The following is a 144,179-nucleotide window of genomic DNA, read 5'->3' as shown; positions in this document are numbered from 1 at the left end:
TACGAATCACAATGAATATCAGAAAGCCTTCAACATTCTAAGCACCATCATCTTGAAATATGGATTATGTCCTATAAATAAGAATAAGAAAGTCTGAGTTTCCTTTCTATGAATTATATATTCATTGTCATTCAGTTGTTCACTCCCTGCTAGACACCAACTTACGAGTAGTGGTGAGGGAAAGGAAGGAATAGTGGTGGAGTGAACTAAAAAAAAAAATGACTCTGGCTCTGGGATAATGAAGAAGGACAAGATCTCTGACCCCTTCATCCAGAGAATCATCAGGAATTTTCTTAACCAACTATCTTCAAAATTAAACATTTCGTCACAGAATGTCAAAACCAAGACTTTCTTTTCCTCCCAAATCAGTTGCTTTTCAAGTGTGGATGAACCGAAATTTTTATTTATGTTTTTATTTTTGTTTTTTTAATATGAAATTTATTGTCAAATTGGTTTCCATACAACACCCAGTGCTCTTCCCAACAGGTGTCCTCCTCAATGCCCATCACCCACCCTCCCCTCCCTCCCACCCCCCATCAACCCTCAGTTTATTCTCAGTTTTTAAGAGTCTCTTATGGTTTGGCTCCCTCCCTCTGTAATTTTTTTTCTTCCCCTCCCCCATGGTCTTCTGTTAAGTTTATCAGGATCCACATAAGAGTGAAAACATATGGTATTGGTCTTTCTCTGTATGAGTTATTTCACTTAGCATAACACTCTCCAGTTCCATCCACGTTGCTACAAAAGGCCATATTTCATTCTTTCTCATTGCCAAGTAGTATTCCATTGTGTATATAAACCACAATTTCTTTATCCATTCATCAGTTGATGGACATTTAGGCTCTTTCCATAATTTTGCTATTGTTGAGAGTGCTGCTATAAATATTGGGGTACAAGTGCCCCTATGCATCAGCACTCCTGTATCCCTTGGGTGAATTCCTAGCAGTGCTATTGCTGGGTCATAGGGTAGTTGTATTCTTAACTTTGGGGGGAACCTCCACACTGTTTTCCAGAGTTGCTGCACCAGTTTACATTCCGTCCAACAGTGCAAGAGGGTTCCCGTTTCTCCACATCCTCTCCAGTATCTGTAGTCTCCAGAATTGGACCCACAAAAGTATGGCCAACTAATCTTTGACAAAGAGGAAAGAATATCCAATGGAAAAAAGACAGTCTCTTTAACAAACAGTGCTGGGAGAACTGGACAGCAACATGCAGAAGAATGAAATTAGACCACTTTCTTACACCAATCACAAAAATAACCCAAGATGGATAAAGAACCTGAATGTGAGACAGGAAACCATCAAAACCTTAGAGGAGAAAGCAGGAAAACACCTCTCTGACCTAAGCCACAGCAACTTCTTACTTGACACATCTCCAAAGGCAAGGGAATTAAAAGCAAAAATGAACTATTAGAACCTCATGAAGATAAAAAGCTTCTGCACTGCAAAGGAAACAGTCAACAAAACTAAAAGGCGACCAACAGAATGGGAAAAGATATTTGCAAATGACATATCAGACAAAGGGCTAATATCCAAAATCTATAAAGAACTCACCAAACTCCATACCCAAAAAACAAATAATCCAGTGAAGAAATGGGCAGAAGACATGAATAGACACTTCTCTAAAGAAGACATCCAGGCACAAGGAAAGATGCTCAATGTTCCTCCTCATCAGGGAAATACAAATCAAAACCACACTGAGGTATCACCTCACACCAGTCAGAGTGGCTATAATGAACAAATCATGAACCTAAATTTTTAAACCAGACAAAACCAAAACCTCTTCTGATTTTGGTTGCATGCTGCATGGCAGAACTTTAAGGCATTAAAGTTGAACCCATAATCCTGCTGTTAATAGCAGCTGTTAACAGCTGTTGATACTGTTCCCCGCAAGATGTTATTATGGAATTTCCCATTTCTTTGTGAAAATCTTTTCTCCAAGCAGGCAGTTCATCTCAAAATAAGATATGCAAAGCATCATCAATACAGTGGCATTAAGAGTAACCATATTTTCTCTCCCTCTCAACAACTCCCAATCATATGTCTCTGATGCCTCTGGGTGCTATTCTTCCAGATATCTTTCTTCTCTATTCAACCAGCATCATCCAGTGGGCTTCATCAAGTATTAATAACAGTACTGACTTCATCCTTAAGCATGCCATGCTGAGTATGTTTAGGACTTTTAGATTAATAATATGCTTGAAAAAAATTCTCTTCAGAGAAACTCAAATTTTAAATCAAAGATTCGTCCCTTATTTCATATTTCTGTCCATTGTGTAAGAGTTAACAGTAAAGCGCTTTTGAATCCCTGGCTCTGTAACATAAGAGGGAAAGAACAGTTTGTGGCCTTGTTGGGGAAATTTGGCATAAACCCCCGTACACACTTGAAAACAATGAAAATATTCAAGACACTTCAACACATTAACCTTGCTAACTTGTTTTTAGGAAAAACGTATTTGGAAAACGCCCTTGGATTATTATCAGCTTACTTAATGTGTATTTTCAGGATCTGAAAGACATTTTGGGGCTCATTTGTAACTGATTCTATTATCAGACTCTTCTTACTAGAGTTTTGTTTGTCTGTTTGCTTTCCCATGTTAGCATGTAATGAATAATTTCACTCAAAGACCTTCTCCATAAGGAGCATTTACCTGCAGGAAAGCTATGAAAAGACTTCACAGTAAACTTCTCTTGCTCTCCTCAAATCTGTATGTGTGTGAGATGCTTTTATTCTGAACATCAGCTTAGGGTAAAGATTTTCTTACCATTTATTCTCGAAACTAACTTTAGGAGAGAATTCTAGCTCTGTTATTCAAAAGTAATGAGGATCAATCGTAATTTATACTATTAAAAATAATCTAACAGAGTGGTTCTCTTTGCTTTTTTTTTAAGTCTTTGAAGCTTCAAATTACTGCTAAATTTCATAGCCTTATTTTTATCTCCCTTCCAATGTCATCTGCATTAATTATAAAAGTTTTGTCAAGAATTTACATGAAATATTATAGCCCCAGCATTCTTCCTGTTTAAGTTGGATTGGTCATCATTTAATCATTTGTTAATTCAACAGCAAGATATATTGAAATCTTGTTGATGTATACAGGATTCTGCTTCTCCTTTGGGGGAAAATGGCTAATTAAGAGCCAAGCTTTGGGCTCTCAAGTATCTTATTGTTTAGTGAAGGAAAACAAGCACGATTTAACAAATCATAATGCATTATCATAAACTGTGATAAATAATGAAAGTGTCATTATGATAAGCTAAACTGAACAGAGAGGTTTCTCTAATATACATATATATGTATATATTATATATATATATGTATGATCATATATATGTGTGTATATGTATATATTATATATATGTATGATCATATATATGTGTGTATATAAATTGTAAGCATTTGTTTATATATAGATATGGATATATATCTATATACAGATATATACATATTATTTAAGAAACTGTGTGTGTGTGTGTGTGTGTGTGTGTGTGTGTGTGTGTGTTATTTATCAGGGAAGCTACTCTGACCTCTCAGCTTTATCTTATCACAATGTAACATCCCTTCTCAATTTATTCCAGTTTACTTCAGTTTATGGTTGTATATTAGGATTTCTTAAATAATGCCTGACTTTTTTCACTAAACAATACTTGGGAGCACAAACTTTGGCTTTTTATTTATCACTGAGCTCAAATGTATATAGATATACATCACATACATACAGACACACACTAATTTCTAAGAGTGAGTATAAATTTTAAGAAGCAGCAGATTAGGGAAGCATTCAGAGGTAAGAAGCCAGCAACTGTAAGCAGCCTGCCATGGACAGGAAAGAAGAAGGACAATGTGGCTGGATGAGCGAGGATAGGGAAAAGTAAAAGGAGATGATGCAGAGGGGTTAGGAAAGAGCCAGATATCATAGATATTTGCAGGGATTTACCCCAAGAACAATGGGAAGACTTTGAAGAATTTCAAGAGAGATACATGATTGAATCTCAATTACATTTAAAAAACAAATTCTGATAGCATCATGGCTGCTGGGATCGAAGAGAGGTAGGAATGGATGTGGGGAAACTAGTTAGGGAGTTATTACTGACTTGAATGGTCACATGACCAAAAATGGATGTAGGAAAAATGGAGGAAAATATCCACATAGATTTAAAAAAATATTTGGAAGGTATAATCAACAGATTTTGATGATGGTAGTAGTTGTGGTGTACGAAGAAAGGGGCAGAATAATTCATTGAGGAAGTCTTTAAATTGAAGCTATTCCAAAAATCATTCTGCACCCTATCATGAACACTTACTCTACAGATAACGTGAGAATACATCTAGCTCAGTGATTGGCCCAGAACTAATGCTGAAATAAGATTTCTTGAATTAAAGATAGTATAAATGAAGAGATCAATGAGTGGAATTAAGTACAATGTGAGCAGAAGTGAATGGTTATATTGTAACATCATCTATCTTTTTTTTGTTTGTTTAGGTTATCCTAGGAAGTTTTCCCAAAGCTATGACAGGAGGTGTCACAAGACACAAAGTGACACCTTAGAGACTAGAAGTTCATGGGATTGTTAGTTCTAACAGAAGAGGAACCAAAAAAGCCCCTGAAAGAATCCAGTACTAAAAGGAAATTTAAAGTGACTAGAGAAACTGTGCAAGTGTCTTGCATACATGTGGCTATGTCTGTAGAGCTGGTAATCTAATGGAAACTTGGGTCCCCCTGGACCAAGAGCAAATATTATCCACAGAACATAAAGTCCTTCTTCCAGCACAACAAAACAACAGGCTGGTAGCCAATTATGGTTAGCAGCTAAGCAGATGTCCCATCGGTTTTTAAAACCAGACAGAGCCTTGGTAGCTATAATTATTACTTCCATGTTGTAGCACTTTCTGTTTGTAGTATTTTGTTTTGATGTTATCACATAATAATCAGCTAATAATCAAGCAACCTTTAGTACTTTCTTGGTGAGCAATTGTACAAAGCAGTGTCTAGTACACTGTAGTGGAATCCTCTTTAAGAGAAATGGGAGGATTAAATAAGACTATCCTGAGTCAGTCAGAAGGTTCAAACAAAGTTCTGGAATTAAGACCGCCACTCTTCAGATCACAGTTCACATGATTCTTTTTTTTTTTTTCCTCTGTGTCTTTTTTTTTTTTCATGTAAAGGTCTGATACCCAGTTTCTTAACTGTCCTTTTCCTGTCCATTTTTGGATTGCCCTTGCTCTGTCTGCATTCTCAATGTAGGCATCTAAGAAGGTCTAGGCCTATCCCTGTTCTTTTCCTCCTATATCTTCTCTTCCTTGGCAACTCTATGAGCTTGAGTTAGCACCTTTCCAGTTAATCCCCAAATCTATTTTTTACCCCAAACTTCTATCTTAATAGTAAGTTTAGTTAGCATTTTGAGAATTCTCTATATACTAGCACAGTGTCTGTATTATGTCATGTAATTTAAAAAAAAAAAAACTTTGAAGATAAAACTAATACCATTTAACAAGTTGAAATGGAAGTTTAGTAATGTTAAGTTACCTGCTTCATGGTTAGAGTGCTCCAGGTAGCCAGATTTGAGTTCCTCTCTCCATAGATTCAAATCTTGAGCTGGGAGATACTGTTCTGTAATTGACCCACAGTGATATAATACTCTTGCATTTCTGTGGACATCTCTACCCCGCTGCCCTAAACATACGTCTCCACGTCCCTATCTCTGAGACTGTGCCCCCATCTCTGCACTTATATCATTGTGCTTCCTGTCACTCAGCCTGAAACTGCTGCCCATGCACCCCATCATCTTCCAGTTCCTAACAATTCTAACTTCACCATGTATCTTCCGTTTGTCTCCTGTGTTATATTTTAACTGCCTCTACCCAAGTCAGGTTTCTATTCCAACCTACCTTGACTATTGCCATGGTCTCCTAATTGACTTTCTTGCATGCAGAATTACTCCTCTCTCATTTATCCCTCCTACTGCTTATAGATTAATCTTCTAAAAACAAATTAGATTTTATGACTTATTTATTTACAATAAAACATTAATTGTACCCAATGCCCAGAGAATGGACTTTAACCTCTTTAGACCACCATTGAAGGCTCTCAACTATCATTTCTATTCCTGCATGAAGTCTGTCCTTCAGGGAAATGATCTCTGCATTCTCACCTTGCATTTCCCACTGCTTCAGGTATTTCCTCTAGAATTTTTGATGTTCTACTTAAATGTTACTCTTCAAAATCAATGAATCCTTTAACATGGTGTGTATACTGGAAGCCTTAAAAAACATAACATGCTCAATTTCCATCCCAGACAAATTAAATCAGAATTAATGAATACTCCCATGTTTAAAAATTACTGTTAATGCTGCTATTAGCCCATATGGTTACTTTGTGCAAATGAAAGGAACCACTTCTTCAAGACACTCCGCTGCACTCTGCAAGAAAAGTGCCATGTTATATGTATATATATTTAAATTTATTTATATTATATTTCTTATACCATAATATTTATATTTATATATAATTTATCACATATACGGTGTGAACAGTGCCCCTTAGTATTGTTCAGTGTACAATAAGCATTACCGTATGTAGCAGCCCACAGTAGTCCTGCTTCAAAATTCAATGAAAGCCTCTCCTTTCTGTCATGTCTTCATCAATTCCCATTGGCAATTCCCATTGGCCCGTTGGCATTTTCCTATATTGACCTCCCATAGTATTATATGTGACCCTTTAGTTCCCTGTAAACTTAAATCTTATTTTATCATACTTAGCATACATATTTAATCTCTTTGATGACCTTGAGGGCTTATTTCATTTAAATTTAATCCATAGTCCCTAGATTCTAACCAGTTGTTTAATGAGTATTATACAAATCATAGTTTTAGAAAGAAAGATCTCTAATTGGCAAATGTGGTAGTTTTGCCGCCCCCCTTTTCAGTGTACCTATTTCTAAAAACGATAAACAACATAAGATCCATGGATACATGGAATAAATAAATAACAAAGGCAACTGTGAAGGAGGAAAGATGGATTTATCCCAAAAGCCAACCTGAGGAATTAGTTAGTTCATTCAAGTCAAGCTTGGTATCTCCTGACAGCCAGGCTCACAAGGGAATGCTGATGTGTATCACAGCTTTCATCCTAAAAGAAAACTTACAGTCCTTCAGAAGACATCAAACTTCTTCATGTACTGTAAGTTAATTTAATTAAGTAGACATTTATGAGATAGACATTAAAAGGGACAGTGTCTCCAAAGAGCTCTAACAAAAGGTTGAGAAGTAGAAAATATCTTCAAAGATTCAGAATCTAAAAGACTTCATAGGGGGGTTCCTGGCTGGCTTAGTTGGTAGATTACGCGACTCTTGATCTTGAGGTCATGTGCTTGAGTTCCAGATGGGGTGTGGAGCCTACTCAAAACAAAACACAAAAGACCTCCTATGGTTTTGATGTTGACCACTGCTTCATGCCTGTCTCTTACTATGTCCCACTTCATGGACTTTGGTGAAACCATACAGGCCTTCCTGGAACATGCCAGACTACATCTGGACCTTCCACAGCTGTTCCCTCTACTTAAAACCCTCTTCTCCAAGATACTTGTGTGCTGGTTCTGCTTCCTTTCTTCATTCAGCTCCTTGGCCCAAATGTTACCTGTCTCAGGGCCAATGTGTTTGAACTACTAATTTCTCATCATACTGTATCTTCCAACTCCTCTTTATTCCATTTATTATGCTTCCTGATTTTCCAAAATATCTATTTGGTATTTTTTTAAGTTTTTAGTATCTACCATATGCAAATTTAAGCTCCTTGAGGCCAGGGAATTTTCACTGTCTTGCTTACTGCCATATTCCATGCTGCTTAGAATACTACATAGCACACAAAAGGCATACTGGAAATATTTACTAACATGTTAAATGAACTATTTGTCATATATTTATTTATCACATTAGCCCACAACTAAAATGTTTAAAATTGAAAATTGAACCCTAAGTCCATGAAAGAATTTCTGTGGAGGAAAGAATATTTATATTTCATGAAATAGCTTTCATGTTTTTGTTTTGTTTTGTTTTGAATACAAGAAATGATGAGAATTAATAACAACAAAACAAGACAATACAAAAAAATCTTAACGAGTTATTTCTCTATTGCTTCATAACACATTACCACAAACTTAGTGGCTTAAAGAAGTACCTATTTATTATCTCACAGTTGTGTATTTTAAAAGTCTGGGCAGGGGGCTGTTGAATTCTCTTCTGAGATGGTCACATGGATGAAATCAAGGTTTTTGTTGGGCTACATTTTCAGTTAAGGTTTGGGGTCATCTTCTACTCTCATGTGTTTGTTGGGCAAAATGAGCTCCTTGTGATTGTAGGACTAAGGCTCATGCTTCCTTGCTTGTTATTGGCTAGAGATTGTCCTCAGCTCCTAGAGGCTGCCCTCAGACCCTAACTGTATGTGGCCCTCTTGCAACACAGTAGCTTACTTCTTGAAAACAGCAAGAGAATCTCTCACACTGGAAATCTGTCTCTTTTTAAGGCCTCCCTCTGATTGATTCCCTTCAATTTTGCAATAAAACATACTATCACTGGAGTGAAAATTACAATATTCACAGGGACAGGAAATCATATAAGGTGTGCATATCAGGACCAGGAATATTGGGGACCTTCATGGAATCCTGTCTCCTGCACTTAATATGCTATTATCATAAAGTAAGTCCAACCAAATTTGTTACTATTAACATTCAGAAGAATAGATAGGGAAAATGCTGTTTACCTCACCTTTATTATATTTTTCTTGGTTATCTGTGACCAGTGATCTTTGATGTTATTATTGTAATTGTTTTGGGGTGTCACAAACCACCATATAAAACACCAAACTTAATTGATAAATGTTTATGTTCTGGCTGCTTCATTGACCAGCTGTTTCTGGTTTCTCCCTCTCTTAGGGCCTCGCTGTTCCCTGGGACACAATAATATTGAAATTAGGCCAATTAATAACCCTGCTCACAATCACAGATTTCATGATACATTACAAAACTATAGTAATCAAAACAGTATGATACTGGTACAAAAATAGACCGATCAGTAGGACAGGGTAGAGAGCCCAGAAACAGACCCATACTTGTAAGGCCAATTTATCTACAACAAAGGAGGGAAGAATATACAATGGGAAAAAGACAGTCTTTTCAATACATATTGTTGAGAAAACTGGACAGCTATGTACAAAAAAAAAATGAAATTGGACCACTTTCTTCTTACACCATATACAAAAATAAATTAAAAATGAATTAATGACCTAAATGTGAGACCTGAAAGCATGAAAGTCCTAAAAGAAAAATACTCAATAATCTCTTGGACATCAGCCTTAACAACGTATTTATGGGTATGTCTCCTTAGGCAAGGGAAACAAAAGCAAAAATAAACTAGTGGAACTACTTCAAAATAAAAAGCCTTTGCACATCAAAGGAAACCATCAACAACACAAAAAGGCAACCTACTGAATGGAAGAAGATATTTGAAAATGATATATCTGACAAGGGATTAACATCCAAAATGTATAAATAACATACAAAACTCAACACAAAAAAATGGGTAGAATATTTGAATAAACATTTTTTCCAAAAAAAAGACATCCAGATGGCCAACAGATACATTAAAAATGCTCAAAATACTAATCATCAGGGAAATGCAAATCAAAGCCACAATGAGATATGACCTCATAGCAGTCAGAATAGCTAGTATCAAAAAGACAAGAAGTAAGTGTTGGTGAAGATGTGGAGAAAAGGGAACTCTTGTGCACTGTTGGTGAAAATGTAAATTGACACAACCACTGTGGAAATAGTATGGAGGCTCTTCAAAAAATTAAAAAATAGAAATACCATATGATTCAGTAATCCCACTACTGGGTATTTACCCAAATAGAATAAAAACACTAATTCAAAAAGATATATGCACCGCTGTGTTTGCTGAAGCATTGTTTACAATAGCTAAGATATGAAAGCAACTCAATTGTCCATCCATAGATGAGTGGATAAAGAAACTGTGGTATACATATACAATGGAATATTAGCCATAAAAAAGAATGAGATCTTGCCATTTGTGAAAACATGGACAGATCTAGAGGGAATTATGCTGAGTGAAACAAGTCAGACAAACACAAATTCCATATGATTTCATTAACGTGTGGAATCTAAGAAACAACCAAACAACAAAAACCAAACAGAATCTTCAATACAGAGAACAATTGATGGTTTCCAAAGGGGAGGTGGGTAGGAGATGGGTCAAATATTTGAAAGGGATTAACAGGTACAAGCTTTCAGTCATAAAACAAATCAGTCCTGGAGAGGAAAAGTACACCATTGGGAATACAGTCAATAATACTCTAATAACATTTTATGGTGACAACACTTATCAGGGTAAGCATAATGTAGAGAATTATCAAATTACTATGCTGTACACCTGAAACTAATATAACATTGTATGTCAGTTATTTCAATCGATCACCCTACAATGGCTTGTAAGTGATAAGTAAAAGGAAAAGTCTCCCATTTCTCACATTAAATCAAAAGCTATGAATGATTAGGCTTGGTTAGAAAGTCACATCAAAAGTTAAGATAGGCCAAAAGCTAGTACTCTTGTACCAAACAGCCAAGTTGTGAATGCAAAGGAAAAGTCTTGAAGGACATTAAAAGTGCTATCCCATGAACACATGGATAAGAAAATGAAACAGCTTACTACTGATGTAAAGTTAAAGTGACTTGAGTAGAAGATCAACCAACCATAACATTCCCTTAAGCCAAAGCCTAATCCAGAGCAATGCTCTAACTCTATTTTATGAAGGTTGTGGAAGCTGCGGAAGAAAAGTTTGAAGCTAGCAGAAGTTGGCTTATGACGTGTAAGGAAAGAAGCCATCTGCGTATAACAAAAGTGAAAGGTGAATCAGGAAGTGCTGATGTTGAAGCTGCAGCATGTTTTCCAGAAGATCAAGCTAAAATAATTAAGGTTGGTACACTAAACAACAGATTTTTAAGAGAGACAAAACAACCTTATATTAGAAAAACATGCCAGATAGGACTTTCATAGCTAGAGAGAAGTCAGTGCCTGGCCTCAAAGCTTCAAAGGACAGGGGCACCTGGGGAGCTAGGTCACTTAAGTATCCAACTCTTGGTTTTGGCTCAGGTCATGATCTCACAGTTCATGAGTTTGAGCCCTGTGTTGGGCTGTGTGCTGACAGTGAGGAGCCTGCTTGGGATTCTCTCTCTCTCCTTCTCTCTGTTCCCCTCCTTCACCCTTTCTCTCTCACTCAAAATAAATAAACTCTAAAAAAGACTTTAAAAAGCTTCAAAGGACAGAGGCTGATCTCTTGTTAGAGCCTAATGCAGTGGGTGGCTTTAAGTTAAAGCCAATGTTCATTGACCATTCTGAAAATCCTAGGGTCTTTAAGCATTATGCTGTATGTACTCTTCCTGTGCTCTATCAGTGGAACAACAAAGCCTGGATGACAGCACATCTGTTTACATGGTTTACTGAATATTTGCAGCCCACTCTTGAGACCTACTACTCAGGAGAAAAAAAAAAAAAAGAAGATTGCTTTCAAAATACTACTGCTCTTTGACAAGAGCGCTGATGAAGGTGGACAAGGAGATTAATGTTGTTTTCATGCCTGCTAACACAATATCCATTCTGCAGTCCAAAGATTGGTGAGCAGTCTTGACATTCAAGTCTTATTGAAGAAATATACTTTGTAAAGCTATAGCTGCTGTAAATAGTGATTTCTTGATGGATCTGGGCAAGATAAATTGAGAACCTTCTAGACAGAATTCACCATTCTAGATGCCATGAAGAACATTCATGATTCATGGGAAGAGACCAAAAAAGCAACTTCAACAGAAATTTGGAAAGAAATTGACTCCAACCCTCATAGATGACTTTGAGGGGCCAAGATTTCAGTGGAAAAAGTAACTACAGATGGGGTGCAAATAGCACGAGAACTAGAAATGGAGCCTGAAGATGTGACTGAATGGCTGTGACCTCATGACAAAAGTTGAACAGATGAGGAGCTGCTTCTCATGTATGAGGAAAGAAAGTAGTCTCTTGAGATGGGATCTACTCCTGGTGAAAATGCTATAAAGATTATTAAAATGACCACAGAGGAGTTAGAATATTACAGAAACTTAGTGGATAAACCAGTGGCAGGGTTTGAGAGGACTGAAAGAAATTCTACTGTGGGTCAAATGTCAAATGCTATCACACAGCGTCACATGCTACAGAGAAATCATTCATGAAAAGAAGAGGAAAACAATGCAACAAACTTCATAGTCTTATTTTAGGAAATTGCCATAGTCACCCCCTTCATCAACGACCACCACCCTGATCAGTCAGAAGCCATCAACATCAAGACAAAAACCTCCACCAGCAAAAAGGGTACTACTTGCTGAAACCTCAGATGATAGTTAACGTTTTTTAGCCATAAAGCATTTTAAATTAGAGCATGTACATTGGGGTTTTTTAGATGTAATGCTATTGCACTCTTAATAAACTATAGTATATGTGAACATACCTTTCATAGGCACTAAAAGTAAAAAAAAATTCATTTGACTCACTTTATTGTGATATTTGCTGGTGTGGTGGCCTGGAACCAAACCCACGACATCTTTGTACCAAGTTAAGATCATAATTACTGGTCATGCCCATGATTCAATTGTTATATATATAGTCAACATGTAGCAGACATCAGTTGTAACAATAAAGGTACAAGGAAAAGAGATTTCCTATTTATCAAACTTGTAACACTTTTGGCATAAAGCCTAAAGACTTAATAATAATATTATGTAACAAGATGTTTTTTATATTTTTGTATGGAAGTTCAAATAATTTTATAGTTACATAATGTGTTACAATAATCTCTGTTACAAGGTTATAAAGAAAACCTGTATGTTTGCTGATCATACTTTATTATTTATTTAGACACTGTTGTCATAGATTCCTGCAAGAAGTAAGCTATATTAACTGATTTTAACCTTGGCCTTTTCATTTGTAGTTATGAATACATTCAAAATACACAACACTAATAGCAGCTTTCTAGTCTTCATTTCACGCCATAATTTTTATCGTTGATTGGAGTTTTTAGTTTACTTGTCTCTAGCAGCTATATGTTTTGTTTTTGCCTTTTCAAGCACCGATAAGCAGATTGACTAAATTATACACAATATTCAAAGCATACTATTGTCTCTGATCACTAATGGTGGTTAAAATGGCATAATGAAGCAGTGATCATTGTGCCTTAATATAGGCTACTTCAAATCCTATTTAAAAGTGCACAAACTTACTACTAGGTATTTATCCAAGGGATACAGGTGTGCTGTTTCAAATAGGTACATGCACCCTAATGTTTATAGCAACGCTATTGACAATAGCCAAAGTATGGAAAAAGACCAAATGTCCATCAGATGGATGAATGGATAAAAAAGATGTGGGGCGCGTGCATACACACACACACACACACACACACGCACACGCACACAATGGAGTATTACTCAGCAATCAAAAAGAATGAAATCTCAGGGCGTGTGGGTAGCTCAGTCAGTTGAGCATCTGACTTCGTCTCAGGTCATGATCTCGTGGTCCATGAATTCGAGCCCTGCGTCGGGTTCTGTGCTAACAGTTCAGAGCCTGGAGCCTGCTTCACATTCTGTGTCTCCCTCTTTTTCTGCCCCTCCCCCGCTCATGCTCTGTCTCTGCTCTCTCTCTCAAAAATGAATAAACATTAAAAAAAATTTTAAAAAAATGAAATCTTGCCATTTGCAACTACGTGGATGGAACTAGAGTGTATTATGCTAAGTGAAATTAGTCAGAGAAAGACAAATATCATATGACTTCAACCATAGGAGGAATTTAAGATACAAAACAGATGAACATAAAGGAAGGGAAGCAAAAATAACATAAAAACAAGGAGAGGGACAAAACATAAGAGACTATTAAATACAGAGAACAAACTGAAGTTTTTTTCTGGAGGGGTTGTGGGTGGGGGGGATGGGCTAAATGGGTAAGGGGCATTAGGGAGGACACTTGTTGGAATGAGCATTGGGTATTATACACAGGGGATGAATCACTGGAATCTACTCCTGAAGTCATTATAGAACTTGGATGTAAATGTAAAAATAAATTAAAAAAAAAACCTAAGGGCAATAAAGGGCACAAACTTAATTGGGAAATTTTAAGGAAAGGCTGTCGATTTGTTTCATGTCTATTAGCAGTAAAGGGTCAGATAAAATACAAAGGCCAAGGCATAGAAGACTAGCTGGGTCATATCTGAGCAAAGGTCAAAGGTCTGAAAATAGTATATAGATTTGCCCTATCTGTGCAATCGTGGAAACTTTCTTTTTACTTATCCCACCAGTACTGTTAATGTACTCATTTCTATGACTGCTCATTCAGCAGCGTATTTGATATGAGTCACTACCATGGTTTTTAACCTTGGATCCCTGCAACCTATCCACGGGTGACTTTTTGTTCTGAGATTGTGGAACCTGAGAATGTATATATGTATGTATGTTTGTTTGTTTGTTTGTTTATTGTTATATTCATATTCATATTTACATTTAAATTTTTAATTCCTGTAGAGTTAACATACAGTGCTATCTTATTTTCATGTGTACAATATAAAATTCAACGATTGTATTCATTATCCCATACTTATCGTGATAGAGGATATTTTTTCTTTAATGTTCCCGTAAATATTTCAAGAGCAGCCACAGGGAGTGATAAACACACTCAACGGGGTGCCTGCCATGAATTTTGCAATGAAGGAAGATTGTAGAAATTATACATTGTTAAGTGATGTGCTTAAGGTATGTTTCACACACATGCCAATAGAATAGGCAGATGCCAATACACTGATCACAGCATGTAATCACAGAACTTCTTTCCTTGACTCCCAGTTTAAATATCCTAGCGGCTGTGTGGGTGCGTGGCCGTGGGGTTCATAGTGTGAGGCCCTCATTGACAGCAGAGGTAAAGCCCAGCGGGAAGGTAAGAAAAATTTCCCGTCATTTTATCTATTTACCGACATAGGTTTCCATTCAGAATCTGTGAGAAATTCGTCTGCATCGCTGTATCTGAACTCTACTGCTCAGCTCACACAGCCTATGAAACTCAGCCCTGCCTGCTCACTTCCAGTCTGTATTCATGATGTTCCTAACTCTCACACCCAGCTCTGAAACTGCTCTCTGAGTTTATCCTCAAGCCTCACCACCGACCATGGTGTGCCTAGGTTCTTGGCCAGGAACGTGGATCTCAGCCTTATCTTACGGACTTTGCTTAGGCTCATTTCATCTGCATTTAGGGTTTCTCAGTTTTTGAGTGGGATATTTTCAATGAGGTCTCGACCCTTGAAAAAATCAATCTTCTCAGATGATGTCCCAAATGACCAGCCTGTGTTTAACAGTTTGGAATTTAAAATGAAGTCTATCTAGGCCTCTTGAATTCATATATCACCTATTAGAATGCATTTTAAAACAGACATTTGAATATTTAAAGGTATTTTCAGAATTTATTTATATTCTGTATATATGCTTATACATAAAGTTACTAGATAGCAAAATAAACCAACCAGTTCCTTTCTGGGCTGTGAATTGGCATGCATACAAACAAAATTTAGTGCCTGTTTTTTCCTAGTCACATGTGATTCCTCATCATGATTTTTCATGAGACTTTGAAGAAGCTGGCCTTCATCCCTAAAATACAGCAGTTGTTTAAAATATTAAAAAAAGATGCAGCCTTGTCATTTCTTTCCTTTGGAAATATCCTGTTTCCAAATATAATGAGATCTCGAGAAATAATGTTTATCAGACAAAAAGTGTAACCACTTGGAATGAGAGCTAGATGAAATATAGGACTCAACAATTCAGTGTTTGAAAATTAAATGACAATTTGTTGAGACTCATTTAAATTTTATGTGGAAGACTTGAAAAGCTGAAAAAAAACCCTCAAAATGTATTTTTAAATGCTATTTTTTTAGTATCAAAGGGAAAAAATGAGCTGTTTATATAATGGGAGTCCTTGAAAATTAAACAATTCTGACTGAGGAGATCTGGGATGGTGATTCTCCCACTTAGAACACATGTGATCACAGGTCACTTAACTTCTCTAAATCTTAATTTTACCACTTGTAAAAGTCAGCAAAAAGATGATATATTAATAAAACCATTCAATTAACTTGAATTTTATAATAGCCATTACAATCCTGAATGCCCTTTGCAGGTACATATTTTCTACTTGATCATAGGGAGCAAAAGTTACATCAAAAGAAGCACAGTGAGTAACGTCAGTATTTTTTGTTTTTCCCATTAAATGATACATAATGGAAAATTTACTGATACAGTGAGAATATCAAGCCATGGAGATATATTCACATCCTAAAAGACAGTTATTAAAAGTTTTTCTCAATATTAAACTAACAATGCAAATTGGAACATTTCTCCTTTTTTTTTTCGCATTAAGATCACAGTAGTTCAACAAGTTAGAGATTGTTATCTATTTTCTCCTTAGCCTCATCTGGTATATACATTGTGCTTGTTCCTCTTATTATTATTTTTTTCCTTTCCACATTTTCCCCTTGTCACATTTCCCTTCCTTGTCACTGAGAAACTATTTCAAGCTTCCACCTGAAGGACTCTACACTGTAATGTTCCTCAAACAACTGCCTTCAGTGTGCATATTGCTAGATATGTATTATAAGAGAAAAAAAAAGGGAAACCCATAACAAACCCTAATGTGATCTAAAGGAAACATCTGGTCCCTAACATTAGTGATGTGTTACAAAAAGAGTCACAGACTTGTGGAATTTTAAATTTAACAACAATGACTCCCACATAGAAATGGTGAATTTAGCAGTTGGGACTTCAAGGCCTAACTCTTGATCAAGATTTACATGGACATCACCTCATCAAGGAAACTTAGAAACCATAGGAGACCCACAGACTTTCATACAAAGACTTGATTCCACATGAAATTAATACAGAAAATACTTATGTATTTTAATGGACATATGTATGTTCTTTAATGGATAGAAGAAGCACATTTAAGTCTGTGAGTCTTCCTATAAACTTTTTTCTGTAAAATTTGTAATAGAGCCATGTGGATGGCTTAGTCAGTTAAGAATCTGACTCTTGATTTCAACCCAGGTCATGATCTCACAGTTCATGAGATCAAGTCCTGCGGAGCCTGGTTGAGATTCTCTCTCTCCCTGCCTCTTTCTCTCTCTCTCTCTCCCTCAAAATAAATGAACAAACTTAAAAAAAAATTAAAAAGTATAAATAAAGGTATAATGAATGACCTTACAGGATCATTCCCCAGCTTCAGCGTTTATCAACAGTTTGCCATTTGGACAGCAGATCACTTTGATATATTTGCCCAAAAGGCCTTGATGAAGGGAAGGGAATTATGGAGGACACATGAAAAATGAATGGACATGTAAATATTGAAAGTTGAAAGCATAATCAGAGATTAGATTAGAATTGCAAAGACTAAGGTTGGGGGTCAGTAGATAAAAGCAGTAGTGAAATTTTGTATTGCCTGCAAGGCAGTTTACAAGACAGAAGGAACTGATCGGGTTCGTTTTGCTATAATAGAAATTTAGAAATCTATAGGACCAAAGAGATAACGTAAATCATTGAGTCTAAGAATGTTACCTCTACTTTTCTTCATGATACCCAAAATGAGAACTGTATTCCACTGCCTTTGTTGCATTATCATATAAATGCCCTTGGAAGTTTGGCTCAGTTATTTGCCAGTAACAACTCAGTATTAGTGAGTTGCCCCTTGTTTGGCTCAGGGCCTGTCACACTGAAGGCTTTCTATGGAAATTGGACAAATTATTTTTAAGATCTCTATGACAAAATGTTGCTGGTTACATTGAGAGACTGATGTGTTACCAAGGTGATAAAGAATCATTAAAGGGGGAGTTGATCAGACTCTGAGGATAGAAGTCACCCACCTGACATTTTGGAGCCATGCCAGCGGTGGGCTTGTGAGAGAACTAGGTTAGCTTACCAGTGACATTAGCAAATCTTCCCACACTCCAATGGGCACCAAAGAGGTCCTAAAAACAAAAGGTGTATGTGACCAGTGATTCTCCATCCTCCTTTCCTCCCTACCCAAACCTTGCTTCCCTTCATCTCTGAAAACATTTTCAGACTATACAACTAAGTGGGATTTCCAGATCCCCTTACTCTTCTCGTAATCATAGAAAATAAGTAACTTGGGCAGCAATCTGATCTGTAAAAAGCTTAAAAATATTCTAAGGACAGTCTCAAGAATTGTCTCATTTATCTTAAATCACTGAGAAACACTTAGATATCCTCTTAACCCGTACGACACAGCGCACATAAGAGCCAGGAAAGATATTTATATCCCTACATTCTGAGAGATACCTCTGATACCTTTGAATAGGTTCATTGGATTAATGAACATTACAGTCATCTTACTTTCTGCGAATAATTGTATGAATTCACAAACTTCCTTTTGAAGTCCTTTGAATAACGACCTGAAAAACAGCATGCCACATATGCTTTTCTATCAGTTTCTCTCAGAAAGGGGTATTTAGGTTAACTATTTTGGTGGCTTCATGAAAATGTATTTCACATTTATAATCATGCTATAGAAACTTCTGGTAATTTTGCACCATGCTTTAAAAATACATGTTTTTAAAAGACATAAATTAACTATGTTTGGAGACTGTTGCTAATGTCTCTGTTTAAATTTGTTGCTGTTTCCAGTCATGTTATAAAATAGAAATAAAGAATAAGTTGTACATGGCAATAATCAAGCCAAAAGGATTCACTATAAACACCAGCTGGTTCTCCTTGGAGAAGAATGTAAATTTAGTTGAATGTTTGGTTTCACATGAAAGATGGACAGATTAATGTCAGGGAGCAAAGAGGCTTTATGAGCCTCTCTGTTGAGAAAGATTGTTTCCTGGAGAATTTACTGTCAATGACACTCATTTGAAAATTAACAAATGCTGCCTTGTGTTATTAACTATCATTATCCACTAAATTGGAAGCTCACGGAGGGAAGTGATTTGCAGTCATCACTGTGTCTAGAACATAGTGGGTACTCAATACTTTTTAATGCATGGATTCATCAAAGCATTGTATAATGTAATAATTATCCATCAAAAGTTTGATGGAATTCTGATCATCTGTAGTATCAGAATTACGAACAGTGAGCCTCCATCATGCACAGGGATTTGCTATTTCACAATCAAACAATTTTGAAACTTAGCTTTCAAGTCAAGTTAACCTATCTTTCCCCTTGGGTCTCAGAATTCTCTCCAATATCAGGCCATCCTTAAGGACCTCTATGTTTGCATTCTCTCGAGCAAGGCTGACTTTTGAGAGCAACTATTCTGATGACTTGTAATTATAAAAACCAGACTAGCTGACACATATACATGAACTAATTTATTCAAAATGAATTCAAACCGTAAGTGCTAGCTCAAGTCACACAGATGGCAGATGAGAAAAGGTAAATGCCTTCTTCCGGGTGCACTGCTATACTGCTATTAGTGGATAACTCCACTGCAAACTCCTCATCTTTACACTACACTGAATTTATGTCTCCAAGGGGTAACTCAGGGTTTATGTTCCCTCAAGGTATAGCCTATACGTACTCTTTGACTACTCTGGTTCCTGCTATGACACCCCACCTTACAGTTATTTACTTTACCCGTTTCAGTTAAGCCTTATAAGTGTCTCATGTAAAGAACATTATAGTGCGGATAAACTACTAGAAAAAGAAACTGTCATTTATCAGCCAGGCTTTATTATTTATCCTTGCTGTTAGAATCTCTCCTTATCAAGTGTCAAAATGTAGTTTGATTGTAACATCCTTTCTTATCCTCATAATCAGTTATGTTTTTACTCTTACAACTATAGTTCTTAATAGGAAATGGATATCTAATGGATTACCCGTAACTCTATATTTTCCAAACACCTGGATGATTTCCCAATACTCAGCTGCCTCAACTAAGACTGCCTTTTGAAAGACTGAGGATTTAATAAAACCTAAATAAAACCTTTTTTCATCTATGAACAAGAGATATCAGAATCCTGGGCCTTTGAAAGTTATATTATGGGTTATATGGATTCTAAAATTCTCCTTGATTTATCACGATATAAATTTGAAATTGAAATGTACAAAGGCTATTTGGACTCGTTCTACATTTGACTCTTGTTGATAGTGCTGCTATAAACATTGGGGTGCATGTGCCCCTTCAAATCAATATTTTTGTATCCTTTGGGCAAATACCTAGTAGTGCCATTGCTGGGTCATAGGTTAAAATTCGAATGAGTTTTAGCTTTTTGAGGAACCTCCATAGTGTTCTCCAGAGTGACTGTGCCAGTTTGCATTCCCAACAATATAGTAAGAGGGTTTCCCTTTTCTCCTATCCTCGCCAGCATCTTTTGTTTCCTGTGTTGTTCATTTCAGCCATTCTGACAGGTGGGAGGTGGTATCTAATTGTGGTTTTGATTTGGTTTCCCTGATGATGAGTGATGTTGAGCATCTTTTCATGTGTCTGTTAGCCATTTGTATGTCTTTGTGGAGAAATATCTGTTCATGTCTTCTTCCCATTTATTAACCGGATTATTTATTTTTTGGGTGTTGAGTTTGCTAAGTTCTTTATAGATTTTTGGATACTAGCCCTTTATCCAATATGCCGTTTGCAAATATCTTCTCCCATGCTGTAGGCTGCCTTTCAGCTTTGTTGATTGTTTACTTTGTTGTGCAGAAGCTGTTTATCTTGATGAGGTCCCAGTAGTTCATTTTTGCTTTGGTTTCTCTTTTCTCTGGACACATGTCTAGTAAGAAGTTGCTGAGGCCAAGGTCAATGTTGCTGCCTGTGTTCTCATCTAGGATTTTGATGGTTTCCTGTCTCACATTTAGGTGTTTCATCCATTTTGAATTTATTTTTGTGTCTGGTGTAAGAAAGTGGTTCAGTTTCATTCTTCTGCATGTCACTGTACAATTTTCCCAACACTATTTACTGAAGAGACTGTCTTTGGATAAAGAAGATTGTGGGGTGTGTGTGTGTGTGTGTGTGTGTGTGTGCATGCGTATTACTCAGCCATCAAAAAGAATAAAATTTTGACATTTGCAATGATGTGGATACAACTAGAGTGTATTATTCTTAATGAAATAAGTCAGTCAGAAGAAGATAAATACTTTGTGATTTCATTCATATTTGAAATTTAAGAAACAAAACAGATGAACATAGGAGAATGGAAGGGAAAATAAAATAAGATAAAACAGAGAGGGAGGCAAACCCTGAGAGACTCTTAACTATAGAGAGCACACTGAGAGTTGTTGGAGGGGAAATGGGGTGGATGTTTTAAATGGGTGATGGGCATTAAGGAGGGTACTGAGTGTTGTATATAAGTGATAAATCACTAAATTCTACTCCTGAAACCAATACTACACTATATGTTAATGAACTTGAATTTAAATAAAATCTTAGAAGAGAAAAAAAGATAATTAAACATATGTCTTGACTTTAGAAGACATAAAAAATGCACAAAAAATCTTGCCATCATAATCAAAGTTATTTGTCTTTTTACTATGCTCTGTAGATATCTGTTGTCATAATATCTAGGAATAATAGTCAAATGAACTATAATAAGATGTATTTAGAACATCAGAAAAATATCCCAACCAAAAAAAAAATACATATATATGAATAGTGGAAAAGCCTAAATGAATAGAACTAAGTTGCCATGATGAATGTAATATGTCCATCTTAGTTCTAATCATTCCTTTTAAATCCTAATTAATGACATTGAATTTCTTAATATTTTGATGTTATACAACAGTCAGTCTTGAATCACTCTTAGGCAATAAGAAATAGCGTTTTCAAAAGAAAAGAAAAGAAAAGAAAAGAAAAGAAAAGAAAAGAAAAGAAAAGAAAAGAAATAGCGATTTCATTGGAAGAAAATAAATGAAACCTTTAAAGTGCTCACATTTACTTAGTGCAATAAATTATATATATATATATATATATATATATTCATTTGTAAGTATTTCTCTATTTACATTTGAAGAACATTCTCATCTTTACGCAGAAAAAATCAATTAAAAAAATAAAAATTATATCAAGAAAGACAATATGAAAACCATGGTTTGAATAGTTTTCCAAGGAAATATTAGTTTATGCAGCCTGCCAGTTATACTTATATTTTTAACATAAGAGTATAAGAAATAAAATATGTTCATTTTCTTATAGTAGAATAGGAAATAGAACTAGCATTGCCTTATAAACAATATACTTGCTATTGTTTTTTACAACTGCTTTATGATATTAATTCAATTTAAAAGTGGTATTCATTCAGTTGGGAGGAGTTGATCACATAGTTGAAGATTCCTTAAGGACTTACAAGAAATAGCATGTCAACCCACTGCCTTCATAGCTTGTACTCCTTTTTTTCCATCTTGTACCTTCTCTAAAATCATCCTGCCAACACCAAGACTTATATAGCCTTGAAGAAAAATCAATCTCAAGCCCAAGACTTTTGATTGAAAGGACAAACAGGAGGACTTAAGAACAATTGTCTTCCACGTAGGAGATCCTGTAAGTGAAAAGGGAGTACATTTCCTCCCAAGAGAAACCAAGCTGTAAATAAACAGAATGAGCTCATATCCTAAATTCTCTGACATCCAGATATCTCTTGTATACCCACTCCCAGAACATTTCTTTTTGTAATATCCAGACATCTCTTATTCACTCACTCCCAGAATGTTTCTAAAAACTATTTAGAAAATCTTGGATACTGATAAGTGGTGACATCAAGGTGTGTGACAGCAGGAGTTGAATAAGATGACTTGAAAAACTATCGTCTCTAGACTTTTCTATAAGGGAAAGGTAGAGATGTTAGCACCTTCCCCAGGCATCCTTACCAGAGTTGTTTTCCAACCTTTGCTATGTATAAAGTTAGAGTGTACAGATCACCCATTTTTTGCTAAACATGCAAAGATAGTACAAAACAATCATTTGAGGGTGAGCAGAAAATGGTTCCTAAAATGAGAAAATACCATGTGAAGTGAGTACCTTTCCTTTACATTTTTAAAACATGGCATTTCAGAGACTGCATAAAAGAATATTCTAAGACTTTCCCCAATTCTATGATCTTTTGTAAAAAACTGCAACACACTTCACAGAGAAAAAAAACAAACAAACTACAAACAACATTAGTGAACAAATCAGACATCCATGTCGCTTTGTATATCCCAGCACCCATAGGGAGATCACATACTCTGTGCTGCAGGGGAAATGTCTATTTCTTGTCTTTGATCATGGATCAAGTGGCCTAATAACTTTTCATGTAATTAGATTCTGGATTTTATTTAGACTTCCTTCTGTCAGTAAACTCTCCAACAGTGTGGTTACAGAAGAATCCTAGCCTATTCTGCTTCTAGTACATTGTAGTAACAGTCCGGTGGTTTTCTCCCCTTTGCTTTTATTCTGCCTTATTCTTTGTTTCCCTTGGTCACTTTGTCCCGTGTCACACTATCCGATTACATGTTCATGGCACTTATGCAATGTATTGGCACACTTCCTGCCTCCCTCGCACCTTGACCAATGTGCTTACAGCAGAGATTATCATGTGAATCTTTGACTGGGTCTACTTAAGATAATGGAGCAATGCATACAATCTCATGGCCAAAGTGCAAAATGTTCTTGGGAAATAGAGGAAAAGACAGAGAAAAATGGAGAATGATACTCCAATAAGTGAAGAACAGATGGGTGCAGGAAGTCAGAAACTGTGACAAGGTTTATTAGAATCCTGTACCTCAAGTCTGATTTGTAGTTATGGTCTACTAAGAACAATGAGGAGACTCGAGTTCTTGATGCAGTTCTTTAACTGTCTCCAAGAACCTCAGGAAAATCACTCAGTCAAGTTCTCTGGGTCTCAGTTTTATTGTCTGTTAAATTGAAATAAAAGTATTTGCCTTGCTAATCCAGTAGCCTTGTTGTTTACTGCAGAATGGTCCAGTGTCTACAGCAAAGCCTGGTGACAAGCAGGGGCTCAGTACAGCTGTGTCTACCCAGATAGGAACTCTTGCAAGACAGAAACTCCTAGAGCTCCTTTTTAGGCAAAAATCTGGAGTAGAAGTTTTATTTTGATTCCTTGGCTTCCCATCCTTGTGAAACTCTTCTATTTTAGATTTGGTATTTCCCTTCTCCGATCAAAAACTCTTGTGTTGGGGCATCGGGGTGGCTCAGTCCGGTAAGCAACTGGCTCTTGACTTCAGCTCAAGTCATGATCTCATGGTTCGTGAGTTCAAGCCCCGCATTGGGCTCTGTGCACTGTTTCTCAAAATAAATAAATTATTTTTTAAACAATGCTCTTGTGTCATTTTTATTTGTATCCTCTTTTGAAAATTTACACTTATACTGCTTAATATTTAAAATAGGCAGGGCACCTGGGTGACTCAGTTGGTTAAGGGTCTGACTCTTGATTTAGGCTCAGGTCATTATCTCACAGTTTGTGAAATCAAGCTCTGCATCTGACAGTCAGAGCCTACTTGGGATTCTCTCTCCCTCTCTCTCTGTCCCTTTCCCATTCTCTCTCTCTCCTCGTCTCTCAAAATAAATTAATAAACTTTAAAAAGTAAAATAGGCAAATCGTAATCATGTGTCTTTAGGATATTAGTATCTTAAGACTTGGTTTTAATTGCAGAATGGGCTGTTTTTATTTCATAAGTAGACCCATGTTTTATCACTATGCTGCTCAATTCAAAATAAGGTAAAAGGACAGATAGAAGTGTAATCTCAGCTCAGCTATTGATAGCTAAGGAAAGTGGTCAGAGAGGACTGTGTGAAGAGATGATGGGAACATAAGATATGCAAGTAGGAAGGTCTGCAGAGCTGAGATTATAGCACAGAGAAGGGAAATACAGAAGATAACATGCTACTATATACTCTGTCTGCAGTCAGGTTTTCTTGGGTTGCTCAATGTTCAAAACTGGGAGCATCCCAGGCTTAAAATCAGTAAACTTTTTTAAAGGTATGTATGAGTAGGAATGGAGGAAGAAGTCAAACTCTCACTATATTCAGATGATATGGTATTACATATAGAAGACCCTAAAAACTTCATCAAAAATCTGTTAGGACTAATAAACAAATACAGTAAAGTTGCAGGATATGCAATCAATACACAAAAGTCTGTTGTATTTCTATACACTAATAACAAAATATTGAAAAGCCATATTTAAAATTGGGGGGGGCGCCTGGGTGGCTCAGTCGTTTGAGCGTCTGTCTTTGGCTCAGGTCATGATCTCACAGTTTGTGGGCTCGAGCCCCTCGTCAGGCTTTGAGCTGACAGCTTGGAGCCTGGACCCTGCTTCAGATTCCTTGTCTCCCTTTCTCTCTCTGCCCCTCCCCTGCTCATGCTCTGTCTCTCTCTCTCTCTCAAAAATAAATAAACATTAAAAAAAAAGAAAGAAATAAAGAACAAAACTGGAGGCATCATGCTCCCTCACTCAGACTATATTACAAAGCTATAGTAATTAAATAGTATGGTATTGGCATTAAAACAGAAGCACAGATCAATGGAACAGAATGAAGAGCCCATAAATAAACTCTTGTACACATGGTCAATTAATTAACAACAAAGGAGCCAAGAGTATACAATGGGGAAAGGACAGACTCTCAACAAATTGTGTTGGAAAAACTGTACAGCTGCATGCAAAAGAATGAAACTCAACCCCTACTTATCCCATACACAAAATATTAACCTCAAATGGACTAAAGATTTGAACATAAGACCTGGAACCATAAAACTCCTAGAAGAAACATAGGTGGTAAGCTCTTTGACATCAGTCTTAGTGATGAGTTTGGTTTTTTTTTTTAATTTTTTAGAGTTTATTTATTTTGAGAGACAGTGAGTGAGCAGAAGTGGGGTAGGGGTACAGGGGGAGGGAGAAAGAACTCCAAGCCGGCTCCTCACTGTCAGTGCAGAGCCCAATGTGAGGCTCAAACTCACAAACTGTGAGATCATGACTGTAGCCGAGATGGAGTCAGACGCCTAACTGATGAGCTACCCAGGTGCCCCAGTGGTGAGTTTTTGAATCTTATATCAAAAGCACAAGCGGGGCACCTGGGTGGCTCAGTCAGTTGAGCATCCAACTTCATCTCAGGTCATGATCTCGAGGTTTGTGAGATGGAGCCCCGTGTTGGGCTCTAGCTCGGAGCCTGAAGCATGCTTCAGATTCTATGTCTCCCTCTTTCCCTCTGCCCCTCCTCCACTTGTGCTCTGTCTCTCTCTGTCTCTCAAAAATGAACAAATGTAAAAAATTTTAAAAAAGCACAAGCAACAAAAGCAAAAATAAACAAGTGGAACTATATCAAGCTACAAAGATTCTGCACAGCAAAGGAAACAATCAACAAGTTGACAAGGCAAACTATTTGCAAAAATATTTGCAAATCCTATATCTGATAAGGGGATAATATTCATAATATATGAAGAACATAAGACTCAATGGCCATTAAAACCCCAAATAATCCAATTCAGAAATGGACAAGAGGACCTGAATGGACAATTATCTAAAAAAAGGCATACACATGATAGACACATGAAAATATGTTCAACACCATTAATCATCAGGGAAATGTAAGTAAAAACCACAATGAGAAATGAATCAAAACCACACCTGTTATAATGGTTATTATCACAAAGACAAGAAATAAGAAGTCTTGACAAAGATGTGGAAAAAAGGGAATACTTTGCACGTTTAGAATGCAAATTGGTGTATCTACTATGGAAAACAGTATGGCAGTTCCTTAAACAATTAAAAATGGAACAACCATATGATCCAGCAATTCCACTTTTTTTTTCAACGTTTTTATTTATTTTTGGGACAGAGAGAGACAGAGCATGAACGGGGGAGGGGCAGAGAGAGAGGGAGACACAGAATCGGAAACAGGCTCCAGGCTCTGAGCCATCAGCCCAGAGCCTGATGCGGGGCTCGAACTCACGGACCGCGAGATCGTGACCTGGCTGAAGTCGGACGCTTAACCGACTGCGCCACCCAGGCACCCCTCCACTTTGAATATTTACCTGAATAAAACAGAAACACAACTTGAAAAGGTTATATGCATTATTTATAATAGCTTAGATACGGAAGCAACCTGAGAGACTATTGATTGATGAACAGATAAAAATTTATTGTATATATACAGATATATTAGAGTATATATTATATAGAGAGAGTGTATGTGTCTATATTACTGTATATCTAGTATACATATTACAGTATGCACACACACAATGGGATATTCAGCATAAAAAAGAACAAAATCTTGCCATTTGCAACAAGGGCATTATGCTAAGTGAAATCAGACAGACAGAGAAAAACAAATACCATATAGTGTCTCTTGTATGTAGACACTTAAAAACAAAATAATAACTCACAGATACAAAGAAAAGACTGGTAGTTGCCAGAAGTGGGAGAAATGGTGGGAGTCTAAAGGTAAAAGGACAATAATAGCATCAGAATGAAAAAAAAAAAGAGAGAGAAGGAAAAATAAGAGAACCAGTGGGTTTTAAGGAGAAATGATAAGTTCAGCTTTGGCGATTTTGAGTCTGGGGTGCCAGTGGTACATAGAGATATCTGATAGGTACTAGAATATATACCTCTGGCCTTAGGGGATGTGTTTGAATTATAAGTAGATTGAGAAGCATCAGCATATAACTGAAGCCAAAGGAGAAGGTGAGATGTGCCAGGGAAAATGGAGAGCAAGAGGAAGTACAAGGCCAGAGCTCTTGGGTATATTAATACCTAGTACATTTAATGTCTTGGCAAAGAAAGAGGGACCTGCAGAGGAGACTGAGATGGAACATCCTCAGGGGGAGGAAGAAGAAGAAAACAAATGGATGCTGAGGTCACAAAAGCTGATGGAAGTGTATTTCTCAACAAAGGGAGAGCAAGTACAGTAAGAATTGAGAAATGTGAGATTAGCAAGTAGGATGATGGCTGACCTCAATCAGAGGCATTTATGGGGGTGAAAGTCAGACTGGAGAGGGATAAGAATTGGAAAGGGATGGCCAAGCACAAGGAACTTTCCTAGGAAATTTGGCTGCCAGAGGGAGATCAAGCAGTGGAGAAGAACATAAGGATTTGAGGAGATGAAGTAGAGGGGTGGCAAGACAGTATGGTGAACTGCTACTGGGAAGGAGTCCATAGAAAGGCAGAGACTGAAGCTACAGGAGTATAAGGAAAATAACCCATTCAACAATTAGTTGAGAGCCTCCTATGTGCCAGATCAATCCAGCCACCCTCTATGGAGAACACAGGTGCAGACTACACATATTATATGAATTATTCTCCATAAATTCCCATTCTTCTCTTGCCCTTGAAAGCCTGGACCTCATACAGGTCAGATAAAAATACCCAGCTGGCTTAATCTAGGAAGACATCATCAGGAGGTCTTGATATAGGTGTGGTAAAAGGAAGGAAATGGTTAGGAAGATGATACGGTATTGCTGGAGAATAGGATTCAGTGGCTGCTGTAATTACCAGTAGCAAATAGAAACTTTATACAGCTGCCGTTAGGTCAGCCTTGCTCATGTTTAGTTCACCTATCTCTGAGGACAAGTGGGGCCCCGGAGCCTAAGACTGAGAACCTGGGTAGGGTAAAGTTACTTTAGAAGGAAAATTAAGAAAAATGGGCTCCTAAAAGGGGTTGTCAAACATTATCTTGGTGCTCAAGCTCATCATTTTAGTTCTTGAGGTGTTGACAGGCACCACTTTGCACATGTGTCACACTATGCTGGGGTAACATCCCCCTATGGGATAACATGCACATGTTTCAGCTTTCTAGTGGTGGTGGAGATGTTGACTGTGGTGATAGTACATGGCCACACAGGAATGGGAAACATATGTTGTTTGAGAAGACATAGAGGTTTACTAGTGGGGGGAAGTAACTAGATAAAATATTGAGGTACATATATGTCACTGATCTCCATTTTTCCTTCCCTTATTTCTAAACATTTTGCTATGCCATTTGAATGCTCTTACCATGAATATTCTTGCAGAGCATCAAATAGAGGTCCTTTGAAGTTGACTCCACATTAGGACTTTTTAAAGGGGTAGGATCTCAATGGCTGTGAGCTGTGCCTAGGGAAGTATCTCCAAGCATCTCCAGGACTTTTACCTTCTACAAAGGTTTTTGTATCCAAAATTTCAAAAAGAAGCCTAGAAACTCGGGGCACTATGAGACTTGGTCATTAGATATTTTAGTGATAATCATAACAGGAGAAAAGCGCAGCCTGTGGGGCTTTAGTATAGATTAAGCCTCTAGGACTTACCCATGACTTGGACAAGAAGGAGGGGAACATAATAACAGAGATTGAATTACTTCCCAGTGGACTGGATACTCAGAATCTGAGTTGATAAAAAGAACCATATTAATATGACATACTTCTCACTCTTTGATTTATGGCTATAAAGCCATATCCACTGCAAGACATACCTACAAATGCTGAAGGTCACTACCATGAACCCTATTTCTGCTAACTCCTACCAAGTGATAAGGTGATAAGGACACAGTAAGTGAACTTCCCAGTGAGTAATGAAATGTTCATCAGTTACTCCTAACTCAAGGGCTTCTGCTATATTACCCCTTTGAACTCAATATTCTTTCCTCAGTGAAATAAAGACTCCCCATCACATATGATCATTGGTCTTGTCTCTTGATTATCGGGTCTCATCTCCTCAATTTCATGTTTCTAATGTCTACTCCCGTCTTTATGCTTTCCTGAATTTTACTATTTTCTTAAGTCTTTATGCTTTTCTGTCTTTGTAGTCTAAGCTAATCTTCCAGGATTTCACTTCCATATTTTACTTTATATCTACCAAGAGTACTAATCCTGATCTGCAATTTCTCTAGCCTTTTCTGTTGTTTGGCTCTTGATTTAGTCTTACCTTGATATTGATACAGCACAATGCCTGTCTAGTACTCAAAACCTTGAAACTAAAACTAAATACCCATTATTCCTAACATTCAAATACTCCATAATTTAATACAAGGATGTTTTTAACTTAAAGGTAACTTTATAAAACCAAAGCACTTTAAAGTTATAAAGGAAACAGTAATGGTGGCATAGATTTTTTAGTTGATTTTTTCCTTTTTTTTTTGTTTATTTTACTTGTTTTGAAGCAAAGTGCATTCCCGTAATCATTATGTGTAGCCTACCACATCTATTTCTGCCTACTAATAGGCTCTTGGTAAAGCTCTAATTTGTATCACCAATGTTTGGGTATTTCTAGAAAAATAGGATAATATTGAAATGTTAGTGAGCCTTGAAAATTAATGCCTTGTAAAGGAGTTCCTTTATGGTCTCTATTAACCATATTTGTTGCCCTATCTTTGTAGTTTGGGTTCTATATTAAATAAAATTTTAAGAACTTTAGATCAAGAAAAAGAACCAAAACATGACTAACAAGCAGAATAGTGGCATTTAGAGAAGTAAACAAAATTTGTTCACTTCTCTAAATGCCACTATTCTGCTTGCAAGTCATGTTTTAGTTCTTTCTCTTGATCTACTCTCAAGTTCTTCAAAAATAAAGAATGTGTACATAGTAAATAATATATTTGAGTGGAAGCCATCACTGGACATGTGATTTGTTAATCTAAAGAATAAATTTGTTTTACCTGTAAACATTGCGAAACAATAAAGCACTGAACATGGTTTTACATCTTTTTTTTAATTCAAAGAAAGTCATCTGCCTTCATAAGACATGATGATCCAACAGGGAAATAGATTCAAGGGTCAGAAATCTTGCCTAACTGAACTGAAGAGGCTGTTTATATTTTCCATACAGACAGCACAGCAGATGCTAATGTACTCAGCTCATGAGTAGTTCACTATTGCCCACATGCCAGAACAATGTTCCTGAAACAGTTATGCAGAACTAAGCCCATCTCCAAGTAGTACTCAAGTGTGCCTGTATGATTAATGATGACTCACTACTCTTTTATAAAAAGCCAATATTATTATGACATAACACATGTGGTATGACAAGAATAACAGCATTTTGCATGCATGTATAGGATTCTTTTCAACTTACAAATGAAGCAAATGGGATACCCTGGGATTCAGGGACTTGCCCAAATTTGTATGGTTATTTAAAATGTCCTCATTTCTAATACAGTGTGTCCAATTGCAATGTAGGACATTGATAAATGCAAGATACTTGTATATAATAGAAAACCACAGATATTTGAAAAGTGATCATCACAAAATCTGAATGGATTTTGAATTTCAAAAGTTGACTGTCATTTTTTAAAAAATTATTCAAAAAGTGCTCATAAGCCTAGAAATTTTATGAAGCCAGTGATTTATTATAATTTTTAGAATGCTTCAAATAAATGTCATAATAGGTGGTTTCCAAATAAGACTCATTGTTGAATTCAGAACTTTTATTCCTTCTGTCTTTAACACAGTGTTATTTTTGCCAAGCACTCTAGTCGGTATTAGGAATCAAATGGTAAGATAGACATGGTTCCCACTTTATAATTGCTTCCAGACTAGCAATTTAGAAGCAATTAAATAGCCAGTGAGAATTCAATATAAAAATATTTTAAATGCTTAGTATTTTTCAGGCACTATCCTAGGTGCTATAAGCAGCAGTACAGCAGAGAAGGAGGCTGACCACACAACTAACCTTACCCTTCCTTGGGTTGGGAGAAGTAGAAAGAGAAAGAAAGAGAAAAATATAGAGACAGAAAGATAGACAAAGAGATGAAGAGACAGAAAGACAGAGACAGAAGTAAAATGTAGATAAATGTATATCTATAAGTATCAATAGTTCTATATGATGTCACAAAATAGTAAGTGCTTATCCTAAGTTATCATAAGCTAGGATAAAGGGAACAGAATGCCAGGGGGTGAAGAAGAGCATGGCTGCTTTGGAAGGCTGCTCTGAGGTGTTGCATTGAAGCAAAGATCTGGGAGACCATTCCAGATGGTCCACATTCCAGAGCTACCACAAGCATAAAGGCCCAAAGGATGGAAAGGGTTTGGTGTATTAGAGGAACAACAAAGCCAATGTTGTGGGAATGGAGTAAAGGAAAAGGAGAGAATTGATAGAAGAGAAGGTAGGAGGAGGCCAGGTCAGATTAAGCAAGGTTTATAGGTCATGGTAGGAGTTTTGATTGTATTCTATGTGTGTTGGGAAGCCATTTCAAAATAGGGAAATATAGGGGAAAGAGTAGAAGCAAAGGGATTAGTTAGGAGACCAGTGTAGGAGGCACTGGGTATAGGGTTGACCTGACAGAAGGTGGTCTTAGTGAAGTTGTTGAGAAAAGGCTGGATTTTATACATATATATGTATATATATATATACATATATATATACATATATATATATGTATATGTGTATATATATACACATATATACACACACACACATGTGATTACACACATACAATAATACACATACATACATACAATATGGGTTTGACCTACACGGGTCCACTTACACGTGGATTTTTTTCAATAAATACAATACAGTATAAATATAGTAAATGTTTTTCCCTATGACCTTACTAATAACACTTTTTCTCTAACTTATTTATTGTAAGAATACAGTATATAACATATACAACATGCAAAATATATGTTAATTGACCAGTTATGTTATCAGTAAGGCTTCTGGTCAACAGTAAGCTATTAGTAATTATGTTCTTGGGGAGCCAAAAGGTATCCATGCATTTTCAATTGGGCAAGGGTTTGTGCCCTTAACCCTGCATTGTTCAAGGGTCAACTTCTTACACGTGTATATGAGGTAAAGCGTAGTTGCTGATGATCTGACTGGATGTTGGATGTGAAGAAACAGGAAAAATCATGATGAATCCTGGATGTTTGTCTTTGAAGGGCTATTTAACTCAACCTTGGTGAACAAGCTTTCTTGAAGAGAGTCGTGTTCTACCAGCTTTATTAGGTCAAAACATGCAGAAGCCTCTAATAGATATATCCCCCAAACACATAACTAAATATTGCCCAATTACATTAAAATGGCTTTTTGAGCTTATTTCTTCAACAGCAATCGGAAAAAAAGCTTATAAAGTATTTCTGTTGATTTACTAATCTTGAAAGAAGTTGATTATTTATGAAGGGTGGCAGAATGTTTCTGTGTTATCTTTCAAATTTCATGTATAGACATGAACATAGTTAGGAAACAAAGGAGAAGGGCAGTTTGTGTAGATTACATTTCATTGAAACTAACTAGGCCAGAATAGTTAAGTGTGAAGGAGGGTAGAGATTTATAACAGAGAGGGGAAAAAAACCCAAACAAATATAATAATAAAATGTTCAAGTTGAAAGGAACTTAGAAGTCATTTTGCTCAATCACTTTATTTCACAGATGAGAAATTAAGTATCAGAAATACTAGGTAACATAAAGTAATTTTGTAAGAAATTTTTTATCTTCCCTGTTCACATACAAGTATATATCATTTTGCCTTCTATCTCACTCTTGATTTTTAAAGAAAATACACCATGGAACTCATATGGTTTACCTCCTTTCCTCCCAAACTTCACTCAAATAATAGTAAGAACCCAACAAATATATAAACCTAGTAAAATGAATGGGAGAAGAACTTTCAGGGTACAGGATTCCAACAGTTTTCTGGAAAAGGGTAAAGGGATCAGAAATTACTAAAAAGATAAAGTAAAAACCCAGAAGCCATGGCCTAAAATACATACAGAAATGGCTGCAGCGGACCAGACAGATGAGCCAATATATGTGAGTTAAATCTTCATCTCATCAATAGAAAATATTTTAAATTAATAATTTAAAAAGTAGCAGTATAGTGATTAGCTAGTTAATATTTAGAAATTTGGAGTTCCTAAGAATGGCTAACATTCTACATGTCAAACAGTATTCTAAAATACTTTACTGTAGGGGCGCCTGGGTGGCTCAGTCGGTTAAGCGGCCGACTTCGGCTCAGGTCATGATCTCACAGTCCGTGAGTTCCAGCCCCGCGTGGGGCTCTGTGCTGACAGCTCAGAGCCTGGAGCCTGTTGCAGATTCTGTGTCTCCCTTTCTCTGACCCTCCCCCGTTCATGCTCTGTCTCTCTCTGTCTCAAAAATAAATATACGTTAAAAAAAATGTAAAAAAAATACTTTACTGTATTACAACTTATAAACCTGATACCTGCATCTCCATTTTATAGATAAGAAAATGGAGGCACAGAAAGTCAAGCCCAAGGTTGTCCAGCTAGTAAGCGGTAAAGCCAGAATTTGAACCCAGTAGTCTAGCTCCAGCCTCCACACTTGAAGCCAATATGTTATGCTAACTGTACATACAACTGCAGAAGGAACTACTACAAGAATTAAAACTAGAAATAGTTAAAACAGGTTATTTCAGAGAAATGGGCCTGGGGGTAGGCAGAAATGGGACACAGATTGTACCTTTTCTTTTTTTTTTTTTTTTTTTTGCTGATCAGATTCATTTTTCTTTTTTTTTCTTTTTTTTTTATATATGAAATTTATTGACAAATTGGTTTCCATACAACACCCAGTGCTCATCCCAAAAGGTGCCCTCCTCAATACCCATCACCCACTCTCCCCTCCCTCCCACCCCCCATCAACCCTCAGTTTGTTCTCAGTTTTTAACAGTCTCTTATGCTTTGGCTCTCTCCCACTCTAACCTCTCTTTTTTTTTTTTTTTTCCTTCCCCTCCCCCATGGGTTCCTGTTAAGTTTCTCAGGATCCACATAAGAGTGAACGCATATGGTATCTGTCTTTCTCTGTATGGCTTATTTCACTTAGCATCACACTCTCCAGTTCCATCCACGTTGCTACAAAAGGCCATATTTCATTTTTTCTCATTGCCACATAGTATTCCATTGTGTATATAAACCACAGTTTCTTTATCCATTCATCAGTTGATGGACATTTAGGCTCTTTCCATAATTTGGCTATTGTTGAGAGTGCTGCTATGAACATTGGGGTACAAGTGCCCCTATGCATCAGTACTCCTGTATCCCTTGGGTAAATTCCTAGCAGTGCTATTGCTGGGTCATAGGGTAGGTCTATTTTTAATTTTCTGAGGAACCTCCACACTGCTTTCCAGAGCGGCTGCACCAATTTGCATTCCCACCAACAGTGCAAGAGGGTTCCTGTTTCTCCACATCCTCTCCAGCATCTATAGTCTCCTGATTTGTTCATTTTGGCCACTCTGACTGGCGTGAGGTGATACCTGAGTGTGGTTTTCATTTGTATTTCCCTGATAAGGAGCGACGCTGAACATCTTTTCATGTGCTTGTTGGCCATCTGGATGTCTTCTTTAGAGAAGTGTCTATTCATGTTTTCTGCCCATTTCATCACTGGGTTATTTGTTTTTTGGGTGTGGAGTTTGGTGAGCTCTTTATAGATTTTAGATACTAGCCCTTTGTCCGATATGTCATTTGCAAATATCTTTTCCCATTCCGTTGGCTGCCTTTTAGTTTTGTTGGTTGTTTCCTTGTACCTTTTCTTTTTAGAGGTTCTATATTGTCTATTTTTTTTTAATTTTCAAATATCCTTTAAAATTAAACAAATACAGTTTTGAAAAAGATTAAAACAAAAGGGTTGAATGGTATTGCATGATATCAGTTGAATGACATTGAATAATGTGAATATATTTGGATTAGCCTAACAGACCACATGAAGCATTTCTTCTGTTCTTCAGTTTCTATGCTAGAATTAAAAACAAAACTAAGCAAAACAAAAAGACCCAAAAACTTTCACATAAATATAAAATGATTCTTCATGTATCAAGAGACTCATTTTCGAACTTCAAGTACTTCCATGACCACCCTCTGTAATACTTAGAAGTGTGCTTAGAAGGAAAAGCCTGGAGCTAAAGAACCATAACTTAAAAATCACAGAATACAACTCAAGCCCTCAGTAACATTTATCTCTTTTCCCATATGGACTTAAATTCTAAGAAAGAAATTTAGGAAGAAGTCCATTATATAAGAAAACCAATGCCAGGAATTGAGGATTTTACTGTGTGAAGGCCACAGAGTCCTGTAAAGAGAGACCATAATTACATAATAATAAGAGTAATTAATTGAGATGTATATTATTAGGCTGTAGGCTATTATCTCAATTTGTTATCTCATGATGGTTAATAAACTGGGAAAATAAAATCAAAACAGAAATTTTTTATATTTAAACATTTTTAAATTTATATTTATTTTTGAGAAAGAGAGAGCACAAGTTGGGGAGGGGCAGAGAGAGAGGGAGACACAGAATCTGAAGCAGGCTCCAGGCTCTGAGCTGTTAGCACAGAGACTAACACGAGGCTCAATCCCACAAACCATAAGATCATGACCAGGAACCCGAAAGCAGAACTTTGAAAGTGATCATTTAAAACAAAGAGAAGCTGGGGTTCCTGGGTGGCTTAGTCAGTTCAGCGTCCAACTTTGGCTTAGGTCATGATCTCACAGCTCTTGAGTTTGAGCATCGCGTCGGGCTCTGTGCTGACAGCTCAGAGCCTGGAGCCTGCTTCAGATTCTGTGTCTACCTCTCTCTCTGCCTCACCCCTGCTTGTGCTCTGTCTCTCTCTGTCTTTCAAAAATGAATAAACGTTAAAAAAAAAGAATTTAAAATAAAGAGAAACTTAATTGACGCTAGCAGTTTTTAACCCAATAGAGCAAAAATCAGCTGTGGAGTTTGTTAAAAATTCAGATGGTTGGACATACTGCGTGGAAATTCTGTTTACTTGGCTAAATATGTAGCAGAGATATTGGCAAAAAATAAACAAACAAACAAAAGCAACAATTGAACACGTGTCCACAACCAGATTTTAAAAACACTGACCTAGTTAAGAGTATCTATGTTTAGGATAGATTATTTCCATTTGAAATAATCTGGTGATTCAGCTGGAAGTAATCTATCCTAAACATAGGAAAAATGCAATATCTAGCCAAAGAATGTTAAGGATAGTCAGGGTCAGGAAGTCATTTTGTTTTTGTGGTTCCCATCAATTTTAAGAGAAATAAAGCACCAAACAGGATAAATGGATTATAGATTAAGGAGTATTTTAGGAATATTTTTTAAACAAAATGTAGTTAACATGGGCTCCCTACCATCACAATGTAGCCAGATTAAAATATGCCCACAAAGTATTTGATACTCTTCATTTCAAGAAATAAATATATATGAAATCTGACATTGATGTCAGGGCCATGAAAGCAAGCATGGCTTCCCAGTTAAAGTGTGGGTTAAAATAGACCATGTAATGAAAAGTGTCTAGGGCCTAAACCAAAGACCCACTCTGTGGTTATTTCCTTAACACCCAGTGCCTAAATGGGATAGATACATTTTATAGAGGGAAAAACCCTATACTGATTGATTCCTTGACCTGAGAGTAAGAGTCATTAACGTAGTGTAAAAAAAACAATAAACAAAAAACAAAAAACAAACTAAGTGAAAGCCATTGAAATTTCTTATTCATGTAACATCAAAAGCAATACCATATTCTGGGTAGAATTTCAAGGATTGGTGCCATCCTTAAAGATTTAAGGATATAGGTATAGTGGTTCCCATTATATTTCCAGAGAGAGAGAGAGAGAGGGAGACACAGAATGGGAAGCAGGCTCCAGGCTCTGAGCCATCAGCCCAGAGCCCAACGCGGGGCTAGAACTCACAGACCGCGAGATCGTGACCTGAGCTGAAGTCGGATGCTTAACCGACTGAGCCACCCAGGCGCCCCCATTTATTTCTTTTGAATGGCTCTTGCAAAAACTATACAGCTGGCAATAGAATACCATAAACTTGACCAAGTGGCTCTAATTGCAGCTGCAGTGTAGGTGTGTATTCTTATTTGAACATATCAATATATCAACACAACAGTATGTATCTATTGATCTGGTGATGTGTCCGTTGATCTGGAAAACATATTTTTCAATTCCATCAATAAAGATAATTGAAAAAAAATTCAGCTTGCCTTTACACAGGAAGGGAAACAATGAACTTTTACAGTCACGGTCCAAAGTCATGTTAAATCTGTCTGCTGTCTCTGTCATAATAGTACACAGGATGCTTGTTCATCTTCATAGGCTGCAGAATGTCACTCTGGTTTCATAGAGAAAGAACATGCAAATTGGAACTGGTGTGTAAAGCACAAGTACTCTGTGTGGCCTAGTTAGACACATTTGAGTTAGAGAATGGAAGATAAACCCACAAAGATAAATGCGTTCATCAGAGAGGGTCTTAGGAGTCTAGTGGTATTGATTTTCAGGATATCTCCTTTAAGGTAAAGAGCAGGTTATTAGACCTTGAACTTGCTACCTCTAAGAAAGAGGTACCCAATTTGGTTAGTCTATTTGGATTTTGGAAGCAGCCTACATGACATTTGAGAATACTGCCTTAACGAATTTATCAGGTGACTCACAGGCTGCCACTTTTGAGTAGAGTCCAGAACATGAGAGAACTCTGGAGGATGTCCAGGCTACGAGCTGAGAAACCTGTTAAGAGTTTTCACAGACTAAGGACTTAACTGGAGGTCAATTCTATGACTCCAAACCAACAAAACAGTGGTCAAAATAATTCTGATTTCATATTTCATAAATGATACATTTTTATTCTACATAATACTTGGTTTTGTCCCTGTATAGGTGTTGGTAATAAAATACCACTAGGGATCAAATTCCTGCTTTACTCAAAAAAAAAAGTTATAATTTACTCTGAACACATTCAAAGTGAACTACTTCATTGGTGCGCTCTCTACCACTTTTAGAGCAACATGCTTAAGACAAGATGATATAACCGTGATAGTGAGAAAGACACATCATTTTCTTTATTCTGTGCATGTATATGTGGCTGAATACAGAAGTAAAACATTTTTAAACATTTTATTATACATGAACCATACTTTGGTTCATGAAGAAAAGGCAGTACATTATAGTTGTTCATTTCATCTTTTAGACATCTTTATAAAGATGTTGTTTACATATATATGAACTCTCGCTCATTGTTTTTATTAACATATACGTAAAACTGAAAAGGAGATATTTTAGCATAATGTGGGATGACCATTTAAATTCACCTTTTGTACTTTTATTCATTTAATAAATAATTGCATAATATACCTACATGCTAAATTCTAGTCTAAGCCTCAGAATAAATGAAACCCGATTTCTAACTAGAGGGATCCTACATTACCATTTAGAACAAGAACAAGGTCTATATCTACAAACATCCTCATATTTTCCTTTCTAAGTCCTTTTACTTTCCTCTCTTAAAGGATACTAGGAATGAATATAAAACCTAGATGCAGCAGTTTGAGGTTAGTTACCAAGAATTCAATCCTCTTTTTCTGCCTGGCTCCAGAGTTCGTGCGTCTAATACAACAACAATGCATGTCTCTATATTGTTTCAGATGCGTATTTGAGCAAAAGAATTCACTAGTCTCAATATTGCTTTACATATAGTTAAAACCCACTTTTATTAGGAAATAATAATTGAATACCTTTCCATGGTTAAAACCATCATGCAACTTAAATAAAATGCCAAGCAGTACCTAGCCCACCCAGTGTTCAGTGCTACATTCAAGTGAACATATTCCAGTAAATAAAATAATTTAAAGCATTGTTAATCTTAACTGCCCTCCCAAGACATCAAGAGAAGATTGTGTTCCTGGAACTGAGGTGACATTCCTTAGTAAGTCATTTTCCTTTTTGTTTATGCTCTTCCTCCTTCCATATCAAAATTCTTCCCAACATCCAACATCTAATACTAGCTCAAATTTAGCTCAAAATGTCCACTGTCTTTTAAATCTGATAGAGTATTACAAATTTATAGGAGCAGTCCAATGGAGTTCAATTAAGAATCAGAATTGAGATATTATATGAGTCAAGTGTTTATGTTACTTTATATTATCCAAAAGTATACTCTATAAATTTTGATGAATTTACATAGGAATTTAAGTCCTTTACCCAGGAGCTTATTTTTCTGTGCAGCCTTTTCATTCATAAAAACTTAAATCAAAAGATACATAAAGCATTTAGTTATAGCCAAGTCTTAGAAAAAAGAATGGTGAAGGCTCTTCAGCCTCTCTTGACCAGAATTTTCACAATATGGTCTTGAGTTTAATTCTTGAACTACATTTATTTTGGGATTCCAATCTGTAGAACTGGAGTTCACTCAACAAATACCACATTTTGTGTTCCAGGCACTGTTCATGAGCTAGAAGATAACTAAAATTTATTTAGTATTTTCTACACTTACTCTATACTTACTCCCTATTTGCTTATTTACTCTACACAACAATTTTTGAGGCGGATATTCATGTCTTTATTTCATAGATGAGAAAAATGATTTTCAGAGAGATGGGGGAATTTTCCATGGATATACAGCTAGGTATATGACAGATGGATTAAATTCTAAATTACATCTGATTTTCAAGCTTTTCTCAAGTACACAAAATACTTTCACAGAAGGACAGAATGTTAACAATAACCATATGTCTAAAAACAATAATTCAACATATCTAAGATGTTGAATAGCAGGTAAAGTACAGGCGTTTGCACATTGACGGTACTTATTACTTTTATACAGTAGGAAAAAGGAATGAGGAAGCAATATAAGAAGAATCATAATCAGTATGTTAATATGTGGTAGGACAGGACTAGGCTCTACATGGCAGAAATTCTAGAGTAATCATGATTTAAACAAGTTTATTCTCTCTTTCACTTCACAGTGGCAGGGATCCAAGCTGCTTCTCTTCCTATTCTCTGTTGTGGCTTCCGGTCTCACGGCCCAAAAAGATAAATCTTTCAGAATTCCTGATGAGGCCACAGCCTCTGCATTCCCTCTATGAGGCAGAAGGTATAGAAGTAGAGCCTAACTTTGTTCCTTAATAGCATTCCCTGGACACCGAATTTAGCATTTCACCTACTTCCTACTGGCCAGATTTTGTCACACGTCAGTGCCTGTTTGCAAGAGAAGCTGGAAAAATGTACTCTTCCTTCTAGACAGCCAGGTACCAGTTAAAAATTGGAAAGTAATTTATTATGGAAGGAGAGTGGGTATGACAACCAGAGTTTCTGCTACGGCATCCAAACCAAACTCATTATTTTTCTCCGTGGCTACTTTTTCCTCTTGTCATCATTAATAGTGTCATTTTTTTTCTTTCACTAAGACTCAAAATGTTTCACTGTTAAATGCAGTTTAGGGAAGTAATGTAGAAAAAGGAGAGACTGTGAAATCAAATAGGACTGGAGTTGCAACATAGTCTTCTACTTGTAAGTTCTATTTATTAATAAAAATGTTCTAATGTCTTTGTGTCTCAACTTCCTCTTTTTAAAAATAGGAAACCCAATGGCATTTGATCTTGAGGTTCACAAACATAGTTTGCATGCAAACATCTAAAACATTAAGCAACACACTTTACAGAGATTATTGTTCTCTTCATTTTGCCTCTTCCTTTCCCTTCAGGATCCAAAGTCAGTTGACATGTCTTGAAAATTACCCCAAAAATGTATTTGTAACTTTCTTTCCTTCTCCATGGAAGGAAAAGCCCTATGGAAAGCCCTGTGCTCAGCTTTATTTTATCAGCACTCACACAGATATCATCCCTAGCCTCCTAAATGGACCTCTATGCTTTCATTCTTTCTTTCGTGAAAGCGTTCAACCCAGCATGCTAGAATGTCTTTCCAAGTAGAAACTCTAAAGGAAAAGATCTCTGTTACCTATAGAAAAAGTTCGGAATGTCTTATACAAAATGGGTAGTACAGATGACAGCATGCAGAGTAGTTCTGTGCCCACCTAGATAGAAGATGCCTTCTATCCCCACCATCCCTCTACATACACGTGTTCTTGAACTTGGTCTTCACATGATCCAAACATCCCTTATAAGATAAACTTAGTTTCCTTCTTGTCCCTATGCCCTATCTCTAAACAACCCCTGAATGACTTTACCCAATGCCTTTCCCTATCAAGTTTAACTAAAATGTACACTCCAGCTTTTCCACCATCAATTTCTAAATCTTTGAAACAAACATGACAAAATGTTAAAAATAGTTGAATATAAAGGATTGGATCTATGCGTTTCACTGTACTGTTCTTGCTGACTTCTGTATTTTTGAAATTTTGATTATAAATATTTAAAAAAAACTTTTAAAGAAATCCAATTGGTTTTCCTGAAGAATTAAACAACCCTCCAAGCTGGAAATATATTTGCTTTCTTTTTTCTTTTCTTTTCTTTTTACACAGCAGGTGGGATGTGGCTGTCATGCTACCTCTTAATTTTTAGCTTGTATTGTAGGCAAATGGAGTATATATATGATTTCTGCTTAATAGATTGTAAGCTCCATGGGGGCTTAGAGCGTGCCTCACTCATCTATGCATATAATATAAACAATTCAAAAACAGGACACTCAGACAGTAAACCCTAATATCACAGTCGGTTCAGAACACTATAACAAAAATGTCCTATGCTGGGTGGCTTAAACAACACACATTTATTTCTCACATTTCTGGAGGCTAGAAGTCTGATATCATGGTGCCAGCCTGGTCAAGTTCCTGGTGTAGCCCTGTCTTCCTGGTTTATAGATGGTTCCCTTTTTGCAGAGAGCAAGCTCTGGTCTCTGCATCTTCTCATAGGTGCACTAATCCCATCATGGGGCCTATGCCCCTATGACCTCATCTAAACCTAATTACCTCCTCCAGGTTTCATCTCCAAATACTATCATATTGGAAATTAAGGTTTCAACATACCAATTTTGGGAGGACACAAACATTCAGTCCATAACACCTCATATCTGGAATATTTAATTAAGTTAAAAAGAGAGATACTGGGGCGCCTGGGTGGCGCAGTCGGTTAAGCGTCCGACTTCAGCCAGGTCACGATCTCGCGGTCTGTGAGTTCGAGCCCCGCGTCAGGCTCTGGGCTGATGGCTCGGAGCCTGGAGCCTGTTTCCGATTCTGTGTCTCCCTCTCTCTCTGCCCCTCCCCCGTTCATGCTCTGTCTCTCTCTGTCCCAAAAATAAATAAAAGTTGAAAAAAATAATTAAAAAAAAAAGAGAGATACCTACTTATAGCACATGTTGTCTGTGAGTTGAATTGGCATCATTAAGAATTAGCGAAGAAAAGTAAAACATAGACAACAGCAAAAGCAAACATAAAACACTGTAAAGATATACTTCTCAAAATGAGAAGCCAGTGAAACATTTAGAAAATTTAAAATTTCCCACACATTATTGACAATTTTTTAGACAACTGAAGACATTCCGGAGATTAGCATCATTCCCTGCTACATCATTTTTTACATTTCAAAAGTATCTATTGAGACTCGAATCAGAGTTTTCAGCCACTAAAATCAGAACCAATTTTTCCCCAAACTCTAGAGCCACACATATCACATATTCAAACATGTGCATGCATGTCTTAAAACTCTGAGTCATGAGAGCAGAATTAAAGAGCATAAAATTTGGTAAGTTGAGCAAAACTAAAAAAAAAAAATGTTTATTAGAGAAGTAGAAATTGACTAAAATGAGGAGACATAGATGCATAGAAAAATGACTTAATTTTCTAAATATGTAAGAATATATTTGGTCTCATAAATAAAAAGTATCACTGAGAGATGAGCACCTGGAAGGTGAATCAGAACCTTCAACATAGTTTTTCAGTGTGCATAAAAAAGTCTTCCTAAGTCACTTCTATAAATATACACTAAATATTTAGTCATTCTCAACAGTCTTAGCTCCTTCAGTTATTCCCAAATTAGATATGCTGGGTCAGCTAACTGATCAATCCACTGAAGGATTTGTGGCCCAAAGCAAGAACAAAAGAAACCTTACTGTATATGGACAAGTGTGAATTTTTGGAAATCTCATAAATTATAAATGTAAGTTCTATGTCCCAAAAGATTATTTAGCACATTTAAAGCATGAAATTATTCAATGTAATCATTTTAGAGCAGTATCTTTAGAAATGTTAGTATAGGTAGCCCCTGTTTCCACAGAAACTCTGAAGGAAAAATTATAATTGATTTATTCTTGCTGGTAAGTTTTATTATCAGGAAAGGTTATCTCTGGGTCATTAGAATGAAGGCTAATGTTGAGAGACAGGAAGAGTCACGGAAGGTCTGCCTATATTCCTGATTGAAAAGCAGGAAGTAGCCAGGGAACTTTTCCTCTTGATTTTTATCCCAGTAATTACATGTTTACAAGTTGTTAATTAAAGAGGCAGAAGTGTCTCTTCACCTAGCTAAGTAGCTATATCTATACTATCAAAGATGAAAATTAATTCTCAAATTGCCCTTCCCCAATTTCTTCCCAATTTGTGGGTCTGGCCTAAAACATTTACTTCTTTCTGTCTGGTTTTACTTTTATGAAGATCATGTGATGCATTAAGTGAAATAAAATACTTTTCTGTCAGTCGTTTTATGGAAGGATAAACTTTTCCTCCTCACAGCAATCATGTTGTTTGATTCTGAGTACCATGTTCACCCAAAATGCATCGGAGTTTCATTTCTCCAATGTAAATTCACACCGTTGCTTAAGGGAACCTATCTCAACCTTTTGAGAGTCACCCGAGGTATTCCTAACCATTTTAAAAATTGCAAACTAAAATTAAAAAAAAAAAAGGTTTTGGGGCAACTGAGGCAAGTGTTGTGCCGTGCCTACCGGTGACTGAGATGCTGTGGGAGAGAAACTTTTTGGTTTGCACTGTGAGACAATGGATAGGATAACCTTCCTCCTCTGAGCTTAGAGAAGAAAGATGGAATAGGAGGAGAATGAGCAGGAGAGCCAGGAAGCAACAAGACTTGAAGAAAGGAGTAGCATTTAATAAATGCAAAATGGAAAGAAGGATCTCGTGTGTGGAGCACATCTCAGGCAAGTGCTTCTCCCGTAAGCGGGACAGGCACCTCCATAACTGAGCACGTGCCTGCGCTGCAGTCTTCCCTCATATTTACATTGTATGTTCTGGGAGACCGGGTGTGGATTGGGGGGGTACTGGAGCCACACGAGAGGCAGCTTACAAACCTGGGCATTGGATTTGAGACTTTGACTTCTCTACTTAATGAACTTGGGCCAGTTACTTAACCTCGTAACCTTTAATTTTCTCAACATTTAAATATTAACCTCAAGGGACAATTCTATTAAGTAATTTGGTAATACAAACGTATTAGGTATTATATTATGTAAACCTAATGCACACAGAGTTACTATCTGGCCAGCACTGTCCTAAGTGCTTTCATTCATGAGTCTTTATTCTGCACACCACCACAAGAGTTAATACTCCCTTTTATACATAAGAAAACTTTACTAAGTTATAGTGTGTGCAAAGGTCTTGCCATGGTCCCTCATATACAAGCAGAGCTCAGAAAACAAGATCATGGCTACTTAAAATATTGTCCGTGTATTTTCTACTGTTGAAAAAAGTTTTTAAATGATGAACTGATCTAGTTGCTAAACTATTTAGAAAGAGAATGTAGCACAAAAATATTTAGATAGAAAATATCTTAACAAATAATTAGTGAAAACCCTAATGATATTTACTTGATTATTCTTATTGAACTAGAAGGTGATAAAATTTGTCAAGTATTTATTTTTTTTAAAGACACTCAATTATTCATCAAAATAGTGTAATCATTGAAACAAAAACTTGCTTCTCTTAGATTTAGAATATTTTTTCCCTTCTAAGGTTTAAGGATGAGAATTTTGGTTTTTAAATGTGATATTAATGAACTGCATTACCACCATTAAATCTGAACACTATAGAGAATAAATATCTATCTAGAAAATTCCATTTCATACATAACCAGAATGAAGCAATTAATATTTAATGAATTTTGGTTTTCCTTTTATAAAAAACAAAAATGTGTAAAAATTTTAAGATCTATGGATTTTTACAACTTTCTGCCCCTTCCCTCTGTCCCTACCCCAGGAAGCAGAAGATATGGCTCAGAAAAAGCAGTGAGTTTTCAATAATTCTGTTTGTTTCCCTTTTAAATTTTACATCTCGCTAATTGTTCAAAAGATAATCTGTAGTACAAGTCCCAGTTTTTTTGACAGCTACATAATGCTCTGTGAATACTGACTTCTTCTCTTTATTACTTTTCCTTTTAGGTCTCAGGTGAAAGGTAAAATAGTTCTTCAACACATGCTACCCTATTACAAAATTGAATTGTAAGTCCTGTGAATAGTTTTGGACTAGTATTTAGCCCTTTGGCACCATTTAAGAAACAAACAGTTGGCTTCCACTTGGCAAAAATACTGGCCAAGTTGCTCTTAGGAGTCAACCTGATTTAAAATGTGCAGTTTAAGGCAGCTATCTGGAACCTGACTATCACTGGGGAAATGGAGGAGGATGTCACTCCCATTGTACAATGGGGGCAAAAAGTGTTTATTTCCTCTCATGCTGATTAAATATTAAAGGGAAAGGTTAAAATGGAGAATATGAAAACCAGAGCTTTGGTCCCATATGTCCTCAATGCTTTCTCATGTAAATTTGAACGCATTATGGGAACTGGCAGCTTCTAGACCTGCCAAGAGCAGGAACTGAAACAATCTAAAATTAGATGTTGATGGGGAAAGTCTCTAGGGACATCCAAAAATGTTCTTTTGTTTGTTTTCTTTTGTGTTATTAAGTAAATGTTGTAAATCATAGGTCACAGATTCTAGAATGCTTCCAAAAGCCAACTCCCTTTTATACTGTGCATAAATACCAAGAGAATTAGAAAGAGCCAATAGAAATTTACTATAAAAGAGAAAAATACTCATCATATAATAAAATGGTTATATTAAACAAATATATAAAAGGCATAACTACCAATTAAGATAACTATGAGCTATCAAACTCTGATATGGGGTAGATAGTAACTGTTGAGAAATTAATTTAAAAAAACCCTGTATTTATGAAATTTTTCCTGTTGAGAGAGAGAAAGAATTATAGCAGGAGCTAGAGACAGAGACAGAGAGAGAGAGAGAGAGAGAGAACTAAAACTAAGAATCTTGGTTAGTCCTTGCCCATAGAGAATCCCTAGCCTTCGATTATGAACTCAACTCTGACTTGGCGCCAATTAATGGAGCTTTTCTTAATAGCCACTCTCTACCCCAGGGGAACTAATAGACCTACCCTGTGCAGTTCTACTGCATGAAATCTGCATTTGTATTTCATATTTATGTAATTATGCTTCATACCATAGTCAAGTAGGCACACGTCATTTAATTATGGATATTGTGGGTATTTATTGATCACATTTTATTTACCAGAAAAATTTACTAGGATCACGGAAAATGTTGGTGAATGGTCTTGCCACTGGGAAATTTTACTACCTACTGAGGATATAGATAATAAACAATTAAATAAATCTGTAAAGAAGTGACTTGGAAATTATTTAATTTGATAAACTGGTACAGAATTTGAGTGAGAGATAGCAAAGACAGGGAGACTGAAGGATATATAATGAATAATTGGGAGTGAAAGGGGTAGAATGAGACTGGTGATGGTGCCATACCAAAGCTATAACCTGGTACCACAAAGGGCCTTGAATGCCAGGACAAGGAGTTTAGATTCGATTTTCTAGTCCATAATTGTAGCTGGCAAGGATTTAGAATTGTACATTTTATCAGGTTTCCGGGATGATTCTAATGTTAAATCACCCAGCTTAATAAGATAAAATAACCTTTTTGAAATTGGCAGAGATCACCAGCAGAGGTGATATGTTATTTTCCAACATTATATCACAGCATTTTTTCATATTCTTGGAATTCTACATGATTGAATTTATGTCAGTGATTTCTCAACTGAAACATGGAATTGGTCATTTTTATAGGTCAAAATGTTCAAATATCAGTAGTTACATATAATTTAACTCTACTAAAAATTCATGAGTATTTAAAATAATTTCAAATATTTTAGGGCTTTCATATCTTGGACATTATCATTTTACATAGAAACTTTGTTGCAAGCCCTTCAAAAGTTAAGTCTTAATGAATCAATATATTGATTCAGTACATATTTACATATCCCATAAATATCCCATAAATAGTAGTTGAGTGCCTAATGTGGTCAGGCATTGTTTTAGACACTAGGGGTACCACAGTGGAGAAGGCAAAAATCCTCCGTCTCAGAGAGCGTGTATTAATAGTATGAACAATCTTTTAATTTTTATTTTTATTTTTACTTTTTGAGAGAAAGAGTATGTGTGCATGCCCATAAGCAGGGGAGGGTCAGAGGGAGAAGGAGAGGGAGAGTCTTAAGCAGGCTCCATGACCAACATGGAAGCCCAGCACTGCCATCACAAGACCTTGATATCACGTCCTGACCTGAAATCAAGAGTCTTGGCTTAACTTACTGAGCCACCCAGGAACCCCAACATGAACAATATTTTAAAAGTCGCCGTAGAACTAGGATTAATGTAGGAAAACCTGGATTTTATTTCTGTTTTGGCTCTGAACTTACTGAATTACATTGAAAAACAAACAAAACAAAACACCTCAGGTCTCTAATCTATGACATAAAACCTTTCATTATGTAATCTCTCATATCATCTAGCCATAAAATTCCAAGCTTCTGTTTTGCTCCAGATTTCATAAACTTGCCAGCTTGTCAACAATTTATTAATATCTTCCTGCATAGTACTCTATTTGCATTTTGCTCATTTGCTCATTCCATTCAGAGTAAAAGTTCCATTTTTTATTGCATTGTTTTTATTTGCAACCCCAATAGGTAAGTTTTCACACTTTTAAAAAACATTTTTTCTAAAGTTTATTTATTTTTGAGAGAGAGAGAGAGGGAGAAAAAGAGAGACACAGTGCCAGCGGGGGAGGGGCAGAGAGAGAGAGAGAAAGAAAGAGAGAGAGATAGATGCAGAATCCAAAGCAGGCTCTAAACTGTCAGCACAGAGGCTGAAGCGGCTTGAACTCTGAACTGCAAGATCATGACCTGAACTGAAGTCGGAGGCTTAACAGAGCCACCCAGGTGCCCCAAGTTTTCACTTTTTAAACTTCGTTTTATTACCTACAGAGCCATAGACCTGGTATGAGACAACAGGTAAAAATAAAGCATCGCCCAATTGCCTTTAAGGATAACAGATTCTGGACATTACTTCCTGAAAGCCTTATAGGAAAGGATAAAGAACCACAAGAAAGCAGACTATATTCCCTCTGAGAAATGCCTCCTTCACCTGAACAAGTTGGGCTTTCTTTGGGCATACTGTTTCTGAAATACAAAGGAAAGCAAAGAAAACAAGAGAAAGAAAACAATGCTAGTATCAAATATTTATAAGGGCATGCTAGGCTTCAATGTTTACTCTTAAAATTGAGGCATTCAAAATAACTAGTAGTAGGTTATAAACCATAATGATATTAAGAATTATTATATTTCAAAATATAATGAATAATAAGCTAATTACATTGACTTGTCTTAAAAGAACTTGAAAGAATAAGGGGAGAGGGAAAATAGGAGATTATCTATAATAAAACTATGATTACTCATTTATTTACTCTTTTATTTATGTGGACACCTAGTAGTAAAGCAGTCAGAAAAATCAATAAGTACATTTTAAAGGTTTTCTATACCTCAGGGACTCTAAGGGAGACAAAATAAAAAAAGATACATAATCATGCTTCCTGCTTAGAAGGATCTTCCAGTTCCCAACTTCCACAGTTGATTCTCCAGGAAATTGAGGATGAAGCAGTAAAGAAGCTACTGGGGTCTGACGGGAAAGGCAGGAGGAGGTGAGGGAGAGGGTGTTTCAAATAAAGATGAGAGCCTCAGGATGACATATAAGTTTTCAAAAGTTTCAAACCCCAAATCCCCAAATTTTCTACTCCATAAGTTTTTATAGATGGGACTTTTAACTAAAAGAAATGAAGAATAGCTTTGTGATCAGGAGTGAAGAAAAAGCTGAATGCGCCTTTTCACTGTGTTTGCCTTTAAATTCCTTTTGGCTGGTTGTCAAGAGGAGTCAATAGGAAGAAAGCCTTAAAGAAATCAGGTTATAGGCAAATAGCAGAGGTAGTCAAGGAAAAAAAAAATAGAGATTCTTATTGGTCCAGTGATGTCCCAGTATCCTCCTCTGTACTTACAATGCCTCTAAGAGAGTAAAACCCAAGAAAGTTTATTTCAAGGTATACATTAAAGGATATAAATGAACTACGTAGGATTTCTTTGCCAAACTTTTAAAACTACTTATATTATTATAGAATAGCACAGCATACAAATGATAGCAAAACCAAAAACGTTTTAATTCTCATCTGTCTATGACAATTTGGAGAGTAATGAGAGCATGAGTGATTAAAAATAAATTAGCATAAGGTATTACATTCCTTTGATTTCCTAAATTCTAATTTCATATTCTCTTTCATGTGATTCCTTTGCATTTCTCTCAGATGGGTCTGATAGTAATCCACACAGTAAGAATTTTTTAGTCTTCTTTTGAATTTGCACTGAAATGGTTATTCTTTTGAAGAAAGTATATCCAACAATTTATTTATTCATTCATTCCTCTAAACAAGATTTCTTGAAGGCCTTGATGTTCCAGGTACGATGGAAATTAAAAGAAAAAAAAAATGGAAGTATTCTACCCAGGAAGTTCTCAGTCCACTTCAGGAGACATAATCCCACCTATGCAAGATTAGGTGGAAATAATTATAGTGGAACTGAGTCCCTTCCACTGTCATTTACTTTTTGGATTAGAGAAATACTGTATTGGAAGATACTGAAATAAGTGAATAAATATATATAAGATTAAGAAATGCATGCATACACGTACACACACACACACACACACACACACACACACACACATATCCTCCTTCATAGATGAAAAGATGTATTCCAAAGGCATGCAAGAAGGATAGCTTTCCTTGACCCTTTCTAATCTTCCCTTGATCAGTATTTTTATAGAACAAGAAAGAGAGTGGTTGACTTGATCTGTGCTTTTTGGCCTATAACTAAAGCCTCTCTCTTCCTTTCCTTTTTATTTATAGTTCTAAAATAACTCAACAATTTACCATTGCTCTTTAATATTCTGGGAAATAAAATGTGACAACAGAGCAACAACACAGAGAAAACAGATAAAAACATTTGTGTGAGTTCACATTATAAATGTGCCAAAATAACTGTTCTTTAAAAGCCTGGCCTGTGGGAACATGAGACGTTGGAACTGGTTGGTGGAGAAATTCAGAACCACTCAAATGATATGGTATGTTTATCTATTTACTTATTCTACTCATGAGCAGAGTGGATCCTTTCTTGTGAATATTGGCGACAGAAAGAAGCAATAAGCTACTAGAAATTGAGCAAGAATAGGAGGTAACGTATACTTTCATTTAACAGAAGTGTTATAATCTGCCTTCTCAGTAGTAATAGACATAAAAAATAAAATTCCTAAAGTATGACATTCTCTCCACTTCTGGGAAACAAGTCAGAGAATGTTAGCACACCAATTAGAAAACTAACAATCCTGGGGCACCTGGATGGCTCAGCTGGTTAGGTGTCCGACTTTGGACTAGGTCATGATCTTGTTTCCAAATTCGAGCCCTGTGTCAGGCTCTATGCTAACAGCTCAGAGCCTAGAGCCTGTTTCGGATTCTGTGTCTCTCTCTCTCTTTCTGCCCCTCCCCCACTCATGGTCTCTCTCTCTCTCTCTCTCTCTCTCTCTCTCTCTCTCTCTCTTCTCTCAAAAATAAAATATTTTAAAAATTAAAAAAAACCAACAATCCTTTCAATAACTGGAATAATTGCTACAACCAAATACTTTAAACAAAAAACTATAAAAATAATAAGATCTTAGAATTTGATTAGTACTAATCTAAAACATAAAACCTGGAAAAATATGTATATAATTCACAAACTATCACTAAAGTCTTCTGTGAGAAAGTTTCATTCTTGCTAATTCATCTGAAAAGAAAACACCCTTCAGGTATGTTCATTCTGGAATATTATTAGGAAAAAAACTAGATAATCACTCTTTTAGAGTGATTTAGAGAAAATAGTCATATAACTCAAAATACAAACGTCTCACTCTAGAAAAATGTAATTAATAACTGGCTACTAAATACCTAAATATTCTTAAACATTCCATTATAAGCTTTATTTATATGTATGAGTTTATTCATAAACCCATATAGGTGAATATAAATGTATTTCTGTGCAGTAGAAAATAATAGAAATAGTTATCTTCATGTAATTATACTAGAATAGAGAAAAAGTTTCTTCTTTATTTTACTTGCTAAACATTCCCGAGAACCCTGTACTTAGAATTCTAGTCTTTTCATTGCATGAATGTTGTCTCCATGTAATGACTATGAAATTATTGTTGTTTCAAGTACGTTAAACTTTGTAATTTTTTGTTAATGCATTATTTCTTGTTCTATTTTGATTGATGCAGAGTCCTAAATTTATGTCAATAACTTTAAGAGAAAAAAAAAACTTTCAAAATGATTTGATTATATCAAGTTAGCAACCCCCCACCAAAGTACTCATTTCAACATAGAAATCACTTATTTTTTTCCAAGTTTTTATTTAAATTCCTGTTAGTTAACATACAGTGTAATATTAGTTTCAGGTGCAGAATTTAGTGATTCATCACTTACATGCAATACCCAGTGCGCATGATAACAAGTACCCTCCTTAATACCCATCACTCATTTAACCAATCCCCCTGCCCACCGCCCCTCCAGCAACCCTCAGTTTGTTCTCTATAGTTAAGAGTCTCTTTTCTGGTTTGCCTCTCTTTATTTTCCTCCTCTGTTCATCTGTTTTGTTTCTTAAATAACATAGATGAGTGAAATCATATGGTATTTCTCTTTCTGTGACTCACTCATTTCACTTAGTATAATACTGTCTAGCTCCATCCATGTCATTGCAAATGGAAAAATCACTTTAAATTTTTTTTAATGTTTATTTATTTTTGAAAGAGAGAAAGAGAGAGAGAGAGAGACTGAGTGTGAGCGGGGGAGGGGCAGAGAGAGAGGGAGACGCAGAATCTGAAGTGGGCTCCAGGCTATGCCAAGCTGTCAACACAGAGCTGAATGTGGGGCTCGAACCCATGAATGGTGAGATCATGACCTGAGCTGACACTTAACTGATTGAGCTACCCAGGTGCCCTGAGAAATCTCTTATTTAAAAAAAAATGAATGTATATCATGTCAGGCATTACGTCAAGATTAGAGACTAAAATAGTAAATAATACTTAGAATCTTCCCTAGTTATTTTGGAACCTAATTGAATGAATTAAAAACTATGCAATTTCATGTATTGGTGAATAATATTAGCAAGATAAGGCAAGACACAGGGGGCAGTTTGTGCAAAACATCTGGAGTTCAGAGAAAGAATATCATGCCTTTAAGGCTAAGCTGCTAAGTATGACTATAGTGGGGGTGCCGTGTAATAAGAAATGTGACTGGGGAATTAAGGAAGAGCTGGATCATGAAGATCTGCTTTTTACTGAACTGCTGCTTATTGAACTGAGTAATAATCAGGCAAGCTCTCTAAAAGGGAGGGAGAATTTCTGAGCTTGAGGACATCTTGGTAGAAGTCTCCAAAAACTGAAAAATAATAAGAAAAAAGAATGATAAAAACAAGAACATAATTCAAGAACTGTGGGACAAGTGCAAAAGGTATAATATATGTGTGATGGGGAATGCCTGAAGGAGAAGAAAGAAAGGATCAAAAGAAATATTTGAAACAATAATGACTGAAAATTTCCCCCAAATTAATATTTGACACCAAAGCACAAATCCAGAAAGCTCAGAGAACACCAGGAAGGATAAATGACAAAACAAACAAAGAAGCAAACAAAAACTACACCTGGACCTGTTCTAGTCAAACTACAGAAAATCAAAGGTAAGGGATAAATCCTGATAAAAGTCAGTGGAGGGGGCAGAAAACACCTGACCTATAAAGGAGCAAAAATAAGAATTATGTACAACTTCTCAGAAACCATGTAAACAAGAAGGGAGTGGGGTGAAATATTTAAAGTATAATTTCTGTACTCTGAGATATCATTCTTCAAAATTGAAGGAGAAATAATAATAAAGAGGGTCATTACATAGTGGTAAAGGGGTCAATTCTCTAAGGAGACAAAATAATCCTTAAGGTATGTGCCTAGCAATAAAACAAGGCAAAAATAGAACTGCAAGGACAAATAGATGAATCCACTATCATAGGTAGAGACTTCAACACCCTTCATCAGAAATGGACAGATCCGGCAGGCAGAAAGTTAGTAAGAGCATAGTTGAAAACAATACCATCAATCAATTGGGTATAATAGGCATTTATAGACCAAGTCTTCCAACAACAGCAGAATACATAATCTCCTCAAGCTTATGTGGAACATTCATCAAGATAGACCACGGTCTGCACCATAAAACACATTTCACCAAATTTAAAAGAGTAGAAATCATACAATGACTGCTGTAAGACCACAATGAAGTTAAATGAGAAATCAATAACAAAAAGGTATAAATTATACCAAATTGGGAATCAAACAGCATACTTTTAAATAGTACATGGGTCAAAGAAGAAATTTTAAGAGAAATTTAAAAATATTTTAACTAAATGAAAATGAATACACACCATATCAAAATTTGGAGAACAGTGAAGTCATAGTTAGAGGACAATTTATAACATTAAATGCATATATTACCAAATAATAAGGATCTAAAATTAGTCATCTAGCCTTCCATTTTAGGAAACTAGAAAAAAAGAGCAAAATAAATACAAATTAAGCAATATAAGATAAATAATAAAAATTGCCACAGAAATTGATGAAATTGGAAACAGGAAATTAATAGAGAAAAATCACTAAACCAAAAACTGGAAAAAAGAAATGCTAGTTCTTTGAAAAGATCAATAAAATGAATAAGCCTGTATACAGACTAACAGAAGAAGAGAGTGGACACAAATGACTAATGTTAGAAATGAAAGAAAGTACATCATTACAGATCCAATTAACATTAGAAGGAACAGTTGTATGCCTACAAATTTGACAACTTCAGTGAATTTGATAGGGTAGGCCAATTCCTTAAAAGACACAAAGAAGATGTATACATGGCAACAGGCATATAAATAGATGTTCTACATTGTGTGTCATCAAGGAAATGCGAATTAAAAAATGAGACAGTGCTTGTGGAGCAATAGGAACTCTCATCCATTGCATGTAGGAATGTAAAATGGTAAAGCCATTTTGGAGACATTTTGGTGGTTTTCTACAAAAGTAAACATACTCTTGCTATAAAACCTAGCAATTATACTCTCTCCTTGGTATTTTTCCAAAGGACTTCAAAACTTATGTCCATACAAAAATCTGCACATGGATGTATAACAATTTTATTTATAATTGCCAAAATTTGGAAGCAGTCAAAATGTTGCTCAGTGGGTGATGAAAAATTAAACTGTGGTGTATCCAGACAATGGAATATTATTCATTGCTAAAAAGAAACGGACTTTCAAGTCATGAAAAGACATGAAGAAAACTTAAATACGTATTGCTAAGTGAAAGAAGCCAATTGGAAAAGGCTGCGTACTATATGATTCCAACTATATGACATTCTGGAATAGGCAAAACTATGGAGACAGTAAAAAAAAAAAATCAGTAGTTGTCAAGGGTTAGGGGGAAGGAGGGATGTATAGGTAGAACATAAAGGATTTGTAGCTCAGTGATACTACTCTCTACTCTGTATACTATAATGATAGATAATGCCATTGTATATTTGTCCAAACCCAAAGAATGTAGCATACCAAGAGTCAACCCTAATTTAAGCTATAGACTTAGGGCAATAATGTTGTATCAATGTAGGTTCATTAATGGTAACAAATGTACCATTTTGATGGGGATGTTAATAATGAGAGAGGCTATGCACATAGGGACAGAGGTACATGAGAAATCTCTGTACTTTCTGCTCAGTTTTGCTATAAGCCTAAAATTGTTTTAACAAATAAAGCCTATTAAAAATTGAGTAGATTCTTTGTTTCCTTGGCTGTGGGAATACAGTGAGAGTAAGTGGCAAAAATACCTTGGTTTATTGAGCTTCAGTGTGCTGTTCAGCACACGAAATGCCATGTGAACTACAGGTTTACTACAAGTTGTGCTGTTGTTATTGGTGGTCGTCCATTTTGGTGTGGAGCATGTTATTTGGTGTGGTTCCCTGGGAAGCCAACTCTGGAACAGATGATTGTACAGGAATCTTATTAAGAAGGGCTCCCAGGATCAACATTTTTGGGGGAAGTAAAAGTATCAGAATCAGGTAGGAGGAGATGTTGGGGTGCTGGGCAGTAATAATGTTTCAGCAAAGTTGGCAGGGAGCTCTGAAGCTGAGATGGTTCTTCAGATTTGTCTTGACTGGAGACCCCAATCATTGGATGCACATCCCCTTTGGGATGTGTGACCTTGGGTGAGGTAGATATTTTTGGCTGAGGGAAATTTCTGGAGAAAAGTGACAAGCTCCCAGCTATCATTAGGCAGAAACATTCTAGCAAGTAGGAGAGTAACCTTCAATCCTGAATAAGGGTGTGGGTGACTAGGCACAGGGTCCACCCAAGGATATCTATGCAAAATCCTAGTAAACATGTCCATTAGGCCACCCCCGCAGGATAAAGAATTGTTCTGGAGATATAATCATCCCTGGTTACTTAGGTAAGTCCTATCAGAACATCTCTTTTTGGAGCAGGACCAGGAAGAATATCATTAAAAAAAAAATACTGCCAGAGGCAAGACACTGTTTTAATATCCTCTCATGTGTTAGTTCACTTGTGACTATAGATTTTATTATTGTTATTTTTAGGGAAGATGACTTAAGCTCAGTGAGATCTGCTTGACTTTCCGTTCCCCTGTATTGCTTACTAAGACAGATTTAATAGCTTGATCTTTAGATGGTAGAATAGGTCTGAATTACAAGGTTCTGTTTAGTGGGAGGGTTTGAAGGAAGTGTGTCATTTAGAAAATGGGAAGTTTTGTGGGTCTCTGAGCTTGAAGGAAGAATGCACCAAGAGATAGGAAAGGAAAGAAACTCTCAAAGGGGAGGTAGGTTGGGGTAAATAATAATGTCACTCATTTCATATCAGGGTAACTCTCTTTAAAGGGATTGGTCTCAGGTCAAACAGAATTTAGGGCAATGATTATTTAGCAATGTTGGCTCCCCATTCTAGGTAGACACTATGATGGATAATAAAGACTTTTCTGCATTCTGCCAATGACCCATTATGGCCCTTGATGGGAAATGTTTCAGTTTGTATTATTTTTTAAAGCTGAGAGAGGAAAGTCTGACTCTAACTTTTTTGCATCTGACACAAATTGTTTGAGTCAACGCAAACACAATATAAATCTACTGCCCTGACTGCTAGATCTGCACTTCCCTAAAACAAATTTTCAAATTTACGTACTCCATATTTTCAACTTCTAAATGAATGTTGCATAACCCTGATATCCTGGACACATTTGGGATTCATAATGACATCCCACATAGAAATTACATCTGGGTAGGGAAGGAGCTGGGTGGCTTAGTCGGTTAAGCATCCAACTCTTAATTTCCGCTCAGGTCACGATCTCATACAGTTTATGAGATCGAACACCCATTGGGCTCTGTACTGACAGTATGGAGCCTGCTTGGGATTCTCTCTCTCCCTCTCTCTCTCTGCCTCTCTTCCTCATGCTCTCTCTCAGCATTAATAAATAAACTTTAAAAAAGAAGCAACTCCAGGAAACAGAAAGCTAAAGCAAAGAAGGGTTGGTTTTGAGGAAGACTGCTAAGTCCTGGGAAATTTTGCCATGAACAGCAAATAACTTATGGAAATGTGATAATGTCTGAGACTAAATGGGAATATTGGAGCTGTTTAGCAGAGAGACGAGAATGCCACATCTCAAAATCAATGGAGATTTTCAAATGAGGCTTAGACAACCATATTTAGCCATATTGTAGAGACTCAATGGGAAAGGTAAGAGCAACAGGCTAGGAAATCTATTCCCATGCTCTAAATCAGATTTCATCATGAACTACACTCAGGGATACAGAGTTGTAGGTTCAGAAACCTTACAATTCTGACACCTCAGGCCTAGATTTCTACCCAATACTTCTAAAACATCCTCTGTTTTCAAAATTAAATAACGGTCCCTCTCTTCAGTACTAGTCATGAATTTTCAAATGCCTATTATATGTTACCTCAAGGAGATCCTTCAATTCATATCAAATAAATGTTAGTCTTATTATTTCCTGTTTCAAATATTTTGTTCTTTTTTCCAAATCCTGCTCATTTATACCATCATCATTCCAATTCAGAACAAAAAATACATTACTATTACACCATATTATAATTGCACAGCAAATTCACTGCTATCATTAGTTTTATTTTACAAGGGAGGTAACGGAGGCTCAGGGAAATTGAGTATATGATTAAGTTCATGCAAAAAGTGAAGGCAGGATTTTGAGCTCAAGACTAACTCCAAAAAATTCTTTTTGCTACACCAAATTTTCATTCCATGTTCCTCTTTTGATCAAGCATCTATTACCTTTATATAGGTATTATTTTTTCAATTTGTACATCACTTTTATTTTCCCACTTTTGATACCTTAATTCTAATCCTTATTTTCTGATGATTCAATTACCATGCCAGACTCCTGACTTGATGCTCTGTATCTACTCCATTTTCCAAGTATAGTACATAAGTTTCTATTCTTAAAACACCGCATCTACTTGGCTACCATGTTACTGAAGAACATTTATTGGCTCCTTCCAATCTATATGATAAACTCCTTACCTTGGAACAAAGTGCCTTTCACAATCTTGTTTCAGTATATTTTTCTATATATGTCTCATATTGCTCCCAAATATACAAAGTCCTTGAGCCAAACTGATCTGTTCATGGTATCTCACCACACTGTCTCTTAAACTCTCCTGTGTCTGTGGGAAGTCTCACCTCTGGTTCTCATAACATGCAGTTTCCTTCATCTGGAAAAATCATAAATGCTACTCTGTATTAAAAAGCTGTGATCCTCTAAGCACCATGCTAGGAGCTTTAAGGACATTGTTTCTAATCTTCAAATTAAAAAAAAAATGGAGGTAGTAAGTCTTTCATTTTACAAGGGAAGAAAATCAGTTTTTAAATATTAAGAAATTAGCACAGGATGGCACAACTACAAACACAGTAGTGCTCTGGCTTGCTTTTTATTTTATCCATGTGCAATTTTACTTATAATTCAAAACATAGCTAGAATCCTAACTTTTTTATATAAGATTCCTTATATATGAAAGCATATAAAAGCAATAGGTCTCTTCTCTGAACTCCTTGAGTCTTTGTGTGCCTGTGTATCTATACAATTCTTCTGACATTAACCATAAACCTCTTACACCACAGTTCTTTTTTCATGTGCACTTGGATTATTGTCCTGACCATTTTTTAAATATTCTTTAAGAATATCATTCTGTGGTACGACTGTAGCTAAAAATTTCAGGAGAGATACAAAGTGTGTTGAATAAGCAGATAAACCATTTGAGGATTTTCTAGGGAAAAGATAATTCAAGGGAGACATGAAATTATTCTTTTGCTAGTACGACAAAGGATGAGAAAAATGCACAGTCATTGAAACACATTAACTTTTCTTCCTGCTACCATCAAGCATCCAGTAATGTCTCTGACTCATATGTGCATAACAAATAGAAACCGCAACAAATAAGAATGAAAATACTGGATCATGGGTTCGTTTTCAGAGAGTAACGGCTTTGTGACTGTTTTTAGGCTTTCATGTGTTTTGGGAAGTGTGGGGATAAAGAGGGAAACAGTCAGATTAGGATTATGCAGCATGAGTCATAGAGAGAAGGCCCAAGTTGGTATGCACAGTGCAGTTTGGCAATGGCTAGATGAGATGTGAATTTTTTTTAACTTCCTTTATGTTTATTTTAGAGAGAGGAAGAGAGAGAGAGGCAGAGTACAAGTGGGGAAGAGACAGAGAAAGAGGCAGAGACACAATGTGAAGCAGGCTCCAGGCTCTGAGCTGTCAGCACAGAGCCAGACGCGGGGCTTGAACTCATGAACTGCAAGATATGGACGTGAGCTGAAGTCAGACGCTCAGCTGACTGAGCCACCCAGGTGCCCCAAATATGAATCTTATAGCAGCATTCACAGCAAGGGTTTACATGTGGTGAGATGAAGGGATTTTGCAGATGACATTTACACAAGAAATCTCAGTGTGTACACCTGCAGGCTGAACATGTAGTAACTAAAGCCAGTAGCTACTTGTACCTATCTAAGTTTAAACCCAAAATAATTAAAATTTTTAAAAATTTAAAATGTAGTTTTTATTTGCACTAGACACACTTCAAGTGCTCAGTGGACACATGCAGCGAATGGATAGTTTTAGACTGTGCAGATACAGAATATTCCCATCATTGCAGAAGACTGTCGCATAGTTCTGACTAAAGTACAAATAACATGCAGTATTTTTTTCAGATTTTTCTGTCTCTGGAGCCTATAGTTTTTCAGTTAGTACGAGTAATTGTTGGGGGTGGGTCATCAAGAAGACCTGATTGCTGTGAGCTGGACCCAGCAATTGGAGGTTCCTTACCCCATGTCCTTGGATTATGGGGTCCACTTGCCTTCCCTGATCCCAGAGGCTGCTCCAAGGACATAGCCTTGAGATAGTGATAAATGGTTGAGACCATCTGGCTGGAATATGTGACTGAACCTAGTTAAAACCTCTATGCACACTTTTAAGATTTCATGGGCAGGTGCAGAAAGCTACTCGTCTTGCAGCCACCCAGGACAAGCCTTGAATGTAAGTTTCTTTGCTTCTTAAAACTTCCATCTACCAATCTGTAGTGACTTCTTTTTCAGTCTCTCCCTGCCCTCCACGTTGTGGGGCCAGTTTCAGATTATACTTGGAAAGCCCCCGAGGTGCTTGCAAACCAACAATAAACCAGATATATAAATTATTTAAATGAATTTCAATATGTTCAGTTACTTACTGTAAAAGTGGTCCTGGTAGGGACACCCCAGTGGATCAGTTGGTTAAGCCTCTGACACTTTATTTCAGCTCAGGTCGTGATCTCATGGTTCGTGGGATCAAGCCTCTCACCGGGCACTGCACTGAGAGTGCTGAGGTTGCTTGTGATTCTCTCTCCTTCTCTCTCTGCTCCTCTTCCACTCGCTCTTTCTCTCTCTCTCTCAAAATAAACATTTTTTTAAAAAATGGGTCACAGTAAAATTTTATATTTTCAGATAATATGTAAAGAGCTTTCAAGTGTTGTTAGAGTTGACTGTAGTGGATGCGGTGACATTGAATTGGGCATTAAACCTTTTTGAGATGAGAAAGGGCATTGAGGCAACAAGAACAGCACAAGGTTAATGATGAAAGACATGATGAGCTAGCGAAAAAAGGCATGAAAAACAAAAAATTCAACTAGGATTTAGAATATAGGAGACAAATGTAAAATTCAGGACAAAGGTGGATTAACTAGTATAGACTTAAAAGTTTTACAAGACATTTTATTTTCTGAGACATTCCTTCAAACTGGAAACACAAAGTAAATATTTACAGAGAAATATTTGGAAGTGGAGGGTCTTGTACAGTGGATTATTTCTGTAGGCTTTAGCTCCCTGGTGTTGGTAAGTGTTTGGTGTAGGGCGAACTTCAGTTTTATTTGAACTTGTAACTCAACAATTATTCTGGGAAAGTGTGGTCAGAAGTGGGGGGTGAAAATTGTGTAATTTCCAGAAAGAGCATTTGTTCAGTATTTCACGTTTTTAGGATAATAGTTTTTCAATCCTACTGTTTAGATTACTAAAAAAATAAATAAAAATAAAAAACCTAGTTTATGTCCTTTGGGTCTTCTAAAAGTTTTTACTTTAAACAATGGACATGTTATAAAGGACAGAGTCATTTGTTCCTTGAGAAGATAACTCTTACATCCGTGTGATATCAGATTGAGCAAGAGTTTGGTAGAAAGAAAAGAGGAAGTAAATTCTTTAGGAGTCTGCCCCAATAATCAGGGAGAGAGGGTGAAGTATGTACCTGGATAAGAAACAGTAATCCTTAAGTCCTGAAGAGGAAATGAGGCTGTCTGAAGAAGGAGCATCGGATTTAAAGACAGAAATGTGAAAGAATCTTGCTTTATAAAAAGAAACAGTGAAAGAATTCAGTGAAGACAGAAGACCAGGTGTGAAGGCATAAAAGGTTATTAGCCAGAACATGAAAGTCCATGTGAGAGAGGTTTCAGAGAAATGAGCTGTTAGCAATCTCCAAATTCCTGAGGAATTTAAGGACAACCCCTAAAGGAAAAGATTTGGGGATTTGTACAACACAATGACTGCTGAGGCATCTTTGGTTTTATGGCTAATATAAAGGGTTATTTAGGTTGAACTGGTAACAAATTAGATGACTATTTCACTCTCTTTTAGTATATCAAATACATGCTCCCTCTCTTGCTTCCTATTTAAATAAAAAAGAAGCCATCCGAAGAGACATTTTTATTATCTTTTTATTCAAGAATAACATTTAGTGTTATATTAATTTCAGGTATAAAACATAATGATTCAACAATTCATTTTTTTATTTTTTTTAATGTTTATTTATTTTTGAGAGAGAGACATAGCATGGTGGGGGGGGGAGGAGAGGGCGGCGGGCAGAGAGAGAGGGAGACACAGAATTGGAAGCAGGCTCCAGGCTCTGAGCTGTCAGCACAGAGCCTGATGTGGGGCTTGAGCTCACAGACCATAAGATCATGACCTGAGTTGAAGTCAGGTGCTTACCAATGATTCATCAATTCTATACACTTCTCAGTGATCATCAAGGTAAGCATACTTTTAACACCCTTTATTTATTTCACCCATAATCTCCCACCCCATCTCCTCACCTAGTAACCACCATTTTGTTCCCTGTGTTTAAGAGTCAGGTTGTTTTGTCTTTTTTCCCTTTGTTTCTTAAATTACACATATGAGTGCAATCATATGGTATTTGTCTTTTTCTGACTGACTTATTTCCTTTAGCATAAGACTCTCTAGGTCCATCCGTGTTATTGTAAATGGCAAGATATCATTCTTTTTTATGGCTGAGTAATATTCCATTCTGTATAAATACCACATTTTCTTTATCCATTCATCTACAGATGGACACTTGGGTTGCTTCCATATCTTGGCTACTGTAAATAATGCTGCAATAAACACAGAAGTGCACATATCTTTTAGAATTGGTGTTTTTGTTTCTTTGGCTAGTTAGTGCAGTTAGTGGATCATATGGTAATTCTAGTTTTATTTTTTTTGAGGAAACTCCATACTGCTTCCCACAGTGGCTCCATTAATTTGCATTCCCACCAAAAGTGCACAAGAGTTCCCTCTTCTCTACTTCCTCTCCAACACTTGTTATTTCTTGTGATTTTTATTTTAGCCTATCTGGCAGATATAAAGTGATATCTCATTGTGAGTTTAATTTGCATTTCCCTGACGAGTAGTGATGTTGAGTATCTTTTTAGGGGTTTGTTGACCATCTGTATATCTTTTGGAAAAATATCTATCAAATTTCTCTGTACATTTTTAGTCATATTATTTGCTTTGTGTGTGTGTGTGTTGAGCTGTAGAAGTTCTTTATATATTTTGTATATTAACTCCTGGTCAGATATATCATTTGAAAATATCTTCTTCCATTCGTTAGGTTGCCTTTTTGTTTTTGTTCATTGTTTCTTTCCCTGTGCAAAAATGTTTTTTGTGTTTTGTTTTGTTTGTTTTGTTTTGTTTTGTTTGTGTGTGTGTTTTGGTGTATTCCTAGTAGTTCAATTTTGCTTTTGTTTCCCTTGCCTGAGGAAAGATATCAAGAAAAATGTTTCTATGGCCAATGTTAAAGGAATTACTGCTTGTGATTTCTTCTAGGAGTTTTACGGTTTCACATCTCTCTGTTAGGTCTTTAATCCATTTTGAGTTTATTTTTATGTTTAGTACAAGAAAATGGCCCAATTTCACTCTTCCACATGTCAGTTTTCCCAGCACCATATGTTGAAGAGATTGTCTTTTACCTATTGCATATTCTTGCCTCCATTGTCATGGATTAATTGATCATATAATCACAGGTTTATGTATGGGTACCCTATCCTGTTCCTTTGATCTATGTGTCTATTTTTATGCTGGTATCACACTGTTTTAGTTACTAAAGCTTTGGTAGTATATCTTGAAGTTTGGGGTTGTGATGCCTTCAGCTTTGTTCTTTTTGAAGAGTGCTTTGGCTATTTGGGGTCTTTTATGGCTTCATACAAATTTTAGGATTATTTGTTCCAGTTCTATGAAAAGTGTTGTTGGTATTTTGATAGATGTTGCATTACATCTGTAGATTTATTTGGGTCATATGGACATTTTTAACAATAGTGGTTCTTCTGATCCATGAGAATGGAATATCTTTCCATTTTTTTGTGTCATCTTCTGTTTCTTTCATCAGTGTTTTATAGTCTTCAGAGTACAGGTCGTTTACCTCCTTGGTTAAGTTTATTCCTAGATAGATCATTATTTTGGACTCAATTGTAAATGGGAATCCTTCCAGCATTATACCAAACATCTGTCTGCTTTAATATTTATTTTCTTTTCCTTCTTTCTTGTTACTGTACATGAACTGTCTAGTCTAATAGAAAACTACCATCCATTTGTGCACTACGTGTCATTCTTTCTCACCTACCCAAGAAGATCATTTCAACAACACAGTCTCTTTTCTAGTATGCATTATCAAATCTTACCATTTTCCCTTTGCACTGTTTCTTTCTCATAGGTTATATACAAAAGCATCCTCTTTGACCAATGTCCCTACCAGTTGCCATGACAGTCCTTCCCTTCCCTTTACAGAAGAAAACCTTGAAAGCAATGTCCACTGCAGTCTCTGATTTCTCTACCCCATTTTTTTTCACTTATAACACTGTTTTGAAACCATGGTTATCCAGGTCAACACTTCTAAATTATGTACTACCTCTATATTCAGTCAAGAGGGGCCACTTCCATGAGCCCCACAACTTAGAAATCCCTGTTCTGGCCCTTCATGTCTGAGCTCACCTCCCACAGAGGAAGGAGTTCATGAGGCCAAGGGGAAATGCCCACCTGGAACCTATGCTCCTCCTCTAGACCACATTCCAAGAAACCAAAATCCCATAATTTCCTGCTAAAATCACTCAAACCCACTTCAGGATCTGCATGGGCCTCTTTCTTGAGTCTGACCCCTCAAGAGTTGAACACACCACTAGTATACATATCCCTAGTCCAGAGGGATTACCAAGAAGTAGCTGTTTGTATGTTGTTAAGAGAGCTTGGCCAGAGCTTGCCTGTGCAAGAGTTCTGTCATGGCAGAGCTCAGAGTTAATGGTGGAAAGAGAAGAGAGGCAAGATCTTCATTCTTTCATATTTTGGTATTAAAAATCACTCAGTGGGCTAAATTTGACCATGTCTTTTCACAGCACTATGAAGTTACTGTTTTTTTAAGAGGAAGAATACTTTTTTTTAAAGTTGTTAGGTTGGGGCGCCTGGGTGGCTCATTTGGTTAATGCTGGACTTCAGCTCAGGTCATGATTTCCTGGTTTGTGAGTTTGAGCCCCGTGTCAGGCTCTGGGCTGACAGCTCAGAGCCTGGAGCCTACTTTGGATTCTGTCTCACTCTCTCTCTGCCCCTCCACTGATTGTTCTCTGTCTGTCTCTCAAAAGTGAATAAACACTAAAGAAAAAGTTGTTAGCTTGATTTATAATAAATATTTAGATGTGTAGTATGTGTGCTGTGAATAATATTCTGGCTTGGAAATGTAAGAGGTAGGCCTGACTGGATTCAAGGATTAATTTTCAGTATTTTTTTTTTCTTGACTTGATGAGTAGCATTTGACAGAGTGAATCACTCCCATCTTATAAGACCCCATGCCTTTCCTTGGCTTCTAGGAGGACAATAGTGGTTCTTCCGATCCACGAGCGTGGACTATCTCTCCTGATCAGGAGATATGTTCTCCTGATACTTCTTCCACATTAGCAACAACTTCCCAGACTTCTTTAAATTACCTTGGATACAACCTCTGAACCTCTTTTCTATCTTTACATATGCCCTTCATTATATCATCTACTTTTGAATGTTTTGAATGCCATCATCTGCTGATGAGTCTCAAATTATATTCTAGCCAGAATTATATTCTAGCCAGTCCTACACTCATAGACTCATGTATGATGGCCTGCTTGAATACTTAATATGGCTAATAGCTATTTCAATATATGATATTCAAAAATTGAGTTCCTGGTCTTTCTAAATTTGTTTCACAGTCTTTCCCATCTCAGTACATAGCAACTGTGTTCTTACAATTATTCAGGCTCCTCTATTTCTCACAAACCCTTCATCTCTCAAACCTTGTCAGTACTACCTGTAACCTGTATCCAGAATCTGACCATTTGCTACCGTGGTGATAATCTAGCCTTAAATCATGTTGCCTTTCACCTGATTTATTGTGAAATTTTCTTAATTAATTTTCAACATGCTATCCAGAATTCTGTTAGCCCTGCAATGTTTTTCCAGTATCTGAGAGTAACTCCTGAGCTAAACTAGGAGCCTCTCAATAATCTGGACCACCCACCCCATTCCTACTAATTCTGCTTTATTCTTCTACCCACCCATAAATAGCATGTACTTACTCTATTCAGCCATTATAGTTCTCTTACAGTTCTTCAGTTACATTAGACAAGTGTCTGCCTCGTGGCTTTCACACTTACCATTCTCTTTGCTCAGATTTGTCTTTCTCCAGATGTCTTTGCTTTTTATTCCTCATCTCTTTGATGTCCTTGCCTCAATGTTACTGAAGTGAACACTTCTGCTGCACCACTTAGAATTCCTTTCATGTCTGTGACACTTGTTCTTTCAGCTACTGGGAGTGTTGGCACCTGAGTCCCTCCTCAGGAATTGTCCTTGACCAAAAGGAGCTGTATTTCCCAAGGCTTTATTTAAGTTGTACCTGAGTACAATTCAGGGGTTTCCACATCCAGTGATTGGAAAACTTGGGAATGTAAGGGTTCATCTCCCTTCTCAGTTATGAGTTGAAGACTCATTCTAGCTAAAGACTTCTTACAGGATCAGCTGAATCCCCTCTTGTAAATACACTGTAGTTCAACCATTCCTCTTGCTAAGTTTTTACTCTTACTCCATATCGGCATATCTGCCAAGGGTATTGCCCGCTGCACTTTGTCATGTAAATCTGTCTGATTCCATTTTCAGGAAACTTAATCTCAGAGAGTTGGTACCAGGGGTGTTCCTAAGAAGCACACTCTAAAATGGCATACTGGAGAAAGATTACCTACCCGACACCCTCAACCTCTAGCCAGCTGAACAATTAGACCTCCCTTTGTTGGTGGTAAGCATATCACTGATAGCCCTTGGCTTTAGTAGCAGTTTACTTTATAAAGCTTTTCACCTGGGATGGCATACCAGTGATAGACAATGTGTAGGCGAGCAAAATCTTAGTGTTTGAGCTAAGAAAAATAGATATTGTAAGGACTATAGCCGTGGACTATCTATTCACTGGAGAAAGACAATGAAAGGCCAAGAGCAATTAATCACCAATGTAATGCAAAGTGCAAAAGCCACGGATGCCTTGTGCTGGATAAAAAGAGTCTCTCATATCATGTAGTAGAGAAAAGCGTGGAAAAAGTGATGATCAGGTGTAGGACTTAATTATAAGAATAGGAGAGTTCCAAAGAAGATTGAATTTTCAACCTTGGCAAGACTACTCCACCAAAATCAAAGTTGTCATTGGAAAGAAGTGAAACTCAGAGACTTAGAATAGCAATGGCTGGTCTGATGCATCAGAAAATCTTGAATCCTTAGATCTGGACCCTCTGGGCTAGCAAAAGTGGTATACTCTTCCTTTTAAAAGGCTAGTACTCCCTCTTGCATGGCAATAATGCAGAGGCCTTTGTCTTATAACATAACGTTCAACCTATTGAAGATCTATACCCACTTCTCCTAAAGACCAATAACTATAAATCTGCTTATGACATAACCTGGCCAGGGAAGCTCTGGACCTGCGTCAGAAGAAAGAGCCCACATACTGAAAGAGTTATAGAAATTAACCAACATATATACAAACTAACCAACATGTATATGGAATACCTATACATATGACTGGTTTCTAATGATACTAGATCAAAAGAAGGGAAGACATAAAGTTGGATAAAGGAAAGGTATCATACAAAAGCTTGTTCCTATGATACAGGGTGCCAATACCCTGGGAGATGGTATTAACATGTTTTCTAGGATGGCTCTTAGCAGACCAGATATAGTGTTGTCCCATGATAATGGTAGAGAAGGGCAATAGGAGGCTTAGAGAAGTTGGTGTCCTACACTGGATAACCAGTCAGACTTTAAGAAGTGACCAAAAAACTTTCTATGTATTAAAATAATGAGAAAAGCTCTAGTGAAGATTTCAGCATTATTGAGATAGTTCTTTATAGGCAGGTGTTGATGATTAAAAAATCAATTACAGACCTAGGCTTCCTCAATCAATGGAGTAATAAGATCCCAAAATAAGAGAGACCAGGTTTTAGCACTTAATTATGAGAACCAAAATAAATGTAATACTGTAATGAAAGTCAAAGTCAGAGTGGCAGCCAGGAGACCTTTACAGGCAGAGACCTATGAAAATAGTTAATAAAACAGAATGTTCTTAAAGCCCAAATAAATGAGCAGGCAATATGAGTATTGCTCAGGTTAAACAACCAGAAAAATCAAGGGTATTCATTAGGAGGATAAGAGTGACTGCTCTCAAAAAATGTTATGAACCCTTATTCTATTTCTATACTTGAGCTACTTCTCAGAACCAGTGCTCAAATATTGAAAGATCCCCATGAGTGAGAAAACTTCAACACCATGCCATATTATAGAATGAATATAATATGGGGTCTGAGTGGATCTTGATACTCGGGGACCAGCAGTAGCATAATGGCCATCATGCTAGAATGGAGACATATAGAAACCAGGTAATAAATGGTATCCTGGACCATATCAAGGTGGATCCACTGGATTCACAGACTCAGCCAGTAGTCATTTCTCAAGTCCCTAAATGTATAATTAGAATGAATATACATGGCAGTTGGCAAAATCCTCATATCATGTTTCTGGTTTATACAGTAAGGGTTAACACAGTGAATACCAAACGGAAGCCTGTGGTACTGCCCCACTCAGTCCCTAGCTGCTATGGTCCTTAAAGAAGGCATACTAGTCCAGTCTTTGTGCTTCATTTCAATATAAACCTGAAGGACCATGTCAGCCTTTGAGCTCTCCGAGCTGAGTTCTCTGCTGCTACTGCATTGCAATATAATTTCTCCTTCTGACAATATTGCTGCCTTTACTCACTTACATGGATTGTTCCAAAAAACACTTTCTAGTAAGCTTTTCGCATGTGTTTTTCATATTAAAGTCAGATTTTAAGAAACAAACAGTTGGACGTATGGGGAGGGGAAAGAAGAGAGAGGGAAACAAACCATAAGAGACTCGTAAAGATTGAGAACAAACTGAGGGTTGGTGGAGGGGGGTGATCTGGGGATGGGCCAGATGGGTGATGGGTACTAAGGAGGTCACTTGTTATAATGAGCACTGGTGTTGTATGTAAGTGATGAATCACTGAATTCTGCTCCTGAAACCAATATTCCATTGTATGTTAACTAACTAAAATTTAAAGTAAAATTTGAAGAGAAAAAAAAAAGTCAGATGTTAGCAAACGATATAAAATTATTACCTTTTCGTTAGATCTTCCCTGGAAAAGTTATATAAAATTCTAATCTCTCATCCTCATCACGACTCCTATACCCCTTGTGTTCATTCTGTTTTATTTAACACTTGTAACCATCTGTAAATCTATGTACTTTAAATATTTATCACGTTCATTGTCTGTGTGAGCCCCCATAGATACTCACACAGTAGAATTTAAGCCCTGTGAGGTGTTATCTAACGTGTTTATTGCTGAATCTCCCATGCCTGGTACATAACAATTGTTGAATATATCAATTGTTAAGTAAGTTCCTGCAATTCCAGAGGTAGTATTTCATACATGCCATCATGTGAAAAGGAAAATCATGCATTTCCAATATGGAGCAAAGAGCTGTCAAACACTATGCATATATCTGTCAATTACTCACTATTCACCAATTATTTCAATAAGGAAGATTTTTTTCAATGTACTCTTAGTTAGGATCTTGCAAACAGAAAAGAAGCAGAGGGCAAGGTCACTGGAGAGTATCTTTCCTAGTTTGAGGAAGAACAAACTGACCAGTAGCAGCTTCCTCTTAGGAATTTGGAGAGTAAAGGATCACCTCGTGGGTGATAGTAGTTGTGAAGTATAATGGAGAATATACATACACATAGTAGGTTATTTTTTAGTGTTTATTTTATTGAGAAAGAGAGAAAACAGGCACATGAGCAGGGTAGGAGCAGAGAGAGAAGGGGACAGAGGATCTGCTGCTGACAGCCCAATGTAGGACTTGAACTCAAAAACTGTGAGATCATGACCTGAGCTAAAGTCAGATGCTTAACCGACTGAGCCTCCCAGGAGCCCCTATATATTAGTTTCTAAAAGAAGTACTATGGAAAAGTCATCTGTGGAAGAGCAAGATATTCCTAGTGAGGAAATAAAGCATGTGTGAAAGCTAAGTTGGGACATCTAATTAGGAAAAATGTAAAATCCCAGCTATAATAGAGAACGTGTTATGAGAAGTAATGGGAGATATATTTGGATAGTTGGCTAGTGCTAAGTAGATTACTGAGTATATGGTGGCAGGATAGAATAACAATTAAGGAGTTCTTGGATTTTGTATCAAGAGGAGTATAATAATGAAATTTGGGCTTGAGGAAATGTAACCTGGCACAATCAGACAAGTTACAGTGGAATAAGGCAGAGACTAGAATCAGGAAACCTAAGTAAAAAGTGGTTGTAATAATCAGAACTGAAGTGACTGAGAAATAAGATGAAGGAAGGAAGTAGTAGAAATGTTACATTAAAGAGACAGTAAAAAACATCTTAAACAAGATCAGAATTCAGGACAGGAAGTAGCCCCTTAGGAAATAATTATGAATCTCATCTTTGTCAGTTAAGCTTTTATCATTTTTTATTTCCAATAATCGTTATATTTAATCATGTTCTAATAGAAAAAGAAGAACATATAGAATAATTAAAGGTAGAAGTCATTTCCAATGAATAAAAATACCTACTTGTATTACCTCTGAAGACATAAGAGCTGCTTAATGCTGGTATTGTAAACTTATTGTACTGCATGAATGCACTAACTTGAAACAGTAAGTTTTGTCCTATTCCCTCAAGATCACAAGACTCCTCTCAGGAAGTCCCCAAAGATGTGAACTCTCTGTTGGAGATACCATGCATAGAGCTCCCAGAAGTGCACATTTGAGTACCATTAGCAAAGGAGAGATGGTTTGCCTCAAATTTCATGGGAGTATACAAGGATAAAGGTCATTGCTAAGGCAGCCAGGACTCAAACCACCCAGGGACTCAAAGCCTGAAGTCAACACCTCCAATAACATGTGGAAACAAAATAAGGAATAATACAGATTTGTATTTACAATTGTATTCACAACTTCCAGAAGGAGCTGAGCCACTGAAGTCAGCCACATATCACATTCTCAAAGGAACTCCAGCTTGAAGCCCAGGTGATACTGGCAAAAGAGACATCTACAGAAACATTGTTTGAAATCTCATCATGAAAAGCAGGTGGGGGATAATTGCATGTCATCCCAAGCTAGATGTTGAATTATAAATGTAAAATAGTGATTACTCAGCCTTTTTAAAGACTCATATCCTCTTCTGAAGATTACACAGAGATCATGACCAAAAATACCAAAAAAAATTATTCACCCCCTACAAGCTTGTGATATTTCAGGGAGCTTTTAGAGCTGAGGACTCCCTCTGTACTTTACCTCAAGTCAATTTTCTTTTTCACAACCTGGTTCCAAAAGAAGATATTCCCAGTCAGGTTGATGCTGTGATACAAAAAAATCAAAAAGCAACAAGGTTCTTAGAAGTCATTCTCAATGATTATTCTAAAAGACCATGATATTTCAATACAATGTCTCTCGCTTCCGGGGTGTGTGGGTATATGTACACAGAGCAATCTCTCTCTTTCAGTTGACTAATACATAGAACTCTAACATTATAGTGTGTTGGATAGCTTTAGGTTTGTTTTCAAGAACAACATTTTTAGCCGCATTTTTTCCCTGAATAAAAAGCATCTCATTTAGTTACCTTTTCCCATTGTCAACTTTTATCAATTTTCTCTCACTATGAGATGAAGTTTAACCACTGAAAGGGAGTATACTAATGTTATTTTTAAGGCTTAGAAAAAAAAGGTAAATGTGCTAACAGTTGTAATTGTATATACTGACACTATTTCAGACCAAAAGTGAGCTTTTTCATTCATTTTTTTTGAGACACTCTAAAATTTCTAAGGTGTTGAGATAGACCCACATTGAACCTCGAAAAGGAGCCCTAATCGTACAGTCACCTTAGCAGAGTGAAAGAAATAGAAAGGGCCCCAGGCCTCAATTCGTTAGCAAGAAATAATTTTTGATCATTTCCTATGGCTAACACTCTGCCAAATACTGTGGAATACATCAAAGCTCGTAAGCTCTTGTCCCCACTCTAGTGGAATTCGCTATTTTATTTTCAACATTTTCTCAGGTCCAGAAAGCGATAATCCGAAGTGCAACAACAGGGCTAATAGCTGTATTAACAACCCCAGCTCATTAGTGAAGATGTTTCCCAGGTCCCCAGGGGAGAAGACAGAGAAAGGAACGTTTCTCTTCTCCTGGACTCTTCCCAGCCTGCCTCCCCTAAATATAGACACGCCTTGAATTTTATATCAAGCTTGTTTTAGTCACTGATGAAAAATTTACATAATAATCTCAATGTTAACGACTAAACATTCTGGGTTACAGAAAAGTAGATGTTTATCATTTCATACAGTGCAGAAAGTTGTATACAGTCCTGAAAGAGCTGCTCAGTTTAATAACCTAGATAGTCTTAGTAAAATGTACACTTTTTCAAACCCAGGTGTGTCCCCACCAAAAAGTTGTGGGATATATATACTTGAATGCAAATTATATGATCTTAGTTCATAATTGTTATAAAACATACAAGAATCTTGTGTATTCAAGGTACTAAATGTATTTGATTTTGATATAAAAACAATAGGCAAAAACAAATTTATTTTAATATTTGTTATTTTGTATTGCTGTCAGTGAATTCTGTGTTCACCGGTGAGTATAAGTAAACTAAGGGGTGCAAATCTTGTTCCTTTGGGGCAGGCTCTTTGCATTGTAAAAGCAATACCACGTGATTTGCATAAACCCTTGCATACCTACCTTTCCAAATCTTTATACTATCATAACATGGCTTTGGAGAGACAAAAGCCATGAGTTTTGACTATGCTTATGTACCTTCAGTCTGATATTTTATGTGAAAAAGTAAACAAATGAGGAGTATGTATGTAATTTGGAAGCCTAAAATTTCCTTGTTTTATGAATATGCAAAACCCCACCTGTTCAAACTTTGCACAAGAACTCGAAAGAAGACTAGCGCTGACATGTTGATGGATTGACTGTCTTCTACCATTTCCTGGTTAGGGCACATTCACAAATCCCAAAGTATTCATGGAAAGATTTGCCTGCTGTCACAGGGGGCCAACTCTATTTATAATGTAGATAGATAGATAGATAGATAGATAGATAGATAGATAGATAGACAGACATTGCTGTTAAAACCAATTAGTCAGTTTCTCTTTCTGTCTCTATCTGTCTCTCTCTCTCTCTTTCTCTCTCTCTCTCTATATATATATATACACACACACACACGCACACACACTACCTAACAAGTGCTTTATGCTTCATATAAATAAAAAGTTGTACAACATAATCTAATATTTGTCCCCAACCTTGCAGATCTCAAGTGCATGACATTTAGTGGGGTAGTTAAAAGGCATGGAACATATTTAGATGTATGTACTGTTTTTACTTTTCAGGAAGAACCAAATTGCCTACTGTTTCAAAGAACATTGTTTTTATTTCCTTGGTACCAAATCAATAAACGTCTTTCCAGCACAACAGCTGTTGCTTAATGGCCCCAAAGACTTAATGTGCTGCCTAAATTGAACACAGTTCAGTGTCTACACCAAGTGGGCCCTCAAGTAATGTTGATGGATTGGTTTTCTCACAAGCAGTAAAAGCTCCTTTTATAGAGATGGATTCAATGAGGTTAAAATCAATAATTTAAGAGCAACGTGTGTTGAATTCTATGTGGCAATACAACAGTCTGTATAAATATAAGAACTACATTTAGAATTGTAATTTAAATTAAAAAAAGGATGTCTTCTAGTTAATACTAGAAGATTCCCAACAATTTTGAGTGATAATCTAAGCATACAAGAGTATAAATTTGGATGATTCAGTATAAATATTCGGAGAGTGATATTGGAATGATTATCTAGAATTTGAAGACTCAAATATATGAAGATACATGCTTGTTGGTTAGTAATAATAACTTTAAATCACAGTAATAAATATCGCCTGTTAGTGAGAAACATCCACTCGAACTGTTCACTGTACACTAACTTTAGGGTATAGATTTCGACCATGTTCTACATTATTATACACTATTCTTTAAGGAAGATGACCAAGTTTTTGAAGATGTGCCATAAGTGGTCATTTAATTTGAAAGCATAATGAATTTCCTCCTCTGCTTCCAGCCGTACAACCACAGCGATGTATGGGTTTACCCTTAGATCAGGTGATAGTTCATAAAGTATCTCCTTAGTCAAAGCGGAATCTCAGAGAGTGAGGGGATGGGCTGTTAGGAGCCTCAGCAGAGCACTCCTTCTGCAGCCTCTGTCCAAGCCAGAGCTGTGCTGTCCGTTTGAAAAAGTTTGGGCAAATAAACTACCCAAATGGGAAGCGGAATTAGTTCAGAGAGCAAGGAGTCAGCCAAAAGATCAAAAGAACTGGAGAAAAAGCTTCAAGAAGATGCGGAGCGAGATGCAAGAACTGTAAAGTTGCTGTTATTAGGTAATTTTTTTTTTCTTCTTTCTTTCAAAACCCTGGTGTTTTCAATTATGCTATATTTACTTTCCTCAACTTTTAATTTTAGGTATATTACCACATGGGGGCTTTATTATGAATACATGTTTGGAAACTTAAATAGGCTTTAAATGTACTCTATAAATGTTTACTTTTTTTCTTTAGGATTTATTTTTTTTTTTTTTGGTTAAGCAGAGACAAATATTTCTGAGATAATTAAATTCTTCTTGGTCAATAATACAATTTACTATTAGTAAAAGAAAACTCATATGAATTTATTATTTTATCATACCCTAATCATTTTCTGAATATCAGTTATTTAATATTGAAAACAATCTTTTAATTATAAGTTATAAAGAGTTAGGTTATTTTGTTTGAACAGAAATATGTTGTTTGATATCAAATTTAACATGTTATTTAATTACTTTTGCTGTTAAAACCAATTAGTCTCAATTTATTCATACAGTTAATGGTAAGGTACTTTAAATTATATTAATAACATTGTTCAGGTTTCTGAATATTGGCTGTGATATTGTCTGTATATTTGTAAATTACTCCATTTAAAGCCTTTTAGGATATTTATATATTGATTCAGCTCAGGAATTATGTTCCTTCTATCTTTTTATCTTCTTAAAACTCAGAACAATGTTTTACCAGAACTATAAAGTAAATGTTGGATGAACTGAATGAAAATCTGTATGCTGCATATTTTTTTAACAAAAAAATCTAACATGTAGTGATCGCCACAAGATAAAAATGTTTTTGAAATAAAAATAAATAAGACCTATATAAAGAAATCAAAACAAGAAATGTAATCAGTTATGTATTCCTCCTGCTTAAGCACAAAAAGACTTCATTTTATTCAGAATTGTGTATCTTTCACACAAAATATCTTTATCTTAAGTGCCCCTTTACTGTGTCTCATTTGCTCCCAGTGGCAAGAGTGTCTCAGAAACCAAACGTGGGAGATCCAGCAATTGCTCCTCAAAGAAAAGAGAATGTTCTCTCCCCTTATGCACAAGTTCTGTGGCCACAGCACTTGCAAGGAACTGCCGAGGGGTTGGTAACTTACAAGGATGTTGGGGCCAGTTCTTATGAAAGCAGCAAATATACTTTCCCTCACACTGCAGAGCATTCTCTGAGGCTTTGATCAAGACTAAAAGTAATGTGGACATAGAAAAAGCAAATAAAGGTTGAGGGGGAAAGCCAAGCATTCCTACAAATGTATTCAGTGTCCCTCTTGTACCAAGAACAGTGGTATAAGACTGATAAAATATATTTAAAATCCCTACGTTTGAATAAAATTTCAAAAGAATAGACATATTCTCAATATGCCAATTAATTTTTTTGTCTATAAGAATATTTATTTATTTTTAATATGATTTATTGTCAAATTGGCTAACGTACAGTGTGTAACATGTGCTCTTGGTTTTTGGGGTAGAGTCCCGTGGTTCATCACTTACATACAACACCCAGTGCTCATCCCAGGAAGTGCCCTCTTCAATGCCCATCACCTATTTTCCCTCCTCCCCCAACCCTCCATCAACCCTCAGTTTGTTCTCTGTATTTAAGAGTCTCTTATGGTTTGCCTCCCTCCCTCTCTGTTTGTAAATATTTTTTCCCTCCCCTTCCCCCTATACTAATTAATTTTAGATTGAAGTGGTTGGGTTAGATCAAGAAGAGAGGTTAACTCTTGAGGCATGAACACTATTTCATCTTCTACTTTCCCAAGGCAATCATAACTTCATAAATTCAGTTCCAAAGTTATCATACACTATATATGGATTTATTGGGTTCAAATGGTATGTGCACTGAACTTCTTATTTACACAAGATGAATCAAATTTTCAAGGCTTCCTCTTCCACTTTACTCCAAACATTTAAGTTTTTTGTTTTTTGTTTTTTCTGGACTCTGAGTTCTGTGTATGATCATTCAATTGTCAAGTTCAAAACAACAAAGTTTTGTAACAACTCTGCTTCAATTCTTATTTTTGACTTGAACTCAAATTCTCTAAACTATAATTTTTTATACAAAATGTGCCTCATTAAGACATAAAAGTATTCAGTGGAACTAACCTAAACCTTCCTACCCTCCTACCCTCAAATCCCCTCATGAATGAAATGTTTAATTTCTCCCATCTTTGAAAAAGATTCCCATTCATCGAAGCAATCCAAACAACAGCTTTTAAGTTTACCAATGAGTGTATATCATGTGGGACTAAACAGTTAAGCTTTGGTAATGATCAGATCCTGATCTAACCCAATTTTTGTAAAAAATACAAGTTGAAAAATATTTTTGACAGAACCTATTTGTTATACTGATCCTCTTATTATCCAATAAATTCTAGGTGCTTAAGGACATAACACAACTTACCAAATTTAACATGTGCTGTTAAGTAGATGTACCATTTGGAATTATTGGACACAAGATTTCACTGAATTTAGAGCTATCTAATAGCTATTTTACAAATAAAGGATCACCTTGCAGGCAGATTCCCTCTTTATTATGCCTTTCAGACATTTAGTAAAATTACAGAAGAGATGCCACATCTTTTTCCTTAGTAAAAACTAGACTTCTAGAAAACAGTGGGGATGACTCAAACATTCATGGCACACTTGAGAATTACTATCAGAATAATAATGTCATGTGCTTTAAAAAAAAAAAATCAGCCTGTAAACAAGCCCCAGAAAGAGTACATTTTAATAAGAAGAACAAATTCTAACGAAGAATATGTTCTCTTTTGGAGAATTCCTTAGTTAATTTTTAGAGACAATTTACAAATGTTTGATTAAACTTCATTTCTATTCAAAAGAGGTACCTGTCATTTAATTGTAGAATCATTGTGGATTGTTTCCATTTTTTTCTATGTCCCTCTCTTTATATTTTACATTAATTTCTTTTGTACTTTTTTAGATTCAGAGCTCAGTGGGAAGTATAAGGAAAATTGGCTTTGCTTTTTTTTTTCATATTTGAAACACTGTCACATTCATTCTACAATTTTCAGTTTTGATATTAAAATTAGCTTTTAACCAGTTATTTTGCACTATCATGGACTATTCATTAGTTTTTAGATCTAACCTGCTTATTCTTTATTCTTCTATGTGCTATGTTACAAACATCACATAATTTTTTTAATGGTGGTGTTGGGTTTTATTGTTTAAAATATTAATGCAATCATCTGACTCTTAAAAACATAAACTTGAAAAGGGTCCAAAGATAAAAGAATATCTATTTTAAATGTGCTTATGTTTACTTAGCTTATCAACATTTTCAAATTTTCCAAAAGGTCCCACTTATTCAACAAATGGATATTTCAGAAGGCGTGTCATTTTTCTAGTTTGACAGTGGAAGAATTATAATGCTGACACTGTCTAAAAGCTTGTTACAAAATAATCGGTAAAATAAAATCTGCATAGCAGAATTGGCTAAATCATCTGGCAGAATGGAGAGAATATAATTCCAAATGAACAGAATGTGTTTTGCAGCCATTTGCGATAAAAAATTAATTTAATATTTTCATCATATGTTATGCTTTTTCCACATCTCTGAGTGACCTCAGGCTAGTCACATAACTTCAGAGAAATGGAGGGTGTCAAAATATTTTATAAATTGTAAAAATCCAGAGAAATGTGATTTTTGTTATGTAATAGATTTCCAAAGCTGGAATAAATTGAATGTCAATAAATGTATACAATTTTTCTTTCTTTTGGTTTCCTTTTATGTACGTTAAATCAAAGTTCTTATTTTTATTCTTTTTTTCAAGTAGGTATTTATTTTTATTTAGGTATCTCTAAATATGAGAGGGAGAGTATGCAGGAAACTGGAGGTATTCCCGAGTCACTGGCTACAGTACAAATTCGTCAAGTGTAAGAAATTCTATTCTGAATTTCCATTACACCAATAGAGTCAATGCCTGTCCATGGATGTGATCAGACAAACAGATCCCCTGGGATCATTACTTTAAGATCAACCAATAAATTTCTTTCTGATCACTAGTGATAAGTGAACAAGAGGTAGGACACATTCCTAAATCATGTTTTCAATTTTTGCTTATTCAAATTACAGCCATCCTTTCCTTGCTCTAATAATGTATTTTTGTCTCAAAATATTATAAAATAATTTATTTTATGTCTAAGGATATTCAATCTTGTGGATGCACAAATACTTTCAAGACAAATGTTTAAAATTATTTTTCAGTAGAGAGAAAATAGGCAGAAAAAGTCTATTTGGGGAGTTTCAAATTTTCTCCAAAATGCAGTGGACTGTTTGCACCATAACAATTTCAAAGGCAAGGCCTTTGTTGTATTTGTTTACAAAAATGGCAAATGGCAGTATCAAACAGCTTTGTGTAATGTCCATTCATCCAGCAGGCAAAGAGAACTTCCACAAATGTTTTGCATATATTTGATTGTTTTAGGTTAATTTATCTCACATAATCAGCAAATCTTATACATAGACTCAAGTTTCCCACATAAGAGATGCAAACCATTTATTAAGGCACTCTATATTAGTCAAATGATGGTTATTTGTTAGTGAGATTAAATAATCTGAAAAGGACTCCTGTTAACTCTAATTTAGCAGAACCTCTCTAATAATATTGCAGAACAGTTTTATATTCACTTTTTTCATTCAAACTGAATTATTGATTCAAGAGCAAGCAATACTGTATCTTTAAAATCATTTATATAAGCACTATGAACAGCTAACAAAAAGTTATTAACCCCTGCATAATCTTTGAGAGAAAGGAAGGTCATGAACATCTGATGGGACAATGACCCCATGATACATTTCACATGCAATATACCTCCCGTTAAGATTTCAGACTCAAGCTCAGAATCCATCTGCTTATCTGTTTTCTCCAAGTACTAATGTCAAATACATCAGTGTAGATCTGAACCTACACAAATAGGATTCAAGGTGAAACTGAGGAAGAGACCCATCAAGACATAAAAACACCCATGTTTTTTATTAGATCCCAATGCTTTAAAGCACATTCCACAGCTTTCATTCCTGCCTCAGTATTTTACACTCAAATAGAATAAATTTGCTACTTAGAATTTTTTTTTTAAGATATCTGAAGATTTCCATCTCTGACCAGCATTCTAAGTTCTATTGTATCTCATTCATTTAGACACTTGCTGAGTTAGTTCTTCGATTTCGTATACTTCCCTGCCCCCTTCAATTAGAATCAGCCATTTTAGCTGTGTTCCTCTGACAATTCTGAAATACCCTGTCCCTTTAATCCTCTGCCTTAATTGACATTCACAACTTCAACTTCAGAAAATCCCTCAAAATTCCCCATTTACCATTGTCTAATACGCTGGAGTCAACCCTTAGGGCTTATCTAATCCTGACCCCCATGCATGCTCCCAATTTTCATCATTTCCACATGTAGAATAAAACGGTATCTCCTTTTCTGTTTCCTGGCTGACAAATTTCTATTTTGGACTTTAGCCGGGCCAATAATTATTCTACTTATTCTTAGTTTTTTCCTATAATCCTCCAAGGACATCTGTTTCTGGATTCCCATTATCACTTTGACCTAGAACTGTTCCCGGCTCCCCCACCTCACCTGAGATGAACACCCACATGCCAGTGATAGAACATTGTCTCCAAATCTCACTGAACTTTTGCTTTTCATTTTAAAGCTGGGGCGTCTGGGTGGCCCAGTTGGTTGAGCAACCTACTCTTGATTTCAGCTAAGGTCATGATCTGATTGTTCATGAGTTGAGCCCTGGCGTCTGGTGCTGCACTGACAGTGTGGAGCCTGCCTGAGGAAGGTCATGAACATCTGATGGGATAGTGACCCCATGATACATTTCACATGCAATATACCTCCGGTTAAGATTTCAGACTCAAGCTCAGAATCCATCTGCTTATCTGCTCTATCACTCTGCCCCTCCCTTGCTTCTTCTCTCTCTCTCTCTCTCTCTCTCCCCCTCTCAAAGCAAACAAATAAATAATTTAAAGCTAATTTTGGCCTCTGTGTTGTATATTTTATCCTTTACCATATCCTAAGAATTTTGCTTTATGATTTATTGTTTCTGTTCCGTTTTCAAAATTCTTCTCTTACTGCCTTCTTCCTCTTGACATATGTATTTCTATTAGCCTGAAAAACATTGAGTCCATAATCTCCCTGAATTTACTGTACATAAGTATATTAAAAAAAATATTTTTATACTGGAGCACCTGGGTGGTTCAGTGGCATCCGCCTTCGGCTCAGATCATGATCTCACAGTTCCTGGGTTTGAGTCCTGCATTGGGCTCTCTGCTGTCAGCACAGAGCCTGCTCAGGGGCCTCAGTCCCCCTCTCTCTCTGCCCCTCCCCCACACAAGTGCTCATTCACTCTCTCTCAAAAATAAACATTTAAAAAATTAAAAAACTTTTTTGTATTGAAGCGCTTCTCAAAGTAGTGTATGCTCTGGCTTCTATTTTCTTACACTCCATATTCTCTTCAGTTAATTATAATCTCACCTGTGTATCTTCCTCTCTACTAAAACATTATTTCCCAAAGAGCCCTGATAACCTCCAATTCTCAAAAGTCAGACCTCAGTCACTCTGCATCTCTCTTCTTTCTTCATCCTGTAACTTTGCAATACCCTCAAGTGTTTTATATCCCTTCCTTCCTCGCTTATTGAGGCTTGCTTCTTCTCCCCATTCTTTTATTTTTTTTTAATTTTTGAGACAGAGAGAGACAGAGCATGAATGGGGAAGGGTCAGAGAGAAAGGGAGACACAGAATCTGAAACAGGCTCCAGGCTCTGAGCTGTCAGCACAGAGCCCAACGCGGGGCTTGAACTCAGGGACTGTGAGATCATGACCTGAGCTGAAGTCGGACGCTCAACCGACTGAACCACCCAGGCGCCCCTTCCTCTCCCCATTCTTAAGTGCCTTCACTTATCAAGGTTTGTCTTGGGCCTTTGGGTTTTGCAATGTCTACTGTCTCTTAAGGACCTTGCATCAGAAATTAATTATCTCCTCTGGAAGAATGACATTAATATATTTCCTTTTGCCCATGTCTTGATCAATATTTGCAAATTTCTTTTATTTATCAGCAAACTGATTGCATCTTGGGAGACCTTAAAATTATTTTTCATGTTTATCTTGCTGCCTATTTATCCCCAGGCTTTGAATTTTATGAGGTTCCCCATTATATTCTTTCCCATTTTATCAACTCTGTATTTCAATCTTCTTTAACTCCTTTGTGATCATTCTCTGCCCGTTGCCCTAAGGCAGTTTTGTCACAAAGTTGAGTTTTATCTCTATCTCACAGAATGTGTCTCATATTTCTCTTGTTCAACTGTTTATTGTTTTCAATCTATAAAATCACCTCTATGAGATAGATATTTTCATTATATAGATAAGAAAATAAGAACTTAAGAAGGTAATTCAGTTTTTAAGATCACAAATTAGTTTACAAGAAAACAAAGCCTTTTATTCTTATCTGTGTCAGTTGTAAATTATCTGTATTCTAAGATCTATGAAAACAAACAACATGTCAGGTTTTATTCTTCATTGAATTCCTTTGGCTTAGCATTGGAATGCATGCATGCATGCATGATGTGAGTATGGAAGAATGACAGAATCAGGATCTAAAATATTTCTGTATATTGTTCATAGTGTCTAAAACATAGACATACATTCGATATGTGAAAAAAAGCCACATCATTCCATAAAGAGCTTGTTTCTTTAAGTCAATAGGAAGATACTGGTAGGTTTTCAGAATGTAAATGAGAATGATAAATACTTGGATTTCTTTTTTTTTTTTCTTTCTTTTTTTTTTTTTTTTGGTCAAAAACCATCCTGAGTATACTATGAGACAAACATTTTTTGAGAATGGTTGAGGTAGGTAGGCCAATATTAGTACTATGGAAATATTTGATGAGATTGTAAATTAAGGTGGAAATTACAAGTTTGGAAGTATGATTTGAGGGACATTAGGCAACAAGGTGAAGAGAACATGGTGGCTGACTGCATGTGGGTTTCAAGTGGGAGGAATGATTAAAGGTGGAATTGAATATAATGATCATTTTATTCATCAGTATGGGAAATACAAGAAAAATATTAGATTGGAGAAGATATGAAAGGAGTAATAATTTAGGACATTCAAATGTATGATATTTGTAACACAATCAAGTGGATATATTTATTAAATGAATATATGGGTCTGGAAATTAGGAGGGACAACTCAAGTGAGTACTAGAGATTTGATATATTCAGTCCTCTGTTTTCCTTTGCTCAATTATCAACTATGTATAAAATAACCATGTAATTAACTAAGGCCTTAAAAAAAAACTCTATTATACAAAAATGTGTGTGCATGCCTATTCCACAATTAATGAAAGTTTAGACAGTTTAGGCCTGTTTGGGGAAAACTACATAATTCTGCATTTTAGTTTCTTCCTTTGTTAGCCTAAAATGTATATTAATAAGAAAGATGAAATACTTTTTAAATACTTCTCAAAATCCAAGAAGGCTCATGTAATCTTTTAAATATTATGTTTTAAAACAAGTATAAAGTTGGAAGTATTTAAATAAAATTTCATTAGAAAAGATAGTACATAGCCACAATATTTCTCACAAGTGAAAATGCTCAGTTTGCCTGCTAAGGTATTTAGGAATTTTATGGATTTGTGATGCTTATTAGTATTCCATCACAGAAATAGTTTTTCAGACACACTACTAGTCATATAAATATATCTGACACCATATGGTTACTGATGTGATACACCAAAAAAACCCAGTATTGTTTATGCTAAAACATTAACATTGAATATAATCAGATAAATACAGAATATTGAACTATATAAGAAATTATCCTGGACTTTAGAAAAATGCCAGTATCATGAAAGCAAAATAGAAACAATATAAAAATGGAAATGTTCTAAATTAAAAGACTTTAAATGGCATAATAACCAAAGGCAACATGTAAACTTTGGATCTGGGAGCCAAGAAATATATGGTATGAAAACATTTTTTGGAACAATCAGATAAACTTGAATATAGAGTGTATATTAAATAACACTTTGGATTAATATAAATTTTGTCAAGCATGAAACTAGTATTGTGATTTTATAGAAAACAATGATCTTATAACATGCATTCTGAAGTATTTATGGGTGAGGTGTCTGCTTTCAAAAGGTTCAGCAAAACAAAGGATATTATATGCATCTGAATGCATATAATATATACATTTTATATCTAAATATAATTTAGATATATAAAACATTATTTCCTATACATTCACACATATATATACATACACATACACATACACATACACAAAAGAAAGGAAACATGACAAAACGTTAATAATTGCCAAAGGTGAAGGTATAAAAGATAGGTTTTCAGGGGAGTATATGGAAGATGGTAGAGTAGGAGGGTGTTCAGTCCCACTTGCCCCTTGGACACACTGAGATAATAGCTATACGTATACAACAAATTCTGACAATGAGCTGAAGACTGGCAGAACAGACCTTCCACAGTTATTTGTAGAAGGGAGTCCACATCGAAAAGGGCAGGAGGGATAGAGACACAGTTATGAACAAAACCCCCAGCAAGACTAACCACAAACAGGAGGGATGCCAAAAGCACAGTGAAGCAAGAGGGTTAATTCTACACCAGGCACCCCAGACACTGGGGACCTGTACTTGAAGGACAAGTTTCTGGAAGGTCTGACTTTGAAAAACAGTGGGGCTTCAATTTGAGAGGTTTTACAATCAGCAGGGTTTAACTCCAGTTACTTTAAAAATCAGTGGCCTTAACTCCAGGAGAGGCACAAAGGCAATAGGAAACTAAGCCCCCCACCACATCTTACAATCTGCCGCAGCAGAGATCAGCCCCACTCCAAACTGATTCCTGTCTTGGGGAGAAGTGAAGGTAATTTCATGCACCAGAGCACCCACAGTTCCTGCATCTAAGCTTCTTAACTTGCTGCATAGGGAGCAGACCCTGGCATTGAGTGTGTCTGCACCCATTGCATTATAGCTGGGCTGGGCAGAAAACAAGTGCAACTCAGTGACAACAGTAGGACACATGAAGTCACACAAGAGACAACCCTAGAGCACCTGGTTCTAGTGACCAGGGGACCATTGCAATACAGGGTACCACAGGACTTCTTGTATACAAGGCCACTATTTTGAAGAGATGTAGCTGACCTTCTTAATGCATAGAAACAAAGAGTTAGACAAAAGTAGGAGACAGAGGAATATGTCTCAAATGAAATATTAAGACAAAAATCACAGAAAAAAGCTAAATGAAACAAAGATAAACAATGTGTCTGATAGAGAATTCAAAGTAATTGTAATAAAGATACTGGACTTGAAAAGAGTGAATGAACTCAGTGAGAACTTTCACAAAGATAAAGGATAAAAAAAGAACCAGTCAGAGATGATGTATACAATAGCTGAAATAAAAAATATATATATACCAGAGGGAATAAATATCATATTGGAGGATACAGAAGAACAAATCAGCAATCTGGAAGAGGGTAATGGAAAGCAACCAAGCTGAAGAGCAAAAAGAAAAAAGAGTAAAAAATGAACATTGGTTAAGGGAACTCAGTGACACCATCAAAAGTAATAACATCTGGGGAAAAAACAGACATCCAGGTCCAGGAAGCACAGAAAATCCCTAACAAGATTAACCCAAGGAGGTCCACACCAAGACACATAATAATTAAAATAGCAAAAAGTAATGATAAAAAGAGAATTTTAAAAGCAGCTAAAGAAAACTGTTATATACAAGGGAAACCCCATGAAGGTGATTAGCTTATTTTTCAGTAGAAACATAGGAGACCAGAAGGGAGTCCATGATATAGTTAAAGTACTAAAAGGTAAAAACCTTCAATCAAGGATACTATACCCAGCAAAGTTATCATTTAGAAGAGAAGGAGAGATAAAGAGTTTTCCAGACCAAAAAAAAAAAAAAAAAAGTTAGAGTTGTTCATCACCACTAAATCAGCCTTACAAATAATGTTAAAGGAAATTATTTGAGTGAAAAGAAAAGGCCATTATTAGAAGAAAATTATGAAAGGAAAATATTTTACAGGTAAAAGTAAACATATACTAAAGGCAGTGGATTAATCACTAATAAAGCCAGTGTGAAGGTTAAAACACAAAAGCAGTAAAATCTATTATGTCTACAAGACTTACTCAAGGGATATAGAAAATAAAAGATATAAAATATGACGATATATACATATATATATGCATATATATATATATATATATATATATATATATATATGACATCAAAGGGGGAGTAAATATTTTGTGTTTTTGGAATATGTTTGAACTTAATGACCATTAACTTAATATAGACTACTCTACATTAAGATATTATATATGAACCTACAGGTAATCACAAATCAAGAACATATAACAGATACACAAAAAATAAAGAAAAAAGAATTCAAACATAATATTAAAGAAAGCCATAAAATAACTTGAGAAGGGGGTAAGAGAAGAAAGGAACAGAGAAAAACTACAAAAACAACCAGAAAGCCATTGACAAAATGGCCATAAATACATACCTTACCAATAATTACTTTAAATGTAAATGGACTAAATGCTACAATCAAAAGAAAAACATGATTGAATGGATTAACAAACAAAAACAAAAACAAGACCTATCTACATACTTCCCATAAGAGACTCATTTCAGACCTACAGACACAGAGACTGAAAATAAAGTGATACACAATGCAAATGGAAGTGAAAATAAAAAGCCAGGGTCGCGATATTTATATCAGAAAAAAATAGACTTTAAAACAAAGACTATAGCAAAAGACAAAGACAGAAACTACATAATGATAAAGGGATAAACCCAACAAAAGATACAATATATTAAATATCTATACACCCAACACAGAGGCACCTAACTGCAAAGCAAGTATTACAGATACAAAAGGAGAAGTTGATAGTAATACAATAGTAGAGGACATTAACAGCACTTTACATAAATGGATAGAACATCTAGACAGAAAATAAAAAAGGAAAAAGTGGCTTTGAATGACACATTAAACCAGATAAATGTAACAGATATATACAGATCATATATCAAAAAACACTCCAGCAGAATTTGATTTGATTTGATTATATCAAAAAAACTCCAGCAGAATATACATTATTTTCAAATGCATGTAGAACATTTTCCATGGATAGATCAATCACATAGTAGGTACAAAACAACTATCAATAAATTTGAGAAGACTAAAACCATATCAAGCATCTGTTTTTTGGGTTTTTTCCCCCACAATGGCATGAAACTAGAAATAAATTACAAGATAAAAGATCTGGTAAAAACAAATGGAAATTTAAAAAAATACATGAAAATGAATGAAAATGGAAACACAATGACCTCAAATCTTTGGGGCACAGTAAAAACTGTTCTGAGAGGGAAGTGTATAGTGATACAGGCCTACCTCAAGAAACAAGTAAAATATCAAATAAAACCATTGAAACTTACATCTAAAGGAGCTAGGAAAAGAACAAACAAAACCCAAAGCTAATACAAGAAAGAAGATAATAAAGATTAGGGAAGAAATAAGTGGACATAGACATACATACACACACACAAAGAAAAAACAATGGAAAAGATTAATGAAACCAAGAACTGGTTCTTTGAGAAGATAAACAAAATTAACAAAACTTTAGCCAGATTCTTCAGGAAAAAAAGTGATAACTCAAACAAAATCAGAAAAGAAGGAAGAGAAATAACCAACACCAAAGAAATGCAACAAATTATGAAAAAATATCATTTAAAATATTAAAACAAATAGAAGGACCACAAAAACTAGATAACTTCATAGAGCTTATAATCTTCCAAAACTGAATCAGGAAGAAATAAAAATTTGAAGAGACCAATTACTATTAATGAAATTGAATCAGTAAACCAAACTCCCAGCAAACAAAATTCTGGGACCAGACACCTTCAAAAGTAAATTCTACCAAATATTTAAAGAGTTAATAACTATTCTTCTCAAACTAATGCAAAAAATAGAAGAGGAAGGAAAACTTCCAAATACATTCTGTGAGGCCAGCGTAACCTGCTACCAAAACCAGACACCATACACACATACACACAAAACCACCCCAACACACACACACACACACACACACACACACACACACACACACACAAAACCACTACAGGCCAGTATCTCCGATGAACATAAATGCAAAAATCCTCAAAAAATATGAAACTGTATTTGACAATATATAAAAAAAATCATTCATCACAATCAAGTAGAATTTATTTTAGTGATGCAAGGGTGGTTCAATATTCACAAATCAATCAATGTGGTACATCACATTAATAAAGGAAAGGATAAAAAGTTAATGACAATCTGAAAAAGCTTTTGACAAAATACCACATCCATCCATGATAAGAGTTTTCAACAAAGTGGAATTAAAGGGAACATACCTCAACACAATAAAGGCCATATATGAAAAACTAATAGCTAACATTATACTCAGGAGTGAATAACTAAAAACTTTTCCTTTAAAACCAAGAACAAGACAAAGATGTCCACTTTCACTACTTTTATTCAACACAGCACTGGAAGTTTTGGCCATAGCAATCAGAAAAAAAAAAAAAAAAAAAGAAAAGAAAGAAAGAAAAGACATCCAAATTGTTAATGATGAAGTAAAACTCACTATTTGCAGATGACATGTTACTGTATGTAGAAAACCCCAAAGGCTCCACCAAAAAATTACAACTGATAAATGAATTTAGTAAACAGCAGGATACAAAATTAATATACAAAAATCAGTTGCATTTTTATACACTAATAACGAAGTAGCAGAAAAAGAACGTAAGAAAACAATCCCATTTATAATTGCATCAAAAAGAATAAAATACCTACAAATAAATTCCACCAAGGAGGGGAAAGATCTATATTCCCCTCCTTGGGGAGGGGAAACTATACAATTTTGATGAAAGAAATTGAAGACAACACAACCAATGGAAAGGTGTACCATGTTCATGCATTGGAATAATTAATGCCATTTAAATGCCCGTACTACCCAAAGCAATCTACAGATTCAGTGCAATTCCTATCAAAATACAATAGTATTTTTCATAGAACAAGAACATATTATCCCCAAGTTTGTATGAAATCACAAAGACTCAGAATAGGGAAAGCAATCTTGAGAAAGAACAAAGCTGGAGGTATGATCCCAGATTTTATGATATACTATTGAGCTTTAGTAGTCAAAACAGTGTGGTGTTGGCACAAAAATAGACACAAAGATCAATGGAACAGGATAGAAAGCCAAGAAATAAACCCACATCTATATGATCAATTAATCTCGGACCAAAGAGGCAAGAATATACAATGGAGAAATTATTCTTTTTTTAAATAAATTTTCTTTTTTTAGAATATTTATTTATTTGAGAGAGAGAGAGAGAGAGAGAGAGAGAGAGAGAGAGAGAGCACTCACATGCACACACAGGTTAGGGGCAGAGAAAGAGTGAGACAGAGGATCTCCATGTTATCAATGCAGAGCCTGATGCGGGGCTTGAACCCACGAACTGTGAGATCATGACCTGAGCTGAAGTTGGATGTTTAACAGACTGAGCCACTCAGGTGTCCCAAGACAGCTTTTTCAATAAATGGTGCTGGGAAAACCAGACCGCTACATACAAAAGAATGAAATCAGACCACTTTCTTACACCATACACAAAAATAAACTCAAAATGGATGAAAGACCTAACCTAATTGTAAGACCTGAAATCATAAAACTCCTAAAAAAACATAGGCAGTAATCTCTTGGCCTTAACTTTTAGCAATTTATTTATGGAGATGTCTCCTCAGGCAAGGGAAACAAAAGCAAAAATGAACTATTGGGACTATACCAAAATAAAATAAAAATTGCACAGCAAAGGAAATAATCAACAAAACAAAAAGGCAATGTATTGAGTGAGAGTAAATATTTGCAGATGTTATCTCTAATAAGAGGTTAATATCCAAAATGTATAAAGACCTTATATAACTCAACACCAAATCTTCATCATCATCATCATCATCATCCAATTAAAAAATGGACAGAGAACCTGAGTAGATGTTTTTCCAAAGAAGTGTACAGATGGCCGACATATGAAAAGATGCTCAACATCACTAATCATCAGGGAGGTACAAATCAAAACCATGGTGACATATCACCTCACACAAGTCAGAATGGTTAGTATGAAAAAGACAAGAAATAAGTGTTGGTGAGGATGTAGAGAAGGGAACACACATGCACTGTTGGTGAGAATGTAAACTGGTGCAGCCACTGTGGAAGACAGCAAGGAGCTTCTTCAAAAAATTAAAAATACACCATGAACCAATAGCTCAAGGACCTGGATGAGAACAGGGATGCCAAGATGAACTTCAGCAAATTTATTGTGTTTGTGACCACCCTCACAGCAGCCTGCCGCAAGTACTCCAGTGATGCTCTGCAGACCCAGATCTCCGGAGGGGGCTCAGGTGGGCTCAAGGAGCCAGCTGCTGACTTCCCGAACCCTGTGTGTGATCGCTTCCCTGGGCTGGGTCTGCTGATGACCCTCTGATTAGTAAAATGCTTATGAAATACAAAAACAAACAAAACAAAAACAAAACAACAACAACAAAAACTGTATGATCCAGTAATTTCACCACTGGATATTTACCCAAAGAAAATGAAAACACTAATTTGAAAAGACATATGCACCCCTGTATTTATTGCAGCGTTATTTACGATAGGAAATATATGGAATCACCCCAAGTGTCTATCAGTAGATAAATGGATAAAGAAGGTATGGTGTATATATTGGAATATTACTCAGCCACAAAAAAGAATGAAATCTTGCCATGTGCAACATGAGTGGACCCAGAGGTATCGTGCTAAGTAAAACAAGTCAGATAGAGAAACATGTATACCATGTGATTTCACTTATATGTGAAATTGAAAAAACAAAACAAATGAACAAACAAAAACTAAACAGACTCTTAAATACAGAGAATTGGGGTTGTCAGAGGAGTAGCAGGTTGGGAGGAGATGAAGAGGATAACAAACTTCCAATTATAAAATAAGTCACAGAGATGAAAAGTACAGCATAGGGAATATAGTCAATACTATTGTAATAACATTGTATGGTGACAGATGGTGACTATATCTATTTTGGTGAGCATTTATTATATATTCAATATATACAATTGAGTGATGTATAGAATTGTTGAATCAATATATCGTATACCTGGAACTAATATAACATTGTATGTTAATTATGCTTTAATTTAAAAACTAAAATATGGGCTCCTAATGTACTATTTTCTCAAACTTCCACAGGTTTCAAGATTATTAGAATAAAATATTCAGGAAAAGCAAGTGTACATTGAGATATTATTTATTATCTGTACAAATTTATCTGCAAATTCAATATGACTTTACAAGTAGATCCTACCAATTATCTCATGAAGAAATCATTTTAAAATTATATAAACCTTCTTTAGGAAATACTTCTTAATGCATTATTTGATAACCTTGACAACAAAACTTAACAAAGACTGTGACAGGCCAATCCTCCTCCTCACAAACATAAACACAAGAACCAAAGCCAATATTAGCAAGCTGATTCTAATAAAGTGTAAAATATTTTTAAGTGTATGTGAGTGTGTGTGTGTGGGGGGGGACTTATCCCAGGAACTCATGGTTAAAATAGTGTTAGGACATTAATTCATATTGTCCACTACATTATCACATTAACAGAGAAAAATCATTTTAATTCTGTTAGTAGCTGAAACAAAAATAAATAATAAACTTCTTTCATCCATTCCTGATAAAATCTCTTATCAAACAAAGTATTAAGGCAATTCCCTTAACCAGATAAACAGCATGTACAACAACCTTCAGAAGGTGTGATAGCTAACTACTTAGCACTGTTGACCACAAATAGTGAACAAGGACTTAAGATGCTTCATGGACTTGACAGTTTCCTGCCCCTGCCCCTTTCCTATTCAATGCTCTTACCAGGGATTTGGGTGAAGGTGGATAAGCAGCATTCAGCGTTTGGCAGGAAACAGTGACAAACAATGTCAAAATGGCAACCGACTTCCACTAGCAGAAACAATTGGTCCAAATGAGCAAAATAAATGGAATTTAAAAGATATCTTCGACTAATGTTAAAAAAAAAAATTACACCAGCAAAGTATGTGAAAGAATCTGTTTGCTAAGAGGTGATATGGAAAAAAAAAAAAGAACACATAGAAAAACATTAACTACTACAAACTTAATATAGGTAAATAATATGATAAAACTACAAAGAAAAAAAAGAAGAAAGCAAATGATTCATGGTCCATATTAAGTGTTCTATTTAAAAACAAGTACCAAGAGCAAGGCCAGCCTAGGTTGCATTCCTATCCTACCACATCAGAATATCAGTGTTGTTGATAAATCTCCTGATATCTATGGCACCATTTTAAGTACCCGTGTGTGAGGACTCTGGCTTTCAAGTGGGGTATAGCTACCCGTGTAAGGGGTCTAAATATCATGCTCCACAAGAAAGGACTGAAGGAATAAAATAAACTTCAAAATTCTCTTAGAAAAGAGATAGAGCATGCTTCAATTAAGAGAAAATGTTGAGAACTCACTGTATGTTAGAGTACACCCTACATATTTCACATCTGTAATTTAACCTACCCAAACCCTAAGGGGGAAGTATTAATAGCCCCATTTTATGAAAGAAAAAACAGATGCTGATTAAATTTGATCAAGATACCCAAAGTCTGAAACAACTGCAAGCCCACATTTGTTTAATTATAAAATGTGACTATGCTTATTACATTTTCCCACCCTCAGTCTAGATTATTTGAAGGGTTTTCCTGTGAAAGAGAGAGATGATTTTGTTGGTGCTCTATAATGGAAGAGGAAAAGTGAGGGCAGTGAAATTAAGTTGGTTCAAAAGGGCTAACCTAAATGTCTTCCATGCCTACAGTCTATAAATGAATGACGAGCAGACACTGCATTCCAGTATCTATGAAAAGTACACTGCTTTCATGTTAATTTAAAATGAGGGAGTTTAAAATAATTTATGTGAAATAATTTTGATATTGACATTACCAGTACATATTTAAAAAGAAAGCAACACTAAGGCATTAATATGAGAGTCAGAAGGCACAGTTTCTCTGTTTTAAGGTAGATGTGGAACTTTAGATGAGTATCATAATTTCTACTCATTCATAAAAGAGATGTGCATAGTTGGTTGATTTGTAAGGTTTGATTCCACTGTACAATTATGTGATTTTTAAAACCACCCATAAAAAATCTTATGCATGACCATAAGTTGAAGTGTTTATTCTCATTTTGCCTCTTTTAACAAGTTGTACAAATGAACAAGCAAGCCTGGAATGTGTTCAGCTGAAGTTCAGTTACAAGTATAGATACTGTATAGCTTTAATTTTTTTTTAATATTTGCAAATAAAAATGTGGAATAAAATCTCTAATTCTTAATAATTTGAATGTCAAAATATGAAGCATAAACCTAAATATTTAATTATTTGAGACATTATCTACTCCCAAGAAGTAAAATTCCCTCTGTACCCCTTGACCCAGAAAATAATTTTAGTGATGAGCAGTTTGGAAGGAAGAGATTATTTCAGGACACTCTATGTGAACATGCCGTTTTGATGCTATATTTGACTCTGTAACATGATCTAATCGTACAAGAATGGAATGGCTATTGTGAACTAACGCCCAGAATCATTGTGAGAATGGGATTTGATAATTTCTTTCTGAAATGACTTTATAATAGAGTTTCAAAAAATAAGATTTTAGAGAGATTGACTTCTCTTCAGGAATTTTCCTGTTAATGCTGTAGCTAACTATCCTGAACCTTCTCATAGAAGACCAAAGTCACTACGTAGAGCAAGGAATGATCCAGATACCTTTTGTAAAATCTTCTAAAGAAAATACTATTTCATTTGAAGTTTCATAAAAAAAAACTACGTACTATGTTTTTTAATGTGATTATTCTGCTTACCTAAGAAAGGTCATGAATAACCAGCTAAACTATAAAGAATATATAATAAGGTACACTATAGCTTCAGAAATAATTTTGGAAACTGGCAGGTCATAGTGTTATCAGTATGATTACCAATTAAATTAATAGAGGTGAAGGATTCTGGGAAGATGGCGGCGTAGGAGGACGCTGGGCTCACCGCACGTCCTGCTGATCACTTAGATTCCACCTCCACCTGCCTAAATAACCCAGAAAACCGCCAGAGGATTAGCAGAACAGAGTCACCGGACCCAAGTGCAGACGAGAGGCCCACGGAAGAGGGTAGGAAGGGCGGCGAGGCGGTGCGCGCTCCACGGACTGGCGGGAGGGAGCCGGGGCGGAGGGGCGGCTCGCCGGCCAAGCAGAGCCCCCGAGCCCGGCTTGCAAAAGCGGAGGGGCCTGACGGACTGTGTTCCGACAGCAAGCGCGACTTAGCGTCTGGGAGGTCATAAGTTAACAGCTCTGCTCGGAAAGCGGGAAGGCTGGAAGACAAAGGGAGGGTGAGCTGCTGAGCCCCCGGACGACAGAGCTCAGTTTGGCGGGGAACAAAGGCGCTCCCCAGCGCCATCTCCCCCGCCCATCCCCCAGCCAAAATCCCAAAGGGAACCGGCTCTGGCCAGGGAAATTGCTCCTTCCGCGCGAACACCCAACTCTGTGCTTCTGCGGAGCCAAACCTCCGGCAGCGATCTGACTCCCTAGGGCTGCCACAGGGCCCCTCCTGAAGTGGATCAACTAAGGAGAAGCGAGCTAAGCCTGCCCCCCCTGCCGCCGTGCACCTTGCCTTCCCACCCCAGATAATACGCCAGATCCCCAGCATCACAAGCCTGGCAGTGTGCAAGTAGCCCAGACGGGCCACGCCACCCCACAGTGAATCCCGCCCCTAGGAGAGGGGAAGAGAAGGCACACACCAGTCTGACTGTGGCCCCAGCGGTGGGCTGGGGGCAGACATCAGGTCGGACTGCGGCCCCGCCCACCAACTCCAGTTATACACCACAGCACAGGGGAAGTGCCCTGCAGGCCCTCACCACACCAGGGACTATCCAAAATGACCAAGCGGAAGAATTCCCCTCAGAAGAATCTCCAGGAAATAACAACAGCTAATGAGCTGATCAAAAAGGATTTAAATAATATAACAGAAAGTGAATTTAGAATAATAGTCATAAAATTAATCGCTGGGCTGGAAAACAGCATACAGGACAGCAGAGAATCTCTTGCTACAGACATCAGGGGACTAAGGAACAGTCACGAGGAGCTGAAAAACGCTTTAAAGGAAATGCAAAACAAAATGCAAACCACCACGGCTCGGATGGAAGAGGCAGAGGAGAGAATAGGTGAACTAGAAGATAAAGTTATGGAAAAAGAGGAAGCTGAGAAAAAGAGAGATAAAAAAATCCAGGAGTATGAGGGGAAAATTAGAGAACTAAGTGATACACTAAAAAGAAATAATATACGCATAATTGGTATCCCAGAGGAGGAAGAGAGAGGGAAAGGTGCTGAAGGGGTACTTGAAGAAATTATAGCTGAGAACTTCCCTGAACTGGGGAAGGAAAAAGGCATTGAAATCCAAGAGGCACATAGAACTCCCTTCAGACGTAACTTGAATCGATCTTCTGCACGACATATCATAGTGAAACTGGCAAAATACAAGGATAAACAGAAAATTCTGAAAGCAGCAAGGGGTAAACGTGCCCTCACATATAAAGGGAGACCTATAAGACTCGTGACTGATCTCTCTTTTGAAACTTGGCAGGCCAGAAAGAATTGGCACGAGATTTTCAGGGTGCTAGACAGCAAAAATATGCAGCCGAGAATCCTTTATCCAGCAAGTCTGTCATTTAGAATAGAAGGAGAGATAAAGGTCTTCCCAAACAAACAAAAACTGAAGGAATTTGTCACCACTAAACCAGCCCTACAAGAGATCCTAAGGGGGACCCTGTGAGACAAAGTACCAGAGACATCACTACAAGCATAAAACATACAGACATCACAATGACTCTAAACCCGTATCTTTCTATAATAACACTGAATGTAAATGGATTAAATGCGCCAACCAAAAGACATAGGGTATCAGAATGGATAAAAAAACAAGACCCATCTATTTGCTGTCTACAAGAGACTCATTTTAGACCTGAGGACACCTTTAGATTCAGAGTGACGGGATGGAGAACTATTTATCATGCTACTGGAAGCCAGAAGAAAGCTGGAGTAGCCATACTTCTATCAGACAAACTAGACTTTAAATTAAAGGCTGTAACAAGAGATGAAGAAGGACATTATATAATAGTTACAGGGTCTATCCATCAGGAAGAGCTAACAATTATAAATGTCTATGCACCGAATACCGGAGCCCCCAAATATATAAAACAATTACTCATAAACAGAAGCAACCTTATTGATAAGAATGTGGTAATTGCAGGGGACTTTAACACCCCACTTACAGAAATGGATAGATCATCTAGACACACGGTCAATAAAGAAACAAGGGCCCTGAATGAGACACTGGATCAGATGGACTTGACAGATATATTTAGAACTCTGCATCCCAAAGCAACAGAATATACTTTCTTCTCGAGTGCACATGGAACATTCTCCAAGATAGATCATATACTGGGTCACAAAACAGCCCTTCATAAGTTTACAAGAATTGAAATTATACCATGCATACTTTCAGACCACAATGCTATGAAGCTTGAAATCAACCAAAGGAAAAAGGCTGGAAAACCTCCAAAAGCATGGAGGTTAAAGAACACCCTACTAACGAATGAGTGGGTCAACCAGGCAATTAGAGAAGAAATCAAAAAATATATGGAAACAAACGAAAATGAAAATACAACAATCCAAACGCTTTGGGACGCAGCGAAGGCAGTCCTGAGAGGAAAATACATTGCAATCCAGGCCTATCTCAAGAAACAAGAAAAATCCCAAATACAAAATCTAACAGCACACCTAAAGGAAATAGAAGCAGAACAGCAAAGGCAGCCTAAACCCAGCAGAAGAAGAGAAATAATAAAGATCAGAGCAGAAATAAACAATATAGAATCTAAAAAAAACTGTAGAGCAGATCAACGAAACCAAGAGTTGGTTTTTTGAAAAAATAAACAAAATTGACAAACCTCTAGCCAGGCTTCTCAAAAAGAAAAGGGAGATGACCCAAATAGATAAAATCATGAATGAAAATGGAATTATTACAACCAATCCCTCAGAGATACAAACAATTATCAGGGAATACTATGAAAAATTATATGCCAACAAATTGGACAACCTGGAAGAAATGGACAAATTCCTGAACACCCACACTCTTCCAAAACTCAATCAGGAGGAAATAGAAAGCTTGAACAGACCCATAACCAGTGAAGAAATTGAATCGGTTATCAAAACTCTCCCAACAAATAAGAGTCCAGGACCAGATGGCTTCCCAGGGGAGTTCTACCAGACGTTTAAAGCAGAGATAATACCTATCCTTCTCAAGCTATTCCAAGAAATAGAAAGGGAAGGAAAACTTCCAGACTCATTCTATGAAGCCAGTATTACTTTGATTCCTAAACCAGACAGAGACCCAGTAAAAAAAGAGAACTACAGGCCAATATCCCTGATGAATATGGATGCCAAAATTCTCAATAAGATACTAGCAAATCGAATTCAACAGCATATACAAAGAATTATTCACCATGATCAAGTGGGATTCATTCCTGGGATGCAGGGCTGGTTCAACATTCGCAAATCAATCAACGTGATACATCACATTAACAAAAAAAAAGAGAAGAACCATATGATCCTGTCAATCGATGCAGAAAAGGCCTTTGACAAAATCCAGCACCCTTTCTTAATAAAAACCCTTGAGAAAGTCGGGATAGAAGGAACATACTTAAAGATCATAAAAGCCATTTATGAAAAGCCCACAGCTAACATCATCCTCAACGGGGAAAAACTGAGAGCTTTTTCCCTGAGATCAGGAACATGACAGGGATGCCCACTCTCACCGTTGTTGTTTAACATAGTGCTGGAAGTGCTAGCATCAGCAATCAGACAACAAAAGGAAATCAAAGGCATCAAAATTGGCAAAGATGAAGTCAAGCTTTCGCTTTTTGCAGATGACATGATATTATACATGGAAAATCCGATAGACTCCACCAAAAGTCTGCTAGAACTGATACATGAATTCAGCAAAGTTGCAGGATACAAAATCAATGTACAGAAATCAGTTGCATTCTTATACACTAACAATGAAGCAACAGAAAGACAAATAAAGAAACTGATCCCATTCACAATTGCACCAAGAAGCATAAAATACCTAGGAATAAATCTAACCAAAGATGTAAAGGATCTGTATGCTGAAAACTATAGAAAGCTTATGAAGGCAATTGAAGAAGATTTAAAGAAATGGAAAGACATTCCCTGCTCATGGATTGGAAAAATAAATATTGTCAAAATGTCAATACTACCCAAAGCTATCTACACATTCAATGCAATCCCGATCAAAATTGCACCAGCATTCTTCTCGAAACTAGAACAAGCAATCCTAAAATTCATATGGAACCACAAAAGGCCCCGAATAGCCAAAGGAATTTTGAAGAAGACCAAAGCAGGAGGCATCACAATCCCAGACTTCAGCCTCTACTACAAAGCTGTCATCATCAAGACAGCATGGTATTGGCACAAAAACAGACACACAGACCAATGGAATAGAATAGAAACCCCAGAACTAGACCCACAAACATATGGCCAACTCATCTTTGACAAAGCAGGAAAGAACATCCAATGGAAAAAAGACAGCCTCTTTAACAAATGGTGCTGGGAGAACTGGACAGCAACATGCAGAAGGTTGAAACTAGACCACTTTCTCACACCATTTACAAAAATAAACTCAAAATGGATAAAGGACCTAAATGTGAGACAGGAAACCATCAGAACCTTAGAGGAGAAAGCAGGAAAAGACCTCTCTGACCTCAGCCGTAGCAATCTCTTACTCGACACATCCCCAAAGGCAAGGGAATTAAAAGCAAAAGTGAATTACTGGGACCTTATGAAGATAAAAAGCTTCTGCACAGCAAAGGAAACAACCAACAAAACTAAAAGGCAACCAACGGAATGGGAAAAGATATTTGCAAATGACATATCGGACAAAGGGCTAGTATCTAAAATCTATAAAGAGCTCACCAAACTCCACACCCGAAAAACAAATAACCCAGTGAAGAAATGGGCAGAAAACATGAATAGACACTTCTCTAAAGAAGACATCCAGATGGCCAACAGGCACATGAAAAGATGTTCAGCGTCGCTCCTTATCAGGGAAATACAAATCAAAACCACACTCAGGTATCACCTCACGCCAGTCAGAGTGGCCAAAATGAACAAATCAGGAGACTATAGATGCTGGAGAGGATGTGGAGAAACGGGAACCCTCTTGCACTGTTGGTGGGAATGCAAATTGGTGCAGCCGCTCTGGAAAGCAGTGTGGAGGTTCCTCAAAAAATTAAAAATAGACCTACCCTATGACCCAGCAATAGCACTGCTAGGAATCTACCCAAGGGATACAGGAGTACTGATGCATAGGGGCACTTGTACCCCAATGTTCATAGCAGCACTCTCAACAATAGCCAAATTATGGAAAGAGCCTAAATGTCCATCAACTGATGAATGGATAAAGAAATTGTGGTTTATATACACAATGGAATACTACGTGGCAATGAGAAAAAATGAAATATGGCCTTTTGTAGCAACGTGGATGGAACTGGAGAGTGTGATGCTAAGTGAAATAAGCCATACAGAGAAAGACAGATACCATATGGTTTCACTCTTATGTGGATCCTGAGAAACTTAACAGGAACCCATGGGGGAGGGGAAGGAAAAAAAAAAAAAAAAAAAAAAAAAAAAAGGACGTTAGAGTGGGAGAGAGCCAAAGCATAAGAGACTGTTAAAAACTGAGAACAAACTGAGGGTTGATGGGGGTGGGAGGGAGGGGTGGGTGGGTGATGGGTATTGAGGAGGGCACCTTTTGGGATGAGCACTGGGTGTTGTATGGAAACCAATTTGTCAATAAACTTCATTTAAAAAAAAAAATAAAAAAAAATAAATAAATAAATTAATAGAGGTGAGTTTTCTTTCTCAAGAGTCTCAGATTTTCTCTGAAGTTTTTCCCCCCAGTATTTCCATTCTGATTGAACAAAATACAACACTAAATACACCTGCATGAACAAGCAATGGAGTTTCTGTTGGGCCCATTGGCTTTGCTCCCATGTCCCTGTAAGTCTATATTTTTCCATATAACAACAAAAAAATGTACATATATATATATATATATATATATATATATATATATACACACACACATATATGTATATATATGTTTATATATGTTTTCCATATATATATGTGTGTATTATATATAATATTTGGAAAAGTGAGATATTCTCCAAATCTGTGACCTGTGTACGAAGATGCTATAATTTCTACTCTCCACAACTACTATTAGAGAATTTAAATCAAAAACTACCAAGAATAGATTTTTTTGGGGGGGGGGTTCCATCGAGGCATTTTATTTGCATGAATGTATTACATCCCTAGAAAAAGAAACCTTGGATTTTGCCTCCTGTGTGTTTTTTTTGTCTTGCTTCTTCATGGTCTGTAATGCCAGCTGTGGTTGTCAGAACCATTAAAGCAAACTAGTTGGATGGGGGCAGATTATTCTGCCATTTTTCTAAATCTTTGAGTTGTACATCCAATATCGGGCTGCCAATAACACTTTTATAATCTTGCTTGATAATTTTTTTTTAAAATGATTCACAGCCTGGAATGAAATAGCAAATTTTACGAAGCCAGCGAACCAAGATAGTGTACAAAGCTCATTGATTTTTTCTTACAACTCTTGCAAACAATGCTCAGCCATGCAAAATAATATAGCCAGTTGTCTTCTGAAAATTGGTGAGGTGATATTTCAATGTGATTTTTATTTTATCTTCAAAGGTTTTACTCTTGGACATAGCAATCTCTATTCAATGAGATGGCTATGCCCCATCTGTCAGTTCATGTTTGATTATATTTTTAAAAATCTATGAAGAATGATTAGCCAATTGCTGTGGTTGATTTTGCATTTGTCAAATTTTACACTGTGTGGTGTAGACCACACTTGCATAAAACCACACAAAGAAGTATGCTAGAGGCTTACCCAAGAGGAGGAATCCATACATCACCACCAGGCAATGAAATTTTATTTCCTGTAGCTTTTCCTCTAGATATCCTTGGTATATAAGGTGGGCAGGTATTTCAGAGAACTACAGAAACCAGATACATTGAGATAGGCCTGAGATAAAACAAATTTGCTGTAAAGTAGAATTAAACCCGGGTGTAGTGATATCTGTTTATCACAGCTTAAGAAAACAGTGCCAGTCAGGCAGAAATGTTTCAATGTGAAAAATATAATATACAACAGAGAGGGCAAAATTTTGAAATATGAGTTTAAAGAATCCATTTGTTGCATGGAGAGTCTACTATTAGGCACTGTTCTAGGTGTTTCAGATACATCAGTGAACAAAACAAAGATCTCTGCCCTTGTGCAGTTTGCCTCTCAGTGTTGGAAGACAGAAAAGAAAAATTTATAACAGCATGTGAATAATTTGTAAATTTGTAGAATAAGGAAGTTCTAGGAAAATGTGAAGTAGGGAAAGAAGAATGAAGTAGGTGACATTAAAGTTGAAATTTTAAACTGAGTTGTCAGGGTCTTCTGGTTCAATATGTACTTTGATATAAATTTAAATATAATTCTGAGATTCAGGGTTACCAAAAGTCATATTCCTTTTGCTTATATAAAAACAAAGGTAAGACAAGGCAGTTGGCTACCATGCTGGCAAGAGACATAGGTCTATGAGTTTTCCTGATTTTGGATTTTTCCTGGGACATTTTAAAACTGCCTTAGCTGTGCTACTTTGAAATCTGTCCAAAATTAACAGGCACACTGAGACTTCGAACATGTTTTGTGACCCAATTTCTGTTGCTGCAAGGATATACCAAGCCCTTTGCCTCTCTTAGATATACAGAAATTAGGAAGATAAAGCTAAAAATCTACTCTTCGTATTTTAATTGAGGTCTTTGATCAATACCATATTTCAATATTATATATATCTATGGATAAGGGTTAGTTGTAACCTGAGGATATATTCTAAAAGATATGATTTCATATCAATTATAAAATACTTAATTTCCCAATACTTTCAAGATTTGTTGGTGATTGTATCTAAAAATTTTATGAACAACTCTGCTGTATCAGGCTTTACCAACTCTTGCTTACTCTGCTTTTCTCCTGTCTATGAAATCAGAACATACAAAGTTCGAGTAGTTGCCTGATTTGCTCCTTCCCCACCTCATCCTTCACATGTCCAGGACTCATAGATAAATACACTAAAAAGTGTGTTTTTATACTCCATTTTATACTCTATACAATATGTTCTACATATGGTAGTATTTTTTTTTTTGAGAGAGAGAGAGAATGCATGCACGCGAGCGAGGGAAAGGCAGAAAGAGAGGGAGAGAAAGAATCCCAAGCAGGCTCTGTGCTGTCAGTGCAGAGCCCGACATGGGGCTTGATCCCATGAACCATGAGATAATGACCAGAGCTAAAATCAAGAGTCAGATGCTTAACCGACTGAGCCACCCAGGCACCGCTATATTGTAGTAATTTTAACCAAATTTTCTCATCATTTTCACTCTCAAGAGTCATATCCGTTTTAGAATCTAAACATGGTAGTCATCCTTTTATTATCCATCATTATAATACTCACTCTTATTCGAATACTCCTGAGTCCCATTGCATTTATCCTGTTTAAAATATAACTATATATATCATATAATAACCATTTATATGTAATATCCTACTTGATAAAACACCCATATATTAATGATATCATGGTGCTATTAGATCTTAAAAAATTTTTGATCAAGTCCAATTTATCAATATTTGACTTTTTGTTGTTTGGGATTTTTTTTTAAACTTATGTAAGAACATTTTGGCTACTTCAAGTTTGCAAAGATTTCTCATCTACGTATTGCCCCAGAACTTTTATAGTTTTAGTATATACACAAACACATATATGTTTATGAATCAATTCAAATTAATTTTTGCTTCGTTGTCATATAAGAATCAGTGTTCTCTTCCAACATGAACATCCAGTTGCTTCAGCATCATTTATTTAATACATGTAGGGTATCTTCACACTGTTCTCTTTACAAAACACTGCAAAATTTCTTACATCCTTGGATTCTTAAGTACAAGCTTTATGCTTTATTTTGCATTGTAGTTTGCAAATAATTTCATGCTTAATTATACTCTTCTGATAATCTTGGGAGGTCAGTATTCTCAGTTTGTAAATAAGGAAATTAAGGGGCTAAAGAAATTACCAAAGATATCTCACCCATACTCAAACACACAAGTGCACACATGTGCATGCACACATACAGAGACGGAGCCAATCCCACAAACCTAGGTCACTTCATGTCAGTACTTCTTGAGTTTCATTTCCCAAGTAAATACCCATTAATGGCAAGGCAGACTCAAGAAATATACTGAAAAGGCCTTGAGACATAGCTGGAAACAATCACAGATTTTTTTCATCAAAGGTTCATGTTTTATATTTTAAAAATTATGTGAATTTTATATCCCTCTATATTATCTTTGCTGAACATATCAAAATAAAGTTGTATATTGTATATTATTAACTAAATTAAATGTTCCAGATAAATCCAACTGGCTCTCTATATTATTGCCACTCCCTGCTCCTTTCCCTGGAACATGAAACCCATTTTCAGATATTCCCACATCATTGTTATCTGTAGTCTCTTTTGGTTTGCTTAGTGTTGTTAGTGTTATTAACTTACTTTATTTAAAGAGAAAACACCTGTGCACCAAGGTAAACATAATGATAAAGATAAGAGCCCATTCTTCAATGAGAATAGCTTCAAACAGTTCTGGAAATAAAAGACTATTGTCTCATGTTCTTTTTTTACTGCCACTTAATCAAATACGATATATGAGGCAATATGGAGTGTATATCTAGAGATACATAGTTGATCTAGAGACTATCAAGTTGGGACCACTTTCCTTGGGGTGCAAACCCAGGAGATACGGACTTTCCAAACTATGTTCAAACTCAATAATAATTTTTTTTTCTGAAAGTATACGTTTCTTGTTTCAGAAGATACCCTTCATCTTGGAGCCAGACCTGTATCTGGATTGACAACTATATAGAGGGATTTTATTTTCTTCAGCTATCCTGGAAAGTAGGCAGCTAATGCCTTTCAAGACCTGACAGAGATGATTGTCCTTCTGTATATAGGAGAGTTGTCTGTTACAGATTTACTCATCAGAAAATGATAATCACAGGTTTTATTATCTATAGAGAGTTGGGGTAGCAATTGATAACACTCCCACCTTTCTGTTTCAGGAGCAGGAGAATCTGGAAAAAGTACAATTGTTAAACAAATGAAGTAGGTACACACTATTTTAAATGTTTGATATTTGATGTCTGTCTGTGTAGTTGACCAGTCTTAAAAGAAATATTTTTCATTGATTGAAAAATATTGAAATCAGATTGAAATCTGATTGATGGTTCATATATCCAGGTAGCAGCAGAGCAGTCATGATTCCTGTGAAAATTTCCCTCCAACCCTTTACCAGAGAGCATAACTGATGAGTAATATTGTCATTTCCATTTTTTTTTTAATTTTGCCTCTCAACAAGATGCCTACTAGAAGCAGTTATGTTTTAAATATATTAATCTGGGTATAATCTAGGGTTTCAATATGGTGGGCATAAGCCATAAACATTTCAAAATATGTCAAAGATTCATTTGAATTTAGGAGGGAATTATAATTTCAACCCAATTGGCATTTTACCTACCTGGGAATAAAATGTTTATGTACGGTTATTACCATCATGGATTTCATTTTTTTTTTGCATTTTTCTTTCCTCTTTATAATGAAATAAGTAGGCATGAATTTCTTGATGAGACAACAAATATAAAGGTGCTAAAATCCAAGAATATAATGTCTGAACAAATAAAATTTCAATTGATAAGTGGAGATGATTATGTAATATCTCATGACTGTCACTGCTGGAGAATTCTAAAGGACAACTATTGCTATAGGAGAAAATGATCATTTTTTTTAGCTTATTTTTAATTACCTGTTGGAGGATCTTGCTCTTTGGAATAGGTCACATGAGGAAATCATCCCAGTTAATGATACAATTATCTATTTAGAATGTAAAACACTGTTTTTTTCCTTTCTTTTTAGGTACTAATGTCATGTAAGTTCCATATCAGCAATTATATAAGTCCCACTTTTCAAATTCCCTGATACCTGTACTTGCAACCAATTTTTTTTTTACCTTTTCTCCTATCTTTGAAGAACAGAACACGCCTCTATCCTGACCAGTGCTCACACTGCTTTTGTGTTCTCAGTTCCATCCTTGCATCTCAAATCATCTTGCACACCCTGTAACACTACCACTGAATTCACCTGTTATTTTATTTCTGGTTAAAATCATGCTTGAGTTACCCCTATCCTTTTTACCTGTCCATTCTCTGTGAAGTTAAATGCAGTAAAACAAGAAATAATCAATTATTTGGCTATCTAAAAATTAAAACTTTTAAATATATTAAACCATAAATAAAATTAAACAAAAATAGAAAACTAGCAAAAAATCTATAATAAATATAATAGATAACTGACTATAATATGTACATATAGATATAAATATAGATATATAGAGAGATATATAATATATAGATTGGTAAGAAAATATAGATTGGTAAGAAAACAAATAAGCTGCCCAATAAATACAAATGGTAAGACACTATGAACAGACAATTCACAAAGACAAAATTAATGTCTGTTTACATCTATAATGAGCTATTCTTCATCTTAGTAAATTAGCAAACAATAATTTTAAATAATATTACTCAATAAGGGTGAGGTTTGACAAGTTAATATTTTTCATTACTACTTGTAAAATTATTTGTTAAAGCAGATTTATAGAAATAACTCTTGCAATCTACACTGCAACCTGGGGAAATAATAATTATATTTCCGAGAATTTTAATAAAATAATTTAAATTTTTAAAAGTACAAAAATAAAATAATATAAACACGAAAATATGAACAGTTATGCACCGAGAGATTTGGACTAGTCTTATTTAAAATAATGATATATGAGGTAAAACAAAATACTCTAAATTAAAATAAAACATAGGGAAATGGGTTGTGAAAGTATGGGACTATCCACTTTTCAACTGTAATATTTTACACCCATTTACAAGTTGTATGCAAATGAGAAAGTTTTAATAGCAGAAAATACTTATATTCACTGCACCACAAAGATACAAGATTCCATAAACATCTTTACCTCAACTATAACAAAATAGATAATTTTTTTAAATGGAAGAAAATATTCCAATGTTCAAAGATATTTGCTTCTCAATACTGGGATTTAAAGTTAAACTGAACCTTCATTTTGTTTTTTTTGTTTTTTTTGTTTTTAATTTTTTTTTCAACGTTTTTTTTTTATTTATTTTTGGGACAGAGAGAGACAGAGCATGAACGGGGGAGGGGCAGAGAGAGAGGGAGACACAGAATCGGAAACAGGCTCCAGGCTCTGAGCCATCAGCCCAGAGCCCGACGCGGGGCTCGAACTCACAGACCTCGAGATCGTGACCTGGCTGAAGTCGGACGCTTAACCGATTGCGCCACCCAGGCGCCCCTGAACCTTCATTTTGAACACTGCTGGGTTTTTCACATTTTCTACAATGAGCAAATATTGCTTCTATTATTAACAAAGTCTCCTGATGCTCCTTATTCCTCCTTTCCTCAGCAGACTCTATAAGGAATAGTCAACATTAGCTCTCTTTACTCTTCCACCTTCCATTTACTCTTAAACCATTTCCATCATGCCTGCCTCCAGCATGGCAAAAAAATTGCCCCTATAAATGTCAATTATTATTTCCCAATTGCCATGTTGTATGGAATGCTCATGAGTCCTTATTTTAATTGTCTGACTGCACTGGGCTTTTCTCTTCTCAAACTTTACTCTGGCTTCTAAAATAACTCTTTCCCAGTTTACCTCCTAACCACCTGCTTTACTCCCAGATTCTTTGACTACATCTTAACTGCTGGTGCCTCTAATGTACTAGGTCCCCTTCTCTGCTTACTCTATACCTTCAGATGAAAACTGCTAAGGCCCAGTGATTTTTGCTATCATCTGTCCCAGACTGTCCTAGAATATTTCTTTCAAATTCACTTTGTCTAAACTAGGGAAGCAGGTATATCTACATCCATATTCTGTGGATAAGTCCAGTTCAAAAAAACAACACTAACTTATCTCTCCATCTGGCCTGTTTCCCTACATTTAATTATAGCAGCAACAGCAGCAGCAGCGGCAGCCTCTAAAGCAATAAATCTGGGTGTAGATATGAAGACGCTCACCTTCTCACTAAGTTTTGTCACATCTACACAAGTTACATCTTCAAGGGTGTTATTTATCCCTATTGTCACTGCCTTAGTTTAAAAACCTCACATTTCTGAAGTGGATTAATGCAATATCCTGCTAAGAACTTTCTACCTCCCTCTTCTTTCCTCCACTGCAGTATCCACAGTAACACCAACTGATCACTTTTTAAAAAGAGTGTATGTCTTTCCTGAATCGTACTGTTCACAAACTATCAAGATCAAACTGCTTGGCATGATACATAAGACACTTCAGAATCCAGCTCTCATCTACCTCTTCATTCTGATGTCCTATGTCCTATGACTTCCCTCCCCCTTCATGCTTTCTACATCAGATGCTGAACTTACATAATGCTTTGGACTAATGTATGACAGAAGGCATACAGCTTAGCAGCTAAGATCAGGGGCTCCAAAATCAGACTGCGTTTATTGCTCAACTGTACCATGTACTAAGTTAGGGGTGGTGGTTCATTTATCTATGCCTACATTTCTTTCCTGTAAAATGTATGTAATAATTTTACCTACCTTAAACTACTTATTGCAAGAAATGAGAAGACATATAAAGCACTTAAAACAGTGCTTGGCACACACTGAAAGTTTGGTAATTGTAGCCATCTGTTCGGTCGTACTGATTGTTCTTCCTAGAATGTTCTTCCTTTTCGCTATCTGGAAATAACTACTCCTCCTTGAATAATGAACCCATCATCAATCACTGCCCCAGGCAGTCTCCCCCCAGTCTCTTAGACTTCCTCCCAATAAAGTCTATCGCTCTTCTTTTCTAGTTTATTGTACCACATTCAGACATTGTTGTAATACACTCTCACACTGTACAAAAGTGAAATTTTATGCCCTACCTTCCTATATAATCCAGTACTCTCCAATAGAACTTTCTGTGATGACAGGAAGATTCTATCTGCATTTTCCAATATGGAAGCTCCTAGTCACATGTGGCTATTAAGCATTTGAAATTTGGCTAGTGTAAAGGAGGAATTAATTTACTCTTATTTTTTAAATGTTTTTACTTAATGTTTTTACTTTTTTATTTATTATTTTTTTAACATTTATTTATTTTTGAGACAGAGAGAGACAGAGCATGAACGGGGGAGGGTCAGAGAGACAGAGGGAGACACAGAATCTGAAACAGGCTCCAGGCTCTGAGCTGTCAGCACAGGGCCCGATGCAGGGCTTGAACTCACAAACTGCGAGATCATGACCTGAGCCGAAGTCGGATCCTTAACCGACTGAGCCACCCAGGCGCCCCTGTTTTTATTTATTTTTGAGAGAGACAGAGACGGAATGCTAATGGGTTAGGGGAAGAGATAGAGGGAGACACAGAATCAGAAGTAGGCTCCAGGCTCTGAGCTGTCAGCACAGAGCAAGACACGGGGTTCGAACCAACAAGCTGTGAGATCATGACCTAAGCCGAAGTCAGACACTCAACCAACTGAGCCACCCAGGTGCCCCAGAATTAATTTACTTTTAAATAATGTCTAGTAGCTACTATATTAGACAGTGGAGCTCTAGTCTATATGTTTTGGGGGAGGAGAGAAAGTGTCATTCATTAATTCTTTTCAGTACACAATGCAGTATGTTACAGAAAATTTCCAGTAGAAGCTCACTAATTTGAACAGGTTTAGGAATCAACTGGCAGATAGAAAGCTCTATGTCACAGAAATGTATTTGTGCATTCCCTGGAAAAACAATGTTAAAGTCCCTACAGCTGGATTTTTTAAAGTATACATTTACCATTTTGCTTTGTGATGTTTCCTTATCCTGTGATGAAAGGATAGGAATCAGAACTTATTCCAGAAAGAAAAACCTAACTGCCATTTAATTTAATAATTAAATAATTTTCCAATTTCACTTTTTTGACAAAGAACTGAGATTTCTTTAATGAACTTATTCTTGAGCTATCTATAAAGACATTTTACTGCATGTTTTCCACAACTTTTAGTGGTCTACTTTTTTACTTATTAAAGTTGTTTAATATAGCAAGATAAACATGGCCATGTTGAAAATAGAAACACAGCAATTATTGGCAATCAAACATTAAAAACAACAAATAATGGATATAGGTTCTGCCTCTACTCTTTTCACTTCAGAAATTGTTATATTTGAAGGTTTTAATATCTTTAAGGGCCTTAGTGTTCTTTTCCTCCTCATGCTAACGTCTCTCTGTGTATAGATAAAACACAAATCCTTCATAATATGACATCCAAAATAATGGCTAATGAATGTAAGACACTTCAAAGACAAACAAAAAACAAACAAACCTAGAAAGGAACAAGAACATATTATACAATAGACAATAAAGTAATAAGCATGTGCAGAGATTTTAGCTTTTAGAAGGTAAATCTATTTTAATCTATTATTCCAAAAGGATAAGTAAAACTGAGTTCTGATTGAATGAGTGGAAGGAAAAGAAGAGTTCAGCCAAATAAATGTCTGAGCATTTCCACTATGAGAGCTAATGACGGGGCGCCTGGGTGGCGCAGTCGGTTAAGCGTCCGACTTCAGCCAGGTCACGATCTCGCAGTCCGTGAGTTCGAGCCCCGCGTCAGGCTCTGGGCTGATGGCTCGGAGCCTGGAGCCTGTTTCCGATTCTGTGTCTCCCTCTCTCTCTGCCCCTCCCCCGTTCATGCTCTGTCTCTCTCTGTCCCAAAAATAAATAAACGTTGAAAAAAAAAATTAAAAAAAAAAAAAGAGAGCTAATGGCACGTACACAGATGGAAAAATAAGGAATTTAGCAGCAGGTAATTACCTACATTAAAAAAAAAAAAAGATGCCTTTGTTAATGCTATGAATAGAAAACAGGCACTCCTATTTTCCAGTGTGTCTTAAGTGATAGGAAAAGAAATGAATGTTCTACTAAAGTACTTCACTTCCTCTAGACATCATGTTATAAAGACTAATTTGAGAACTCTGTATCTTTGTCCTGGGAATCTGGAAATTTTTCTTTTGAAAATAAACAAGTGTTCTAAGTAACATGCTCATGATTTACCAATTTTAAATAGTGGTTTATCTAGAGCAAATTTTAATTCCTCTTTATATTTGGCATGGGGAGCTCAAAAAATAGTGCATTAGACCCCAATGATAATAAAAATCCATAGTCATAAAACTGTTCAGATTTAACATACACATATGGACAATATTTTTGTAACAAATATATATTGTAATTTTATTCAAGCAAATTATTATTGATGTGTTTTAATATTATAAAAAATATCAATTGCTCAACTCACAAAAGCTCTTCATGTTTAAATTGTAGGATCATCCATAAGAACGGTTACAGTGAGCAAGAATGCATGGAGTTCAAAGCAGTAATTTACAGTAACATATTGCAATCCATCCTAGCTATTGTGAAAGCCATGACTACCCTTGGGATTGATTATGTGAATCCCAGAAGTGCAGTAAGTATGCAAATAATGACCGTTGCAGTCCTACAATGGAGTTTGAGCCATAAAATGGTAGAACTAAAATTCTAGTATTAATCTACACCAAAAATTTAAGAATATGAATTATGAAATTTGGAAACTTTAATTCTGTTTAGTGTGAGATTTCTTTTTTTTCTTTACATGAAACTTTTCTTTTTGACTGTGTGTTATAATCTTATTCAATATTAACTGGTTTCCTAGGAATCAAATCTAATATCAAATAATATACTGTATTAGAGAAAAATATTGGTTATGTTTCCTAAATATAAAAGAATTTATTCCATAAAATCAAACTACAATATCTCTACATTTATTTCCCAAGTTGAATTATGAGTCATTTCATGCAGACTTTTAGTAATAACATTACTAAAAATTACAATTTTCATTATTGTTCAATAATTACAAAGGCAATGTGGGGCAGGGAAATTTTTATTTTATAATGTCAATTTTTTAAAAAAGAATTCAAAGTGTGTGATTAAGTAAGCTCTATAATAAATATACTCAGAGTTATGTTTATAAGGTAGCATCTAAATAGTTTCATTTCATTCTATTTTATATTTTGTAATATAATTCTATAACTATATAGTATTCTCCAAAGAACAATAATTACCCACACCCAAAAGAGGAGTAATAGTGTACAATCAACAGGAAAAACTCACTTATTTTTACATGTCCCGTCCAAGAGCAGCTGGTTGCCTCCAGAAGATATCAATTGAACTGTTGCCAGTGCAACTCTTAGATACCTTGTTATACTACAATAAAAAAGAGAAGAACAGCATTTTAAGTATAGAGAAGAATGTGACATTTGTACTTTCCTCTCCCTATACTCCTCCTGGAGGTTAGGGTTCAACCATGTAAATTACCATTGAAGCCAGGATGAAAAGAAAAATACTTTCATGCTGTTAATTTTAAAGGAAATGGTAAATCCTCTTCTTGTTCTGCTATTTTCCAACAAAGAGCACAGAAATGCTAAGTATGTTCTTAGGGCAGATCATTTGTAAGGCAGAGTCAGGAGTTCCGCTAGGCTCTCCTTCCATTTTTAGCTTTCCTCAAACTTGGCTCCAGTAAGTCACCTACTTCTTTAAGTTACAGTTTCCCTCTCACATGTAAAAGAGGAACTTGCAGGAGGAACTCAACTCCAATATCTTTGCATTCTTTACCATTCCATGAGTTGATGATCCTTTTTTTTTTTTTTTTTTTTTTTTTTTTTTTATGTAAGGGTAGTTTGGTTACAGCTCTGACGCTGGCTGTTCCTAAGAATCTGAGACTTTAAATTAGCCCTTCAGAAGCAACCTGATATAAGTCTCATATTTAAAGATGTGAAAAATCAGGGTCAAAGAGGATGAGCAATGTGGCCAGCATTGTATAGCTAATGTTTGGGGGCAAAACCCACTTCTTCTGGCTTCCATCAGAGTGCTTTTGCCTATGCAAGGATTTTTGCAAAAATACTGTTAATGGTCAGAAGTGATTGCTAATCTGCAACTGGTTAGAGTCTTAATGACCTTGCATGCCTGTGGAGTAAAAATAATAGACTCTGTAGATTGCTGCCAGTAGGCTGAGAATTAAAAAGAATGTAATTTATTCAAAGCGTACATTAAATGATAAACACAGAGTGATTTATGCAGCATGAACAACCGACATGACTTCTCAGGAGGACCTTTGTCCTCAAGTGTCAAACATCACAGCTGGCAGATACTACATAACTCAAATTTAGATTTCAATTGTTGAAAACTACAGTCGTTTTGGTGACAATTCTACAGTATTTGATTTTAAGATCAATATACTCTATACCTGCCTTAAACTTTTTAACAGATTAATTGCTAAGCATCTCATCTGTGTGTGGCTTTCAGAGTTCTGTTGTCCTGTGGCTTTCAATTTAGCTGTATATTTATATAATTTCTATATTTTTATATTATCATTCATACATCATGCAGATTACCATTCGGAGAGAGAAGGAACCCTAAAAAAAGTTTCCATGAGCTTTATTGATTATAGCTCTGTAAATTTGGACAAGTTACTTAATCTTTGTACATTTTGGTTTCTTCATCCATGAAATGTTAGTGTTTTTTTCACTGAGTTTCAAAGACTATTACAGAAGGAAACAGAAATACAGGAAATCCACTTAAAAACAAAATCTTATGGGGCAACTGTGTGGCTCAGTCAGTGAAGTGTCTGGCTCTTGATTTCAGCTCAGGTCATGATCTCACAGTTCGTGAGATCAAGCCCCACATCAAGCTCTGTACTGACTGTGGGGAGCCTGCTGGGGTTGTCCCTCCCCTGCTTGTTGCCCCCTCCTCCCCTTGTTTCTCATTCTCTCTCAAAATAAATAAACAACCCCCCAAATATTGTAAGATCCTAGTAAATATTGAGTATTTACTCTCTGATAATCACTTTGAATATAAGCTCATTAAAATTTATGTATTGAAGTCTACACATCCAACATCATTTGAAAAAAATTGTATTTCATTAAACTTTATTTATACAGCAGACATTGGACTGGACACTGGGAATATACTGAGGAATCAGCAGTAAATGAAATGGAAATAGTATTTGCCCTAAAGAGAGGGAAGACTGATGCTGAACAAGTAATTGCAAAGCATCAGCTATTGCAAAAGGGTAGTACAGCTCAATGGGGAGCTAAATCCTCATTTGTGGAAAGAATTACCAAGAAAGGAAGTACTATCACCAGTGGGGATGAGGAATAATAAATTAATAATAATAATAATAAAGTTTTTTTTTTAATTTTTTTTCAACGTTTATTTATTTTTGGGACAGAGAGAGACAGAGCATGAACGGGGGAGGGGCAGAGAGAGAGGGAGACACAGAATCGGAAACAGGCTCCAGGCTCTGAGCCATCAGCCCAGAGCCTGACGCGGGGCTCCAACTCACGCACCGCGAGATCGTGACCTGGCTGAAGTCGGACGCCTAATCGACTGCGCCACCCAGGCGTCCCTAATAAAGTTTTTTTTAAGAAATGTTGAGTTTATAAGTTCTGTAACACATCCACATGTGTAAGTGGTTGAAATGTGCATTTAAAGTTCAAAGGAGATAATTTGATGAGAGATCTAAATCTCAGTATCATTGGCACTATACTACGGCATATAATTTATATTAAGGAAATGGGTGGGATGGAAAAGTTCAAATGCTTCGACTGAGAAGATAAGGGTGTAAAGAAGAGTAGTGACTTAGATGCCCGTGTTGAAAAACTAACATTTTCTGGTCATTTGAGAGGAATAAGAAAGTTGGAGGAGATGGCTGGATAGTAAGAGGAAAACCAAGTTATATGGAGTCACATAATTCAATATTCCAAAGGGTACTTATCTAAGCTGAAAGGTCTTGAGGTCAAAAAGAAGTATATTTAAAACCTACAGGGGCACCTGGGTGGCTCAGTTGGTTAAGTGTCAGACTTCGGCTTAGGTCATGAGCTTATGGTTTGTGAGTTCAAGCAAGCCCTGCAACAGGCTCTGTGCTTACAGTTCAGAGCCTGGAGCCTGCTTTGGATTCAGTGTCTCCTTCTCTCTCTGCCCTCTCCCCACTCATGCACTATCCCTCTCAGAATTAAACAAACATTTAAAAAATAATAAAAAATAAAACCTACAGGATTTAATAATACCAAGATCACTGGGGGTATCATGAGACAGGTTTTAGAAAAGTTGTGGATGCAGAATCCAATGAAGTATGTTGAGATATGAGAAGAAGATATGGGAACAGTTTAAAGACATTTTAGCAACTGTAGCTGAGGAATATAAAGAGAAATAGTATCTGAAGCTGAAGGGGAATGCATCTAAGAGAGGGCTCGTTTTTACTTATATTAATATTTGACAGACTAATCTCATAAATATAGAACTTGTAAAGGGTAAAGTTGAAGAAACAAGAAGGGGACATAATACAGGCATTTAGTAAATTTCTACTTGTTCTCTCTGAATATTATCATATTCCATTTTAGAGCATCTAGAACATCCTCTAGACCAACATTAAATGAATGTTGAATGTTTTAGTACTTTATCTCATGATTTGGGTATTGTGACCATCTGTGAGATAGTATCCTACAAAGTGAACCCTATAATATGAACCAAAGAACAGTGATTTCTCAGAATTTTCCAGGATAAAGTTCTGTGATCAACTAAGTTTAAAATACATATATGCATATATATACACATATATTCCCAAGATGATAAGGTTGTGACATCTCTTCTTTCCTTGATATATTTTTTTCTGCAATCTTTGGAAATATGACTCAAGGGTTTAGAATGAGTTCCACAAGACTCTAGGAAGACCTGAGACAAACTGGTTCGAACAGCTGTTTCATTGCATCATTTGTCCTGAATGACACCTTAATAGTGAAGGAGGCACATGGGATGCCAGCTAAACTGGCTGGGTCATATTTCGCTGGATTTGCAGTGCTCTCTCACATCTAACTAATTGGGAAGAAGGATTTAAAACTTTACGCTATGCCAATATAGGAAAATGGGTTCAATCCTTAGATTTTGGCCATTTTACAATTTTTGGTTAATGCTCATCTATGTAATCTGTTTGGATTAGCAGTAAAAACTGAATATGAAGAAAGATGTAGTAAGATTTTTAGTCTTAACAGACCCTCTCTTTAAGAAGGAGAGACATAACTTTAGTTTTTAATGCAAAGAACAGATTTTTTTTAAAAAAATGTAATGTTTATTTATATTTGAGAGAGAGACAGAGCATGAGCAGAGGAAGGGCAGAGAGAAGGAGACAGAGAATCCAAAGCAGGCTCCAGGCTCTGAGCTGTCAGCACAGAGCCCGATGCAGGGCTTGAACTCATGAACTATGAGATCATGACCTGAGCCGAAGTCAGACGCTTAACCGACTGAGCCACCCAGGCGCCCCACAAAGAACAGATTTTTAATAAAATGGTGAAATAAGCCATTTTTACTATTTTAAAATAATAAATTGACTTGTATCAGAAAAGCAGCAAGTTCCCATTGATAATTCTTCACTGGTAGCCACCTGACATTGTACAAAGTAGTTTGGGTTTGACTCTCCTTCTGATACTCATTGTCCTTATTGGTTTGGCAAATCAACCTTCTAGTTTTAGATTCATTTGTAAGATGGAGAAAAATGCTGTCTATGCGACAGTGCTGTGAGGATTTTGTGAGATATTATAGGCGCTGTCTTATAACCTGTTATAATACTATGTGCTAGAAAGAGTATGAGCTTTGGAGTCTGACAACAAGGATTTGAACCCAGACTTCACTTGCCTGGTCCAGTATCATGGTCAATAACTTAATTCCTTTGGAACTTGAATTCTTAACCTTAATTTTTTTTGTCATAAAATGGCTTTATTAGTTTAGATAAACTGTGGACTATTTTATTTAGTTGATAAAGTTTGATTTTCTTCTGTCCTTCTCACCTTCAAATATCCCATCAGGACTAATACAATATCTGCTTTTTTCCCCCCTTTATTTCATTTTTTTCTTCTTTTCTTCTTTCCCTTCTCTTCTATTTTTTTTCTTTTTTTTTCCTTCTCTTCTATTTTCTTAATGAAATCTTCACCTCTACCCTATTGATTAGCCTCAAAGTCATGCAAACAACACCTGTACAGATGTCCAAAAACCATGTATATATCAAAATACTTATCGCGGCTTTATTTATATGATTGCAAACAATACTTGTTGGTAAATTATACTGAGTTTTATTTTCCATGTTATCTCTAATTCCTTCATGGTATTTTTATTTCCTGGAAAATACATGGCAATGATCAAAATAAGAAGTGCCAGATTATATCAGAATTGTTACCCTTTTATCCTTGCATTTTGACTCTGAAAACTCAATCGGTTTACATTATCCCCTCTGACATTACATTCAGAAGTTAATGACATATCCTAAAATATCCTAAATTTACCATATCAGGTTACATAGATTTTACAATAGAGGACTCTTCACCCAGCCATTATAAGGAAACTCAGGGGAGCCTGGATGGCTCAGTCTGTTAAGCATCTGACTCTGGAATTTGGCTCAGATCATGACCTCACAGTTTGTGAGATTGAGCCCCACATCTGGCTCTGAGTTGACAGTGCAGAGCCTGCTTGGGATTCTCTCTCTCCCTCTCTCTCTGCCCCGCCCCCACTTATGTGTACTCTCTCTCTCAAAATAAATAAACACTTTTAAAAATAAGGAAATTTAAGATTGCATTAACAGAATTATTACCTAAAGGAATAAGATGAAAATAATAAAATTTAGGGTGCCTGGGTGGCTCTGTTGATTAAGCATCCAACTTCAGCTCAGGTTGTGATCTCACGGTTGGTGAGTTCAAGCCCCACGTAGGGCTTGCTGCTGTCACCACTGAGCCTGCTTTGGATCCTCTATCCCCCCTCTCTCTCTGCTCCTCACCTGCTTGTGCTCTCCCTCAAAAATAAACATGTAAAGAACCACTAAGAATAAAATTGAAATGCCCTATTAAAAGAATATGTGATTCCAAATAACAACATATTTTTATCATTCTTTTAAAAACATTGCTATAGGAAGACCAACGACAACTTTGTGTGATGGCGAACACTCTGCAAGATGGTGGCATGACACCTGAACTGGCTGAGGTGATAAAAAGACTCTGGAGAGACCCAGGAGTTCAGACCTGCTTTGAAAGGGCATCTGAATATCACCTCAATGACTCAGCAGCTTAGTAAGTGAATGCATTTAACAGGAATTATAGTTGAAACATTTAAGTCAAGAATTACAATTCTTCAGGGGTGCCTGGGTGGCTCAGTCAGTTAAGTGGATGACTTCAGCTCAGGTCATGATCTCACAGTCGTGAGTTCGAACCCCATGTTGGGCTCTGTGCTGACAGCTCAGATCCTGGAGCCTGCTTCAGATTGTGTGTCTCCCTCTCTCTCTCTGCCCCTTCCCTGCTCACACTGTCTCAAAAATAAATAAATGTTAAACATTTTTTAAAAAATATTTAAATAAATAAATAAATAAACTATAATTCCTCAGACTCTACATTTGTCATCACAAATGAGGAAAGTAAATAGCTTTACATTTTTTACACTAAAATAAAAAGAAATTGAAGAGAAATATAGATCAAGGTGACATCATGAAATGTAAAACTATAAGCAAAGGAGCATTTAAAATAATTTTGAAAGTATTTGCCTGAAAATACCCACATTTTGCAAATATTTTCTCCCAAATGAAAAGGATTCATCTGTGTGCACTGTTCTCAATGTAAACGCAGATTGGTGGCATACACACTGATGTTTTGGGCTATTCATTCATCTCTCAGCATATTACTTAAATATTCTTCTAAAATAATTTTATTGATGACACATTCTTTGACTCAATTGGTTTGATGAACATGATACAGAATTCTAGAAGAAAGTAATGATTTTCAAAACATTTGTATTTTGTGGGATACTGTTTGAGTCTCAAGAAAGATTATATAATTTTCACAGCTAATATCATCCAGTAGGCAATTATCAGCCACAATAAAATTAGGAGGTTATGATACCATTTGTAATTTCATTATCAAAATTATTTTAAATTTCTATTTTAGTAAGTAGTTCTTAACCTATACTCTGGTTATAAGCCTGCATGCATGTGTGTACATGTATGCAAATTAATATAATTACTTATTCTATGTATCTGTCCATGCATACTCATATATAAAACGGTATAAATACAGTTCTTTTGATGAACTCACAACAGAACATGTTAGTACTACTTAAAAGGTGATGTAAAAGTGAAGCAAATGAAAGATTATTTGAGAATAGAACAATGAAACTTGCATGATACTTCAGCTTTCTAATCGTGATGGTCAGAAGGATTATAGAGAGAAAACAAACTATACAAATTTTAGGAAAAGCTAACAACAGTCTTCTGTGATTAGTCACTCATGTTCATTTTAAATTCCAAAGCCCTTGGAGGAAAGTCTTGCTCTCATCTCTTTGATGAAGTAGAGAAGGAATATCATCATGTGATTATTAAACTCATTTAATTGTTTTATGTGTCCCAGTGCCTAGCCATATTTTAATACTAAGACAACTCTGTGCAGTATAGAAAACTCTACTTTTCTTTATGAATCATTGATAAGGGTAGTCACAATAAGATATTTAATTGTGGAATATTCTCATAAAATTTTGCTTAACAAAACGCTAGAGAAGGAAGGAGAGATAGTGTTGGGGGGCAAGAATTCCTATCCCCTCAAAGGTCCCTCTAGCTGAACTCAGAATCAAATTGACACAAGACAGATTAACAGGAAAAAATGAAATGTAATTGGTATACATACAGGGAACCCACATAGACATGGAAATTCCAAAGACAGGCAAAATGAGGTCTATATGTCATCCTGAACTAAGGAGAAGAGGGTGGGGCCTGGGACTTCAGAGGGAAGGAATCAACTTCAAAGGGGGATAACAGCAGATGTTTGGTAATTAGAGGTTTGCCCTGCCATACAGATGGGTCACTCATAAAATTTCTCTCTCCTAATAACACTTATTCTGGGAAAGACCCCCAATTTTGATTCTTCTATACAATTAAAGGAGGGGCAAGATTTCTCTTCAGCCTGCAGGGTCTCAAGTGCCTTCAGCTCAAAATAATCCACATACCAAAGTGACACATTCTGGGGAACTGGAGTGTTGTCCTGAACCCCTTCAATAGCTGTAATTAATATATTTGGTTTTGTATATACATTATCAATTAAGCATGAATTTTCCATTCAAATATTGTAAGAAGTGTATTTGCAATTATATTAATCATTATGTTTACCAAATACTTTACTCTTTAATAGCAGAAAAAATTACATATTGTGTTGTCAAAATGGGAAGATGAAATGACCCTGTATTGTATTTTCTAGACCTTCTAGCCTTTAGTTTCAGATTTTTTGTTTTGACACACAAAATAAATATTTTACAGAACTATCATGTTATAGATTCATATTAAAAGTATTTATCTGTTCAAGTTAAACATCATTACACAGTATCTACTTGCACCTATTTTGTGAATATTGCCCATATAATAATGGTTTTAAATACCCTGATTGATTTAGAGAGTAGTAAAACACCTCTCCACCTTCACTCCCAACCTCTGTTTCAGAAAATTTTCATTAAGAAAACCACCCAAAATTTAAATTGTTAATACTCCCTGCCCTCAGAGGTCCTTAAAAGGAAGATTAAAGAAAACACTTATTAAGAAAAATAGTTGAATGGCCATTGCTTTCTTCCAAAAATTAACAGAGTTTTTTCAAATACTGAATTGCATTCACATTTTGAAACTAAATATCATATTAGATCAGTCCCACACTCATGTCTATTTCATACATATTTTATAGAGCAATGGCCTCTTTCCTTCTCTCCCTTCCCTTGTCCTTTCTCTTCCTTTTCTCCCTTTCCCCCTCTCGCCCTTTTCCCCATTGTTCCTTTTTTGTTTTGTTTTGTTTTGGTCAAAATAGGATACTTATATTTTCTCAAACCTAGAGCCCCTTCAAGTTTAGGCTAACAAAGTAGTGAATCTTAATCAGAGTAGGGAAGGGAATGTTGTTGGCAACATAACACCTCCCTGCTGGCACCTGTACTACTAGGAAGCTGAAGGAAAAAGGGCATGACAGTGACAAAGAGGGGAAAGAGTTTTATTAATACTTCATGGCTTACTGATTGAGGCCATCTAGTGTGCTGTTTAAATTCCAGAAGCTTTAATATTTAACAAAGACTTTACCAGGAAAAAAATTATTTTTACATGATTAGAAAAAGTATCAGGTATTTTTTTTAACTGATTTGAGCTATATGTATTTAGGGCCTCTGGTTTCAGTTCTAGACCACAGGCCTGAGCATTCAAATCTTATATTCATTAAAAGCAGGCCTCTTAAATGCAAATTTGTCACTCTGCTAATGCTTCTGCTTTGCTTGAAATCATTTACACATGCAAATGAAAGTACATTAAAAATGTCTTTACCAAAGTATTCATTTAGCTATCATTAAAATGAATTGAATCTCTATGTTGACAGGTATGTTTTTGTTGTTCCTGCATGAATCAACTGACCAGCCGTATGTGCAGACTTAGTCAACAGAGAATTCACAAAGGGTATTGCTTCACAAAACAGAAAATAGATAAACTGGAAAAAGCTTCCAATATTTTCTGCTGATATATCTGTTTCTTGATTTGTCCCTTGCTTTTAAGAAAAATTAAGCTTTATTAGAATAAAGCACAGTAATAAATTTTCCTATCATACATAAATGTGTTTCTGAACTATGATCACCTATTTGTCATTTAGCCAAAATCCCTTTGAGGCGTTCACTCAATTTGTTTCAGCTTAAAAGCAGAAAGATCCTCCGAGAATATATTACCCATATTGCTGTTGAATTTATTTTTTTTAAAAGGATAAAATAGTTTTGCTTTTCAAGGCATGATGTGAGGTGCTAACACATAACAACTCTTCAACTTAGACCCTGAAAAATTCAACTTTTGAATGATAACTAATATTTAGCTGGATTCTACCTCTCAAATTCTTTCTGGATAGATGTATGCCCATCATAATCTTCCTATTTAGCTATACATGTAAACTTAGTTTTAATATAATGAACAATTTTGCCATAAAAACCTTACCAGGCTTTTATTGTCACTATTAAACATTTTCACAGAAATAGCCATATTGCTAAACTACTAAAGCCTTATATTCAAAGTCTAGAATTGTGGTTTTCAACTGTTTTTAAAGCAATGGGATACTTTGTTTTAGTTTAAAGACATGATCTGATTTCAAGAAGGAGGCAAAGAACAGCTTCTTTCCTCTAATCTAACAGACTCTAGCGGAGCACACGGCTTACTCAGATCTATTTCTGCTTCTCAGCACCTCTAGATCCTGTGGGCAAAACCAGGGCAGTACTCAGCTTGCTAACAGTAGGGTTTTTAAATATGTGGTCCAGGAAAGAGGTAAGGATACTGACACATTGGTGGAAGAGAAGAGAGGTAGGAGTAGGTGCAATGTCTAAGTTCAGCCTTCTGTCCCCTGAATGGCTCAGGCAATGAAATAAGTTAGTTCCATCGTGAACCAGCAAGAAAATCAAAATATTTTCTTTTATTGTGCTAACTGTATATAATCATGGCACTTCATACAAATGATCTAGAGTCCTAAGCTAGACAATCCATGGAGAACAACAGGACAAACTTCAAGTTATGAAAACCAATAACTCCCTTAAAATTCAAAATGCCTAAATTCAAATTACAGCATTTTGAAGATAATCTAGTGACTACCATTACAAGATAGGACGTTTTGGGGGATGATCAAAACCTAGAAACAGAAATTTTCTCTGAAATATATCTATATAACATCAATTCTGTTACATACACCTCATAAAATGCAGGCTAAGGTAGTATTGATCTAGTTTTTTTTTGTTTTTTGTTTTTTGTTTTTTTTTTAGAGAGAGAGGGTTTTTTGTTTTTTTTTTAGAGAGCAGGGGAGAGGGGTAGAGGGAAAGAGAAAAAGGATCTGAAGAAGGCTCCATGACTTAGCAAGGAGCCTGACACGGGTCTCCAGGTCAGGCTCAATCCCATGACCCCGGGATCATGACCAGAGGTGAAATCAAAACTCAGATGCTTAACCAACTGAGCCACCCAGGCACCCAGACCTAGATGTCTTTACAAGAGGCCTCCATTGGTCATGTGTGTGCCACACTTAGTATTCTGCAGCATCTGTCCACCAAGCTCTGATGAGCAGGGTTAGAGAGAACCAGTCTGGAGTTTAATAATTTTAATGGACCCTGAAGTAAAAATTCATTTGTACTGAATCCTGGTATCTTCAAATGCAAATTTTAAAAATATATGCTATTTTTTGTTGTTGTATTAGCTACCTTAATGATGTAGATAGAATCACAGCTCCTGGATATGTCCCAAATGAGCAAGATGTTCTACATTCTCGAGTGAAAACAACTGGAATCATTGAAACTCAATTCTCCTTCAAAGATTTGCATTTCAGGTATGAACAATGTCTTTCCTAATCATCAACTGAAATATTCAATATGTATATATATGTATTTTTTATTTTTCATATATATATGAATATATATATATATATATATATATATATTTTTTTTTTTTTTTTACAGAGAAAGGTCTAACCCATATTCAAGCCCAGTACCTTAGGCATACTTTCTAGGCCTTCCTAGCTCACTGTCAGTGCTACTTTCCCTTATTGCCTTCCTAGAGCCCTACACCCTAACCCCCACCCTAAGTCCCAATACTTCCTCCAAGAAAAATGCCTCTGTATTGACCAGGTGGTAGCTAGATTTTATTTTCCTCTTACTTGAAACTGATATCCTACTTAAAAAAAAGAAAAGAAAATGTATTTAAATTAAATTTAAGTAACAGGTGCCACGGATACTATTTCCTTTGCCTTCCTACTCTCTCATTTGCCTGAAATACTCTTATTAATTCATTTCCTTAATTTAAAATGATGCAAATAATTGAGAGGACAACTATTTGAATGTGATGCCGTTTACTGAAATAACAAGGCCTATTTTATAAGCATGGTTTGGGTATGAAAATGAGTCCAGTATTTTTATTGCTGTCACATTATCAAGACCTTTCTAGAAATGCTAGTGCAAAATCATTCAGTTTCTTAAAAAATGTTTTTAATGTTTGTTTATTTTTGAGAGAGAGACAGAGCACAAACAGGAGAGGGGCAGCAAGAGAGGAAGACACAGAATCCAAAGCAGGCTCCAGACTCTGAGCTATCAACACAGAGCCTGACGCAGGCTCGAACCCACAAATCATGAGATCATGACCTGAGGCGAAGTCAGATACTTATTTAACCAACTGAGCCACCCAGGCACCCCAAAACCACTCATTTTTTGAACCAAGAATTGGAAATCCAAACCATAGTGCTATAAAACATCATCATATTTAACTGCCTCTCCCTATGGATTGTTGATGAGATGGACTATTAAACATTAAAACCAGGTTCCAGATGTACCACTAAATAATGAAAAGTTAATAAAAATACAATTAGTAAACCCATTCATGTACACAAAATGGGAATACTTTTAAAAAGTAGAAAAACTGAACAAAAGTGACATGAATTATCTGTATCCATTTGTGAGGCAAAATTCACTTCAGTGGGATAAAAGCTTTAAAATTTTTTTAGTATTAGAAGTGGTGAGACGTAATATCTAATTAGAATAGATATTACAGAGATGGCCAGGATATTTTCAAATTAATATCAAATAAAGCCCTTCAAAATTTACACCCAAATCTCAGGTCCACCAATAGTTAATTTTCTGAAAGATGACCCAAAGATCAAACCAGGATAAAGGGGACACAAAAATTTGGATCCACATCCACTCTTGGCAAACGTAAGCAGTTTGTTTTCGGTACTGTCATCGCTGTTCCTCTTTGGCAACTACGTTCTCCAGGCTTCTGGTTTTTGATCCAGTTTCTAAGGTTTTCCCATGGGAGTCCAAGTCCAATTGCTTGGACCCTCTGCCTCTCCTAACCCTGTCAAAGCATTACACAAGCTAATGGAATTTTCTGGATTTTAGATCGCTTGGACCATAAACCAGTTATGAAAATTAGTATCACATAATGAATACCTAGAAGCTTATAACTCAGTCATTCTCTGCAACACCAACTTAGTATCTTCTCAGAAATAGTCACTTTGACAAATTATCTGCCTATATCTATCTATCTATCTATCTATCTATCTATCTATCTATCTATTCTTTGAACATTCCAAACCTTAGGACCTTGCTGTTCTCTTTGCTTAAAATGCTCTGACCCTGGATGAGAAGGACTGGCTCCTTCTTATCATTAGGTTCCCAAATCAGATACTATCACCTCATGGAGACTTATTCATTCTGTTACCCATCGCCTCACATCCCTGTCACTACTACACTCAGTAGTGTACTGGTAAACATATCAATAGGCTCTCTGGGACACAGGGAGAGGGAAAGCCTGATGTATGGCTCTTGAGGATTCCCTTGCTATAAATACCCTAACAATGGTTAATTGCAACCTAGCAAAGTGAGGTCACTGAATGCGGCACTGGGAAGAAATGTAAACAGCTCTCACTAGCCATACCAGTGGGAGCCAATGCCTTTACAACACTGAAATATCAGACTATTTTGCTACTTAAAAAACAAAAACAAAAACAAAAACTTACTAATGTGTGAAGTTTCCTTGTTTCTTTATTTGTTTCCTCCTTTGTTTCTGTTTCTGTCTCCTATGCTCTGAGCTCCTGGAGGCCAGGGTCATGTCTGTTTACAGTGCCGCCTCCTGTGATTATCACAGTGGCCAGCACAGAGTAGGCGTACTGTCAGTTCTTGCTAGATGAATAATTGTGTGATGCCAAGCACTATATATACCCTATTTTTACATGCTCATTATAACATGTTGACCTGAGTATTGCTGTACTTATTTTGGATAAAGAAAAAAATTAAAGCTAAAATGAGGTGAAAGATTTCCTCAATATCATACGTAGAAGTGTTAGAAATGTGATTAGAACATACATCTTTCTAACTTCAAAAACCACACTTCTTGCACTGCATGTCATTGTGGGCTGTTAGGTAAATTGGGACAGAAACCATTCTTTTTTAGGGGCACCTGGGTGGCTCAGTCGGTTAAGCATCCGACTTTGGCTCAGGTCATGATTTCACGAGTTCGAGCCCCGCGTCAGGCTCTGTGCTGACAGCTTGGAAGCTGGAGCCTGCTTCGGATTCTGTGTCTCCCTGTCTCTCTGCCCCAATCCCACTCACTCACTCTCTCTCTCCCTCAAAAATAAATAAATGTTAAAAAACAAATTAGAAAAAAAAAGAAACCATTCTTTTTTTCTGTAGAGTAAGTGCTTCTTCAAATGTTTTTGGTCATTCATAACTCCCTTCAGAGAGAAGAGGGAAGGGAGAAAAAAATGACCGCCTGTTTGTGAGATATCTCTGAGTTGGCAAGGCTCAGTACCTTTGCACATCTGTGCTTCTGAAACCAGGGACATGACGATTGCCAATGAACACATAAACCTCAGAAAGTCATGTCCATTATTTGGAACATCTATTTCACTCAGTAGCAAATAATACTCATAGAATTTTAAAAAATTATATACTGAATAGAATACAGCATTTGCATTAATATTTAAAAAAAATGATTTTAGGGGTACCTGGCTGGCTCAGTCAGTTGAGCACACTAGTCTTGATCAGGTCATGATCCCATGGTCGTGGGATCAAGCGCTGTGTCAGGCTCTGTGCTGAGCGTGGAGCCTGCTTAAGGTTCTCTCTCTCCCCCTGCCGCTCTCTCCTGCTCATGCTCCCTATCTCTCTAAAAATTAAAAAAGGCAATTAATAAATAAAACATTATTTTAAAGATATATTACCTCATAATAGACCTCTTCAGAGTATACCTTTAAACCCCTATTGGTGTACCATTTTCCCATTCTTTTGTAGTTCTGTGTTTTGTGAGGCATTGTCGTAAGTCATATAGATAGGTGATTGCCTATGCTGCTTTCATATATTGTTGGCGCTTATGAAGGAATAAGAAAAGGACTTGCTAATTCTCTATGACAGCATCAATGCTGAAATGGAAGGTGTTTGCCAATTGGATTGTGAAACCAAGTTAGGATTTCTTTTGACCTAACAGTTTCTATACCACACAAATACAACCTCTTTGCATTCATTCAAACAGGTTTGCAGCTCTTTTGTTTTAATGTTTTGTTTTTCTTCTTCCTGAAGAGGGTGTATTATTAAAGGCATCTTCTGTTAGGAAATGGAGAAGGATAATAACTCAAATGCAGGGAATTTCTTTAAAAACAAGTATTTAAACAATGAAGTTTTGAAAGTATTTAAATTTTACTACAAAATATAAAAAAGGCAACTCTACTTTTTTCTTAAGGAACTATTTAAAATCATTTAATTACGTTTTTAAGCTTAGTCACCGCAACTGAGATATATTAATCCCTTAATAATTTCCACAGCTAAATCACTTGGTTTTTTTTTTTTGAAGTGCTGAATAGGATTATCTAAAAGTACACAGACTTTTATAGTATAAAATTTGGTAGTGTTTCAAAATAGAAAGTCTAAAAATAAGATACCTTCCAACTTCATTTCAGTAAGTGCCTAGGTATTAAAATATATTGCATTAACATTGATTTGAATTCACATAGCATAAATCATCCTATGACTATTTAAAACTAAAGATTTAATTTGCATACTAAACTAGAGAACTCTAGAATTTTAAACAGGAACATCAAAATGAAAAATTCTGTCTGTTAAGATACTGTATCATCTTCCTGTATCACCTAATTTAATGGAAATTACCTTAGAGTTCTTATCAAACCAGAATTCCAACAGTCAAATGTAAAATAAATTATCTTTACAAATGTTAAAGTACTATGTAAATGAAAAACACAAGTGTGAGCTCTTCTATTGTTATAAAATAATCCCCCGGGACGAAGAACTTACAGATTTATAATGATTTATCCAACAATGATAGAGAAGCCACTTTCTCCCTAATTGTTCCACAATTAAACAATAGAATTAAGAGGACATAAAACTATATGGAAGTCGAGGAAGAGAGGTCAGCAATTATTACAACATAGAGTTTTAGGTTTTATAAATTCAACATAACTATTCTCAAGAATGTTTGAGTGGATCTATGAGATAAATTATAATTTTCTTAAATTTCAAATTGATCATGTGCACTCTGTTTATTTCTGTGGGGGCATAAGGCAGTTTAGGAGTGAGTCTGATTGTCTACTCAGCTGCTAGATCTCAAATTAGCTTTGTCCTTCTCTATTAGATCTCACAGAGCAATCACTCATGTATAGCTATATATTTGTTTCAAGTATGTTCATGGTTAGTATTATCAAGACAATAAGCTACGTAACATGTCTAATTTATTCTAGTGATATATTTTAATGACTTTGTGAATTATACTATTCAATAATTAGAGAATTATCTAGTGGGTATATCAAGTTCCAAACAAACACACACACTTTTTGTAGCAAGTATATAATGTTATTAACAATTATGAGCATTTAGAGACCCTGACTGTTTTATGGTTATAACTCCTTTTGATTCCGTTTTTTATATACAAGCAGTGAAGGGATTTAGAATGATCTCTGTGCATATCTTTTTTGTCTGCAAATATCTGTCCTAATCTATTTTGAGAACTTGGCACCAGAGAAAGACTCGGTTAGGCTATTTTGTGATGGCTGTGTGGTGGTGACACAGATCTATCCTGGCCCTTTAATATGTTGCCATCTTAAGATGGTTTAATATTATATGGTCAAATATCTTAAAAAATCTCCACCAACAGAATAATTTAAAATAAATTCCAAATCAGGTTAGATTTTCTTTTTTTTTTTTAGCGTAGATTATGCAATAATTTTTCATTGCTATGAAGTACAGATTATTTCATTATAATCTATCTAATATGAACTGTGAATAATCTTGTGTGGTTAAATATTTAGCCAACTGTTTGACACAAACCCATAAAATTCAACAGCTTTCCAAACTGTTTAAAATAGATTATAAAACACAACTGTTTAATGTAAAGCCAACTATTTAATATAAAACTCTGGCAATTCGCCCTATATTAATACCATGGGTAGTTTAACAATCAATGTTCAGCTATCACCTAAAAGCCTTGCCTGTGGATTTTTAATTGTATCATACAACTCAGGCATTTAAAAACTTTTTTTTTAATTTAAGAATTCTGACTTAAATATCAGAATTAATAAGAAAATATGTATTACCAAAATATACATTAAAAAAAACTTCATGCAAAATGCAAAATGAAAACTGCATATTCTATTCAATATCATTAAGGCTCTGGTTACCTTAACTGCTCAAGGAATTAAGGATACTCAATCTGTATCACATGTACATTTACCTCATTAATTGTTATGTAGATTTGACGAATCCAAATGTTCAGTCAGCAGGAATGAATGTTTTTCTCTGATTTCTACTTTTGTTTTTCACAGAATGGTCATGATGGAATATATATGTATCCATACTCCCATATACTTATGTATTTATATATACTCATATACATTCTTAAATATATTTTTATATAGAAGAATACTTATTCAATGAAATATATAAGTAAATGCTTCTACTTTGGGAATCTTGAAAATGTTTCAATAGATTGTAATGCTTTACACCTCTAAAATAAGCCCCAAATTAAAACTTAGAGAAAGAGTTAAAAGTGAAGAGAGATGTATGACAAGAAAGGACTACAATAGCAGGAAAACAAAATATAACTTCTTAGAGCTAACATTATATCCAGTACACTCAATATGAAAACAAAACTCCAGATGTTGGTCTGATCTGCTAATGAACATTTCAATTCTGTAATGGCAGATGACATTAGAGCAATGGCCAATGCTTCCTGGACCTTTGTCTCTAATGTCAACCTGCTCCCATGCATATATACACACACACCACTGTTTATCAAGTGAGTCATAACATGAGTAGGTTATTGGCATACAATCTAAGACTTTCAAAAGTCACTTTTATCAACATAACAAAACACTCAGAGGGCAGATCTTTGTCCTCCCTTCCTTGGGAGAAAGCTAAGCCTATTAAAATGTGTTTAGTGGAGGCTGCATGATAGGTTAAAAGAACTGTTGGCTAAGGGTCATGCTACATTTTATACCCCTCGCTGATTTTATACATTTACCTGAAGATAAGAGCTACCCTTACACAAAGATGTTAATATCAACAGTAGGCTTCGAAGAAGCTGAATGATCAGAGAAAGTCAGCAGAGAGCCAGTGAGATTGCTGGGCTTGCTTTGACTCTCATCTCAAAGGTTTTGCAAACATTTATTTTTTGGGGAAAGCCATTTGGTATCATTACATTGTAGAAAAAAAATACATGGGAAGTATATGAAATTTCTGTTTTTCCCTTTTCCTGGGGAGTTTATATTCCCCTAGGAGTCCATAAATTGGTAATACTCATACCTTGATCATTCTTATTGCCGTTTTCATTGCAAGGGGTTCCCTGCAATTTTTTTTCTTATTCAAAACTATTAATATGAGATTGCCCTCTTTGAGGTAAAATATATGACCACCATGCTAGGAATCTGAGCAGTTATACTAAGTCACCTTGTCAGATTTGTAACTTTTGAATATAATCTAATTGAAAATATAAAAGTGATTTTAAAAGAGAAATTATCAGGTGTGGGTGGCTCAGTTCATTAAGGGTCCAACTCTTCATTTCGGCTCAGGTCATGATTTCACGGTTCGTGAGACTGAGCCCTGCATTAGGCTCTGCACTAATGGAGTGGAGTCTGCTTAGGATTCCCTCTCTCCCCTCTCTCTGTTCCCACCCTGCTTGTTCCCTCTCTCTCTCTTTAAATAAATAAACTTGAAAAAAATAAAAATAAAAAAGAAATGATCAGACAGATAGCTTACTTAGTTGGCCATAAAAACAGAGATAAAGAAGCTCAAAAACAAATGCTAGTTAGACTCATCCAAGTCCTATTTAGTGGGGAAAACTTAATCAAGGTGTCCTGGAATTTGGTTCCTGCAACAATATCATTTCTACTGTGGAAACTGAAGATTGGGCTGTCTTAGCACAAACATTCTATTCATCCAGCAACTTTTGCCCTCATTCCATGATTGGTTAGTTCTCCATTATAGGATGTCCAGTATGGAAGCAAACCCTGAAGAGGGGACTAGAACACAAGAGAAAACAAGAATTATGGAGATATTTTCATGTTAAAATCTAGTGGGTGGAGATACAAGGAGTTGTTTTAGTTTGAAAAGCCTACAAGGAATTTAAAACTCTGATGTATATTCAGTCCTCTGTGCACCAAAACCCACAACTTGATGCATCTTTGTTCAGTCACAGTATCACAGTTCTTTACCAGATATGATCCATCATATACTCATATGATCAAGTGGAGAATATACACAACAGCTAGATTCCTGGAGGTCTATACCATCGCCATTAAAATAATGGAACAAAACACCTGGTAAGGGGAGAGTTTTACATTTTTGCCCAGTTTGACAATACATAGAGCTATTGTTTGGCTTAGGGGAAGAAGGATAGACTCTACAGTGAAGGTAATTCTGGCCCACTGGTGAGAGCTTAAGAGTTTTAAAGCTAACTGTGGACACTATGTACTAGTTGGGGATCTCTGGTCCAAGCAAATAGACTGACACATGATGAGGTTCACTATCATACCCACAGAACCTATCATGGTGCCTGGTACATAATAGCCTCTACAGATATTTGTTGAATTACTAAGCCTTGGGCAAGTTGCTTTAATGTCTCATCTGAAAAAGAGAAACAATAGTTGTACATAAACTATATGTATATTTACATGTATACGTATAAACTATAAGTTTTTATTTTAAAATTTGAGTAAATTGTTATAGATTGCTTACATGCCTGGCAAATAAACTCTTATTAGGTATGTTACATTAAAATTAAGATATTACTGGGGCTCCTGGGTGGCTCAGTCGGTTGAGCATCTGACTTCGGCTCAGGTCATGATGTCACGGTCTGTGAATTCGAGCCCTGCGTGGGGCTCTGTGACGACAGCTCGGAGCCTGGAGCCTGTTTCGGATTCTGTGTCTCCCTCTCTCTCTGACCCTCCCCCATTCATGCTCTGTCTCTCTCTGTCTCAAAAAAACAAATAAACATTAAAAAATTTTAAGAAATAAAAAAATAAAAAAATAAAATTAAGATATTACAATTGGTGATATGAGCATTTATGGAGGAAATAAAAGTCACGATCCCAACTATTTCCATTTGTACTACATGTTATAATTTCAATAGATAAAACTACTTTTCAAAGTCTGAAAAAAAGACTAAGATTACTTTATAGATCAAAAAAACTATAGATTTAAATGTCTGAATGCGTATTTATTATCCTTGCTTCCCTAAGAGTGTTGACTGGTTTTTAACAATTAAGTTTGTTGATTGATTTACTCATAATATAACTTTGAAGTCAAAATGCCCTCCTCTTCCTCCATTTATACTGCAAGTCTGAAACTGCAGAGGGCTTGGTATTACCAGCACCTGTAACAGTCTTTATTGACACTGGATTTAATTTCCAAATCACATAACCACTGAACTCCTAAGCACTATCTTGAATATTGTGAGCATCTTCTCTTTCAATCTACTACTGAACTCTTTTTGTATTGGGGTGTGTGTGTGTGTGTGTGTGTGTGTGTGTGTGTGTGTATTTGAGGAATTTCGGTTCCCTATGTTTGTTCCCTACCTGGTTCATATATGAAGTGTGCAGTAGTAAAGAAGGGCAATGTATTATACTTTTATCTTTAGTAATGTCAGCTGATTGACATTTATTATCCCAAGTATAGTTATTGCCTTTGTAATCTTTGTGCAGCTTGGATGTTTCTTAGTAATTAATGTCTTGCGGTTAGGCTATTACGAAAGCCCCATAACTCCTTTCTCTGCCTCTAGTCTCTTTCTTATCAAATCTATCTTCTGGACTCAGATCAAAGTGACTGAATATAACAACAAACAAACAAACAAACAAATAATTTTAATTCCCTGCCCCCAAATCTCACATCATTCCCCACTGATTCTAATATAAATATCTTCTCATGTGATATAAAAGGCCTCATTCATCTATTTCTGGCCTGACTCATCAGCCTTATTCCTGCCTGCTCAAATCCTTTGCTCTTGCTGTTTTCTCTGCTGCCTTTACCTGGAACGTTTTCCCCAGACATCCTTTTACCTCAACCCCCCATCCTAAAATTTTAATGACTGCAGTTTCTGATTACTTCAGTTCCAATTACCCCTACACTCTCTATCTGTATATCCTATGTCTGTTCACAAACACAGGCACCACTGCCTTCTCTGCCACCAGCAAATTAGAAGCTTCTTGAGGTTGAATCTCTAATGCCTGGCATGATCAATAAATATTTATTGAATAAATGAATAATGAGCAGGCCATATATCTCAATGGTTTTATCTAAGTTTTCATGTTCCCCAAAATATAAATTACGTGTTTACCCTAAACATGTCATGTCCTCTCCTTCCTTAATGACTTTTGCACCTGCACTTGATGTCAAAATCCACCCTCCATCCCATTAACATGCAATATATTCATTTGGTCAGCAAATATTTATTGCATGTCTACTGTAGGTCAGACATAGTGCCTGGTACTGGGAATATAGTTGTCACTAATATAGTTAAGTCCCTGCCCTGAGCTTGGTATTCTATTAGGAAGATGGTAGATATTAAACCCATAAAAAATAAACAAACTAGTTAATTACTGGTTGTGACAATCACTACGAAGGAAAGAAAGTGATGCGATAGAAATTAAATGGGGATAGGAAGAGAGACCATTTACATAGATGACCAAGGAGGCTTCCTTGTGAAGGAGACACTGACTGTAAGACCTTCAAGTTGCGAAAAAGGCAGAGTTATGTGAGGAAGAAAAGTGACCGTGCAGTAGTCCTGAAGGAGCAAAAAGTAGGTTTATACTAAAGTCACTTAAAGAATAGCCTTGTGATTGGACTGGATTAAAGAGGAGAGTGGTATGAACTAAGCAGGAAAAAGTAAGCAGGAACCAAAACAGCCAGAGCGTTAAGGGTCATCAAACCAGTCTGTGTTTGGTTCCATGGCTAAGAAGCCTGTGGCAAATCATAGAGTTTTGCAGTGGCTATGGTGAGCATGGCGAGCTTGGGGAATTTGGGGAACTTGGGCAAGTTGGGGAGGTTGGGGAGGTTGGGGAGCTTGGTGGCTTGGGGCACCTGGGTGGCTCAGACAGTTAAGCATCTGACTCTTGATTTGGGCTCATGTCATAATCTCATGGTGGTAGGATTGAGCCCCGCATCAAGCTCTGCACTGAAAGCATGGAGCCTGCTTGGGATTCTTTCTGTGGCCCTCCCCTGTGTACTTGCTCTCTCTCTGTCTCTCTCTCAAAATAAATAAATAAACTTAAAAGAAAAAAAAAAAAAGAAATGTTGGTGGCTTGCCCAAGACAAGGGGACTTGGAAAGAAGAGGATGAGTTGGGAACTGCATTTTGTATGTGTATTATATGGAGGGTAAGGGAAAGGGAGGTCTTAAGAATAGATACTCCTAGTTTCTTTACCAAGTTGCTATGTCCACAATGATGTCTTTTGCCGAAATACTAACACAGGGGGAGGGCCAAATTCTAAAACACTTCCTGTGAGTAGGTTCCATGATGACTCTGGCTGACTTAAGTTTTCCTCTGGGCTCACATTTTACCTTGCATTTTAGAGTATTTATTATATAATACTATAATAGCATATTGGTTTTCTTTCTGCATGACAGAGAGCTCTTTGAAGATAGTGACTGTATCTATTCATCTCTGTGTTTGTAGTCCTCGCACAGTGTGTAGCACATAAAATGCAAACAGTAATTGTTTGAATGAACAAATGAACGAATGTAGCAAGAGCTAAGAGAAGAAACAGGGATTGTACTATCAGAACTATGGTGGCTTCCAATCTTTTTGTAGGTTCTGTTCATTTAAGATTATGCAGAGACTTTTTTTTTTAATTATTGTTCTGGTACAGTTACCATACAGCATTCTGTTAGTTTCAGGTGTACAATATAGTGCTTCAACACTTCCACACTATGCATAGCCTTTGATCGAAGTTTCTCGACTCTAATAGATTTCTTACTAAAACCATAAGCTGCTTAAAATTCCTCAGTCCCCCAAAGCCAGTATGTGAGTTATTGTATCTTTTATCTAGTTTTCATGAATACAAAAAAAATGAAAGAAAAAAAGATAAACTTTCTCTTTTTCTATAGTCCTTGAGCTGCAAATTGACCAATTAAAATATCTTATAATCAATAAAAATAAAATCTTTTAAAGATAGGAGAGCATTCATTTATAACTAGAAATGTTAATATTAATGTAACTTTTGATAGGTATCTCTAAGGTTTGCTATTCTTTTTTTTTTTTAAAGAATGTTCGACGTAGGAGGACAGAGATCTGAGAGAAAGAAATGGATTCATTGCTTTGAAGGCGTTACATGCATTATATTTTGTGCTGCGCTCAGTGCCTATGACATGGTCCTAGTGGAAGATGAGGAAGTGGTAAGTCTAAAAGAAAAGCAAGGCCAAGGTAAAACAAACAAACAAACAAACAAACACCTAAGCATTTGTGCTTTCCGACATTACTACCACACTCCCCAACTCAGTGAATTCCTTCCAAACATAGATGTTATTTCTAGAGATTTGCTTATAATACCCGATGTTAATATTTTGCAAATAATAATCCTACACATTCTCATCTTTTACACCTAACAGAACAGAATGCATGAAAGCCTTCACCTATTCAACAGTATCTGTAATCACAAGTACTTTGCAACCACCTCCATTGTCCTGTTTCTCAATAAAAAGGATCTCTTTCAAGAAAAAGTAACCAAAGTGCATCTTAGTATCTGCTTTCCAGAATACACTGGTAAGATCTTCTTTCTTTAATGCCATACTAAATTCTTTTTAAAATGTTTTTTAATGTTTATTCATTTTTTGACAGTGAGAAAGAGAGTGCAAGCGGGGGAAGGGCAGAGAGAAAGGGAGACACTGAATCTGAAGCAGGCTCCTGGCTCTGAGCTGTCAGCACAGAACCTGATGTGGGGCTAGCACTCACAAACCGTGAGATCATGATGTGAGTCGAAGTCAGTTGCTTAACTGACTGAGCCACCCAGGTGCCCCACTAAATTCTTACATAGACCTATATTTTCCTATCTGCATCTTGACAGATAGCATTTATGAAGTTGAGGCTTATGATAATTGCTTGAGTCACGTGTATGATCCAAACTGGAAGAATCCAAACTGTTTGTAGATAAACAGAAAACCTTCTACATTCAAGCAAAGCTCTAGTCAATAAACTGGAGGTTAGGTAGATCAGGGTTGCTACTCTATGTATTAAACAACATTGCAAATTTTATTACCTTAAACATTATAAACAATATATTCCAAATTGACATTTTTTTTACATATTCCCCAATGCAACCTTATAATGCAGTGGTTTCTCAAAGTCAGAATTAAGTTTCCCGAAGGACAGTTTGAATGATTTTGAGAATAATGACATTTTCTCTTTCCAGTTTTCCTAGATCCTAGAATTTTAGTGCTGATTCTGTTAATCAGTGACTATAAATGTCAGGTCTATAGATGGGTTGTTTTTCCCTCAGAGACAACTTTTTTTTTCATATATAGTTAAATGTTCTGTTGTTAATGATATTATGTAAGATGGAAATTTTCATGATTTAAACACAAATAGAAGCCCAATTCCACCACTGAGATACTTGGGTAACCCAAATGTTACTAGGCATGGTATTCGGTCGCAGTAACTATGCTAATCTAAAACAGTTGCTTATATCTTTCCTCTAGCTTTGTGAATATTATCATTTCTGTGTTAACACATTTATCATGTGATTAAATATAGTCACGATTCCATGTTGAATACTACAAACTAAATATAGACTAAGTAAAGCTCTTTATGTTTTCTTCTAACTAATTGACTATTTCTTAGAGCAGTCTTTAGTTTAAAGGAAAAATGAACAGAAAATACAGAGTTTCCATATACTCCCTCTGTGGTCACATTCTGGTTTCCCTTATTATTAACATTTTGCCTTGATGTGGTGTATTTGTTACAACTGACTGATAGATATTGATACACTATAACTAAAGTCTATAGTTTTCAGTGGGGGCTCTCTGTGTTACTCAGTTCTGTATGCTCTCCCAAATTCATGTCATGTATCCACCATGACAGCAACATACAGAATCGTTTCACTGCCATAAAAATCATCTGTGTTCCACTATAAATTTATGTTTTTCCCTTCCCTTCTCTCTCGTGGCAACCTCTGATCTTTTTATCTATAGCTGTGCCCTTTCCAGAACGCATGTAGCTGCAATCATACAATATATGGCATTTTCTGACAGGCTATTTTCGCTTTCATTTTTAAACGCAATATACGTTTAAATTCCCTCCACCACTTTTCATGGGTTTATAGTCCATTTCCTTTTATTGTTGAATAGTATTCCATTCCATAAAGAAACTAGTTTCTTTAACCTTTCGCCTATAGGACACCCGAATTACTTCCAATTTTTGGCAATTCTGAATAAAGCTGCTATAAACATCTATCTTCATGATTCTGTGCACACATAAGTTTTTGTGTAAATACCTAGAAGCATATTTGCTGGACTGTATGCTAATACCATGTTTAGCTTTATAAGAAACTGCCCAACTGCCTTCCCAAGTGGCTGTACCATTTCTCATCCCTACCAGCAATGAATTAGAGTTCCTATGGCTCAACATCTTTGCCAGCATTTGGTGTTGTTAGTGTTTTGGATTTTAGCCATGTTACATGGTTATAACGATTGTCCCTCATGGCATTTTTCTCCTAGATACAATAGAGTGGGGAACAAAATCTCATCTCCTTGGAAAATCTTTATGCTACTGCCCTATCATGTGTTACGTCCCCACCAAGTATATTCTGTTATAAAGCCCACCAACAGATCACTTTTGGCTACCTTGTGTTTATTAACATTTGTATTTTTATTGATCCATTGTGTCTTCTGCTTCCAGTCTAAACATTACCAAGCCCACCTTTCATTGACTCTCCATTTGGTTCTACTAAAGCATCAGTCAAGAATAGCTGTCTTGGGTGCCTGGGTGGCTCAGTCAGTGAAGCAAGGATCCAGCTTTGGCTCAAGTCATTATCTCACGGTTTGTGTGTTACATACCTGCGTCAGGCTCTGTGCTGACAGCTCAAAGCCTGGAGCCTGCTTCGGATTTTATTTCCCTCACTCTCTGCCCCTGCGGCTTGTATATTCTCTCTCTCTCAAATAAATAAGCTTCAAAAAAAGAACAGCTGTCTCTAGTTTTACATATGTCATTTCAAGCCCTTTGTTTAGTTAGCAACATAGTCTCTAGTCTGACCCATGCCATCCTTTCTACTTGATTTGCTACAATTCCAACTAGATTCTGCAAAGTGCACATTTGCTGCTCAACCCTACTTTCAAGTCTAGTGACACAGGCCCTTCTCCCGCTTTTGGCCTTCACTCATGCTATTTCCTTCTCTCTTCTAGCTACCCCTCAAGATCCAGCTCAAATACCACCCTCATTCTGTAGTCTACTCATCTCCAATTTCTATTCTTTTAGTTCATATTAAAGCACATACACACACCCACATGCACATAGACATGCACAGCCTTTGTCATGTATATAAGCTTCATTACTAGCTTATTTATGTATATATGTTTGTATTCTTACTGTATTGTGAGCATTTCAGCCAAATGAAGTCCCTACCCAGCTGGGTAAGCATCGTTCCCAGCAATGTAACATTGCATAAATCCCTGATAAGTGACCATTGCCATCTTGATTTTTCAATAGTGAGTATATCAAATAGTAGCATACAAAGTAAAATGCTAACACCTACTGATATTATTTCTAACTTCATTCATTTTTAAATGCAATTAACGTTTCTTATTTCTTTTTGTAACAAGGACCAAATACATTTGAAGATGCAGGGAACTACATCAAAAACCAGTTTCTAGACCTGAATTTAAAAAAAGAAGATAAGGAAATTTATTCCCACATGACCTGTGCTACAGATACCCAAAATGTCAAGTTCGTGTTTGATGCGGTTACTGATATAATTATCAAAGAGAATCTAAAAGACTGTGGGCTTTTCTAATCAGCCCTTTTTTCTTCCACTCTTGTTCTTGTACACTTTTCAAGATATAAAAGGAAAGGTGCTGTGTGATGTGTTTAGTTTTAATAACATTAACTTATCTAGAAATGTAACTAGTGTTATAAAACAAAAAGTTTTCATATAAAAATTTTAATATATTGTCAGCTCTCTCTGGATGTTTCAATTTCTTTGGCACAGTGAGGAAGGGGGTGTCTTTGATGTCTGATGTCCTTAGGTCTGAAAATACACATTTTGGTAAATCTCTATCAGTACATATCACTGACGCTGAATTTTCTTGGTAGTAAATTTCTGTATTGTGGTCTATTTTTAATTATAGAACAGTATCCCATATTATTTTCATTGGCTAGAATTTGAGAGGCATTTGTTTTCACTGATATGTAATTGTGCCTGTACTGTAAAGACTATTTATTATTGGCCCATTACTCCTATTCAGTAAGCTGCTAATGAAATGTTCACTCTACATGTACTTGTTGATAGGAAATTTTATATGCAAAAGAAATGCACGTAATTTTATGTCATGTTTTCCTTTGAAAAAAGTGATTAATGCTGAATTTTACCTTAGAATTGAAGATTTTAACACAATATCATTTTGTATCAGCCTAGTTAAAAATGGGACCGTGTATGGTCAAATATATAGCATAAGGCTGTTCAGGCTGAACAACGGTCCTTAATGGAGTACTTCTTCTCACATTTTGCTCCAGAGTGGCATGGAGCATTATTACACTTGATGGTTTAGGAACAACAATTTTAAGCCACAGAGAGGAAAATAATTCAGTTTCTTAACACTAGTATGTTTTGCTTTTATGAGTAAGAAGTAGGAAGTAAGAGTGAGTAATTAGGAGATTTTGTGGAAGAGAAACATTGAGCTTTTCAGTACTGTAAGGTCCATTCTAAATGCTATACAGTATGCTAATGGTCGAGCCTGTTTTTTTTTAAAACCTAATCTGGTGCCTTACAAACCAAATCATATGATTTGCAAAAAAAGATGACTTCTTCCTTTCTTGAAGTGTGTAACATTTATAACATATACTTTTCAAGCAGGTCTTAATACTGTTTGCCTTCTACCATGGGAAAAAGATGATACATAGGTCAGAATAGTAGGTCAATGCATGAGATTTCTAACTACCCTGAAAAGAGAGCTAATTAGGTTTTTACAAGCTAGATGAGGAAAAGGTAGATTAACCCATTTGCCGATCTGATGAATTCAGGTAGTTTTGTCTCAATGTCACTTCTTCACTTCACGGTTCTGTAACAATTCCATTCTAAACACTTAAGAATTATCACTATTCCATAAGTAGCCTTGACTGGAGTGTCTGTGGCTTTATTTTCAAAACCATAAAGGAGTTTTCAACAAATACATTCCTACAAAAATTTCATAGTAAGAAAAATTAATTGGAAATTTCTTTGCAGAATATAAATTTTTAAGGAGCCTAAGATAGCAAGGACAAAAAAATGAGCAAACATTTAGTGTGAGAATTTAATAAATTTTTCTGGCTGAACCAATATCTATATGACTAAAACCAATAATGTGCTAGGAGATATTCAATGTTAAGAGATTTTACATTAAGGTTGCAAATGCTATCATTTCATCTATTGCTTTATCTTTTTATTTTCTCCCATTCTCCTTTAGCCTGCTTTTCTCTACCAGTGTGAAGACAATTTCCAGTAAATGAGCAAGATGTTTTGTGAAATGTTACTATTATTATTTGGATTTTGACTCTGTCTTACCCTTAGGATTTCTCTTTTTGGTGTAAAGCATGGGGTCAGAAACGGTTCATTTTATCTTTTACAAACACATAACTCATTTCAATCTGTGCAAAAAAAAAATGACAAGTAGAAATGTTGTAAAATACCATTCTGTGAGAAATTTTAAAAATATGTTAAATGACCAAACTAAAATTAGAGGTCAGTTTGGATTATGGGAGGGGGGGGAACCCTTAAATTCCTTCCTACCCTATGCTTGAAATTTTAAAAATTTCTTCACAATCACAAATTGTTGTTATCCTAAACAATGCATTTTCACTAAAAAGAGAAATTTTTAGTAGAGAAAATAGATGTTTGCATTATTTCTTAAATGATCACCCTTCTTAAAATTGAGTCTATTTGTGATTTTACTTTTTAAGTTTTTAATTAAAAAGGTTGGCATAGAAGCACAGTAGTTTGAACTAATTAGAGTAACAAATGGAAAATCTGGGAAATCTGGAAAAATCTTCTGGCTTTACCCAGAAGAAACTTGTACTGAGACCAGCAATGTTAAAGTTGGTTAGAATTCAATATTCCAACTGCACAGTTAGTGTTGTTGCTTTGCTAGTGTCTCAAAGAGGCAGTCTTAGCCTTTGTCAAAGTTCAAATGTTATTATACTGATATTTTCCTTTTCTGTTATTTGAGGTCACTCTTCCTCACTCAGAATGTTCTCAAATCCTCATGCCTTAGATTTGTAACACTCCCAACTCTTTCACTTCTAAAATGTGCCCAACTGTGGACACACTACAGTACCTCAGAGATCTGGGGCAGGCTTCCATCTAATGGGGTCACCATAATTAATCCTTGCAGAGTTTTTCCAGAAGCGTGAACTGGTGAACAGATAAGTCTTTGCACCTTGGGACTAGTGACTACAGAGTTAATTCAAGAAGAGTATTAATTGGTAATACCCTTGAATCAAATATTAAAGTTGGTGACTCTAAAAAGAAGCTCTATAGAAAAGGGTTTTCAAATTCTAGGAAATCTACCACATACATTATAGATATCCCATATCCTATTGATTAACAGAATTTATAAACCAACACCAGTCTTCAAGTGTATCCTACAAATTGGCAAACTAATTCTTCAGGCTGTGGGCCTGTCCTAACACGGGTTTTTTTGTTTTTGTTTTTTTTTTTACTTGATCTATTATCTTATTTAATCACAAAATATATTTTCAAATATTTGCACAGAATCATTCAGGCTTGACTTAGTCAAACAATATGTGAGGAAAAATAAATTTTGTGTGTGGACATAGGTTTTTCCTCTGTGACATCACTTCAGAATCAGCAGTGGATGAGCTGGTTAACATGAGTCAACTACTAAAAATAAGATATTTGTAAGAACTATAGGAGCAACTGTGAATCCTCTCTCTTAGAATAACTTTAAAAATAGGAGAGGCGACCCTCCATCTTGTTGCAGTAAGTATTCCATTAATTGATAATCTAACCAGCTGGGGCCTTCTTTCTTTTTAGGCCTTTCCTGACAATCTTACCTACTAGTCTCCAGCCACATGGGGGCACACTAACATCATGTGTTTTTCTACCCAAATGTTGCACAAATAATAAATTTAGATGGCCACAGCTTTAATGAGACAGATAATAAAATCCTACTAAGAAATATAACTCTGTTGTGCTTCCCAGGTCAGTAGGATCTGATCATCTTCTGATAATCATAATGTGCACTATTTGAGCCAAATCTGTGAATAACAAATCTATCGAAATAGGTCCAAATTTGTTTCGTGATATACAGATACTTAGTCGTTTCTCATGCTCTAATTTCTTTTTTTTTTGACATTTTGAACCTGTTGTTTAAATCTAAGTTATCATTAGTTTTGTACAGTGTGGTTTTCCATATTGTTTCTAAAATATTGTGTCTAAAATCTTGATTAGCTTACAGAGAAATGTAGGAGAAAAAAATTTGATGTTTAACCACTAGGTTTCATGAATAGTAATTAAATGGCTGCTTATTAATGTGTTTCTTTTCAATAAATCAAAGTAAAATTCCACCCGGCTATCACATTAAGCATCCCATTATTGTGTTTATTACAACTTTTTCCCTAATCGCCGCTCCACCAAATCAACAAGAAAATAAGTGCCCTGTGACATTTTGTTGTTACCAGCCCTGTTGCTGCCAAACACGTGTTTCATTAGTAATAGCACAATTTTTATTTTAAGCCACGTTTGTCACACTAGTTAAGAAATCAGTACAGTCACATGAAAGAAAAAGGAAATAAAAAAGGCCCTAATTTAATTCCCGGGACAGTCAGGGCTCTCTAACTTTGACACCCTTCAGGAAACAAAGAATAAATGAGACCTATAAGCAAAGTGATTATTTGAGAGACATTCATCTTTTCTAAATTCATCAGATTGGAACTAAACCTTGCACATATATGTGATTGAAAACATTCTTTTCAGTGGATATTGCTGTGTTTTCTTTTTTGAAAAAGAAAAATGGCCACATGTGACATGCCATTATAATATCAGAACCAGGGGTGACTGTCTCTACTTCAACATATTAAAAGGCTTACACTGGAGAACATACTAGGTGACTGGACTTCCATAAGAAAGTTAGGCATGAAAAGCACTGCATGCAGAATGCCAAAGATAAAGATGACCTATGCTGTGATTATGTACCCAACTTAATTAGAATCTGAATATTTTATTACATTAAAAATATTGATGTACATTTATATGCATGCACATCTTGTCTCCCTGCACTTTGCTTTACTGTGCTTTGTAGTATCCTTTGTCTATAAATTGAAGGCCTGTCAAGGTTTGACCCCCCTCTCAAGCAAGTCTTTTGGGGCCATTTTTCCAACAGCGTCTGCCACTTCATGTCTCTGTCACATTTTGGTAATTCTGGCAATATTTCAAACATTTTCATTACTATATTTGTTGCGATGACCTGTGATCAGTGACCTGTGATGTTACTGTTGTAATCATTTGGGGTGCCACAAATTGTCACCGTATAACACAGCAAGCTTAATCAATAAATTCTGTTGTGACCACACAGAAACCAAGAGTCCAATGCTCAGCTGACTGAGCCATCCAGGCACCCCTACTTTTCAGTTTTCAGTTGAGGGCATAGAATTGCTACTTGTTGCTGGGGTAGATGAATCAAGCATCTAACATTGGCCCTAGTAAAAGGCTTCACAAGGGCAACATTTCACTGTTCAGGCTGATAAGAGTCCTTTGCCATACTGGGAGGAAAATTGTACTGATTAATGTATAAAAATTTGATTAAAGATAATGCAACAACTTGGCAAAATAGCAAATTTTTGAATTATGCACTTAAAATGGGTAACTATATAAATTATCCCTCAAATCATAGTGATAAAGATGATTTTTAAAAATATAACACTCACTCCTCCCCATAGTATCTCACACATATTACAGGTAATGGGATAATTAATAAATTAATAAATAAGTTCATATTTCCCATAATTACCTCTCAGTCTAAAATGGAAACGTACCAAACTCCAACATCCCTGTCCTATCTAGGACCACCTTCCCTGCATGGTTGCTTGCTTAAAAGTAATAATTAATTTTTTTAAAAAAACTCCTGGAAGCTGAGATTGTTCTCATGCTAAAATAAAGCTTCAGGTTAACTTGTAGGGCTCCAGGTACATGGCCAAATCCCTCACATAGTACATCCATAACATTTGCTGTTTCATTGTCAGAACTGCCCTCCTCCTTCTTCGTGCCTTACTAGCTTCTACATTATTCCTTAAATCTCAAATCAAGAGTTTACCTCTTCAGATAGGGGTTCCCAGACCTCAGAAGTACACCTACTTTGTATTTTTATAGCTCCTTATAATACACTTACTCTTTAT

The 144,179-nt window shown here is 36.0% G+C and overlaps 1 protein-coding gene across 1 annotated transcript; it reads left to right on the top strand.

Moving 5' to 3' along the window:
- Positions 1-74,919: 74,919 nt before the first annotated feature.
- On the top strand, positions 74,920-138,585 carry GNAT3 (G protein subunit alpha transducin 3). The gene is made up of 8 exons (XM_047096583.1): positions 74,920-75,037; positions 104,503-104,545; positions 110,829-110,970; positions 117,492-117,649; positions 122,798-122,926; positions 134,848-134,977; positions 135,191-135,344; positions 138,395-138,585. The coding sequence occupies exons 1-8, from the start codon at positions 74,920-74,922 to the stop codon at positions 138,583-138,585; spliced, it is 1,065 nt and encodes a 354-aa protein (XP_046952539.1).
- Positions 138,586-144,179: the final 5,594 nt, after the last annotated feature.

The sequence above is a fragment of the Lynx rufus genome, unplaced genomic scaffold (genome assembly GCF_022079265.1).
Source record: "Lynx rufus isolate CCGP_SWC_20201006 ecotype Redwood Valley unplaced genomic scaffold, mLynRuf1.p SCAF_4, whole genome shotgun sequence".
NCBI lineage: Eukaryota > Metazoa > Chordata > Mammalia > Carnivora > Felidae > Lynx > Lynx rufus.
The sequence above is the reverse complement of the archived record's forward strand: the minus strand, read 5'-3'. Positions and strand labels throughout refer to the sequence as shown.

Coding starts and splice junctions, on each gene's coding strand:
- GNAT3 (XM_047096583.1), top strand. CDS start 74,920: ATGGGAAGCGGAATTAGTTCAGAGAGCAAGGAGTCAGCCAAAAGATCA. Junction 122,927..134,847: donor TTCAAAGATTTGCATTTCAG/GTATGAACAATG, acceptor TTTTTTTTAAAG/AATGTTCGACGTAGGAGGAC. Junction 134,978..135,190: donor TAGTGGAAGATGAGGAAGTG/GTAAGTCTAAAA, acceptor TACACCTAACAG/AACAGAATGCATGAAAGCCT.